This window comes from Necator americanus, chromosome III (assembly GCF_031761385.1).
Source record: "Necator americanus strain Aroian chromosome III, whole genome shotgun sequence".
Lineage (NCBI taxonomy): Eukaryota > Metazoa > Nematoda > Chromadorea > Rhabditida > Ancylostomatidae > Necator > Necator americanus.
In genome coordinates, this window is record NC_087373.1 from 10,998,044 (window position 1) to 11,142,222 (window position 144,179).

General features: G+C 40.0%; 8 protein-coding genes across 17 annotated transcripts in view; 4 read left to right on the plus strand and 4 right to left on the minus strand.

Annotated features, from left to right (window-relative positions):
• RB195_009235 (uncharacterized protein) overlaps positions 1–17,831 on the minus strand; it is a gene marked incomplete at both ends in the record, with an annotated part of 20,548 nt that extends 2,717 nt beyond the window's left edge. The window contains 7 exons of one of the 2 annotated variants that reach the window (XM_064189690.1): positions 1,554–1,638; positions 3,651–3,762; positions 8,144–8,219; positions 15,294–15,449; positions 16,001–16,107; positions 16,791–16,959; positions 17,746–17,831. In XM_064189690.1, the coding sequence (XP_064047273.1) occupies positions 1,554–1,638; positions 3,651–3,762; positions 8,144–8,219; positions 15,294–15,449; positions 16,001–16,107; positions 16,791–16,959; positions 17,746–17,831 (791 nt within the window). Of the gene's footprint in view, positions 1–1,516; positions 1,639–3,650; positions 3,763–8,143; positions 8,220–9,270; positions 9,285–15,293; positions 15,450–16,000; positions 16,108–16,790; positions 16,960–17,745 lie in introns of those variants that run through there. The other variant, XM_064189691.1, reaches the window with a different exon arrangement.
• Positions 14,387–14,653, plus strand: RB195_009236 (uncharacterized protein; the record flags this gene model as incomplete). Its single annotated transcript, XM_064189692.1, has 1 exon — positions 14,387–14,653. One exon carries the CDS (start codon positions 14,387–14,389, stop codon positions 14,651–14,653), a length of 267 nt encoding a protein of 88 aa, XP_064047275.1.
• Positions 17,832–21,635: 3,804 nt separating the features above from the next.
• On the minus strand, positions 21,636–45,500 carry RB195_009237 (uncharacterized protein; the record flags this gene model as incomplete). 2 transcript variants are annotated; one of them, XM_064189693.1, is made up of 26 exons in its annotated part: positions 21,636–21,731; positions 22,323–22,396; positions 23,024–23,149; positions 23,215–23,375; positions 23,430–23,530; positions 23,584–23,686; positions 25,253–25,325; positions 26,171–26,269; positions 26,327–26,384; positions 26,768–26,872; positions 26,929–26,992; positions 29,193–29,305; positions 29,364–29,510; positions 29,595–29,730; positions 29,784–29,930; positions 29,984–30,066; positions 30,324–30,470; positions 30,529–30,610; positions 30,922–30,975; positions 31,133–31,188; positions 31,277–31,345; positions 31,675–31,844; positions 31,908–31,937; positions 35,468–35,579; positions 44,566–44,641; positions 45,385–45,500. In XM_064189693.1, the coding sequence occupies 26 exons, from the start codon at positions 45,498–45,500 to the stop codon at positions 21,636–21,638; spliced, it is 2,598 nt and encodes an 865-aa protein (XP_064047276.1). The 2 variants fall into 2 exon arrangements, with proteins under 2 accessions (XP_064047276.1, XP_064047277.1); XM_064189694.1 differs by lacking the exons at positions 44,566–44,641; positions 45,385–45,500 and adding an exon at positions 36,383–36,421.
• Positions 36,670–37,870, plus strand: RB195_009238 (uncharacterized protein; the record flags this gene model as incomplete). The annotated part of the gene is made up of 2 exons (XM_064189695.1): positions 36,670–36,760; positions 37,353–37,870. The coding sequence occupies 2 exons, from the start codon at positions 36,670–36,672 to the stop codon at positions 37,868–37,870; spliced, it is 609 nt and encodes a 202-aa protein (XP_064047278.1).
• Positions 45,501–57,189: 11,689 nt separating the features above from the next.
• On the minus strand, positions 57,190–78,026 carry RB195_009239 (uncharacterized protein; the record flags this gene model as incomplete). 2 transcript variants are annotated; one of them, XM_064189696.1, is made up of 26 exons in its annotated part: positions 57,190–57,285; positions 57,355–57,428; positions 58,031–58,156; positions 58,222–58,382; positions 58,436–58,536; positions 58,590–58,692; positions 59,338–59,410; positions 60,251–60,349; positions 60,407–60,464; positions 60,848–60,952; positions 61,009–61,072; positions 63,998–64,110; positions 64,169–64,318; positions 64,399–64,534; positions 64,588–64,734; positions 64,789–64,871; positions 65,125–65,271; positions 65,330–65,411; positions 65,723–65,776; positions 65,934–65,989; positions 66,078–66,146; positions 66,480–66,649; positions 66,713–66,742; positions 68,777–68,888; positions 73,269–73,344; positions 77,902–78,026. In XM_064189696.1, the coding sequence occupies 26 exons, from the start codon at positions 78,024–78,026 to the stop codon at positions 57,190–57,192; spliced, it is 2,610 nt and encodes an 869-aa protein (XP_064047279.1). The 2 variants fall into 2 exon arrangements, with proteins under 2 accessions (XP_064047279.1, XP_064047280.1); XM_064189697.1 differs by lacking the exon at positions 77,902–78,026 and having other exon boundaries at positions 73,269–73,304.
• Positions 78,027–79,047: 1,021 nt separating this feature from the next.
• On the plus strand, positions 79,048–88,296 carry RB195_009240 (uncharacterized protein; the record flags this gene model as incomplete). 3 transcript variants are annotated; one of them, XM_064189700.1, is made up of 11 exons in its annotated part: positions 79,048–79,104; positions 80,087–80,200; positions 80,380–80,492; positions 80,572–80,699; positions 82,177–82,361; positions 82,732–82,836; positions 84,779–84,876; positions 85,075–85,193; positions 85,270–85,382; positions 87,951–88,073; positions 88,168–88,296. In XM_064189700.1, 11 exons carry the CDS (start codon positions 79,048–79,050, stop codon positions 88,294–88,296), a joined length of 1,284 nt encoding a protein of 427 aa, XP_064047281.1. The 3 variants fall into 3 exon arrangements, with proteins under 3 accessions (XP_064047281.1, XP_064047282.1, XP_064047283.1); XM_064189698.1 differs by lacking the exons at positions 87,951–88,073; positions 88,168–88,296 and having other exon boundaries at positions 85,270–85,391; XM_064189699.1 differs by lacking the exons at positions 84,779–84,876; positions 85,075–85,193; positions 85,270–85,382; positions 87,951–88,073; positions 88,168–88,296 and adding an exon at positions 84,439–84,501.
• A 6,163-nt stretch (positions 88,297–94,459) lies between these two features.
• RB195_009241 (uncharacterized protein) lies at positions 94,460–103,965 on the plus strand (the record flags this gene model as incomplete). Of its 2 annotated transcripts, none has more annotated exons than XM_064189701.1 (12): positions 94,460–94,591; positions 98,290–98,397; positions 98,479–98,591; positions 98,675–98,802; positions 99,362–99,546; positions 100,212–100,316; positions 100,673–100,761; positions 101,055–101,173; positions 101,263–101,375; positions 103,279–103,401; positions 103,487–103,611; positions 103,848–103,965. In XM_064189701.1, 12 exons carry the CDS (start codon positions 94,460–94,462, stop codon positions 103,963–103,965), a joined length of 1,458 nt encoding a protein of 485 aa, XP_064047284.1. The 2 variants fall into 2 exon arrangements, with proteins under 2 accessions (XP_064047284.1, XP_064047285.1); XM_064189702.1 differs by having other exon boundaries at positions 94,496–94,591.
• A 6,629-nt stretch (positions 103,966–110,594) lies between these two features.
• RB195_009242 (uncharacterized protein) lies at positions 110,595–140,012 on the minus strand (the record flags this gene model as incomplete). 4 transcript variants are annotated; one of them, XM_064189703.1, is made up of 16 exons in its annotated part: positions 110,595–110,714; positions 111,702–111,791; positions 111,894–111,983; positions 112,861–112,967; positions 113,029–113,150; positions 113,276–113,336; positions 115,640–115,791; positions 118,498–118,548; positions 118,668–118,738; positions 119,375–119,458; positions 122,824–123,225; positions 126,149–126,195; positions 128,041–128,142; positions 128,286–128,422; positions 137,269–137,432; positions 139,359–140,012. In XM_064189703.1, the coding sequence occupies 16 exons, from the start codon at positions 140,010–140,012 to the stop codon at positions 110,595–110,597; spliced, it is 2,454 nt and encodes an 817-aa protein (XP_064047286.1). The 4 variants fall into 4 exon arrangements, with proteins under 4 accessions (XP_064047286.1, XP_064047287.1, XP_064047288.1 ...); XM_064189704.1 differs by lacking the exons at positions 137,269–137,432; positions 139,359–140,012 and adding an exon at positions 134,839–134,965 and having other exon boundaries at positions 128,286–128,372; XM_064189705.1 differs by lacking the exons at positions 110,595–110,714; positions 111,702–111,791; positions 111,894–111,983; ... (10 more) ...; positions 128,286–128,422; positions 139,359–140,012 and having other exon boundaries at positions 136,971–137,318.
• Between the last annotated feature and the right edge of the window lie 4,167 nt (positions 140,013–144,179).

Consider the following 144,179-nt stretch of genomic DNA (forward strand, 5'->3'; position numbering starts at 1 on the left):
GGGATCGGGGAATTTCATACTCCCAGTTCTAGTCCTTCGCTGGTGATCCGAATCAGTTAGTGAGCGACTCGGGAGATTCTGAGTAGTAGATGGCCATCTTGCCAGAAAACCTGGAATCTTGAGTGATGGATTCGAGAGAGCACAAAGGGAAAAGAACTCAAAAAAACCAACGTATTCGTAACTAATGGGACTCCATTTAAAAAACCGTAGTGTTTCGCCGTCGGTTTTTGTAACGCCCACCTTATAACACAAGCCGTCTCAAAATGCAACAGAACACCTATTGCATACCGCAAGGTTTTCACTAATGTCCTCTTCCACATTCTACTGGTGGAGAAATAGTAAATAATATGGTTTTCTACTAAAAATTTGGTCCATCTACTTCCATCGGAGGACAATGCAACATTAACTTTCTATTAATAGTCTACATACAGCAAAACAAAAGCACAAGAGCATAAGAAGAACTCCTCTCTGCCCTCCAATTCTTTCAAACTCCTTATTTTTTGTCAATTAAGAGAAGAAGGAGAACAAGAAAAATACTGGGAAGATCTCCAGTAAAATACGTCGGAAACTCACTTTCTCTCTAGTTCCATAGGCAAAGACCCATTATAATTTCTATCATGCACGGCACTATAAAAAAACTAGTTAAATCCAACTTTCCGAGTGAGTTTAACTAAACATGCAATGAAATGAGAAGTTTCCCCTGTTGTTCCATAAGAAGCGGGGCAGAAAAGTTTTCTCTTCGGAGCTTTATCACACTAACAATGTTTTCCCCGAACAACGACGACTTCACACTAGCTCTCCGTCCAAGATTGAGACCTTGTACGTGGCATTGAATTTTCCTGTCGTCCTGTGACAAACAAATATTTCCAGTTCTTTTTCTCTTCCGAATATCCAAACTCAACAATGGCACCACATAGAAAATATAAGAGAGAAACGAACATAGGAAGACAACCGTGTACAGAGAGCACAAAAATATCGATAATCAAAGGAAGGAAGCGGATAGATCCATGGCCAGAAGCATTAAAAACAACGACTTGGTTAAGATATTGAATCATAGGTTTAATAAAATTAAATAATATTAACTCAACGCAAGAACTTCCTTGATTTTGGTTTAGATTTCTTACTGGGCCAATTAGAGTTATGGGCTTACCAAAACGACAAGGAGAACGCTCAAAAGATTTGTTGGTGTGTTTCTATGGAAAACGATGGCTCCAATCTTCATGAACATCCTATACCCCTATATACATAAAGGATCCTAAGCCCTACTTATGTTTTAAGGCATTTGTAGTTACGACCTTTGAACAACTATTAGAATTCAAACTTCAAAGAAAAGAAAAGAGTTTTGGAAAAGTACCGGATTAAATCTAAGTAGGCGTTCTGGGCTCCATTTTGTCCAGAGACAACCGACAGGACCATGAAGAATGTTTTGTATAAACGATTGCACTGTCGCCTACAAATGGTGCTCCATAGTTCATTATTTGAGGCAGCCGTTTCAGGGAGTTCCGGTTTCCCCAACCAATTGTGAGAGACCAAAATAGAATCTCATAACGAACCACCTTAACTGAGTGCAGATCCGGTTGGGTAGCAATGTAATTCCTTGAAACTTGCCATTGTCGTCTTGGGTTAGACTATCTCCTCCTGAATTTTGCATGATTATAATCCACTCAGTATCATCGAGGTGCACTTGGATCCCAGTATTGAGTGCGAGGACTAAATGCACTGATGATATCAGCTGGTAGTTTAATTTATTTACAAAATGCAAAAGAATATGCAGGGTTTCATCAGTTGCTAGAATAATCGCTCAGCCCTTGACTCAGGCTTTGGTATTGGAGGAGTTCTTGTACTTTCCGAAAACCATGAAGAATTTGCAAAGATTTTTTCAAGAGTGGACGAAATTTATTGGGGAATCTATTTCTCTTTACCCATCTATGTGATGAGTTAGGGTATGTTCGTGTGTAAGATGGGAAATGTCAGCTAGTGGACAGAATACTTTCTACGTTATAGCGTATCGTTATTTGGAGGTGCCCAACGTCCGAAAAACAGCTATATTTTGAAAACCGCAATACTGCAACAGTTCGCTTATGTATGTTAACAAGATACAGTGTTTTGAAATCGATGGATGGAAAAATTGTTTATATTTCCCACAATTGCAGAATTTTCCAGGAATTACCTGACAACAGAAATGTGACGTAGACTCTCCGTTACACGAATACAGGTATTAACCTCATAAAATGAGGAATGGAGTGCTAGAACAAGGTTAAAGCTACGAATGATGGAACCGAATGTACGTGAGGGACGAAAGATGATCAGATGCAAAGAGAATGAGAATAAATAGTTGTTGAGTTGGAATAGTAGTTACGAATTCCGTACGTAGTAGCTAGTAAACAATCACTGTTTAAGCGTTCAAACTGATTTGTCAATACGTAAATAATTCATAGATATTTGTACAGGTGAGGATGAGGAGAAAGAAACAGAGAATGATAAGGATACCAAAAATCTGAGTTTCTGCTCTGAAGGATTGGACGGATGAACAAAGTGTAAGCGTCATTCCCCCTCATTGACTCCTATTTGCCTGCGTTAGGAACAGAAAGTAAAGGAGTCGCCAAAAACATGGCATCTATTTATGACTACGCAGATGACACGCATACATTAGAGGCAAAAATAATAAAAACGATAAAGGATAAAGTCACTGCTGTTGACATCCTCATCCTCTTGCCCTTTACTGCAATTTGAAATCGTTGAGATTTTGGTAAGCGCGTGGCCACCAAAGGATTTGCGGGGCCAGACGATGATTAAGTCAGTGTTTTGATCCTCCCAGACAAGTCTGGTTCCAATTCATCAACGTGGGAAGGATGGAGGGCTTGGCCGCCACTTTTGGCGGTTTCGAACCATCGGCCATGCGGCTACAGCGGACCTATCACCGACTGTGATACACCCGCCCGAGCAAGAAACAATAGCCGACGTCAATAAAGTTACCAAACAAATCAGCCTGAACGTCTGGCTAAAGCCGGACTTCAGACTTTCCGTGGAGTTCGCCTTGCTCCCCTTCACTGATCAACGAAAATCAATATTAGTGCCCTTTTCTGTGAAATTAGGCTTGCGTATCTCTAACAATATTTCTTCATTTTTTTTTATTATGAATAAAGGCAGATTTCTTATTTTTCTTTCTAACGGCGTCAGTTCTACATTTGGAGAATATTGAGAATTCGGCTTTAAACATTCCGTCGATACCAACACAATGCAGACACAATTTGAAAGTATATCTCCAAATTTGGGTTTTCCTCTGGTTCCCCTCCTAGAGTTATCAATGAATGACTTTTTAGCACAAAATGATGTGGAAGACTTTATCATACTGAGAAAGATAATGTTCTACGTTAACCTTTTGTAACATGCAAACGAAGTTACTGGGAGCCATTTTCCGCGGGACTCCGACACCATGGGACCCGTCGCACCTCATTCTATGGATATCTGGCTCGGCGCACCAAACCGACGCCGCTGGACTCGTCGCATCCAGAATTATAGCTATCTTTCGCCGGCGCACCAATTCGACGCCGGTGGACACGCCGCACTCCATTTCATAGTTATGCCAGCTACACACACGTGACAGACCAAGCGCGTTATTATATAGCATGATTATGATAGCAACTAACCTGGTGTGAACAGATGGGAGGCTAAGCCAATCAGTGAACAAACAAACATAAGGACGAGTAGAGTCGCGATTCCTTTCCAGGTTCTTTCCTGCCGTACACCTTCGCCCAATTCCTATAGCAACAGTTAATCAACTCAGGAAGAACTCTCGACAAAGTGAAAAGTTCGACTTTCAATGAACCTCGGCATGGTTGGATGTCGCATTAATTTTTCATAAGTTGTACGAGACTGTTAAATAATTTCATTTTCTACCAATCGGCAAAATCACTTTTCTTCGGAGCCTGAAGTGGTCGATTCAAATCACAGCTTAAACGACCAAACCTCTCCACAACTAATCAGATAAACTCCACCTTTCTGATAACCAACTTAGCGACTACACTGAATGCTCACCACTGGTCGGAGATGCCAAGCATACATGTTGACTGTTGACTGACTCGATCACGAGAGCGTATGATTCGTTGGTTTCATTCAGATCAGAAGAATCCGAGGTATGGCTCGATTTCCCGTCATTCGACAGACATTCGGCCTTGCGGTATAACTTAGGGCTTGGATCCAAAATGCCTCAAGCGATTTTCGAGCCAACGTTTTGAATCCGTGCGCTAAGATTTGGACCCTGATTTCAAAATCGGCTTTACCGTGTTTTTGTGTTCTGTGGGCACCTAAAAGAGTCTATTCTCTCAATCTATTCTTTCCATTCACGTGCTCTTCGATGCGGACATATAGTTGTCGTGCCGTTTCACCAACATGCTCGTCGCCACAGTTCGTGCAAGAAACCAAGTAGATGACGCCGGATTTCAAGCAGTCTACTGGTCTACCTGCGGGGGGCAAATAATACATTGCAAATAATACAAATATTATCAATAATATATGATTGGTGTAGTACAGATGGTATCGTATAAACGATTCCGAGTTAGCTGTCATTTCAAATTCTTCGGTGGTATTTCAGTGACCTCACTGATCTCTCTCTTTAGAGAGATCGCAGCAGTTTAGTCGCGAGGTTACGTAACGCATCCTCAGTTGATGAATAAAGGAGTAATCGAGGACCAAAAGCGACCTTGTGCCTGCCTTGAGAGGTGGGTTAGTCAGGGGATCGACTCTCTGTTTCCGCTGAGCCAGGACGGCATCCTTGTAACCCTCACGTCGATCCGACCTGAAGCCTGCATCAAGTATCTGGGAGGTGCAAGGGAGACGGCTTTGAGTCGCGTCGAATATGTCTACTCTGGGAAGATAAACGTTCTCCCACAAACCCGTGGGACTAGAGGCATGCAACTTGTCCATGGGTTTTAAAATTTCATGCATGTCACAATAATAGAAAAGAGTCTTCCGATTCCGGAGGAAAGCCTGGTATGATGGCGCCAAGAAAGACGGCGTTGCAGGAGTCATATAAGCTGCCGATACGGAAAAACGACTAGGATGACGGTCTGCACGTACGCTTGCATCGAAAGTGGCCATCGAAGTTCTCACGATGCAAGCCAAGAAGATTAAATACGACGTAATCGTAACGGCCAAGAAGAGACGACGTCACCCTTTCAACGCTGTATATTCAAACTGGAGAAGAACTGTTCTTAGAAACATGCGACAGTAGAGGAGATGAAGGAATAGGCGTCCTCGTCAACACAAGTATGGCAAAGAACATCGACTCTTTCGAACAACTTAAGACCCGAATCGCTTGCGGATGAGACGATGTGGTCTAACAAGTGCTTCGACTATCTTCGTCGCTAGCACTCCCACATCAAGCTACGAAGAATAAGAAGTCGAAATGTCAATGTGGACCTAGGGAAGTTCTACCGAGAAGATCATGCCTTCTACTAGCTCATAATTTGCAATTTCAACGCCCAAGTTAGCCCAAGAAGAACGCCTGAGGAACTTCACATTGGCTCCCACGGCCTAAAATGGAATTAACAGGAGGAGATCTCCGAGTTCGTCATTACGACTAAGACCACCCATGGGAAATCGCAATTCCAGAAGCTCTCCTCCTTACGCTGGACGTGGGAGTCACGGGTGGAGGGTATCGTAGTAAAATTGAGCTCATCATTCTCGTGTAAAAGCTTTTGCTTAGCGGATGTTGCTGCTGCGCCAAAGTTTTATACGGGATCGGACCATTGCCTCCTACCCTGAAGATTTTCGTTTACCTGTAGAGAAGAGAAAGCCGCAAAGTTTAGAGAGCGAAGTCCCAGAGCTATCATTAATTGGGATAATGATTCTTACCACCGAGAAAAGGAAGACCTTAAAGAGAGAAGAGCAGAAGTGCTGGTAGGTGATTTTGCGACACTAATCCACTCGTCGTTTAGAAAGGGGCTCTTCTCCATGAACTTACTAACGGAGGACAAACCATATAGTGACGAATTTGGCATGTGCCTAGTGTTATTTCAATATCCAGCTGGTGTGGAATGACCAGAAACTCCTACCTTTATCACTTGTAGATAACCTTTTTGGTTTAAAGTTAATCAACTCTCGAACTTCCTTAATGCCTTGCTTTGGTGCAAGAGAAGTGTTAGGCTTAGTTGTGTTCTCACGAAATCGAAGTACCTTTTTATATACAACGTTTGTAAAGAGGCACAATTTCGCATCTGTATCTGGGTTACCGTCTTGTTGTTTAAAGAACACACATCGGAAAGGTATTGACTGATTGTCCCTGAGTGATCTTTGGTTTCTTTTCCTATAGTTAGTTAGTTCATATAGTTAAAATTGGGTTTCTTGTGGAGCTTATCTTGAACTTCATGTAGGGTGCAAGGGATCTTGCGCAGAACTACAGTTGAACTACAGTTGAAATGTTCTGCGACGGAGAAAAACTAGGATCCAATTCCAAAACCGACCGCGCATTCTCGAAAAGTCTTAATTCTCTTAACACGGTCACTCAAGAAACATTTGATAGCATATCGTTACAAACAGTATTGTGCTTCCTCCTGCCAGGAAGGATTACAGCACTTAGTGGTGGTGCATTGTTGCTTCGTGATCTACTCTAAAAGGCGATCGAATATTCTACGTAGATTTCCCTCGAGGTTGGATCGAATAGAGTTGGATATCCAAATCGACCTACTCACAAGTCTCTTTCCGGGACGATCTTCAAAGTACTTTGCACAATATTGTTTCTTCCACGCACACTTCTTTTTCACTGCGTATACTTCGTCTCGCTTCTTCTTCAATACGATGCGGAAGAACTGTTGAATTGCTCGTACTTGGTCTCTGTCCTCTGGTAGCCTGCGCAGATTGCACACTCGTTTTTGGCCAATAAAATTGGGAGTAACACCATGATGCAGACAGCAGTTGAGAAAGTGGATTAACTGCCTAGCTGCTACGATCTTCTTTATCAGCAACAGTGCTTCATTTAAAAGTCAATAATATTCAGCTGCACATTGCAAATTAACTGAAAAGTTCGGCTTCCAATGAACCTCGGCATAGTTAGATGTTGTATTTCGTATTGTATTAATATTTGTTTATATTGTCGGTTTTCGTACAAAGCCATATCTCACCATTTCCATTAATCTCTGTCATCTATAATCTTGGCGCACGATTCCAAAAGGTTGACTCGAGAATCGCCGCGGGCATTTTAGATCTAAGCTAAAAACCCTAATATGTACCGCGAGGGCGAATGTCTGTCGATAACGCGGGAACTTGCACCATATCTCGGATGATTCTTCTGATCTAAATGAGACAATCGAACCATTCGCTCTTGTGATCGATCAATCAACAGTGAATGCTAGGCGCCTCCGATCCAAAGTGAGCATTCAGTGTAGCCGCTAATTTAGTGATCGAAAAGGTGGATCTGCTAAGTGCTGGAGAGGTTTCGTCGTTTAAGTTGTCAAATGAATCGCCCATTTTAGTCTCTGAAAAACGCGATTCGCGAGTTAGCAAATAAAATTATTTAACAACCTCGTGTACAGCTTATCAAAAGTCAATACGACATCTCGGCAAACTATTGGGTTGAGGAATGAACCGCGACCGCTTTCTTTCAAACTCAGAAATGTACGCAGGATTAGAAAATGCTGGAAAATGTTGTATGTCATTAAGCAGAGAATTTTGCGCTCTTCGTGACGGTGGTGTGACGGTTTCTTTGTTTTAAAGATTTTTGTAATATTAGAGTGTCAAGTCAAAATGACAACAGGAGAAGAATAAATTACCCAACCTGAAGGCTTTAGTTTTCGTATTTAATGAGACGATAGAGCCTTTCTTTCTGAGTTTTTATACTTCACTCGATGTCCTCCAAACTCAGCCGAAATCACATGCGCAATTTGAGCGACCGTGCACTCTCGATTAAATACAGAATGAGGTGTATAACGTTGAGCTTTGGTGATTTGACTCTCTAATCATCTAAAGAAATAGAAAAAAAAACGAGAAAAAGCAAAAAAAATCAGGACATTGTTATCGGACGATGCAAGAAATTCTCTGTGAAATGACATAATAATATTGCCAACATTTGTTTTCATGTATATTCTTAATTTTCCATTCTGTAGAATCTACTCTCTGAAAGATTTATGAAAGTAAGAAGGCCTACAAAAAGATTTCCGAAGGTTTTCTGCCAGGTTTCCATACTTGTGTTGGATGAAGGAACTGAGACAGGGAGCTGTCTTCTGAAAAGTGAAAGCAATCAACGAAAGGAGGGGCGCAAAGAGGCACCTATCAAACTTCGTAGCTATGGAAAGCATTGCTGGTTTCGATTCATCGACATCATTTTTTCATCAAAAGGTTTGATTGCGGCTGCACGGTCGACATCATCATCGACCGTGCAGCCGCAATCAAACCTCTTACCTACTGTGTTGAACCCGCCCAATGGCTGAAATTATAACTGTAACTCAATTTTTCAACCCCTTCTGGAATCACTGAAAGGTCTTTCTCCTGCAGTTTGCTATACTCGGCTCTCGTCGTGTTGTTTGTCGTATTATTACATTTTCGACGCATACTTCCTCCACGCGGATTGCTCGTACCGACCGCCACGATCACCCTGGCTTCAAACTTTCAAGAGAGTCCTGTCAGATGGAAAGACAGTAAATGCTACTTCATCTCCATTCTGCAAGGGCTGAAACTCAGGAAAATTCCTAGAAAGTCACAAATGAATTTCTCCTCTAGAAGGAAAGGAAGAAAGTCACTTGCGTTGAACAAGAATATGTGTTTTCGCAGCCATTTCAGGAGACTAGCCGATAACGCCTCTACTTTTCCCTATCACAAAAAGAATAACGAAAGAAAGCGTTTCCTTTCCGCTCACAACATCTTCCGTGTCTTTTAAACATTCAAGAACCCATCTGTTTCCCAGGAACGTTCGAGCAGACCAACTCAGCGCTGTCACTGACATCGCATAACGCATGCAACCTCATATATACATTGTGAATTCCTTTGCTGTGACACGTTTTTGAATGTAAACAACAGAGAATCTAACGACAATCTGACGGAAATATCTTGCAATACAGGGAAATCGTTGTTGTGTTGCTATGAAAAGGAAATGAAGTAGAGAGATGAAGGGCTGGAGGAGACCGACTGAAGCATGTAAATCCTAAAACCATGACTTATGTGCTGAGCTCAGGGAAACACCAGCGATAAAGACGCAGTTTCATTGCGTTGCGATTAACATGCTTAAACAAATCTCCAAGTTTTACACTCTGAAATAAGCGACTAAAGACAACTGGCCTCCAATAACGCATAACCTTGGAAAGCTGCCTTTCGAACCGCAACTGAAAGAAAATAAGCCACACCGGTCTGCTGGCTTTCCTGTTTTTAGCTTTATTGATAAGTGATAAAGGATAAAGTTTCTGGCATTAATCACTCTGCCTGGGATGCGCTCCCACGTTCACTTCAATTCAGAATCGTTCGAGGTTTACGAACGTGTAACTGGTCTGCACAATAACCTGCGGTGGTTAGCCGATGTGTCAAGTCAGTGCTTTTATCCTCGCAGACAAGTCTGTCAAGTTTGGCACCAATTTATCGACGCCGGATGGAAGAAAGGCTTGGTGAGCACTAGGGCGGATTTGAACCTCCGACTGATCGCGCAGGAAGCGGAACCTCTAACCGATACACCTACCCGCCCTAGTTTTATTGATATCTTTAGAAATGAGCTCATCGAATACTCTCGAGTCAGGTCGAAAAAACTAATGTTGCCGTTAGTTCCGAGAAGACAACAAGAAAGCAACGGCAGAGAACGCGCCACCATTGTGTTTCTGTTCCTTTCTGTATTTTCACGCTGGTGTTTGAAGGACGAAAAAAGAAAAAAAGATGTGAGCAGGGCAACACTCGTTTCCGAAATCTAATACCCAAACCCTGGGTTTTCCCTGGGATCTCCGTATCACGTCAACTTCGTGAAACGCTACTTTTAATGGAATTTTCCATGTTATTTCAAGGAAGCATATGGGTTCTTTACTTTTTACTTGCAAAAGAGATGGCAGAAAGAGTGATAAAAAATATATCTTCGATGGTGAGAGACAGAAGAGAAGAAAGAGAAGAACAAAAAGCAGTTGTGGACGAGTCTACCTTCCTGTAAAGGCAAGGTGCCCTGAAAAGCTTTATCAAACCAAGCGGAAGTTAAAGACAATCCTTAAAAAGCACGTGGAAAGAAGTAAAATTCCCATGGTTTTTTTAAATTCGCATTCTCGCGCTTTTCTTCGCTAGCAAAGAGCGTTGTATGAAATTAGTAAGAATAACATCTAAAGAATTACTAGTACAGGAAAAATTTCAGGCTTCAGTGCGGCGGGCCTGCGAAGTAAACTACTCGTAGTTTCATCGACAGAGTTGAACGGATTTCTTAAAACAAATGTTCCAGCATCCAAGCATGAAAGAATTATCTTACGATTTAATCACTGAAAAATGAAAGAATTATATCCTCTTCTTGAACGAATGTGAGCAGTTCTGCAACAAATAAAATTTGGAAACATAATTCGAAGTATTTCTGCCTCTTTCTCCTCAAAATCTAGCGCAGAATAGTCTGTCAGCATGAAATGACGTGAAGATCATCATCGTACTGGTAAAGATAAGGTTTCACGTCAGGTAATGTTAGCTACTATTCAAGCACGGTGGTGTAGCGGTGTAGCGGTTAGAGGTTCCGCTTCCTGCACGATCGATCGGAGGTTCGAATCCGCCCTAGTGCTCACCAAGCCCTTCATCCCTCCTGGTCGACATCGGCTAGCCACTGCAAGTATAGGCCAGATACACGTTCGCAAATCTCAAACGATTCTGAATTAAAGTGAACGTGGGGGCGCATCCTAAGCGGATTGATTAACACCAGGAACTTTATCTTTTATCCTTTATTCAAGCACCCAGTTTCATTCGTGTTGCCAATCAACGAAGAAAGGATGTTGGCAGAAAAAAAGGAATAAGGCCAACGTGTGGTTGGCCTTATTCCTTTTTTTCATAATTTTTTTATTTTTGTCATTTTTTGTCTAATAATTTGTCTAATTTGTCTAATAATCTAATAATTTTTTGTCATTTTGTGAACGTGTGCCATGATCTTGGCTAAACTGTTTTCGCTACACTAGTTTCAACCACTTCTTCGATCATTTATTCAAATATTAAGCGACTTTATTTCAAACGCAATTATCAAAATCGCATCCATTACCACTTTTCTTTCTTGAGACATTTCATCCATTTCTTAATCAGAGATATTGGGACCTGAAAAATATTCTTCGACCGCGTTTCAGTTATCAATATTTTTTCGATACACAGTGACAGAATACCATCCAGAGCACTTATTCAGCTAATGGGACCAAATCTGAATTTGTTTTTACCTCTGTTTATTCAGCTGAACTTTTCTGACGTTCACTAAATTTTGAATCCCTTAGCACATGTTTATTTATCAGCTAATACCATCTTTTTGTCTCCTACTGGCTCTCTTCACTTTTTCCCAATTTTTCGACATCCTTAACGACCTTTTCCAGCTCTCAAAACTTTTTATAACTTCATGTTGAGGAATCCACAATGCATTCCCGAAACTGTTTATGCCACCCGGTCGCCAATCTGCTTTTATCATTAGAATTAAATCTTTCTTTTTCACTGGGAATGATCCCGCGAATCATCACATGAGAATTTGCCTGGAATTGACTGATGATGCCGTTTCAGCATCTTCATTTTGCACATGCCTAAAGGGGATACAAGTGTCACTTCTGTACCGAAGGTGACTTCAAGGAATAGGACCCCATCCCGAAGGATATTGGTTATATGCAAGTGAAAGCTACCCTGGGATGAGTAAGCAGCAGCTTTGTCGGTAGCTGATGAAAATAATTACGACTGTTCGCCTCTTTATCTTTCTTTTTTCCTCTCTATTTTACTTTCGTTTCCTTTCTCTCGCTGAAATTTTTCATTAGAAGTTATTCCACTAGCGATTCGAACACTACATATTAATCTAACAGCGGAATTATGCATATCGGACACAATCGGAACTGTTTAGAATTCACAAATCACACGTTTACGTCATGGCTTTTGCCCAATTTTCCTCATGTTCCCTGAAATTGCACGATAATCTGCCGATCTCCTGTGATTGAATTTCTCCAATAATTCTTAAAGAGAAGAGAAATCCCTCTAAGGTAGTGCGTAGAAGTTAGTTGTCCGTCGGAAGACGTAAATGAACATAAAAAAGAACTGAAAAATTAATTAGAGCAGGTAAAGTAAAGCAGCTTATTTACAGCTTAAATAAACATCCTCTCTTTTTCTTATCACCACTATACCACAAAGACATGTTGTGGGTCATGGAAGTTTGGAACGTATGATTAAAGAATAAAAATAGAGTTGAACCACTGAAGTCATTATTAAATAATGTGATAAGCTCTATGAGGTAGAAAAAGGATAAACGGCAAGGCGACGAAAAAGAAAAGACGGAACTCGAACGCAGGAGAAATCTGGTATTGAAGACGCAGCATGAAACAGTACGATCAACGGCGATCGTACGAAATCACGGGCCAACTATAGAATTGTACTTCAACAGAAGTGATTTAGAAAATTTAGACCAATGTAGAGAGAGGGGAGTGTGATCAGCTCCCTGGCATGAGTGGCCTTTCGTTCCTCGAAGGAGCATGTAAGAAGAAAATCAGGAAGGAACACGTGATAAAGGATGAAGCGCGCGTTCGTTCTCTTTCGAGAATCGCTTAGGATTGTTAAGGTTAAAGTGAACATGTGTCCAATCTCACAGCAATGTATCTCATACAAGTCCGGTACCAAATTTATCGAGTTCGGAACGAGGAAAGGCATGGTCGGCAGTAGAGCGATTTCGAACCATTGATCATGCAGACGCAGTCGAACGTTTTGACGACATGGCTACACGACTGAGACTGTATAAACTCCTTGCTTTTCCGTTTTTGTCAGACAGAACAACACTTTGCTTTGACCTGCTCAGATGAATATGGAACCGGTCTATGTATCAACCTGAGTCGAAATGAAGGCTCAAATCACATTCGTGATCTTCGAACCAAGCTTGTAGCTGAATTGTAGCACTCCACAATCTCAGTGTAACGCTGGGTTTGGAACTATTCGCATTTTTTAGAAGTAAAAGTCATATCATCTTCAACTGCTTTTTTGTGCTATGATCCTTTTGAATTTTGGTCACTGTAATCGTTTCGTTTTTACTGAGAGGATTTTGGCGTTCGTTTACTGCATTAATGATGTGCTCGGTTTGCTTATAAAAGCACACCTAATCCAAAATAATTCACAGTAAAAAGTCACGTTTTATGGCTCCTGTTGGCACTTTTTCAAACTTCACTCTTCTTTTTTGTGCATTGTCTAATGTGACTAATTAAAAAAAATTAAGCAAATGAAACAAATATGAGGAAATAGAAGATACTAAGGCAAGAATTTCAATTACTTCACAATTATTTGGTGTCATAGTGATACTGAAAGTACTCAGGATGAAGTCTAAAAGGGTGAAGTGTCTGGCGCTATTCAATCCGCTTGGGATGCGCCAACGGCTTCACTTCAGTTCAGAATTGTTTGAGGTTTATGAACGTGTAGCTAGAATACACAATGACTTAGTTAATAAGTGGGGTTCGCCGCCTTCGGGAAAACTGAAACTTTGCTTTGCTTTTTGCTCCTAAACTTTGCTTTTTTCTCCTTCTTCTTTCAATGGCAACTCAATGAGTAGTTGTTTTGTCTGAAGACACAAAAAAAGCTCTACCTAAGGTAAGCATTCAACTCCTAAGTGAAAACATTCAGAAACGATGCAAGAATCGTATGTATTCAAGTCAAAACACAAAATAAAAACAAATCCTTTCCATGAAGCTGGATGGATAATTTAACGGTTTCAAAATCAGATGTTTTCCAGAAAGCATGACGATGCACGAAAATTTTTGCTAATGAGTCACCCATCTTCCGTATTGAAAATTAGTGGTAGCTGCTAGTCGCCCCGATGGGCTATAATCTGTTTTTTTTTTCTTTCAATGGGTTTTCTTCGTTTTTTTAGTGTTTTTTATGCGTTTGCTTGTAGTTCTGCGGCTGTCGTGCTGTCATGCATGTGTTTTTTTCCGCGATGCAGGGTGTGAAAGGGTGGCACGTTCTAGTAAATGATGTCATAAGAAACAGCATTCCGTGGTTGTACTTTTCCAGTGATACAGAGAGAAATGGACGGAATCACCCTCTTCCCCACAATCTACGATCCCGTATAGGCATAACCCACCTGAAACCCCTACCACCTCAGATTCGTGAGGTGATGCCTTTGCGCAGGTGCAGGTGGTTGTAAAGAGCGATTTGGTCGAAAAGTTTTTTGAGTTTTCCATTCATGTAAAAGCCACGCATTTATTATTCGTTCAAGGATGGAATGCGGTTCTGACGAATGAAAATCGACTCTGTTGTCAGAAGTGGTGAGGATGCGAAGACTGGGTTGTGTTTTGTCAGAAGCTGGCGTCACGGAAGTGTACAAATTGTGGTTGGTAGTCAAAATGACATGATGCCTGAAAATGTAAGCGGTACGCTCGAAGCGACGAGGAGATTGAACGGTTGCTATCGCGGTTGGACCACCGCTACCACTGTGGATACGAGTGGAGCTGGCAATCCACCAAGCTTCCTCGAGTGTGGCCGCTTTCTCACTCCGTCGTCTTGAGCTAAATTTGTACCGACCACATAATGATTTAGGAAAACAAGCCCATCTACGTCACACCAAGGCATCTACAACAAAGACGGAACAAAACTTCGCGGGATGATCGTTTAACAACCAAAAACTAACCATCGTACAATCAATGAACCAGAAGCATGCGAAGAAAAAAAAAATTCTTTTCTTTTCTTTCTTGAAATTTTACAAATTCTTAGTAATATCGCTAGCATCGAAGGCGGACTTCTCAGCACTCCCCATGTTTGTTCCGGAGTACGATGCGTCTGGAACAGCAAGTAGTGGCGAAAGTTACCCCGTTAAATTATTAATCATTCATCAGCCTTAGATTTACGAAAATAGAAAAAGTTAGCAACCGGAGCGACTGAAATTGCACATTCAAAAAATGATTCACGCGGTTTTTCAGTCATCAGTGCAGCTGCAAATCCTCCGTAAGACCATCTATATACCGAAAGACGGTGAGCGTCAAGGAACGGATATTTTTTCACCACCTGTCTTATGAACTATCGTCACCAAGTGAGAAACGGCCACACAAGAGCAGGAGCTACCGAATACTTTCTATTCGGTCTTCGATCTCCACGTTGCTTAGTGCGCCACAAAAAGCCCCTCGGTACTTCAATCCACGTCCATCTACCTGAGGAGCACAAGCATATTGCCCCCAGCTGATATCCTGTGTAGCACTCTCACCATTACCACAGCATAATGTTGTGAGGCGACTAGAAACTCTACGAACTCATCTATCGTGAAAAATTCATCGCTAGCCATCTGCAGGCCTGAGGGCAAAGCGTAACTGTAAACATTGGGAGTAGTGGATGCATAATGTAAACGATAATGAAAGAAAGTCATTATTGATTGTATGTTTGTCCTTTGAAGAGATTATTTATTTAAAAAAAGCAAATACTTATTGCACCAATAAAAGCTGGATAATGAGACAAATAAATAGTATTACGTAGAGAGATTATTGCACTTTGAATTCTTCATTAATTAATAATTTCGTCAGATATGATGTAGTACGAAATGGTAAACGAAATAAAATGGTAGAGTGATGTATTAAATAATAGATATTTCATTTCGGTAGAGAAATGGGTGGGGCGCTACTTCAGAATAGAATTTAAAAGGCCACTGCCTCATTTTGGAAATTTATCACGCCACTGCCTCATTTTGGGAAGAAGAAGAAGCCGAGTAAAAACCGATAGGCTTCTGGTAGTACTGACCCGCGTCTAAATGAGGCAAAAGGTGTAATTAATTCTATTCTGAAGCAGCGCTCTACCTCAATCATCCAATCCGGTAAAAGTATGGAAACGTTGACTGGATTACGGTGAAATGAAGTACGAAACTTACACTTTGAGCAGCACTGGTGACGGACAAGATCGACTTGATTGATGAGGTGAAAAGTAGATCTTCACATTTGCTTCTGCAAATGTAGTTGTGTAGGGGTCATTATTTATCTGGAAAGACCATAAGAGGTTGTTTGCTGTCACACTGGGACGCGTGATATAAAAAAAAATGCACCAGTGAAGGTGAGAAAAGATATTTCACGGAAGAACACATCGGTATGTACCCCTTGCATTTGTTTACAGCTCTTGGGTACCCTTGTGCGCATGATTTCTTCGTTATTTTCATGTATATATGAAAATAATGAAATGTGAAATCAGCTCCCAAATGTAATGACGCGAACGACGTGAATCGTTCACTTCGAAGGTGAAAAGCAAACGAAGCATACTACGAAATTTACGGTGTTGTAATCTCGCCTACGAAAAAAATAATGAGAAGGAGAAAAAAAGAAAAGAGAAATCTAGTGTTAGGTGTGTAAATTTCGAGTATGAACGTGAACACGATCAATTCCCCAAATCGTCCTAAAAAACGGTTTGAGGAAGGTCCATTCTATTTACCTATTTAAGTAAAACTAGTGGATAGGCTGCTGCGATAGTCGGCCGGAGTGCAAGCGTAGCGCGCTCTAACATCTCCCCTATTACAAAACGTACAGAAAGAGCAATAAGCGAACTGTTTTCGCACCTACTAGGAGCGAAAAGTGAGCGTGGTCATACTCCTGATCTATACCTGTATCCCTATGTTTCCGTGGGAATTATACCAACATCGTCAGTTATATGGCCTTCTGTCGTTAACCAACCCTCATGGCAGCGATGAGGATACCATCACAACTTTTTTCAACTTTTTCTGTGGTCGTAGCTATCGCTAGGTTCATCATGTTCCGCTTTTCACACCGAATTGGGAATTTCAGACTTTTCAACTTTTCCTCCGATGATTTCACCAAGGTGATATCGTGGAAGAGCCGGTTCCTGTGACAACACTTCTTAGGCAAACAAAAAAGAAATTAAGTTTAAGCAATAAAACATGTAGTACAATTCCTCATATTTTATTATAGCATTCTCAGGTGACTCAACGCACGGGCGCACCTTTAAAAAAGCTCAAAAGAAAGAAACAACATACCCTATGACAAATTGGAAATGAAGCAGTTATGATTAAAAGCATATGTCACAAAAATTCGTTGCACTGGTGGATCAGTGGCAGTAATATCATGCTGTACAACATCGGGCTTATTCCGTGTAAATTTGCACTTATTTGATTCTGCATCACGAAATTATAGGATTTCAAAGCAGAGAGACGGGTCCCAGATCGTCGCATTGGTGCCCAGGCGCTGCCAAGGGGTGATGTGGGATGGAGCGGGTAACAGCGCGTCGAATTAGAGTGCCGCGGTGCTGTAGCAGGTTTTGGTAGTATAGTAGTACTAAAAAAAATGAGCAAGGTAATTAATACATCTTATGTGAATTACTGCAAAAACTAAGAAATAACAATATGTTCTCAGGGATACCTTACTTTCACGGAATAGCGTTGTAAGCAGTCTTATAGTATGCAGCACTTTTTCTGGAAGTTTTTCTATATCAAAAAAAAAACCTTTTTTTCTCTTTTACTTCCTGACAAATGTTCCACTCTATTAGATGAACACACAAAAGCAAAACAACGTTCACAACAGTTAACACCGAAAATGCTGTAATTAAGTCAAATAGCACATCTTAATACTTACATTTGCTGGACTCCGGAGTATTTCTAATGTTTTATCTCACTTCAATTCATTCACAGGAGTTTTTTGACTCCGTTCAGTATGAGTTTGCTCATATCCGACCAATATTTTATATTTTATTGTGATCATCGCCTGTGGAAACTACGAATTAATCCATAAATCCTTCAAGTTTGATATGGCCGCGATGACACCTATATTTCATAACAGTATCGTTTGTTTCAATATGACCAATCCTAAAACCAACGTCGGTATTCCAGGAAGCAACTTTATTCTTTTCGCAACGTGAATCGGCTGTTGATTCGCGATTGGTGTCTATCACTGTGGAAGTAGCAGAGATCAGTGAACCATTCTTCGTTTCGAATATAGAACTATAGATAAGCTGAAGGTTTGGTGAAGATATAACAGACTCTGATGCTGGTTTTGATTAAAAATGAAGCCAAAAACCTTTAAGGATAAACCAATGAGTGTATGGGGTAAATCAACCCGCTTAGATTGTGTCACTGCATTCACTTCAGTTCAGAATCGTTTGAAGTTTATAATCTTGTGACTAGCCTATACAGTAACTTGGAAGGGCTAGACGAAGTTTCAAATCAGTGGTTTTCTCCTCGCAGACAAGTCTGGTACCAATTTCACGACCATTGATGGAAGAAAAGTTGGGTTGCGACCGGTTTCGAACTTTTGATCGATCACGCTGCAGCGGAACCTTTCCGACTGCTCAACACCGACGCTAAGAACCTTTGTTCCAGATAAACCAAACAGTTGAGCCGTGACCTATTTTTTTAGCTCTGTTTTGTTCGGGGCGCAATGTTTATGTTGATGTCATGACTATTTAGTGAACTTTTTCTGGAGTACTGTATCCTCATTGCTTTATATTCATTGCGGTTCCAAGTTTCTGTGTCTTTGCTTTAAAATTATCGACGCAGAGCACAAATAAAAAGGTTATCACTCCTCGCAAAAACAATTTGATGTAACTTGCATCCAAAGCCGATGTTCCACCACTGCAGCTTTGATCTGAAATCCGACTGCCCGTAAAACAGTTTTATGTGATCCTGTCTTCTCAACAACGCAATTACTGGTGTTAGAACGATGATAACCCGCCGCATGCTTGCGATTATGCCTGGCTCCGGATCACACACGGCTATTTCACACGCATTTTTCTGGGTTTGTAAGGAAAACTCGACCACATCATCACCTTCGAACTACCCTCGTCTACTCGTGGAGAGATCCCAATGCCATCAATTTCGTAGTACGCTGACGTTAGAAGATTGTTTTAGACGAGATTATTTGAGACATAGTAGCAGCCGTTGGACGAAATCTCGGCCTGTCTGGAGGATATCGTGTAGTGCTCCATGCCGTTTTCTACGTTCCTGATTGTTACGCTCGGAAGCTGGCTCCCTTTTCTGCCGCCGTCAAGTCTCGGGCACCCGTGTTGGATATATTTTCACGGGTATAGTTTTTTAGAAATGATCTTCTGTACAGCTTTGGTGGATTTTCACTCAAACAGGTTATTAAACCAAAGTAATTTTAACTAGAATTGAGGACTACGGGATGAAAATCTTTGAACATTTGGAGAGAAAGTGACAAGTTTTGAAAAAAAAAGTCTATGCTCTCCTACAGGTGAAAGTGATAGCAAATTGAAGGTATCTAAGAGTTAAAAAGGGATAGAAAGCTAAAAACACACAAATGAGGTCAGTTCCAAAGTTATGTGAGGTAGAAGAAACTTCTCCTTCCTGTGCTCGTTGAAAATTACCCAATCACTTAAAATAAAATAGTGCTATAATAACATGAAGGAGGAACGCCAAACACTGAACTATGGTGGTAACTATACTAAATATGGTTTTATTAAGTTATTAACGCTTTAAATTTTGAATTGATTGATTTAGCTGTGAATTATTGTTCCGTCAAAGTATATTCTCACTGAAATGGAGAAAAAGCATTTGGAAAATACATAGATCGAAGAGTTTTCTAAAAGATGTTACAGAAAACAATTTTTGGTTCGGAACAATTTTGAGAAATGCAAAAAAAAGGCACAGAGATAAAAAGAAACGCAAGATCACAACCATAAAGACAAAAAAAGAATTCCAACTGCTGACTCCAACCCTTTTTGGGAAAGAATGCTGCACTTTTAGAATTTTCGTCAGTTGATATAAATATTCATAAATTAGCGCAAATGAAACCAAGAAGGACACTTCTTGGTTTCATTTGCGCTAATTTATGAATATTTATATCACCTTCACCTACAACACCTGAGAGTGCGTGTTGTAGGTGAAGGTTGCGCCGAAAACAAACAGTAGTCTTTTTTAGGTGACTATGTGTTTTTTTTTTCGAAAATTAGTTGAGAAACGTTGAAGATTTAGCTTCAAATTTTCTCAAGTAACTTTGGAAAGAACGAAAAGTAATTGTAGAAGGAAGGACTAAAAACCAAATATGAATTCTAATAGTTTTTGTGAGGGACGAGCAGAGATATTGCACTTTGTTCGTAGTCGTACAGATTTTGAGAAGAGGCCGAAGATCTAAAATTCCGCACTTTTTCTCTCTGCAAACTTAAAGTAAAAAAAAATCGACATCACGTTTTGGTAGAACATTAAAGAAAACACAACTGTACAAGTATTCATCTCTACTAGTGTTTTGGTTTTCCCAGAAGCTAGCTGGGAAAAATTCGAAAATGAAAGAAAAAATTACAATTCTTCTCAACCATGTTTCAAAAAAAACGAAAAAAGTCAGAAACACCAGTCTGTGCCCTAACATAAGCGAAATTTGCCTCCGCAAAATTGTATTGCATGAAATACACCGTGAGCGTTGTTAATCAGCTTACATTCCAGCCCAATTTTTCTTATTATATCTCTAGCTGTTGATGTCTTTTCTTCGCTAAGTAATAGCATTGCTTTTTGAGTGATAGTGTGAAAGTTCATCATTGTTGAGAAAGAAATGTACATTTTAAATCCCCGACACTATGTGCGAAATCCACACACAAAAGGATTGACTTCTGACCGTTTCATTTAAAGTGAAGCTACATCTCGCTTCACAATTCGCCGCCACTTTTCGCTCTGCCTCGGTGACGCCACTCGCCAAATTATTATATATATCAGATTATTACTACCTAATTTTCTATGAGTGCGCTTAATAGCGACCCTCTCCTTCTTTCCTCTTTCATCTCTTTATTTCTTCTCTCTTCTTCCCAGTCCACCTGTCATCTCCTATTGCTCACACATCTCTCTCTCCACCCGGTTACCAAAATCAGAACGAACGCTTGAACGATTTCAAGGATGCGAGTATATTTTTTCCTCCAAAATCGATATTTCTGTATGACCAAGATTCGATTTTTAAGATAGATCCGTTTTCAATTTGGACCTGGGAGTCTACGGTGCTTGTTCCGTTATCTAATCCTCCTCCATTCGTTACAGAGCTACTTACTGAAACATTCACACTGGTAGCGGATTTCTAGAATCAGCTCTGCGGAAATGCGAGAGATGATCCTGATGTGTCAAATTGTAATAAACTCTCCTTTATAATAGGATCAAGATGGGATGCTTTCCTTCCAAGGAAAGACATCTTTTCCAGAAATCAGCAAGGTGCACTATGGGATTGGAAAAAGAACTGATTACGAGTATTCTGCAAAGCAATTTAAAAACTTTCATCTGTACACAGGATGATCGAAGAAATCGTACGGGTCGCGACGCTTTCAACATCACAGCCGTTTCCAATATTTTTGTTGAACAGTAGATGGAGAGTGTGCTATAGTCACTCCTGCCTAACTCTATTTGGAAACGTTTGATGATCAAAGTGGACACAAATCTCTTTATTTCTTTCTCAAGAAGCAGTAAATAATCACCTTTCAGATGTAAGCAACACGTAAACTGTTGACCAATCACTTCGAACGTATAAATAATCAAAAAGTTTTTCAAGGTTGGTTACAGATGGAATGTTAATTTATCATGTACTTGTGGCACATTGTTCAAGGAACGACGCCATTTTCGTCTGCAAAGAGAACAGGGATGACCCTATACCATGGTCTTCATTTGGATACACCTGAAATTGCTGTTCATTTTTTTTTTTTTTTTTTTTAATTTTTTTTTTTGTTTTTTTTTTTTTTTTTTTTTTTTTTTAAATTAATTTAAAAATAAAAAGGGGGGGTTTTTTTTTTTTTTTTTTTTTTTTTTTTTTTTTTTTTTTTTTTATTATATATATTTATAAAAACCCACAAGCCAATGGGGGTTTTTTTTTTTTTTTTTTTTTTTAATATTAGAAAGCTGCAAAAACAAAGTCGTTTTTTTTTTTTTTTTTTTTTTTTTTTTTTTATTTGTTTAGTTTTTAAATTAATTGTTGTTGGTTTTTTTGTTTGGGGCGGCCGGAAAAATTTTATTTTTTCTGGTTTTTTTTTTTTTTTTTTTTAGTTAGAATGTTTGTGGTTTTTATTTTTGAGGGGGGGGCATTTTTTTGGAGGGTTTTTTTTTGAAATATCGGGAGTATCGGTCGAAATAAATGCTAGTGGTAGTCGGAAGAAAAGCGTCAAGAACACAGCCATATCACAACCTCTAGAACAGAATCGTTGCAATCAAAGAATGGCCCTTGCAGGAAACTATTAAATTGTTGCATTTTTAGAACTGACCCTGAACTCACCATAACATCAAAGTCAATGTCATTCCGTTGCAGAGCTTCTATGAAGAGTGCACTGTGTTGGAAGTGGACGACTTCTGGAAATATGGTGCTAAAATATAGGAGGAAGAAGATAGAAGGAAATGTCAACAAGATCTATGAATATGAACAAAAGAATTGAGCAGGTGGTAGTGGTTGTAAAGAGTGTTTTGGTCGAAAGATTTTTTGAGTTTTCCTTTCATATAGAAGCTACGCATTCACCTTTTATTCAAGTATGGAATGCGATTCCTACGTATAAAGCTCCTTTGTTGACAGAAATGTGAAGGATTTGAAGAAGGAGTGGGTATGTCAAATGTCCGCGCCATGCGTAACCAAAGTGTCAAAAATTGTATTCGGCAGATGCTGTACCTATGCTTGCTTGATGCCTGATCATGTAAGCGGTTACGATCAAAACGACGATTCGGATCGAGCGATTGCTATCGAAGTGGGACCACTGCTAGCTTCACATGTACTGCGGAGATGTGAGGAGCTAACCATCGTCTCACCTCGACTGGAACCGTTTAGCTCCTTGGGTGCGGCCGCTTTCTCATTCCGTCGCGCATGTGCATGTTTTGCCCCGATCACAATGATTTAGGAAAACAAGTCCATTTACATCAAGCCACCGCAATTACGACTAGCCCGAAACAAAAATCACGATATGTTCTTTCTTCAACAGGAAATCTAACCATCATACAATCCATGAGCCAGTAGCAAGCGAGTTTTCTTGAAATTTGCCACATTTTTAGTAATGTCGATAGCATCGTAGGCGGACTTCTCAGCATTCGCCATGTATTTTTCGGAGTACGACCCGTCTGGAATACCAGGCAGTAGCGAAGGTCACCTCGAAGAACTATGCATACATCAGCCTTAGACTTACGATAATAGAAAAAGTTAGCAACCGGAGCGACTGAAATTGCACATTTAAAAAATGATTCAGGCGCTTTTTCAGTCATCAGTGCAGCTGCAAATCCTCCGTAAGACCATCCATATACCGAAAGACGATGAGCGTCAAGGAACGGATATTTTCTCATCACCTGTCTTAAGAGCTATTTTCACCAAATGAGAAACGGTCTTACTGGAACAGGAAACTACCGAATCCCTTCTATTTGGTCCTCGATCTCCACGGTGCCTAGTGCGCCATAGAAGGCCCCTCGGTATTTCCATCCACGTCCGTCAGATCCACGTCCATCTACCTGAAGAGAACAAGCAGATTGCCTTCAGCTGATATCCTACGTAGCGTACTCACCATTACCACAGCATAATTTTGTGAAGCGACTATGAACTCTACGAACTCATTCATCGTGAGAAATTCATCGTTAGCCATTTGCGGGCCTGAAGGGCCAGCGTAACTGTAAACAGTGGAAGCAGTGGATGGATAATGTAAGAGATAATGAAGGAGAGTCATTATTTGTTGCATGTTTTTCGTTCAAAAAGACTATTTATCCAAAGAGCACCTACTTATTGCACTAATAAGAGCTAGATAGTGAGACCAATAAATAGTATCACATTCCGGTAGAGAGATTATCGAAGAGCATATATACAAGATGATATACGAAAAGAAATAGTAGAATGATATCATGCTGTATAATAACGGATTTATTCTGTCGTGTGTGTGTGTGTGTGTGTGTGTGTGTGTGTGTGTGTGTGTGTGTGTGTGTGTGTGTGTGTGTGTGTGTGTGTGTGTGTGTGTGTGTGTGTGTGTGTGTGTGTGTGTGTGTGTGTGTGTGTGTGTGTGTGTGTGTGTGTGTGTGTGTGTGTGTGTGTGTGTGTGTGTGTGTGTGTGTGTGTGTGTGTGTGTGTGTGTGTGTGTGTGTGTGTGTGTGTGTGTGTGTGTGTGTGTGCCGACGCCAGAAAGGTATAAAATGGACTGCGACGTGTCCCATGGCGTCGCGTTGGTCCCAAAACGTCGCTAAACGGTAAAAGGGGTACGACCGGCCCACCGGCCTCGAATTGGTGCGCCGACGTTGTAGAGGAGGGAAATGGGATGAGACAAGTACCACGGTACCGAGTTGGTGCTCCGTGGTGCAGTTCTGCACACACTAACTTCACGGGCGTATTGGTGGAGGTAAATGAGACACTCTGAATCGTTTCGTAGACGTGAAACCGTATGTGTTGTATTACTCCTCATTGTACTCCACCGCATGTCTATTCCATCTCACGTTTCCTTCTTCAGCTTGGTCAGACCCTTCCTTAGAAGTTGGAAAAGCGCAAGCAAACGGCTGCCCAAATAGTAAATATGAAATAGATTGTTATCTTTATCATTTCAATGATAATGTTCACGATATTTTATATTAAAACATTCTGTGATAACCGTTGGGAAAAATCAGGAGGAATACCAATACTTCGAGTAATGCCTTCAATTTGTACCTATATCATATTGAAGTGTTATCGCAGGAGTGCTTGAAGCTGAAATTCGAATATTCTCCAAATGTAAGACCGATGCGTTTAGGAATAAGACTATAAAATCTTTTCCTTTTAATTATAATTTAGAAAAAATGGGAAGAAAACGTTGTTAGGAACAAAGAATACCAATTTTACAGAAAATGTCACAGTGTCGCAGTGAAGGGGAGGTAAGCGGACACAACAAGAAAATCCGGCTTTAGCCGGACGTTCAGACTGACAATAAATAATAAATATTTTATTCCGATAGAGAAAAAAAGAGCGCGCCACTTCAGAATACAAATATGCTTGATTATTACCTCATTTTGGGATTTTACCAGGCTATTTTTCTCATTTTTAGAAGGAGCGGAAGCCGAGTAAAAACCATTAGGCTTCTGGTGATTCTGACACCAGTATAGATGAAGCAAACAGTATAGTTAATTTTATTCTGATGTAGCGCTCTACCTCAATCATCCAATCCGGTAAAAGTATGGAAACCTTGACTGGATTACGGTGAAGTGAGGTACGAAACTTACACTTTGAGCAGCACTGGTAACGGATTAGATTGACGTAGCTGACCAGGTGGAAGGTAGATCTTCACATTGGCTTCTGCAAAGGTAATTGTGTAGGGGTCATTATTTATCTGGAAAGATAATAAGAGGTGGTTTGCTGTCACATTGGGACGCGTGATATAAAAAATGCACCAATGAAGGTGAAGAAAGATATTTCACGGAAGAACACGTCGGTACGTAACCCTCGCATTTGTTTACAGCTCTTAGAAACCCTCGTGTGCATGATTTCTTCGTTATTTTCATGTATATATGGAAATAATGAAATGTGAAATCAGCTCCCAAATGTAATGACGCGAACGACGTGAATCGCTCAATTCGAGGATAAAAGGCAAGCGAAACATACTACGAACTTTACGGTGCTGTAATCTCCCTTAATCTTAGGAAAAAAAAATCTTAGGAAAAAATAAAGAGAAGGAGAAAAGGTAAAGGAGAAACCCAGGGTTAGGTGTGTAAATTTCGAATATGAACGTGAACACGCTCCATTCCCCTAATCGTCCTGAAAAACGGTGTGAGGAAGGACCATTCTGCTTGCCTATTTAAATAAAACTAGTGAATAAGCTGCTGCGATAGTCTGCCAGCGTGCAAGCGTAGCGCGTTCTAACATCTCCCGTAGGACAAAACGTACAGAAAGATCACTAAGCGAACGGTTTTCGCACCTGCTAGGAGTAGGAACTGAGCGTGGTCATACTCGTGATCTATACCTCTATCCCTATGTTTTTTGGAAGGATACCAAAATTACAATTTTCAAGTAAATTACAGGGTATGCTGCCGTTGACCAATGCTCATAGGAGCGATGAGGGTACCATCACAACTTTTTTCAACTTTTTCTCGGGTCGTAGCTATCATTATAAAACCCAAAGCTTTTGAAGGAGATCAACCCACCATATCCTTGTTTCAGCGGCACGGTGTCGCGTATGACAGTTGGTAATCTTGTCAAAGGCAACATTCTCTCGAAATAATCGTCTCTTAGGATTTGCACCACTAAACCGATTACATGTACAAGGTGTTTCGTTTTTCACAGTGAGTTGGAAATCTCACGGTTTTCAACTTTCCGTCCAATAATTTCACCAAGGTAATATCGTGGAAGCGCTGGTCCCTGTGAAAAGACTTATTAGGCAATCAAAAAGGAACTGGGTTCTATGAAAAAGATGAAATATTATATGGTATAACTCAAAAATAGAAAAAGATGTGTGAAATAAAGTGGAAGTAAACCTAAAAGTTAAGTTGAAGCAATAAAACATATAGTACAATTTCTCATATTTTATTATAGCTTTCTCAGGGGCTCAACGAATGGGCATAGTGGTTTCGAGACAAAACGCAAGTCACGAAACGAAGCTAGTTTTATTTGAAATAGGCAGGTCCCTAATGGTTGTGAAAAACCAAAAAATAAAGAATTTAGGGCGTTCTAATGAACACGCTTTTCACTGGTATGGGTACACCTGTATCAATTGGAATGCAGCAGAAGAAGAGTTCACTCGCCTTGCACCACATGAGTATATGCTTGAAGTCGGATGTCAACTGATTGATTTGGAAGGTACAGTTGGAATATCCACAAGATACGCATTTCCACTCATCAGTAGTCGTCTTAAGGTCAACCGCTATATGAAAGAATTTCATAAATATACGAATCCGAGGCATACTGGTGATCCTTTCGTTGAGTATAGATGGCGGTTGGTCGGTGAAGGCGCTGAGGCTGTGAAATACCTTTAAAAAAATTCTTAAGGTACGAGTAATGTAAATAAAGCGCTCTATTGTGATCCAGTCAAGCAGGTTATTCGATACACTAATATTCCATTTAGGGGCGGAGCTTTCCAACACCGGAGGCGGACAATCTCTCGGCTGGGTTCATAAAAGGACGCATAGGACAACGACACCAAAGACCCCATCGCCAGCCCAAGCCTCTCAAGGATGCTCCCTATGGAAGCGAAGGCCAGATCAGCTACTAGAGATAAGGCTTACTCCTTGCGTGGATTGAGAGCTGTTCCACCGCGCGACGCTTACTGGTAGCAGCGAGTGGTTTACCCCTCGCGGCTGTGAAGTAGCTGGTGGCGGGCAGTGGTAAGTGGTACTCTCCGATAGACTTTCTCCTGCTCCGCGTGGTTATGTAGTTCTGTTTATTTTGTTTCTTTGTTCGGTCGTTTGCATGGAGCGCGCGTCATGGGACTGTCAACTGGGCACGGGATCAATAGTGGTATGTTCTGCATACACTGCATTTTGTTGGACTTTAACTACATTTAGATGTCATCTCGCGACTCCTACTAAGGCCAGGTTATGAGAAGATATTAAGAAGAAGATATATACATTTGAGCGATGAAAAAGGAAGCGAAGGTTGTTCATAATATTTGACCTCTAAAAATGGCCAAAGGAAAGAAACAACTTAACTTATGATAAATAGGAAATAAAGCAGTTATGAATAAAACCACATCTCACAAGAATTCATGTACTGGTGCGACGGGAGGATAAGGTTCCTTATTTTGTACTAAAATAGTGCGACTGAGATCAGGTCGATATTGCATCAGTGGCAGTCATATCATGCTATACAACATCGTGCTTATTCTGTGCATTTAAGTTTGCACTTTTCTGTGTCATAAAGTTATATTAGAAACAAATTATAGAATTATAAAGCAGTGAGACGGATACCCACGTTGTCGCATTGGTGAGCAGGTACCGCAAAGTGGTGAAATGGTGTGAAACAGGTCACAGTGCGTCGAATTAGGGTGCCGCGGTGCAATAGTATCGCGCAATAACTGCATCTAGATTTGACAAAAAAATTTAATGAGACGAATTGGCAAAAAAGGAGTTTTCGTAGCCTCGACGAGAGCGTCTATTAGGTTTTAACCTTATTTACTCCATATAGCACTTTCCTTCCACGTTTGCCGTTATATGCCTCAGACTCGTTATATGCTCTCCTCAAAAAGTAGAGACCACTTCTGCAAATGTCTGACTAAACAATAGCTAACATTTCAGGTGATCTGGCGCAGAACATTATTTTCATCAGTATCAATCACTATCGCATCAGTTCACATCATTTTACGTTATCTCAACGAAGAGAATAAGACGTTCTTATTTTCGGTAGCCAAGCTATAGAGGTTTTCACAAAATATCGAAAAGAAAAAAAAGATTTTAAAAAAGTGTACAAAAGAGAAGGCGTGCAAGCAGAGGAAACCAGTTAGGAGCATAAGTCATGGTAATGAAGCGGTTTAAATAAAACGTTGCCTTACTTACTTTCTGACATAACAGCTTGGAATCGTACATCGTTTACACCCATTAACTACGTAGATCTCCATATTTGCCCTGTCGCACCAATCTCATGCTGTAGTTCCCAACTGCTGGCGTTCATACACTAATTAGATGTCGCGGGAAGTTTTTCCAACCCATCTTAGCCGTTTCCGGCACGACTACACCTATCTGATCCGTTGCACCACCTTCTACTATTTTAAATTTACTCGAAATACTTAACATTTAAGCATACTATTTCAGATATAATAGTACATACATGGGGTTGGGTGTGGGACAGTCGGGTAGAGGTCCGTTGTAGCCACACGGTCGAGGGTTCAAAACCGCCCTAGTGCCAACCAAGCCCTCCATCTCTCCGGGGTCAAAAAATTGGTACCAGATTTGTCTGGGAGAATAATAACACTGACTTGATTATCGGGTGGCCCCGCAAGTCACTGTATAGACCAACACGCGTTCCAAAAACCTCAACCATTACGAATTCCAGCAAAACGCGTAGGCGGATCCCAAGTGGATTGATACGCCAATGACTTCATTCTATTTTTAATAAATACACGTGATTGAATAAGGTTTGTGTTATATAGCATGATATTATATTAAGAATTGAAGTAACCAAGTTGAGAAGTCTAAGTTAGTGAACAAGGCTAAGAACAGCATTAAAATTACTTACACGATGTCATTGTTTTTATCATAGGCGTTTAATTCCACGACGTCAAAGTTCCCTATTGAAAGGAATGATGACTTAGCCCATTTCATATCTTCTGCTCCTTTCGCCGTACCTCTCTATAATCAGCACAATAGATAAGACTTCTTCACCCCGAGGTGAGCTACGTCGCTTTACCTGGATGGTTAGCTTAGCTATATGCTGGTAACTGTTTCCATCCGGCATGGCTCGAGGCAAAAGGATATAAATACCATCGTCACTGCTCAAAATGGATGTGAATTCCTTTTCCGGCCAAGTTTTGTTAGGATACTTGTGCTCGAAAATCTATAACAGTTACTTTACAGCCATTGTGGCTGAGAATAGTAGGATTTGTGTTGGTCTGTTTTTTTTTTTCAACTGACTCCTAACCAGTTTACAAATTCCTGACGTGTGATCACAAATGGTTGCGGAGATGTGCGTTTGGAGTCTATCTGCCCAAAAAGTGACAAGAAATTCTTCGCCTTGCATCACAACCCATTGCAAACCATAAGGATAGTGATATCCTCTGAGAAACACCGACTTATTGCAGGAATACATCCTCAAAATGTTCTTGCTTACGTTCTGTTCCTTAGTTGCACGTCCATCTGCTTTAGTTCGCGGGTCTCCTTATCCCAAACGAAAAGAATGAATGCTGGTATTTGTTTCTCGTTAGTTTTCGTACACTTCTGTTGTATCACATTCGGATAGCTTTTTCGATCTGTGTAGCTAGAAAAACTTCTTTGAAAAAAGTTGCCAGAAGCTTACAGAGGAATTATCACCTGATCAGTAGCATCGAATTTCCCTCCTCTTTATCCCTACTGAAAAAAGCCAGCTTTTTGCCTTTCTTAGACCACCAAACCGTCTGTAAATTCGTACTGATACTTGTAGGATCGGAGAGTAATGAGCTCTTAATCGGTTTACTCGAGTTCCTAGTAAATATCAACTCAAGGTTTTCTCTTAAGTCAATCGCCGACTGTTTAAAAAAAAACTGCGGAATAGTTCCTAGAAACGACCAACTATAAAGCTAGGATTCGGTGACAGTACTCGACTTATCGGTTTCGAGAGCGGATACCTAGTTCAATAGCAGAAGTAGAACAAAAATCCCAGAAAATGATTTGCCTTCCAATCATGATCGAAAACGTTCCTTGAATAAGACGGATCGGGAATTTCATACTCCCAGTTCAGTTCTTCGCTGGTGATCCGAACAGAAGTAGTGAGCGACTCGGGAGATTCTGAGTAGTAGAGATGGCCATCTTGCCAGAAAACCTGAATCTTGAGTGATGGATTCGAGAGTACAAATGGAAAATACCTCAAAAAAACCAACGTATTCGTAACTAATGGGACTCCATTTAAAAAACCGCAGTGTTTCGCCGTCGGTTTTTGTAACGCCCACCTTATAATACAGTCTAAAAATGCAACAGAACACCTATTGTATACCGCAAGGCTTTCACTAATGTCCTCTTCCACATTCTACTGGTGGAGAAATAGTAAATAATATGGTTTTCACTAAAATTTGGTCTATCTACTTCCATCGGAGGACAATGCAACATTAACTTTCTATTAATAGTCTACATACAGCAAAACAAAAGCACAAGAGCATAAGAAGAACTCTTCTCTGCCCTCCAATTCTTTCAACTCCCTTATTTTTGTCAATTAAGAGAAGAAGGAGAACAAGAAAATACTGGGAAGATTCCAGTAAAATACGTCGGAAACTCACTTTCTCTCTAGTTCCATAGGCAAAGACCCATTATAATTTCTATCATGCACGGCACTATAAAACAACTAGTTAAATCCAACTTTCCGAGTGAGTTGAATCAAACATGTAATGAAATGAGAAGTTTCGCTGTTGTTCCATAAGAAGCGGGGCAGAAAAGTTTTCTCTTCGGAGCTTTATCACACTAACAATGTTTTCCCGAACAACGACTCACATTAGCTCTCTGTCCAAGATTGAGACCTTGTATGTGGCATTGAATTTTCCTGTGTCCTGTGACAAACAAAATTTTTCAGTTCTTTTTTCTTCCGAATATCCAAACTCAAGAATGGCACTAATAGAACATCAAAAGAGAACGAACATAGGAAGACGTCCGTGTACAGAGAGCATAATATCGATAATCGTATGAAGGAAGTGGATAGTCCATGGCCTGAAGCATTAAAAACAACGACATGGTTAAGATATTGAATCATAGGTTTAATAAAACTACATATTATTAACTCAACGCAAGAACATTCTTGATTTTGTCAGGTTTTTACCGCACCATTAGAGTTATGGCTTACCAAATCGACACGAACGCTGTGCCGACTGGTTGGTATTTCTATGGAAAAACGATGGTTCCACTCTTCATCAACATCCTACACCCCTATATACATAAAGGATCCCAAGCCCTACTTATGTTTTAAGGCGTTTGTTGTTACACTCTTTAACAACTATTAACTTCAAAGAAAAGAAAAGAAAGGAATTTTGGAAAAGTACCGGATTAAATCTAAGTAGGCATTCTGGCTCCATTTTGTCTAGAGACAATCGGACAGGCCCATTAATATGGTTTGTATAAACAATTGCATTGTCGCCTACAAAATGCGCTCCATAGTTCATTAATTGAGGCAGTCGTTCCAGGAAGTTCCGGTTTCCAACCAATTGTGAGACTGAAATAGAATTCATAATTAACCGAGTGCAGATCCGCTGAGAAATGCATTCTTGAAACTTGCCATTGTCGTCTTGGGTTAGATTATCTCCTCCTGGAATTTTCATGATTATCCCACTCAGTATCATCAAGGTGCACTCGGTCCTGTATTTACGAGGACTAAGTGCACCTCGATGATACTGGCCGGTAGTTTAATTTATTTGCAAAATGCAAAGGAATATGCAGGGTTTCATCAATTGCTAGAATAATCGCTCAGCGCTTGGCTTATCTCTGGTTTGGAGGAGTTCTTGTACTTTCCGAAAACCATGAAGAACTTGTAAGATTTTTTTTTCAAGAGTGGATGAAATTTGTTGGGGAATCTATTTCTCTTTACCCATCTATGTGATGAGTTAGTATGTTCGTGGGTAAGATGGGAAATGTGCAGCTAGTGGACAGAATACTATCTACGTTATAGCGTATCGTTATTTGAGGTGCCTAACGTCCGAAAAACAGCTATATTTTGAAAACCGCAATACTGCAACAGTTCGCTTATGTATGTTAACAAGATACAGTGTTTTGAAATCGATGGATGGAAAGAATTGTTTATATTTCCCACAATTGCAGAATTTTCCAGGAATTACCTGACACAGAAATGTGACGTAGACTCTCCGTTACACGAATACAGGTATTAACCTCATAAAATGAGGAATGGAGTGCTAGAACAAGGTTAAAGCTACGAATGATGGAACCGAATGTACGTGAGGGACGAAAGATGATCAGATGCAAAGAGAATGAGAATAAATAGTTGTTGAGTTGGAATAGCAGTTACGAATTCCGTACGTAGTAGCTAGTAAACAATTACTGTTTAAGCGTTTGAACTGATTCTTCCATACATAAATAATGCGTAGATGCATGTACAGGTGAGGAGGAGGAGAAAAAGGCGAGAGAAACAGAGAATGATAAGAATACCAAACATCTGAGTTTCTGCTCTGAAGGATTGGACGGATGAACAAAGTGCAAGCGTCATTCCCCCTCATTGACTTCTATTTGCATGCGTTAGGAAACAGGAAAGTAAAGGAATTGCTTCAAAAATATGGCATCTATCTATACATATCTATCTAGGGGTGCAAGAACCTCATTTTTTGAAACGCATGTACTCTAGAGGCAGAAATAATAAAAACGATAAAGGATTTGCCGTGCCAGACGATGATCAAGTCAGTGTTTTGATCCTCCCAGACACATCTGGTAGCAATTCATCAACGTGGGAAGGATGGAGGGCTTGGCCGGCACTTTTGGCGGTTTCGAACCATCGGCCATGCGGCTACAGCGGACCTATCACCGACTGTGATACACCCGCCCGAGCAAGAAACAATAGCCGACGTCAATAAAGTTATCAAACAAATCAGCCTGAACGTCTGGCTAAAGCCGGACTTCAGACTTTCCGTGGAGTTCGCTTCGCTCCCCTTCACTGATCAACGAAAATTAATATTAGTGCCCTTTTCTGTGAAATTAGACTTGCATATCTCTAACAATAATAGAAATACTTTCAAATTGCGACTACATTACGTTGGTATCGACGGAGTGTTTGAAGCTGAAGTCTGAGTTTTGTTATAGTGTGCCTGCGAGGAATTTAGATGGAACCTTTAATTTCCTGACGTTTCGGCTTTTTCTCCGTCTTCAGAGGCCTAAATAGAGGATGACTGGAACAATGCTACGTTTATCCCGTCAAGTGCCACACTACCCTGGGTCAGTGTTTCGATAATCGTTCAGGGTAGTGAAAACAGAAACCCATCTACATTGAAAATGGTCTTACGTTTTGCTCCACTGGATGTGGCGCGGCTGGTTGCACGCACTTGTCACTCAGTGTACCAGCGAATGAGTATTACTGCGTGTAGATCACCAGCGACGATATAGATGATTTGATCTACAGACAGAATATCAGGCGGTTATAGGTCACAGAGCGGTACAAGTGGCAAGAACTCATTCGTTATCGACAAGCATTCATTTCTATTATTCATTGAAGGGTTTCTTTTAAGAAGAAAAAACGCCTCCAACGTCTTCCTTGCCGATATTTCTGTTTCGTTAGCCAGTATAACGCATTTCACATCGTAAACGTTTCCGTTGTGGGCCTCATGTCCGTGCCTTCCTAATGGTGTTATCAAACTTTTTCGTCGTCTTCCTGCCATTCATTGTTCATTAATCCTCACTCAAAGATTCCTAGCGGTCTCCCCGGGTAATTTGCATTGCATATCAAGCACTCAATCTCATATAGTACCCTCATTTTTGCGCAGTCGCCTGTTTTTCCGTGAGGACAAATAACACATCTTTCACAGATGCAGTATCTATCATATAGTCTGTTTCTAACAAGCTGGCTTTTGATGTTTGCATTTAGGATTGATTAACACATGGCTGGAAAACGACGGAAAAGTTTGATAACATCACTAGGAAGGCACGGACATGAGGCCCACAACGGAAACGATTACGATGTGAAATGCGTTATACTGGCTCACGAAAGAGAAATATCGGCAAGGAAGGGTTGAGGCGTTTTTATTCTTAAAAGAAACCCTTCAAAATAATAAAAAATGCTTGTCGAAACGAATGAGTTCGCCACTTACGTACTATAACCGCCTGATATTCTGTCTGTAGATCAAATCATCTATATCGTCGCTGGTGATCTACACGCAGTAATACTCATTCGCTGGTACACTGAGGACAAGTGCGTGCAAGCACCCCCACATCCAGTGGAGCAAAACGTAAGACCATTTTCAATGTAGATGGGTTTCTGTTTTCACTACCCAGAACGATTATCGAAACACTGACCCAGGGTAGTGTGGCACTTGACGGGATAAACGTAGCATTGTTCCAGTCATCCTCTATTTAGGCCTCTGAAGACGGAGAAAAAGCCGAAATGTCAGGCAATTAAAGGTTCCATCTAAATTCCTCGCAGGCACACTATAACAAAACTCAGACTTCAGCTTCAAACACTCCGTCGATACCAACGTAATGTAGTCGCAATTTGAAAGTATTTCTCCAAAATTGGTTTTTTCTCCTGTTTCACTCTAAGAGTTATCAATAAATGATGTTTTAGCACAGAATGACGTTAAAAACTTTATCATACTGATAAAGATAATGTTCTACTTCAAATCATGTAAACTGTTCGCTGCTATTTAAGTAGCCGTTTGCATGCACGTTTCCACTTTCTGAGGAAGGCACGCTACCAATTTGAGGCGAACGGAGAAAGAAGTGGACGCGCGGAGAAGTCATAAAGGAGAAAAGCAAGGCGCCCAGTGACTACGGCTACTAAACATCCCATTAACCTTTTGCGACATGCACACGAAGTTATTGCGCACCATTTCGATGCCGCAGGATCCGCCGCACCCCATTCTATGGATATCTGGCGCCGACACGCCAATCCGACGCCGGTGGACTCGTTGCACCGAAAATTATAGTTATCTGGCGCCGCCGCACCAATTCGACGCCGGTGGACACGCCGCACTCCATTTCATAGCTATGCAGTTCCGGCGCATCAATTCGACGCGGTGGACCTGTCGCAACCGCTTTTTAGAATTTCGTTTCACACACAGAGATACACACGCACACTGACCGACAAAGTTATCATATAGCATGATCACGATAGCAACTAACCTGGTGCGAATAGATGGAAGGCTAAGCCAACCAGTGAACAAACAAACATAACGACGAGTACTGTCGCGATTCCTTTCCAGGTTCTTTCCTGCTGTACTCCTTTGCCCAATTCCTATAACACAACTTAATCAACTCAGGAAGAACTCTCGGCAAAGTGAAAAGTTCGACTTTCAATGAACTTCGACATAGTTGGATGTCGTATAAATTTTTCATAAGCTGTACACGAGACTCTTAAATAATTTCATTGGCTCACCTTTCGGCAGAATCACTTTTCTTCGGAGCATGAAGTGGGCGATTCAAATCACAGCTTAAACGACCAAACTTCTCCACAACTAAGCAGATAAACTCCACCTTTCAATAACCAACCTAGCGACTACACTGAATGCTGTAATCGGAGATGATTAGCATGTATGTTGGCTGTTGACTGACTCGATCACAAGAGCGTATGATTAGTTTGTCTCATTCAGATAAAAAGAATCATCCGAGGTATGGTGCGATTTCCTGTGATTCGACAGAAATTCGGCCTTGCGGTTTATTTTAGGGTTTCTGGTTTCTCGAGCCAACGTTTTGGATCTCTGCGCTAAGATTTGAACCATGATTTCAAAGTCGGCTCTATCGTATTTTTGTGTTCTATGGGCACCTAAAAGAGTCTATTCTCTTAATCTATTCTTTCCATCCACCTCCTCTTCGATGCGGACATATAGCGGTCGTGCAGTTTCACCAACATACTCGTCGCCACAGCTCGAGCAAGAAATCAGGTAGATTACGCCGGATCTTAAGCAGTTTACTGGTCTACCTGTGGGGGCAAATAGTAAAGATTGGTGCAGTACAGATGGTATCGTATAAACGATTCAGAACTAGCTGTCAATTCAAATTTTTTGGTGGTACTTCAACGACCTCACTGATCTCTCTCACTAGATCGCAGCCATTTAGTCGCGATACTACATAGCGCATCCCCAGGTGATAAATAAAGGGGTAGTCGAGGACCAAAAGCGACCTTGTTCCTGCCTTGAGAGGCGCGCTAGTCAGGGGATCGACTCCCTGTTTCTGCTGAGCCAGGACGGCATCCTTGTATGCATCCTGGCATCCGCACGTCGATCCGACCAAAAGCCTGCATCAATTGACTGGGAAGTGCAAAGGTGGCGGTTTTGGGTGGCGTCGCCTCCAGCAAATAAGCTCCATTTGTCTAATCTGGGAAGGTCATGGGGCTGACCGAGACGAGACGACATCACCCTCTCAACGCCGTATATGAAACTGGAGAAGAACTGTTCTTAAGAACATGCGACAGTAGAGGTAATGGTGGAGTTTAAGTCCTCGTCAACACAAGTATGGAAGAGAACATCGACTCTTTCGAACAGCTTACGACCCGAATCGGACGTCTGCGGATGAGAAGATGTGGCCCAGCGCCAGCTTTGACTATCTTCGTCGTTTATGCTCCCACATCAAACTACGAAAAATAAGAAGTCGAAGCTGTATATATGGACCTGGAGAAGTTCTACCGAGAAGATCATGCCTTCTACAAGTTCATAACTGGCGATTTCAACGCCAAAGTTAGCCCAAGAAGAACCCCTGAGGGACTTTACATTGAGACCCACGGCCTACAATGGAATTAACAGGAGGAGATTTCCGAGTTCGTCATTACGACTAAGACCACCCATGGGAAATCGCAATTCCAGAAGCCCTCCACTCTACGCTGGACGTGGGAGTCACGCAGTGGAGGGTACCGTAATGAACGAGACCACATAATCGTCAATGAAAGGTTCTGTCTGACGAACGTCGCTGTTGTACCAAAGTTCTATACGGGATCGGAAACGTTATCGGACCATTCAATCCTCCGGAAAAGATTTTCGTTTGCCCGGAGAGAAGAGAAAGCCGCGAAGTTTAGAGACCGAAGTCTCAGAACTATCATTAACTGGGATCTCTTACGACAGGCTCGTTGAACGCCATCACGACTGCACGAGGAAAGCTGAGAGTTTTAAAACCACCAAGAGACACCTGTCTGCCGAAACTCTTGAGCTTATACGCCTGCGTGGAGCAGCACGAACCGCAGGGAATCAAGAACTCACGCCCGAACACGCAAAGCTTTCCAGAGAGGAAATAAAGGAACACCTTAAAGAGAGAAGTGCAGAATCGTTCGCTGAAGTTGCAGAGGCTGGAAAAAGCATCCGCTATGCCCGTCGAGACTTCGCCATTCGCAAGACGAGGATGACTTCTTTCCGGAACCCGAAGGGAACAACCATTGCATCGAGAAGGGGAGTGGAGAAAATCATCTACGACTTCTACTCTGATCTCTTCGACAGCCATGTCCACTTGCCTCCTCACCATCTGAGGGAAGACGGACATATCATTCCAGAACTCTTTACAAGAGTGACCCTTAGTAGGACTGAAAAAGTCCTGGACTGAGGATAGCTATGGGAACAAGCTGAGTTTTAAAAAGAACTCAACAAGATTGACCACTTTCACACTGTTTCGATTCTCATCGAGGAATCAGAGTACGACATGCTATTATGACGGTAATAGTTCGTACGGCCACCGGTCCCGAGAGAATAATGGCAACATTTGAAGAACCTTCCGCGAGTACTCATCAACACTCTGGCGAGTCTCTTTACACGTTACCTATCGGAATCCAAGATTCCTAAACAGTAGAAAACCAGCAAGACCGTCATGTTGTAAAAGAGGGGAGAACCACATGACGTCGGAAACTATCGCCCAGTCTGCCTACTGTTCGTCATCTGCAAGCTCTTTACAAGAGTGACCCTTAGTAGGAATGAAAAAGTCTTAGAGTGAGGATAGCTATGGGAACAAGCTGAGTTTTAAAAAGAACTCAACAGGCTTGACCACATTCACACTGTTTCGATTCTCATCGAGGAATCACGAAAGTACAAGTTGCCGCTCTATCTCAAGTTCGTGTTTCTTGAATCTTGATCTCAAGTTTCTTGAAGAAGGCCTTCGACTCAGCTGAGAAGAAAGCGGTCATGGAAGCCTTGGACGGAGTCCGACAGGGTGATACAATCGCACCCAAAGAAAGCGACCCTCGATAACGCAATACGAAAGCGACATATATATATACATATATGGGAAGGGCGACATGGGAGCGAGGGTTGACGGTCGGCAACTACACCATTTGCACTTTGGAGAGGACATCGTCCTGAAAACATCTAGCTTCATTCAAGCGGAAGGAATGCTGACCGAATTCGACAAAACATGTAAATTCATCGGTCTTCAGCTGAATGTGCTGAAGTCGATGTCTATGCGTAACGGATGCCCTCCGCTCAACGGGACGAACATATCCCAATGTACCAGCTACGTTTATCTGGCTCAGGAAATGAAGATGATGAACCACGTGATCACCGAGCTGGCCAGGAGGAGACGAGCAGTAGGGGAGCTTAAAAGTGCAGAGCGGAAGAAGAAAAAAACCCCTTTTCTTTTCCCTCCCTTTCCCCCCCCCTTTTTTTTTTTTTTTTTTTTTTTGTTTGAAGGGTTTTTTTTTTAAAAAAAAAAAAAGGGGGGGTTGTTTTTTTTTTTTTTGTTTTATGATTATTTTTTTCTTTTTAATAAGGGGGGGTTTTTTTCTTTTTTGGCGGCGGCGGGGGGGGGGGGAGGTCCCCCCTTTTTCAAAAGAAGAAAAAAAAGGTAAAGGGGTAGGCCGGATCCGTGATGTGCTTTAATGTCAGCCGTTGGAACAGAGCGGAAGAATTATCGGCACCAGCCAGTTCGAAGATCGATGGGAGTCAAGGTGGTCAAGGTGATCAAGGTGATTTCAACTACCGGAACGGAGCTATCTAAGTCTATTCCTCTCAGACACCGGCTGATGGGGGTGCTCCTTCCATCGCAGATATATGAAAAACGGGTGTGGTAGGTGTTCCCAGTAGCCGTGCTCGTACCCCTTGATAACGTATTGTTTCAGACGTTCGGATTTGATAAACATAAGAAACAGCAATTTTGCGAGCCAAAGTTCTCTTTATCCTTTCTCTCCAAAGCTCCATCACAACCGGTTTTTGCCGCGTGTTGTTAATCGCAGCTTTCTTCATCTGAAATAGATGAGCACAGAGAAAATGAACCATGATGTTCTCGTTACAAGGCTTACGATACCACTTCGTTTGGTTCGCACGGTTCGAGATACCAAACTGGACGTTAAAAAGGGAAACCAATTGCTCTGTGGTTTCTCTCTAGTAAATTTTATGTGTTCGGACTGTCGGTTCAACAACTCAACCATCACTGCTTGGGTGGCGCAGATGACAAAGCAATCGTCGATGTACCGAGAGTATAACAAAGGACGTAGCTCCAAAACAGGTGCTTCAATTTTGCTCGTAAATGAAATGGCTAAGGTGAGACCCGATCTCTGCTCCATAGCCAAACCTGTAAGTTGTGCAAAGTATTTTCTAGATTTTGCAGTAGAGGGACGCCTTGAGAAGAACCACCGCTTGGGAGATCGAGAATCCGTATAAATTGATGGTTCTTATATTTTCTCTAAAGAGTTTGAACATGTTCTGAATCTCAGAGCCATTAGATACATTCGTATACAATGCTTTGACGTCGAGTGACTCCATCACACAGTCTCTTGTCAGGTGTGAAGCGTGCGGGGGAACTAGGAACGTACCGGTTTTGGTTAAATGGAAAGGTGTATGGCTCAATACTTGCGCAAGTATCATGATCATGATATATAATAACGAGCTTAGTCCGTGTGTGTGTATGTGTGTGTGTTTGTCTGTGTGTGTGTTTGTCTGTGTGTCACTAAATTCGAAAAAGGGGGTGCGACGGGTCCACTCGGCGTCGGATTGGTGCGCTATGGTCATATAGCTATAAAATGGGGTGCGACGTGTCCATCGGCGCCAAAACCAAAAGGGGCACGGGGCATCGGCGTCAGATTGGTGCGCCGGCGCCAGATAAAAAAGAGGTGCGAGGGGTCCACCGGCGCCAGATACCTATAGAAATGGGTGCGACGGGTCAGACTGGCGCGCCAGATTGCTATAGTATGCGACGGATCCACCGTCGTCGGTGGATCTGGTCATTGATGCGCAATAACTTTGTGTGCATAAAATGTGGGTAAATGGTTGCAGCCGTTTCATAGCCGTGGCCTCTGGGCGCTGCGCTTTTCACCTTGACTTGTCACTCCTCCGCGTGCCTATTTCCTTCTTCGTTCGCCTCAAGTTTGCAGCATGCCGTTCTCAGAAAGTGGAAATACGTATGCAAACGCGCGCCTAAATAGTAGCAAGATGTTTATGTGATCTGACGTGGAACGTTATCTTTATCAGTAGGATGATGTCTTTCACGTCATTTTCTGCCAAAACATCATTCTTTGATAACTGTATGTAGAAAACAGGAGGAAAACTCATATTTTGCGTGGTACTTTTGAACTTTGTCTGCAATATATTGGTAAGGAGTGTTTGAAGCTGAAGCTCGAATGTTCTCCAAATGTGGAATTGACGCGTTTAGAAAGAAGACTATGAAATCTTTTGCTATTAGTTATATATAAAAAAAGAAGAAAGATTGTTGGAGATACACAAGTCCAATTTCATAGAACGAATAACACTAATATTAATTTTCGTTGATCAGTGAAGGCGAGCGAAGCAAACGCCACAGAAAGTCTGAAGTCCGGCTTTAGCCGGACGCTCAGACTGGTTGTGTTTATAAACCACCCTATCCTATCCGTAGGACCTCCTACACTACTAATTATAGGTCTCACTTTGGATGTGGTAGGGTCAATGTAAACCATACTTTGTGCGTTTTGGTAAGGAGATAGAGCACTGGGCAGGTCACCAGGTCAATCTTAAGGCGAGCAATGGAAGAATGAAGAAACTCAGCGAATTTTGCCATACTAATCCATTCGTCGTTTAGAAAGCGGCACTTCTTCATGAACTCACCAACAAAGAAGATAAACGATACAGTGAGGCATTTTGCAAGCCTCTGTGTTATTGCAATACCAGTCCGAACGTCCGGTTAAAGCCGGGCTTCAGACTTTCTGTGGAGTTCCCTTCGCTCCCCTCAACTGATCTACGAAAATCAATATCAGGGCCCTTTTCTGTGAAATTAGACTTGCGTATCTCTTATAATCTTCCTTCATCTTTTTTCATTGTAAATAAAGGCAGAAGATTTCATAGTTTTCTTTCTAACCGCGTCAGTTCTACATTTGGATAATGTTCAAACCTCAGCTTCAAAGACTCCGTCGATAACAATATAATGCAGACACAATTTGGAAGTATTACTCGAACTTTGGGTTATCCTCCTGTTCCCTTCCAAGAGTTATCAATGAATGATATTTAAGCACAAAGTGACGTGAATGACTTTATTCAACTGAAAAAAATAACGTTCTGCGCCAGATCATGTAAACTGTCCGCTACTATTCACGCAGCCGTTTGCATGCATGTTTCCACTTTCTAAGGAAGGCATGCTACACAAGGATTGATGCGAACGGAGAAGGAAGTAGACGCGCGGAGAAGTCATAAAGGAGAAAAGCAACGCGCCCAGTGGCTGCGACTACTAAACATCCCATTAACCTTTTGCGACATGCACACGAAGTTATTGCGCACCATTTCGATGCCGCGGGATCCGCCGCACCCCATTCTATGGATATCTGGCGCCGACACGCCAATCCGACGCCGGTGGACTCGTTGCACCGAAAATTATAGTTATCTGGCGCCGCCGCACCAATTCGGCGCCGATGGACACGCCGCACTCCATTTCATAGCTATGTCGCTCCGGCGCATCAATTCGACGCTGTGGACCTGTCGCAACCCCTTTTTAGAATTTCGTTTCACACACAGAGATACACACACACTGACCGACAAAGTTATCATATGGCATGATCATGATAGCAACTAACCAAACCTAAGCAGCCGCACCTTTTGAATTTTGTGAGTCACACACACACGTGACAGAAAAAGCCCGCTATTATACATCATGATCATGATATCATGATAGAGCTGGTGTGGAATGACCAGAAACTCCGTCCTTTATCACTTGTAGATAACCTTTTTGGTTTAGAGTTAATCAACTCTCGAACTTCCTTAATGCCTTGCTTTTGTGCAAATGAAGTGTTAGGCTTAGTTCTGTCCTCACGAAATCGAAGTACCTTTTTATATACATCGTTTGTAAAGAGACACAATCTCGCATTACGCCTGGGTTACCGTCTTGTTGTTCAAAGAACACACATAGGAAAGGCATCGGCAGACTGTCTCTGAGTGGTCTTCGGTTTCTCTCCCTGTTGTTAAAATTGGGTTTCTTGTGGAGCCCATCTTGAACTTCATGTAGGTCACAAGTTATCTAGCGCACAACTGTGGTTCAAATGAGCTACAATGGAAAAAATTAAGACCCAATTACAAAATCGCCCGCGCATTTTCATAAAGTCTTAATCCCCTTAACACGACAACTCGAGAAACATTTTATAACATTTCTTCGTTACAAACAGGGTCGCGTTCGCTCCTGCCTGGAAGAGTCATAGCACTTAGTGGTTGCGGATTCTCGCTTCGTGATCTACTCAAAGGGCGATTAAATATTCTACGTAGATTCATCTCGAGGTTGGATCGAATGGAATTGGAAATCCAAATCGACCCACTCACCATTCCCTTTCAGAGACGATATTTCAAGTAGTGAGCATAATAATTTTTTCTACACACACTTCTCTACCATTGTGTACATTTCATCTTGCTTCTTCTTCAATACAATGCAGAGGAACTGTGGAACTGCTCGTACTTGGTGGCTGTTCTCTGGTGCCCTGCTCAGATTGCACATTCGTTTTTGCCCAATAAAGTTGGGAGTAACGACATGATGCAGAAAGTAGTTGAGAAAGTGGATTGATTGCCTAGCTGCAACGATTTTCTTTCTCAGCAACAGTGCTTCCTTCACAAATCGATAATATTCAGCTTCACATTGCAAAGTAATTGAAAGTTTGACTTCCAATGAACTTCGGCATGGTTAGATGTCATATTGCGTATTATATTTGTTTATATTGTCGTTTTTCGTACAAAGCCGGAACTCGCACCATATCTCACCATATCCATACATCTTTATTATCTCATAATCCTAATGCGCGAATCCAGAACGTTGCCTAGAGAATTGCGGGGGGCATTCTGGATCCAAGCCAACAACCCTAAAATGGACCGCAAGGGTGAATGTCTGTCGAATCACGGTAACTCGTACCATATCTCGGACGATTTTTCTGATCTGAATGAAACAATCGGACCATTCGCTCTTGTGATCGGTCAGTCAACAGTGCATGCTAGGCGTCTCCGATCCAAAGTGAGCATTCAGTGTAGTCGCTAATTTGGTGATCGAAAAGGTGGAGTCTATCTACTAAGTTGTGGAGAGGCCTGTTCGTTTAAATTGTTAAATGAATCGCCCGTTTTAGGTTCTGAAGAAGGCGATCCTGCCGAAACGTTAGAAAATAAAATTGTATACCAACCTCGTGTACAGCTTGTAAAAAATTAATACGACATCTCGGCAAACTATTGGGTTGAGGAATGAACCGCGACCGCTTCCTTTCAAACTCAGAAATGTATGTAGGATTAGAAAATGCAGGGAAATGTTGTATGTCATTTGGCAGAGAATTCAGCGCTCTTCATGAGAGTGGTGTGACGGTCTCTTTGTTTTATTGATTTTTGTAATATTAAAATGGAATGTCAAGTCAAAAGGACAACAGGAGAAGGATAAATTAGCCAATCTGAAAGCTGTAGTTTTCGTATTTAATAGGACGATAGCGCCGCTGAAGGTTAAATTAGTGCTGGATAGGAATTGTATTTCCTTAATATTTTTCTTTTTTAAAAGTTTTATGTTTTTCTTTCTGACTTTCTATGCTTCACTCGATGTCCTCCAAACTCAGCCGAAATCACATGCGCAATTTGAGCGACCGTACAATCTCGATTAAATACAGAATGAGGTGTATAACGTTGAGCTTTGATGAATTGGCTCTCTAATCATTTAAAGAAATAGAAAAAAAACGAGAAAAAGCAAAAAAATCAGAACATTGTTATCGGACGATGCAAGAAATTCTCTGTGAAATGACACAATAATATTGCCAACATTTGTTTTCATGTATATTCCTAATTTTCCATTCTGTAGAATCTACTCTCTGAAAGATTTATGGAAGTAAGAATTCCTACAAAAAGATTTCCAAAGGTTTTCTGCCAGGTTTCCATACTTGCGTTGGATGAAGGAACTGAGACAGGGGGCTGTCTTCTGAAAAGTGAAAGCAATCAACGAAAGGAGGGGCGCAAAGAGGCACCTATCAAACTTCGTAGCGATGGAAAGCATTGCTGGTTTCGATTCATCGACATCATTTTTTCATCAAAAGGTTTGATTGCGGCTGCACGGTCGACATCATCATCGACCGTGCAGCCGCAATCAAACCTCTTACCTACTGTGCTGAACCCGCCCAATGGCTGAAATTATAACTGTAACTCAATTTTTCAACCCCTTCTGGAATCATTGAAAGGTCTTTCTCCTGCAATTTGCTATACTCGGCTGTCGTTGTGTTGTTTGTCGTATGATTACATTTTCGACGCATACTTCCTCCACGCGGATTGCTCGTACCGACCGCCACGATCATCCTGGCTTCAAACTTTCAAGAGAGTCCTGTCAGATGGAAAGACAGTAAATGCTACTTCATCTCCATTCTGCAAGGGCTGAAACTCAGGAAAATTCCTAGAAAGTCACAAATGAATTTCTCCTCTAGAAGGAAAGGAAGAAAGTCACTTGCGTTGAACAAGAATATGTGTTTTCGCAGCCATTTCAGGAGACTAGCCGATAACGCCTCAACTTTTCCCTATATTTTTTCTCAGGAACGTTCGAGCAGACCAACTCAGCGCTGTCACTGACATCGCATTACGCATGCAGCCTCAGATATACATTGTGAGTTCCTTTGCTGTGACACGTTTTCAATGTAAACAACCAAGAATCTAACGACAATCTGACGGAATTACCTTGCAATACAGAGAAACCCATGTTGTGTTGCTATGAAAAGGAAATGAAGTGGAGAGATGAAGGGCTGGAGGACAATAAAGACAGTTTCAATAAGAATAAAAGTTGCGATTGACATGCTTAAACAAATCTCCAAGGTTTACACTTTAAAATAAGCTACTAAAGACAACTCGCCTCCAATAACGCATGACCTCGAGAAGCTGCCTTTCGAACCGCAACTGAAAGAAAATAAGCCATACCGGTCTGCTGGCTTTCCTGTTTTTAGCTTTATTGGTAAGTGATAAAGGATAAAGTTTCTGGCATTTATCAATCCGCTTGGGATGCGCTCCCACTTTCACTTCAATTCAGAATTGTTTGAGGTTTACGAACGTGTAACTGGTCTGCACAATGACTTGCGGTGGCTAGCCGATGTGTCAAGTCAGTGTTTTTGTCCTCGCAGACAAGTCTGGCACCAATTTGTCGACGCCGGAGGGAAGAAAGGCTTCGTGAGCACTACGGATTCGAATTCGGATTTGAACCTCCGATTGATCGCACACGAAGCGGAACCTCTAACCGCTACACCTACCCGCCCTAGTTTTACTGATATATTTTGAGCTCATCGAATGCTCTCGAGTCAGGTCGAAAAAAACTTATGTTGCTGTCTGTCGTGCCCGGCACGACTTTCCCAGCCAGCCGGCCGCAGTTCTCGCGCGCCGCGTGGGAAACATCGCCAATGGCAATGTATTACGGTAGCGCTCCCACGCGGCCGCCATATATAAGGGCTGGCACCGAGCAGTCGGTGTTCCGGTTTTTCTTTAGTCACTCTCTCGATGTCGGTCCAGTCTCGTATCCGCATTATTCGTGGTGTCGTGTTGCGTTGCGTTATGTTCTGCCTCGTTCGATAGCCGCACCGCCACACCATCGCAACAACCCTATCCCTGGCTGGCTGCCCACGGGGTCCGAACCGCAACCCTAATCCATCTGCCGCCGAGAACCACTTAACCATCTAGCCATGACTGGCCCCTTTATTGATCCACCTTATGTCGTGTATATTTGTGCGTGCCGTGTCGTGTATTGATGTCTTAAGGATAAACCCTATTCGTAAAACCTTTTTAACCGCATTGCACCCTAGAAAATATATCGGGGTGTGGGATCAAGGGGGCAGCCCTGAGGCGCCCTGAAGGAGGAGTCGGGCAGGGGGAAGGGACCCTCGGATCGAGCCCGCAGGGTTCGGAGGGGCTAGGCCGCCATCCGGTGGTTAGCCCAGCGCAGGGCCCCTCCAGATCCGGGAAGTCGGCCTTGGGTACCCCCACCGATGCCCGCTGCTCCTACTCGGAGCGGACCCGGGGCACGACACTGTCAGTCCCGAGAAGACAACAAGAAAGCAACGACAGAGAACGCGCCACCATTGTGTTTCTGTTCCTTTCTGTATTTTCACGCTGGTGTTTGAAGGACGAAAAAAGAAAAAAGACGTGAGCAGAGTAACACTCGTTTCCGAAATCTAATACCCAAACCCTTGGTTTTTCCTGGGATCTCCGTATCACGTCAACTTCGTGAAACGCTACTTTTAATGGAATTTTCCATGTTATTTCAAGGAAGCATATGGGTTCTTTATTTTTTACTAACCAAAGAGATGACAGAAAGAGTGACAAAGAATATATCTCCGATGGCGAGAGAATGAAGAGAAGAAAGAGAAGAACAAAAAGCAGTAGTGGACGAGCCTACGTTCCTGTCAAGGTAAGGTGCTCTGAAAAGCTTTATCAAACCAAGCGGAAGTTAAAAGTTTGGGTAACTTGAACACCATTCCGTGGGGATAGCTAAGAGTCCTTAAAAGGCACGTGGAAGGAAGTAAAATTCTTATGATTTTTTCATTAAATTCGCATTCTCGCCCTTTTCTTCGCTCACAAAGATCAGAACGTTGAATGAAATTAGTAAGAATAACGTCTAAAGAATTACTGGTACAGGAAAAATTTCAGGCTTCAGATGTTGTCAAGCAACAGGTTTCATTCGTGTTGCCAATCAACGAGGGAAGGATGTAGGCAGACTGATAAGGCCAACGTGTGGTTGGAATAGATATGCGATCGAGAACATAGATGTGAAACGCAAAACAGCAGCTTTAATGACCATCAAATGGCTCACAACGTTTCGTTTACTTCTTGAACAATTCACTTGGAGTCACTGTGTGATACTACTGCGCCACTTTGCCGTGGGACTCGTCTAAAACACAGTGCTCTATTCCGGCGCACCATTTCGACGCCGTTGGGAACGTCTTAGTGCTTGCACATACATACATACATACATACATACATACATACATACATACATACATACATACATACATACATACATACATACATACATACATACATACATACATACATACATACATACATACATACATACATACATACATACATACATACATACATACATACATACATACATACATACATACATACATACATACATACATACATACATACATACATACATACATACATACATACATACATACATACATACATACATACATACATATACATACATACATACATACATACATACATACATACATACATACATACATACATACATACATACATACATACATACATACATACATACATACATACATACATACATACATACATACATACATACATACATACATACATACAGCTGCAGAAAGTTAGCTCCAAATTCTTAGCCTTAAAAATGATAGTCTCATAAAAAGGTCAAGGGTATTCTGCCACGTGTGTGTGTGTGTGTGTGTGTGTGTGTGTGTGTGTGTGTGTGTGTGTGTGTGTGTGTGTGTGTGTGTTTGTCTGTGTGTCACGAAATTCGAAAAAGGAGGTGCGACGGGTCCACAGACGCCAGATACCTATACAAGGGGGTACGACGGGTCCACTGGCACCAGATACCTGTAGAAGGGGGTGCGACGGGTCCACTGGCGTCGGACTGCTGTGCCGGCGAAAGAAAGCTATAAAATGATGTAAGATGGATGCACCGGGCTCGAGATGGTGCGCAATAACTTCGTGTGCAAGACGCAAAAGATAGATGGTCGCAGCCGTTTCATATCCGTGGCGACTGGGCGCTTTGCTTTTCACCTTTACGGCTCCTCCACGTGTGTATTTCCTTCTTCGTTCGCCTCAAGTTGGTTGCAAGCCGTTCTCAGAATGTGGGAACGCGCATGCAAATGGTTGCTTGAATAGTAGCAAGATGTTTATGTGATCTGACATGGAACGCTATCTTTATCAGTAGGACGATATCTTTCCAGTTATTTTATGCCATAACATCATTCTTTGATAATTTGGGGTTAAAACAGAAGGAAAACCCATATTTCGCGTGATACTTTTAAACTTTGTCTGCAATATATTGGTATGGAGTGTTTGAAGCTGAAGCTCGAATGTTCTCCAAATGTGGTACTGACGCATTGTGAAAGAAGACTATGAAATCTTTCGCTTTTAGTTATAATATGTTGTAATACGTTATATATAATATACGACTGTTCGCCTCCTTATCTTTCTTTTTTCCTCTCTATTTTACTTTCATTTCCTTTCTCTCGCTGAAATTTTTCATTAGAAGTTATTCTACTAGCGATTCGAACACTACATATTAATCTAACAGCGGAATTATGCATATCGGACACAATCGGAACTGTTTAGAATTCACAAATCACACGTTTACGTCATGGCTTTTGCCCAATTTTCCTCATGTTCCCTGAAAGGGTACGATAATCTGCCGATCTCCTGTGATTGAATTTCTCCAATAATTCTTAAACAGGGAACAGAAGAAGGATGCACGTCAATGAAAACCTCACTTTCCCACTCATTCTTCATTGACATTTCACTGCTTTCATTTTTGGATAACCTTGCTTACTTTCTGTAAAAACGACGACAGGATCGTTGAATAATTAAAATCATAAGAGTAATTCTTCCATTTTAAAGAGAAAATATGCTATCATGTTTTGTTAGACATTCATATCAATGAATAAAGGAGGATCCGATTTGAAAAAGACAAGACAAATATGTTCTGGTGAAATTAGCGATGAATCAACCGACGAGAAATCCCTTTAAGGTAGTGCGTAGAAGTTAGTTGTCCGTCGGAGGACGCAAATGAACATAAAGAAGAACTGAAAAATTAATTAGAGCAGGTGAAGTAAAGCAGCTTATTTACAGCTTAAATAAACATCCTCTCTTTTTCTCATCACCACTATACCACAAAGACATGTTGTGGGTCATGGAAGTTTGGAACGTATGATTAAAGAATAAAAATAGAGTTGAACCACTGAAGTCATTATTAAATAATGTGATAAGCTCTATGAGGTAGAAAAAGGATAGACGGCAAGACGACGAAAACGAAAAGACGGAACTCGAACGCAGGAGAAATCTGGTATTGAAGACGCAGCATGAGACAGTACGATCAACGGCGATCGTGCGAAATCACAGGCCAACTATAGAATTGTACTTCAACAGAAGTGATTTAGAAAATTTAGACCAATGTAGAGAGAGGGGAGTGTAATCAGCTCCCTGGCATGAGTGGCCTTTCGTTCCTCGAAGGAGCATGTAAGAAGAAAATCAGGAAGGAACACGTGATAAAGGATGAAGCGCGCGTTCGTTCTCTTTCGAGAATCGCTTAGGATTGTTAAGGTTAAAGTGAACATGTATCCAATCTCACAGCAATGCATCCCACACAAGTCCGGTACCAAATTTATCGAGCTCGGAACGAGGAAAGGCATGGTCGGCAGTAGAGCGATTTCGAACCATTGACCATGCAGATGCAGTCGAACGTTTTGACGACATGGCTACACCTGAGACTGTATAAACTCCCTGCTTTTCCGTTTTTGTCAGACAGAACAACACTTTGCTTTGACCTGCTCAGATGAATATGGAACCGGTCCATGTATCAACCTGAGTCGAAATGAAGGCTCAAATCACACTCGTGATCTTCGGACCAAGCTTGTAGCTGAATTGTAGCACTCCACAATCTCAGTGTAACGCTGGGTTTGGAACTATTCGCATTTTTTAGAAGTAAAAGTCATATCATCTTCAACTGCTTTTTTGTGCTATGATCCTTTTGAATTTTGGTCACTGTAATCGTTTCGTTTTTACTGAGAGGATTTTGGCGTTCGTTTACTGCATTAATGATGTGCTCGGTTCGCTTATAAAAGCACACCTAATCCAAAATAATTCACAGTAAAAAGTCACGTTTTATGGCTCCTGTTGGCACATCTTCAAACTTCACTCTTCTTTTTTGTGCAATGTCTAATGTGACTAATTAAGAAAAAATTAAGCAAATGAAACAAATATGAGGAAATAGAAGATACTAAGGCAAGAATTTCAATTACTTCACAATTATTTGGTGTCATAGTGAGACTGAAAGTACTCAGGATGAAGTCTAAAAGGGTGAAGTGTCTGGCGCTATTCAATCCGCTTGGGATGCGCCAACGGCTTCACTTCAGTTCAGAATTGTTTGAGGTTTATGAACGTGTAGCTAGAATACACAATGACTTGGTTAATCATTGGGGTTCAAGGCGTTCGGGAAAGCTGAAAAAGTCGAGTTGTAATTTATACTTGTGAACGCGTCAGTCGAGCGAGTGCTATTCCATAAAGAACACTCAAGTGTGTCCCATCAGCTCGAAATATTTCCCCAGATATCACTCTATTTGTGATTTAATTGCGAAAATAGAATTTGAGCGCTGATTCTTACAAATCTCAAATTATTCGTGTTTTTATTACAACCAAACAACAATAACGCGATTGGATTATAACGTTTTTGCAGGAATGTCTCTTAAACTTTGCTTTTTTCTCCTTCTTCTTTCAATGGCAACTCAATGAGTAGTTGCTTTGTCTGAAGAGACAAAAAAAGCTCTACCTAAGGTAAGCATTCAACTCCTAAGTGAATACATTCAGAAACCATGCAAGAATCGTATGTATTCAAGTCAAAACACAAAATAAAAACAAATCCTTTCCATGAAGCTGGATGGATAGTTTAACATTTCGGTTTCAAAATCAGATGTTTTCCAGAAAGCACGACGATGCACGAAAATTTTTGCAAGTGAGTCACCCATCTTCCGTATTGAAAATTAGTGGTAGCTGCTAGTCGCCCCGATGGGCATTAATCTGTTTTTTTTTCCTTTCAATGGGTTTTCTTCGTCTTTTTAGTGTTTTTTATGCGTTTGCTTGTAGTTCTGCGGCTGTCGTGCTGTCGTGCTTGTGTTTTTGTCCGCGATGCAGGGTGTGAAAGGGTGGCACGTTCTAGTAAATGATGTCATAAGAAACAGCATTTCGTGGTCGTCCTTTTCCAGCGATTCAGGGAGAAATGGATGGGATCACCCTCTCCCCCACAATCTACGATTCCGTATACGCATAACCCACCTGAAACCCCTACCACCTCAGATTCGTGAGGTGATGCCTTTGCGCAGGTGCAAGTGGTTGTAAAGAGCGTTTTGGTCGAAAAGTTTTTTGAGTTTTCCATTCATGTAAAAGCCACGCATTCATTATTCGTTCAAGGATGGAATGCGGTTCTGACGAATGAAAATCGACTCTGTTGTCAGAAGTGGTGAGGATGCGAAGAGCATACTACGAAATTTACGGGGCTGTAATCTCGCCTACGAAAAAATAATGAGAAGGAGAAAAAAAGAAAAGAGAAATCTAGTGTAAGGTGTGTAAATTTCGAATATGAACGTGAACACGATCAATCCCCCAAATCGTCCTAAAAAACGGTTTGAGGAAGGTCCATTCCATTTACCTATTTAAGTAAAACTAGTGGATAGGCTGCTGCGATAGTCGGCAGGAGTGCAAGCGTAGCGCGCTCTAACATCTCCCCTATTACAAAACGTACAGAAAGAGCAATAAGCGAACTGTTTTCGCACCTACTAGGAGCGAAAACTGAGCGTGGTCATACTCCTGATCTATACCTGTATCCCTATGTTTCCGTGGGAATTATACCAACATCGTCAGTTATATGGCCTTCTGTCGTTAACCAACCCTCATGGCAGCGATGAGGATACCATCACAACTTTTTTCAACTTTTTCTGTGGTCGTAGCTATCGCTAGGTTCATCATGTTCCGCTTTTGACACCGAATTGGGAATTTCAGACTTTTCAACTTCTCCTCCGATGATTTCATCAAGGTGATATCGTGGAAGAGCCGGTTCCTGTGACAACACTTCTTAGGCAAACAAAAAAGAAATTAAGTTTAAGCAATAAAACATGTAGTACAATTCCTCATATTTTATTATAGCATTCTCAGGTGACTCAACGCACGGGCGCACCTTTAAAAAAGCTCAAAAGAAAGAAACAACATACCCTATGACAAATTGGAAATGAAGCAGTTATGATTAAAAGCATATGTCACAAAAATTCGTTGCACTGGTGGATCAGTGGCAGTAATATCATGCTGTACAACATCGGGCTTATTCCGTGTAAATTTGTACTTATTTGATTCTGCATCACGAAATTATAGGATTTCAAAGCAGAGAGACGGGTCCCAGATCGTCGCATTGGTGCCCAGGCGCTGCCAAGGGGTGATGTGGGATGGAGCGGGTAACAGCGCGTCGAATTAGAGTGCCGCGGTGCTGTAGCAGGTTTTGGTAGTATAGTAGTACTAAAAAAAATGAGCAAGGTAATTAATACATCTTATGTGAATTACTGCAAAAACTAAGAAATAACAATATGTTCTCAGGGATACCTTACTTTCACGGAATAGCGTTGTAAGCAGTCTTATAGTATGCAGCACTTTTTCTGGAAGTTTTTCTATATCAAAAAAAAAACCTTTTTTTCTCTTTTACTTCCTGACAAATGTTCCACTCTATTAGATGAACACACAAAAGCAAAACAACGTTCACAACAGTTAACACCGAAAATGCTGTAATTAAGTCAAATAGCACATCTTAATACTTACATTTGCTGGACTCCGGAGTATTTCTAATGTTTTATCTCACTTCAATTCATTCACAGGAGTTTTTTGACTCCGTTCAGTATGAGTTTGCTCATATCCGACCAATATTTTATATTTTATTGTGATCATCGCCTGTGGAAACTACGAATTAATCCATAAATCCTTCAAGTTTGATATGGCCGCGATGACACCTATATTTCATAACAGTATCGTTTGTTTCAATATGACCAATCCTAAAACCAACGTCGGTATTCCAGGAAGCAACTTTATTCTTTTCGCAACGTGAATCGGCTGTTGATTCGCGATTGGTGTCTATCACTGTGGAAGTAGCAGAGATCAGTGAACCATTCTTCGTTTCGAATATAGAACTATAGATAAGCTGAAGGTTTGGTGAAGATATAACAGACTCTGATGCTGGTTTTGATTAAAAATGAAGCCAAAAACCTTTAAGGATAAACCAATGAGTGTATGGGGTAAATCAACCCGCTTAGATTGTGTCACTGCATTCACTTCAGTTCAGAATCGTTTGAAGTTTATAATCTTGTGACTAGCCTATACAGTAACTTGGAAGGGCTAGACGAAGTTTCAAATCAGTGGTTTTCTCCTCGCAGACAAGTCTGGTACCAATTTCACGACCATTGATGGAAGAAAAGTTGGGTTGCGACCGGTTTCGAACTTTTGATCGATCACGCTGCAGCGGAACCTTTCCGACTGCTCAACACCGACGCTAAGAACCTTTGTTCCAGATAAACCAAACAGTTGAGCCGTGACCTATTTTTTTAGCTCTGTTTTGTTCGGGGCGCAATGTTTATGTTGATGTCATGACTATTTAGTGAACTTTTTCTGGAGTACTGTATCCTCATTGCTTTATATTCATTGCGGTTCCAAGTTTCTGTGGCGTCTTTGTTTCAAAATTATCGACGCAGAGCACAAATAAAAAGGTTATCACTCCTCGCAAAAACAATTTGATGTAACTTGCATCCAAAGCCGATGTTCCACCACTGCAGCTTTGATCTGAAATCCGACTGCCCGTAAAACAGTTTTATGTGATCCTGTCTTCTCAACAACGCAATTACTGGTGTTAGAACGATGATAACCCGCCGCATGCTTGCGATTATGCCTGGCTCCGGATCACACACGGCTATTTCACACGCATTTTTCTGGGTTTGTAAGGAAAACTCGACCACATCATCACCTTCGAACTACCCTCGTCTACTCGTGGAGAGATCCCAATGCCATCAATTTCGTAGTACGCTGACGTTAGAAGATTGTTTTAGACGAGATTATTTGAGACATAGTAGCAGCCGTTGGACGAAATCTCGGCCTGTCTGGAGGATATCGTGTAGTGCTCCATGCCGTTTTCTACGTTCCTGATTGTTACGCTCGGAAGCTGGCTCCCTTTTCTGCCGCCGTCAGGTCTCGGGCACCCGTGTTGGATATATTTTCACGTTTATGATTTTTTTAAAGAAATGATCTTCTGTACAGCTTTGGTGGATTTTCACTCAGTTTATGTTATATTATTATAGGTAGACAGGTTATTATACCAAAGTAATTTTAACTAGAAATGAAGACTACGGGATGAAAATCTCCGAACATTTGGAGAGAAAGTGACAAGTTTTGAAAAAAAAGTCTATGCTCTCCTACAGGTGAAAGTGATAGCAAATTGAAGGTATCTAAGAGTTAAAAAGGGATAGAAAGCTAAAAACACACAAATGAGGTCAGTTCCAAAGTTATGTGAGGTAGAAGAAACTTCTCCTTCCTGTGCTCGTTGAAAATTACCCAATCACTTAAAATAAAATAGTGCTATAATAGCATGATGGAGGAGCGCCAAACACTGAACTATGGTAGTGACTATACTAAATATGGTTTTATTAAGTTATTAACGCTTCAAATTTTGAATGGATTGATTTAGCTGTGAATTATTGTTCCGTCAAAGTATATTCTCACTGAAATGGAGAAAAAGCATTTGGAAAATACATAGATCGAAGAGTTTTCTAAAAGATGTTACAGAAAACAATTTTTGGTTCGGAACAATTTTGAGAAATGCAAAAAAAAAATAAGGGCATAGAGATAAAAAGAAACGCAAGATCACAACCATAAAGACAAAAAAAGAATTCCAACTGCTGACTCCAACCCTTTTTGGGAAAGAATGCTGCACTTTTAGAATTTTCGTCAGTTGATATAAATATTCATAAATTAGCGCAAATGAAACCAAGAAGGACAACTAAGAGCGCGTTTTGTAGGTGAAGGTTGCGCCGAAAACAAACAGTAGTCTCTTTTATGTGACTATGTGTTTTTTTTTCGAAAATTAGTTGAGAAACGTTGAAGATTTTGCTTCAAATTTTCTCCAGTAACTTTGGAAAGAACGAAAAGTAATTGTAGAAGGAAGGACTAAAAACCAAATATGAATTCTAATAGTTTTTGTGAGGGACGAGCAGAGATATTGCACTTTATTCGTAGTCGTACAGATTTTGAGAAGAGGCCGAAGATCTAAAATTCCGCACTTTTTCTCTCTGCAAACTTAAAGTAAAAAAAAATCGACATCACGTTTTGGTAGAACATTAAAGAAAACACAACTGTACAAGTATTCATCTCTACTAGTGTTTTGGTTTTCCCAGAAGCTAGCTGGGAAAAATTCGAAAATGAAAGAAAAAATTACAATTCTTCTCAACCATGTTTCAAAAAAAACGAAAAAAGTCAGAAACACCAGTCTGTGCCCTAACATAAGCGAAATTTGCCTCCGCAAAATTGTATTGCATGAAATATACCGTGAGTGCTATTAAGTTAATCAGCCTAGTTTCCAGCCTAATTTTTCTTATTATATCTCTAGCTGTTGATGTCTTTTCTTCGCTAAGTAATAACATTGCTTTTTGAGTGATAACGTGAAAGTTCATCATTGTTGAAAAAGAAATGTACATTTTAAATCCTCGACACTATGTGCGAAATCCATACACAAAAGGATTGACTTCTGACCGTTTCATTTAAAGAGAAGCTACATCTCGCTTCACAATTCGCCGCCACTTTTCGCTCTGCCTCGGTGACGCCACTCGCCAAATTATTATATATATCAGATTATTACTACCTAATTTTCTATGAGTGCGCTTAATAGCGACCCTCTCCTTCTTTCCTCTTTCATCTCTTTATTTCTTCTCTCTTCTTCCCAGTCCACCTGTCATCTCCTATTGCTCACACATCTCTCTCTCCACCCGGTTACCAAAATCAGAACGAACGCTTGAACGATTTCAAGGATGCGAGTATATTTTTTCCTCCAAAATCGATATTTCTGTATGACCAAGATTCGGTTTTTAAGATAAATCCGTTTTCAATTTGGACCTGGGTGTCTACGGTGCTTGTTCCGCTATCTAATCCTCCTCCATTCGTTACAGGGCTACTTATTGAAACATTCACGCTGGGAGCGGTTTTCTAGAAGCAGCTCCGCAGATATACGGGAGATAATCCTGATGTGTCAAATTATAATAAACTCTCCTTTATAATAGGATCAAAATGGGGTGCTTTCCTTTCAAGGAAAGACATCCCTTCCAGAAATCAGCAAAGTGCACAACGGGATTGGAAAAAGAACTGATTATTATAGAAAACATCGAGTATTCTGCAAAGCAATTTAAAAACTTTCATCTGTACACAGGATGATCGAAGAATTCGAACGGATCGCGACGCTTTCAACATCACAGCCGTTTCCAACATTTTTGTTGAACAGTAGATGGAGAGTGTGCTATAGTCACTCCTGCCTAACTCTATTTGGAAGGGGTTGATGATCAGAGTGGACACAAATCTCTTTATTTCATAATCAGGAAGAAGTGATTAATCACCTTTCAGATGTAAGCAACAGGTAAACTGTGGACCAATCACTTTCAAAGTATAAATAACCGAAACTTTTGCAAGGTTGGTTACAGATGGAATGTTAATTTGTCATACACTTTTGGCACATTGTTCAAGGAACGACGCTATTTTCGTCTGCAAAGTGAACCGGGATGGCCCTATAGTATGGTCTTCATTTGGATACACCTTAAATTGCTGTTGAAGAAATTGAAAAAAAAATTGAAAAAATTGAAATTGAAATGACCCTGAACTCACCATAACATCAAAGTCAATATCATTTCGTTGCAGAGCTTCAATTAAAAGCGCACTGTGTTGGAAGTGAACGTTTTCTGGAAATATGGCGCCTGAGTATAGGAAGAAGAAAAATGGGTATAAACGTCAACAACATCCATGAATATGAACAAAAGAATTAGCCAGGTGGATGTGGTTGTAAAGAGCGTTTTGGTCGAAAGATCTTTTGAGCTTTCCTTTCATGTAGAAGCCAAACATTTATTGTTCTTTCAAGCATGGAATGCGGGGCTGACGTATGAAAAACGGATTCTTTGTTGACAGAAATGTGAAGGATATGAAGGAGTGGAGTACGTTAAATGTCCGCACCATGCGTAACCAAAGTGTCGAAAATTGTGTTCGGCAGTCAAAGTGACATGATGCCTGATCATGTAAGCGTTTACGATCGAAGCGACAAGGCTGACCGAGCAATTACTATCGAGGTGGGACCACCGCTAGAACGGTGAAGATGTGAGGAGCTAGCCATCGTCTCACTTCGATTCCGTTAGCTCCGCGGGTGCGGCCGCTTTCTCACTCCGTCGCGCATGTTCTGCCCCGATTACAATGATTTAAGAAAACAAGTCCATTTACATCAAGTCACCGCAATTACGACCAGCCCGAAACAAAAATCACGAGATGTTCTTTCTTCAACATTAAATCTAACCATCATACAATCCATGAGCCAGTAACAAGCGAGTTTTCCTGAAATTCGCCACATTTTTAGTAATGTCGATAGCATCATAGCCGGACTTCTCAGCATTCGCCATGTATTTTTCGGAGTACGACCCGTCTGGAATACCAGGCAGTAGCGAAGGTCACCTCGAAGAACTATGCATACATCAGCCTTAGACTTACGATAATAAAAAAAGTTAGCAACCGGAGCGACTGAAATTGCACATTTAAAAAATGATTCAGGCGCTTTTTCAGTCATCAGTGCAGCTGCAAATCCTCCGTAAGACCATCCATATACCGAAAGACGATGAGCGTCAAGGAAGGGATATTTCCTCATCACCTGTCTTAAGAATTATGGTTATCAAATGAGGAACGGTCATACTTGAGTAAGAGCTACCGAATCCCTTCTATTTGGTCTTCGATCTCCACGGTGCCTAGTGCGCCGTAGAAGGCCCCTCGGTACTTCCATCCACGTCCGCCTGATCCACGTCCATCTATCTGAAGAGAACAAGCATATTGCCTTCAGCTGATATCCTATGTAGCACACTCACCATTACCACAGCATAATTTTGTGAAGCGACTACGATCATTGCGAACTCATCCATCGTGAAAAATTCATCGTTAGCCATCTGAAGGCCTGGAGGGCCAGCGTAACTGAAAACATTGGTAGTAGTGGATTGATAATGTAAGCGATAATGAAAGAGAGTCATTATTTGTTGCATATTTTTGGTTAAAAAGACTATTTATCCAAAGAGCACCTACTTATTGCACCAATAAAAGCTATATAGTGAGACGAATAAATAGTATTACATTCCGGTAGAGAGATTATCGAACAGCATATATACAAGATGATATACGAAAAGAAATAGTAGAATGATATCATGCTGTATAATAACGTATTTATTCTGTCGTGTATGTATGTGTGTGTATGTGTCTGTGTGTGTGTATGTGCGTGTGTGTCATCTGCGCGCCTAAAGGCTCACCCTAACTGTAAACACTTGAAGTAGTGGATGGATAATGTAAGCGATAATGAAAGAGAGTCATTATTTATTGCATGTGATTCGTACCAATAGACTATTTACTCAAAGAGCACCTACTTATTGCACCAATAAATGTTAGATAGTGAGGCAAATAAATATTGTTACATTCTGGTAGAGAGATTATTGTACCGTGTAGTACAAAATGGTATACGAAATGAAATAGTAGAATGATATCATTCTATATAATAACGGTCTTATTCTGTCGCATGTGTGTGTCTCGAAATTCCAAAGAGGGGGTTCGACAAGTTTCGAAACTTACACGTTGAGCAGCACTGGTATGGAACTAGATCGAACTGATTGATCAGGTGGAAGGTAGATCTTCACATTGGCTTCTGCAAATGTAATTGTTGAGGGATCATAATTTATCTGGAAAGATCATAAGAGGTGGTTTGCTGTTACATTGGGACGCGTGATTTTAAAAACATACACCAATGAAGGTGAAAAAGGATATTTTACGGAAGTACATATCGGTAGCCCCTTCCATTTGTTAACCGCTCTTTGAAACTCTCGCGCGAATGATTTCTCCGCTATTTTCATATATGTCACGTTTTTTGTTTTCATGTCATGTTTCATGTTCATGTTTTCGTGAAATAATGAAATGTGAAATCAGCTCCCAAGTGTAATGACGCGATCGATGTCAATCGCTCACTACTGTTCGAACGAAGCATACTACGAAATTCGCGATGCTGTAATTTCTCGTAGGAAAAAAAATAAAGAAGAAAAGGAGAGAAGGTAAAAAGAGAAACCTTGGATTAGGTGTGTACATATCTAATATGAACGTGAACACGCTTAACTAAAATCAAAGAGGTTCCCGTTGGAGCCTATTTAAGTAAAACTAGTCGATAATCTGCTGCAATAGTCAGCAAGAGTCGAGAGTCGTGCAAGCGTAGCGCGTTCTAACATCTCCCGTAGGACAAAACGTACGGAAAGACCACTAAGTGAACGGTTTTCGCACCTGCCAGGAGTAGAAACTGAGCGTGGTCATACTCCTGATCTATACCTGTATCCCTATGTTTTTTTGGAAGGATACCAAAATTACAATTTTCAAGTAAATTACAGGGTATGCTGCCGTTGACCAATGCTCATAGGAGCGATGAGGGTACCATCACAACTTTTTTTCGGGTCGTAGCTATCATTATAAAACCCAAAGCTTTTGAAGGAGATCAACCTACCATATCCTTGTTTCAGCGGCACGATGTCGCGTATGACAGTTGGTAATCTTGTCAAAGCCAACATTCCCTCGTAATATTCGTCTCTTAGGATTTCCACCACTAAATCGATTACATGTACAAGGCGTTTCGTTTTTCACAGTGAGTTGGAAATCTCACAGTTTTCAACTTTCCGTCCAACAATTTCGCCAAGGTAATATCGTGGAAGCGCTGGTCCCTGTGAAAAGACTTATTAGGCAATCAAAAAGGAACTGGGTTCTATGAAAAAGATGAAATATTATATGGTATAACTCAAAAATAGAAAAAAATGTGTAAAATAAAGTGAAAGTAAACCTAAAAGCTATGTAGAAGCAATAAAACACATAGTACAATTTCTCATAATTTATTATAGCTTTCTAAGGGGATTCAGCGCATGGGCGTGGTAGTTTTGAAGCAAACAGCAGGTCACAAAAAGAAGCTAGTTTTATTTGAAATAGGCAGGTCTCTAATGAAAGTGAGAAACCCCAAAATAAAGAATTAGAGCGATCTAGCAAACACGGTTTTCATTGGTATGGGCACACCTGTATCAATTGGAATGCAGCAGAAGAAGAGTTCACTCGCCTTGCACCACATGAGTATATGCTTGAAGTCGGATGTCAACTGATTGATTTGGAAGGTACAGTTGGAATATCCACAGGATATGCATTTCCACTCATCAGCACTTGTCTTAAAGTCAAGCGCTATATGAAAGAATTTCGTAAATATACGAATCCGAGGCATACCGGTGATCCTTTCGTAGAATATAGATGCCGGTTGGTTGGTGAAGGCGCTGAGGCTGTGAAATACCTTTAAAAAAATTCTTAAGGTACGAGTAATGTAAATAAAGCGCTTGCGACCCATTCATCCAAGTTATTCGAATATTCCATTCAGAGGCTGAGCTCTCCAACACCGGAGGGGTGCATTCTCTCGGCTGGGCTCATAAAAGGACGCATAGGACAACAACACCAAAGACCCCATCGCCAGCCCAAGCCTGTCAAGGATGCTCCCGATGGTTGTGAAGGCTACATCAGCTACTAGAGATAAGGCTTCCGCCTTGCGTGGATAGAGCTGTTCCACTGTGCAACACCTACTGGTAGCAGCGAGTGGTTCATCCCTCGCGGCCGTGAAGTCGCAGTGGTTAGTGGTGCTTCTCGTTGGATTTTTCCGTGCTCCGTGTGGTTATGTAGTCGTGTTTGTTTCTTTATTCGGTCGTTTACATGGAGAGGGCCATGTGGACGGTCAAGTGGGCACGAGAGTAAAAGTGGTTTGTTCTGTTAGGTGGTTGTCTTGCTCTGCACCTTTAAAAATGGCCAAGGGAAAGAAACAACTTTATCTATGATAAATAGGAAAAAGAGCAATTATGATTAAAACCATATCTCACAAGAATTCATGTACTGGTGCAACGGGAGAAATAGCCTCTTTATTTGGTAATAAAATAGTGCGACTAGGATCAGGGCGATATTGGATCAGTGGCAGTAATGTCATGCTGTACAACATCGTGCTTATTCCATGTATGCAAGTTTGTACTTTTTTGATTCTGTGTCATGAAGTTATATTAGAAGCAAGTTATCATGATCATGATCATGATATATAACAACGGGCTTATTCTGTCACGTGTGTGTGTGTGTGTGTGTGTGTGTGTGTGTGTGTGTGTGTGTGTGTGTGTGTGTGTGTGTGTGTGTGTGTGTGTGTGTGTGTGTGTGTGTGTGTGTGTGTGTGTCAGTCACGAAATTCAAAAAGGGGGGTGCGACAGGTCCACCGGCGTCAAGTTGTTACCTCGACACTAGAAAGCTATAAAACGGGGTGCGACGAGTCCACCGGCGCCAGATACCTATAGAAGGGGGTGCGACGGGTCTACTGGCGCCAGATACCTATAGAAGCGGGTGCGACGGGTCCACCGACACCAGATACGTATAGGAGGGGGTGCGACGGGTCCATCGGCGCCAGATACCTATAGGAGGGGGTGCGACGGGTCCACCGGCGTCGGATTGGTGCGCCGGCGCCAGATAAGTATAAAAGGGGTTTGACGGGTCCACTCGGCGTCAGATAGCTATAAAGTGGGTTGCAACGAGTCCCACAGCGTTGAAATGGTGCGTGATAACTTCGTGTGCAAGACGCAAAAGATAGATGGTTGCAGCCGTTTCATAGCTGTGACCACTGTTCGCTTTGATCTTCACCTTGTTGTTGTGTGTTGTGTTTGTAGCTGATGGTCGAATATTCTCCAAATGTAGAATGTGCAAGGGTGCCGCGGTGCAATATTATCGCGCAATAACTGCATGTAGATTTGACAAAAAAAAATAAATGAGTCGATTTGGCAGAAAAAAGGAGTTTTCATAGCCTCGACGAGAGCATCTGTTAAGTTTTAACCTTATTTACTCCATGTAGCTCTTTCCTTCATGGTTCCTGCAACCTCGTCCTACTTGGCGCTACCGTACCAGGCTTTCCTCCGGAATCAGGAGACTCTTTTCTATTACTGTGTTTTACGTAAAAATTTTAAGACACATGGGCAGGTTGCAAGCCTCTAGTCCCATGAGTTTCTGGGAGAAATTCCGTTCTCCCGGAGTGGACATGTGGAGCTTATTTGTTGGAGGCGACTCCAAACCACCTCTCTTCCACCTCCCAGTCATTTGATTGCAGGCTTTTGGCCGGACCGACGTGCGGGACACAAGGATGTCATGAGTCAGTCCTGGCTCAGCGGAAACAGGGAGTCCATCTCCTGAATCCACCTGCGTCTCTGGGCAAGCACAAGGTCGCTTTTGGTCCGCGATTAGCCTCCTATCCGTCACCCGGGGACGTGCCACGTAGCCACGCGACTAACCGGCTGTGATCCCTCTAGTGAGGGAGATCCGTGGTCCGTAGCTCTTTCTTTCCACGTTTGCCGTTATATGCCTTAGACTCGTTATATGCTCTCCTCAAAAAGTAGAGACCACTTATGCAAATGTCTGACTAAATAAGAGCTAACATTTCAAGAGGTCTGGCATAGAACTTTATCTTCAACAGTATCGCATCAGTTCACATCTTTTCATGTTATCTCAACGAAGAGTCTTGAATAAGACGTTTTTATTTTTGGTAGCCAAAATACAGCGGTCTTCACAAAATGTCGAAAATGTGTACAAAAATGTCGTGGGACTCTTTCCAACCCATCTTAGCGGTTTCTGGCACCACCACACTTATCTGACCCGTTTAACCACTTTCTACTATTTTAAATTTACTCTAAATTCTTTGTTTTTAAACATGCTATTTTAAATATAATAATATATACATGTGATAGAATAAGCCTCCTGTTATATATCATGATATTATCTGACCCGTTTCACCATGGGTAGGTGTGGGTGTGGCGCATTCGGTTAGAGGTTCGTTGTAACCACTAGGTGGAGGGTTCGAAAACGCCCTAATGCAAACCAAGACGTTCATCCCTCCGGGGAGGGGCAGTAAATTGGAACCAGATTTGTCTGGGAGAATAATAACACTGACTTTATCACCGGTTGGCCCTCGCAAGTCATTCTATAGACCAACACGCGTTCCAAATCCTCAACGATTACAAATTCCAGTAAAACGTGTAGGCGGATCCCAAATGGTTTGATACGCCAGGGACTTTATCCTTTTTTCTAATATACACGTGATAGAATAAGGTTCCTGTTATATAGGATGATATTATATTAAGAATTAAATTAACCAAGTTAGAAATCTAAGTTTGTGAACAAGGCTAAGAACAGCATTAAAATTACTTACACGATGTCATTGTTTTTATCATAGGCATTTAATTCCACGACGTCAAAGTTCCCTATTGAAAGGAATGATGACTTAGCCCATTTCATATCTTCTGCTCCTTTCGCCGTACCTCTCTATAATCAGCACAATAGATAAGACTTGTTCACGCCGAGGTTAGCTACCTTACCTTACCTGGATAGTTAGCTTAGCTATATGTTGGTAACTGTTTCCATCCGGCATGGCTCGCGGCAAAAGGATATAAATAGCATCGTCACTGCTCAATGCGGATGAGAAGTCGGAAATTTCCAGACACGTTTTGCTAGGATACTCGTGTTCGAACATCTAAAACAGGCACTTTACAGTCATTGTGGCTGAGAATAGTGGAATTTGTGCTGCCCTATTTTTTTCAAACAATTCCTAACCAGTTCGCAATTACCCGACGTGTGATCACAGATGGTCATGGAGATGTGCGTTTGGAGTCTATCTGCCCAAAAAGTGACAAGAAATTCTTCGCCTCGCATCACCACCCATTGCACTGCATAAAGATAGTGATATGCTCTAAAAAACACGGACTTGTTGCAGGAATACATCCTCAAAATGTTCTTGCCTACGTTCTGTTCCTTAGTTTCACGTCCATCTGCTTTAGTTCGCGGGTCTCCTTATCCCATACGAAAAGAATGAATGTTGGTAATTGTTTCTCGTTAGTTTTTGAACACTTTTGTTGTATCACACTCGGATAGCTTTTCCGATCTGTGTAGCTAGGAAAACTACTTTGAAAAAAAGTTGTCAGAAGCCTACAGAGGAATTATCACCTGATCAGCAGCATCGAATTTTCCTCCTCTTTATCCTTGCTGAGAAAAGCCAGCTTCTTGCCTTTCCTAGACCACCAAACTGTCTGTAAATTGGTACTGATACTTTCACTATCGAAGAGTAATGAGCTATTTATCGGTTAATTTGAGTTCCTAGTGAGTATCATCTCAGGGTTTTCTGTTAAGTCAGTCGTCCACTGACTTAAAAAATAATTGCGGAATTCTCCCCAGAAACGACCAACTGTAAAGGAGGGATTTGGGGATAGTACCCGACTTATCGGTTTCGAGAGCGAATATCTGGTGTAATATCAGAAGTAGAACAAAAATCCCAGAATTTGCCTTCCAATGATGATCGAAAACGTCCCTAGAATGAGGCGGATCGGGAATTTCATACTCCCAGTTCAGTCCTTCGCTGGTGATCCGAACTGAAGTAGTGAGCGACTCGGGAGATTCTGAGTAGTAGAGATGGCCATCTTGCCAGAAAACCTGAATCTTGAGTGATGGATTCGAGAGCACAAATGGAAAATACCTCAAAAAAACCAACGTATTCGTAACTAACGGGACTCCATTTAAAAAACCGCAGTGTTTCGCCGTCGGTTTTTGTAACGCCCACCTTATAATACAGTCTAAAAATGCAACAGAACACCTATTGTATACCGCAAGGCTTTCACTAATGTCCTCTTCCACATTCTACTGGTGGAGAAATAGTAAGTAATATGGTTTTCACTAAAATTTGGTCTATCTACTTCCATCGGAGGACAATGCAACATTAACTTTCTATTAATAGTCTACATACAGCAAAACAAAAGCACAAGAGCATAAGAAGAACTCTTCTCTGCCCTCCAATTCTTTCAACTCCCTTATTTTTGTCAATTAAGAGAAGAAGGAGAACAAGAAAATACTGGGAAGATTCCAGTAAAATACGTCGGAAACTCACTTTCTCTCTAGTTCCATAGGCAAAGACCCATTATAATTTCTATCATGCACGGCACTATAAAACAACTAGTTAAATCCAACTTTCCGAGTGAGTTTAATTAAACATGCAATGAAATGAGAAGTTTCCCTGTTGTTCCATAAGAAGCGGGGCAGAAAAGTTTTCTCTTCGGAGCTTTATCACACTAACAATGTTTTCCCGAACAACGACTCACACTAGCTCTCTGTCCAAGATTGAGACCTTGTACGTGGCATTGAATTTTCCTGTGTCCTGTGACAAACAAAAATTTCCAGTTCTTTTTTCTTCCGAATATCCAAACTCAAGAATGGCACTAATAGAACATTAAGAGAGAACGAACATAGGAAGACGTCCGTGTACAGAGAGCATAATATCGATAATCGTATGAAGGAAGTGGATAGTCCATGGCCTGAAGCATTAAAAACAACGACTTGGTTAAGATATTGAATCATAGGTTTAATAAAATTAAATATTATTAACTCAACGCAAGAACTTCCTTGATTTTGTCAGATTTCTTACCGCTCCACTAGAGTTATGGCTTACCAAATCGACACGAACGCTGTGCAGATTTGTTGGTGTTTCTATGGAAAAACGATGGCTCCACTCTTCATGAACATCCTACACCCCTATATACATAAAGGATCCCAAGCCCTACTTATGTTTTAAGGCATTTGTAGTTACAACCTTTAACAACTATTAGAATTCAAACTTCAAAGAAAAGAAAAGAGTTTTGGAAAAGTACCGGATTAAATCTAAGTAGGCGTTCTGGCTCCATTTTGTCTAGAGACAACCGGACAGGACCATGAAGAATGTTTGTATAAACGATTGCATTGTCTCCTACAAAATGCGCTCCATAGTTCATTATTTGAGGCAGCCGTTTCAGGGAGTTCCGGTTTCCAACCAATTGTGAGACTGAAATAGAATTCATAATTAACCGAGTGCAGATCCGCTGAGATATGCATTCTTGAAACTCGCCATTGTCGTCTTGGGTTAGACTATCTCCTCCTGGAATTTTGCATGATTAACCCACTCAGTATCATCGAGGTGCACTCGGTCCTGTATTTACGAGGACTCAATGCACCTCGATGATATCAGCTGGTAGTTTAATTTATTTACAAAATGCAAAGGAATATGCAGGGTTTCATCAGTTGCTAGAATAATCGCTCAGCCCTTGACTCAGGCTTTGGTTTGGAGGAGTTCTTGTACTTTCCGAAAACCATGAAGAACTTGCAAGATTTTTTTTCAAGAGTGGATGAAATTTATTGGGGAATCTATTTCTCTTTACCCATCTATGTGATGAGTTAGTATGTTCGTGTGTAAGATGGGAAATGTGCAGCTAGTGGACAGAATACTCTCTACGTTATAGCGTATCGTTATTTGAGGTGCCTAACGTCCGAAAAACAGCTATATTTTGAAAACCGCAATACTGCAACAGTTCGCTTATGTATGTTAACAAGATGCAGTGTTTTGAAATCGATGGATGGAAAAAATTGTTTATATTTCCCACAATTGCAGAATTTTCCAGGAATTACCTGACACAGAAATGTGACGTAGACTCTCCGTTACACGAATACAGGTATTAACCTCATAAAATGAGGAATGGAGTGCTAGAACAAGGTTAAAGCTACGAATGATGGAACCGAATGTACGTGAGGGACGAAAGATGATCAGATGCAAAGAGAATGAGAATAAATAGTTGTTGAGTTGGAATAGTAGTTACGAATTCCGTACGTAGTAGCTAGTAAACAATTACTGTTTAAGCGTTCAAACTGATTTGTCAATGCGTAAATAATTCATAGATGTTTGTACAGGTGAGGATGAGGAGAAAGAAACAGAGAATGATAAGAATACCAAAAATCTGAGTTTCTGCTCTGAAGGATTGGACGGATGAACAAGGTAGGCGTCATTCCCCCTCATTGACTCCTATTTGCCCGCGTTAGGAAACAGGAAAGTAAAGGAATTGCTTCAAAAATATGGCATCTATCTATACATATCTATCTACGGGTGCAAGAACCTCATTTTTTGACACGCATGTACACTAGAGGCAAAAATAATAAAAACGATAAAGGATAAAGTCACTGCTGTTGACATCCTCATCCTCTTGCCCTTTACTGCAATTTGAAATCGTTGAGATTTTGGTAAGCGCGTGGCCACCAAAGGATTTGCGGGGCCAGACGATGATTAAGTCAGTGTTTTGATCCTCCCAGACAAGTCTGGTTCCAATTCATCAACGTGGGAAGGATGGAGGGCTTGGCCGCCACTTTTGGCGGTTTCGAACCATCGGCCATGCGGCTACAGCGGACCTATCACCGACTGTGATACACCCGCCCGAGCAAGAAACAATAGCCGACGTCAATAAAGTTACCAAACAAATCAGCCTGAACGTCTGGCTAAAGCCGGACTTCAGACTTTCCGTGGAGTTCGCCTTGCTCCCCTTCACTGATCAACGAAAATCAATATTAGTGCCCTTTTCTGTGAAATTAGGCTTGCGTATCTCTAACAATATTTCTTCATTTTTTTTTATTATGAATAAAGGCAGATTTCTTATTTTTCTTTCTAACGGCGTCAGTTCTACATTTGGAGAATATTGAGAATTCGGCTTTAAACATTCCGTCGATACCAACACAATGCAGACACAATTTGAAAGTATATCTCCAAATTTGGGTTTTCCTCTGGTTCCCCTCCTAGAGTTATCAATGAATGACTTTTTAGCACAAAATGATGTGGAAGACTTTATCATACTGAGAAAGATAATGTTCTACGTTAACCTTTTGTAACATGCAAACGAAGTTACTGGGAGCCATTTTCCGCGGGACTCCGACACCATGGGACCCGTCGCACCTCATTCTATGGATATCTGGCTCGGCGCACCAAACCGACGCCGCTGGACTCGTCGCATCCAGAATTATAGCTATCTTTCGCCGGCGCACCAATTCGACGCCGGTGGACACGCCGCACTCCATTTCATAGTTATGCCAGCTACACACACGTGACAGACCAAGCGCGTTATTATATAGCATGATTATGATAGCAACTAACCTGGTGTGAACAGATGGGAGGCTAAGCCAATCAGTGAACAAACAAACATAAGGACGAGTAGAGTCGCGATTCCTTTCCAGGTTCTTTCCTGCCGTACACCTTCGCCCAATTCCTATAGCAACAGTTAATCAACTCAGGAAGAACTCTCGACAAAGTGAAAAGTTCGACTTTCAATGAACCTCGGCATGGTTGGATGTCGCATTAATTTTTCATAAGTTGTACGAGACTGTTAAATAATTTCATTTTCTACCAATCGGCAAAATCACTTTTCTTCGGAGCCTGAAGTGGTCGATTCAAATCACAGCTTAAACGACCAAACCTCTCCACAACTAATCAGATAAACTCCACCTTTCTGATAACCAACTTAGCGACTACACTGAATGCTCACCACTGGTCGGAGATGCCAAGCATACATGTTGACTGTTGACTGACTCGATCACGAGAGCGTATGATTCGTTGGTTTCATTCAGATCAGAAGAATCCGAGGTATGGCTCGATTTCCCGTCATTCGACAGACATTCGGCCTTGCGGTATAACTTAGGGCTTGGATCCAAAATGCCTCAAGCGATTTTCGAGCCAACGTTTTGAATCCGTGCGCTAAGATTTGGACCCTGATTTCAAAATCGGCTTTACCGTGTTTTTGTGTTCTGTGGGCACCTAAAAGAGTCTATTCTCTCAATCTATTCTTTCCATTCACGTGCTCTTCGATGCGGACATATAGTTGTCGTGCCGTTTCACCAACATGCTCGTCGCCACAGTTCGTGCAAGAAACCAAGTAGATGACGCCGGATTTCAAGCAGTCTACTGGTCTACCTGCGGGGGGCAAATAATACATTGCAAATAATACAAATATTATCAATAATATATGATTGGTGTAGTACAGATGGTATCGTATAAACGATTCCGAGTTAGCTGTCATTTCAAATTCTTCGGTGGTATTTCAGTGACCTCACTGATCTCTCTCTTTAGAGAGATCGCAGCAGTTTAGTCGCGAGGTTACGTAACGCATCCTCAGTTGATGAATAAAGGGGTAATCGAGGACCAAAAGCGACCTTGTGCCTGCCTTGAGAGGTGGGTTAGTCAGGGGATCGACTCTCTGTTTCCGCTGAGCCAGGACGGCATCCTTGTAACCCTCACGTCGATCCGACCTGAAGCCTGCATCAAGTATCTGGGAGGTGCAAGGGAGACGGCTTTGAGTCGCGTCGAATATGTCTACTCTGGGAAGATAAACGTTCTCCCACAAACCCGTGGGACTAGAGGCATGCAACTTGTCCATGGGTTTTAAAATTTCATGCATGTCACAATAATAGAAAAGAGTCTTCCGATTCCGGAGGAAAGCCTGGTATGATGGCGCCAAGAAAGACGGCGTTGCAGGAGTCATATAAGCTGCCGATACGGAAAAACGACTAGGATGACGGTCTGCACGTACGCTTGCATCGAAAGTGGCCATCGAAGTTCTCACGATGCAAGCCAAGAAGATTAAATACGACGTAATCGTAACGGCCAAGAAGAGACGACGTCACCCTTTCAACGCTGTATATTCAAACTGGAGAAGAACTGTTCTTAGAAACATGCGACAGTAGAGGAGATGAAGGAATAGGCGTCCTCGTCAACACAAGTATGGCAAAGAACATCGACTCTTTCGAACAACTTAAGACCCGAATCGCTTGCGGATGAGACGATGTGGTCTAACAAGTGCTTCGACTATCTTCGTCGCTAGCACTCCCACATCAAGCTACGAAGAATAAGAAGTCGAAATGTCAATGTGGACCTAGGGAAGTTCTACCGAGAAGATCATGCCTTCTACTAGCTCATAATTTGCAATTTCAACGCCCAAGTTAGCCCAAGAAGAACGCCTGAGGAACTTCACATTGGCTCCCACGGCCTAAAATGGAATTAACAGGAGGAGATCTCCGAGTTCGTCATTACGACTAAGACCACCCATGGGAAATCGCAATTCCAGAAGCTCTCCTCCTTACGCTGGACGTGGGAGTCACGGGTGGAGGGTATCGTAGTAAAATTGAGCTCATCATTCTCGTGTAAAAGCTTTTGCTTAGCGGATGTTGCTGCTGCGCCAAAGTTTTATACGGGATCGGACCATTGCCTCCTACCCTGAAGATTTTCGTTTACCTGTAGAGAAGAGAAAGCCGCAAAGTTTAGAGAGCGAAGTCCCAGAGCTATCATTAATTGGGATAATGATTCTTACCACCGAGAAAAGGAAGACCTTAAAGAGAGAAGAGCAGAAGTGCTGGTAGGTGATTTTGCGACACTAATCCACTCGTCGTTTAGAAAGGGGCTCTTCTCCATGAACTTACTAACGGAGGACAAACCATATAGTGACGAATTTGGCATGTGCCTAGTGTTATTTCAATATCCAGCTGGTGTGGAATGACCAGAAACTCCTACCTTTATCACTTGTAGATAACCTTTTTGGTTTAAAGTTAATCAACTCTCGAACTTCCTTAATGCCTTGCTTTGGTGCAAGAGAAGTGTTAGGCTTAGTTGTGTTCTCACGAAATCGAAGTACCTTTTTATATACAACGTTTGTAAAGAGGCACAATTTCGCATCTGTATCTGGGTTACCGTCTTGTTGTTTAAAGAACACACATCGGAAAGGTATTGACTGATTGTCCCTGAGTGATCTTTGGTTTCTTTTCCTATAGTTAGTTAGTTCATATAGTTAAAATTGGGTTTCTTGTGGAGCTTATCTTGAACTTCATGTAGGGTGCAAGGGATCTTGCGCAGAACTACAGTTGAACTACAGTTGAAATGTTCTGCGACGGAGAAAAACTAGGATCCAATTCCAAAACCGACCGCGCATTCTCGAAAAGTCTTAATTCTCTTAACACGGTCACTCAAGAAACATTTGATAGCATATCGTTACAAACAGTATTGTGCTTCCTCCTGCCAGGAAGGATTACAGCACTTAGTGGTGGTGCATTGTTGCTTCGTGATCTACTCTAAAAGGCGATCGAATATTCTACGTAGATTTCCCTCGAGGTTGGATCGAATAGAGTTGGATATCCAAATCGACCTACTCACAAGTCTCTTTCCGGGACGATCTTCAAAGTACTTTGCACAATATTGTTTCTTCCACGCACACTTCTTTTTCACTGCGTATACTTCGTCTCGCTTCTTCTTCAATACGATGCGGAAGAACTGTTGAATTGCTCGTACTTGGTCTCTGTCCTCTGGTAGCCTGCGCAGATTGCACACTCGTTTTTGGCCAATAAAATTGGGAGTAACACCATGATGCAGACAGCAGTTGAGAAAGTGGATTAACTGCCTAGCTGCTACGATCTTCTTTATCAGCAACAGTGCTTCATTTAAAAGTCAATAATATTCAGCTGCACATTGCAAATTAACTGAAAAGTTCGGCTTCCAATGAACCTCGGCATAGTTAGATGTTGTATTTCGTATTGTATTAATATTTGTTTATATTGTCGGTTTTCGTACAAAGCCATATCTCACCATTTCCATTAATCTCTGTCATCTATAATCTTGGCGCACGATTCCAAAAGGTTGACTCGAGAATCGCCGCGGGCATTTTAGATCTAAGCTAAAAACCCTAATATGTACCGCGAGGGCGAATGTCTGTCGATAACGCGGGAACTTGCACCATATCTCGGATGATTCTTCTGATCTAAATGAGACAATCGAACCATTCGCTCTTGTGATCGATCAATCAACAGTGAATGCTAGGCGTCTCCGATCCAAAGTGAGCATTCAGTGTAGCCGCTAATTTAGTGATCGAAAAGGTGGATCTGCTAAGTGCTGGAGAGGTTTCGTCGTTTAAGTTGTCAAATGAATCGCCCATTTTAGTCTCTGAAAGACGCGATTCGCGAGTTAGCAAATAAAATTATTTAACAACCTCGTGTACAGCTTATCAAAAGTCAATACGACATCTCGGCAAACTATTGGGTTGAGGAATGAACCGCGACCGCTTTCTTTCAAACTCAGAAATGTACGCAGGATTAGAAAATGCTGGAAAATGTTGTATGTCATTAAGCAGAGAATTTTGCGCTCTTCGTGACGGTGGTGTGACGGTTTCTTTGTTTTAAAGATTTTTGTAATATTAGAGTGTCAAGTCAAAATGACAACAGGAGAAGAATAAATTACCCAACCTGAAGGCTTTAGTTTTCGTATTTAATGAGACGATAGAGCCTTTCTTTCTGAGTTTTTATACTTCACTCGATGTCCTCCAAACTCAGCCGAAATCACATGCGCAATTTGAGCGACCGTGCACTCTCGATTAAATACAGAATGAGGTGTATAACGTTGAGCTTTGGTGATTTGACTCTCTAATCATCTAAAGAAATAGAAAAAAAAACGAGAAAAAGCAAAAAAATCAGGACATTGTTATCGGACGATGCAAGAAATTCTCTGTGAAATGACATAATAATATTGCCAACATTTGTTTTCATGTATATTCTTAATTTTCCATTCTGTAGAATCTACTCTCTGAAAGATTTATGAAAGTAAGAAGGCCTACAAAAAGATTTCCGAAGGTTTTCTGCCAGGTTTCCATACTTGTGTTGGATGAAGGAACTGAGACAGGGAGCTGTCTTCTGAAAAGTGAAAGCAATCAACGAAAGGAGGGGCGCAAAGAGGCACCTATCAAACTTCGTAGCTATGGAAAGCATTGCTGGTTTCGATTCATCGACATCATTTTTTCATCAAAAGGTTTGATTGCGGCTGCACGGTCGACATCATCATCGACCGTGCAGTCAAAAACAATCAAACCTCTTACCTACTGTGCTGAACCCGCCCAATGGCTGAAATTATAACTGTAACTCAATTTTTCAACCCCTTCTGGAATCATTGAAAGGTCTTTCTCCTGCAATTTGCTATACTCGGCTGTCGTTGTGTTGTTTGTCGTATGATTACATTTTCGATGCATACTTCCTCCACGCGGATTGCTCGTACCGACCGCCACGATCACCCTGGCTTCAAACTTTCAAGAGAGTCCTGTCAGATGGAAAGACAGTAAATGCTACTTCATCTCCATTCTGCAAGGGCTGAAACTCAGGAAAATTCCTAGAAAGTCACAAATGAATTTCTCCTCTAGAAGGAAAGGAAGAAAGTCACTTGCGTTGAACAAGAATATGTGTTTTCGCAGCCATTTCAGGAGACTAGCCGATAACGCCTCTACTTTTCCCTATCACAAAAAGAATAACGAAAGAAAGCGTTTCCTTTCCGCTCACAACATCTTCCGTGTCTTTTAAACATTCAAGAACCCATCTGTTTCCCAGGAACGTTCGAGCAGACGAACTCAGCGCTGTCACTGACATCGCATAACGCATGCAACCTCATATATACATTGTGAATTCCTTTGCTGTGACACGTTTTTGAATGTAAACAACAGAGAATCTAACGACAACGGAACGGACGGAAATATCTTGCAATACAGGGAAATCGTTGTTGTGTTGCTATGAAAAGGAAATGAAGTAGAGAGATGAAGGGCTGGAGGAGACCGACTGAAGCATGTAAATCCTAAAACCATAACTTATATGCTGAGCTCAGGGAAACACCAGCGATAAAGACGCAGTTTCATTGCGTTGCGATTAACATGCTTAAACAAATCTCCAAGTTTTACACTCTGAAATAAGCGACTAAAGACAACTGGCCTCCAATAACGCATAACCTTGGAAAGCTGCCTTTCGAACCGCAACTGAAAGAAAATAAGCCATACCGGTCTGCTGGCTTTCCTGTTTTTAGCTTTATTGATAAGTGATAAAGGATAAAGTTTCTGGCATTAATCAATCCGCTTAGGATGCGCTCCCACGTTCACTTCAATTCGGAATCGTTTGAGATTTGCGAACGTGTAACTGATCTATACAATGACTTGCGGTGGCTAGCCGATGTGTCACGTCAGTGCTTTTATCCTCCCAGACAAGTTTGGCACCAATTTATCGACGCCCGATGGAAGAAAGGCTTGGTGAGCACTAGGGCGGATTTAAACCTCCGACTGATCGCGCAGGAAGCGGAACCTCTAACCGATACACCTACCCGCCCTAGTTTTATTGATATCTTTAGAAATGAGCTCATCGAATACTCTCGAGTCAGGTCGAAAAAACTAATGTTGCCGTTAGTTCCGAGAAGACAACAAGAAAGCAACGGCAGAGAACGCGCCACCATTGTGTTTCTGTTCCTTTCTGTATTTTCACGCTGGTGTTTGAAGGACGAAAAAAGAAAAAAAAAGATGTGAGCAGGGCAACACTCGTTTCCGAAATCTAGTACCCAAACCTTGGGTTTTCCCTGGGATCTCCGTATCACGTCAACTTCGTGAAACGCTACTTTTAATGGAATTTTCCATGTTATTTCAAGGAAGCATATGGGTTCTTTACTTTTTACTTGCAAAAGAGATGGCAGAAAGAGTGATAAAAAATATATCTTCGATGGTGAGAGACAGAAGAGAAGAAAGAGAAGAACAAAAAGCAGTTGTGGACGAGTCTACCTTCCTGTAAAGGCAAGGTGCCCTGAAAAGCTTTATCAAACCAAGCGGAAGTTAAAGACAATCCTTAAAAAGCACGTGGAAAGAAGTAAAATTCCCATGGTTTTTTTAAATTCGCATTCTCGCGCTTTTCTTCGCTAGCAAAGAGCGTTGTATGAAATTAGTAAGAATAACATCTAAAGAATTACTGGTACAGGAAAAATTTCAGGCTTCAGTGCGGCGGGCCTGCGAAGTAAACTACTCGTAGTTTCATCGACAGAGTTGAACGGATTTCTTAAAACAAATGTTCCAGCATCTAAGCATGAAAGAATTATCTTACGATTTAATCACTGAAAAATGAAAGAATTATATCCTCTTCTTGAACGAATGTGAGCAGTTCTGCAACAAATAAAATTTGGAAACATAATTCGAAGTATTTCTGCCTCTTTCTCCTCAAAATCTAGCGCAGAATAGTCTGTCAGCATGAAATGACGTGAAGATCATCATCGTACTGGTAAAGATAAGGTTTCACGTCAGGTAATGTTAGCTACTATTCAAGCACGGTGGTGTAGCGGTGTAGCGGTTAGAGGTTCCGCTTCCTGCACGATCGATCGGAAGTTCGAATCCGCCCTAGTGCTCACCAAGCCCTTCATCCCTCCTGGTCGACATCGGCTAGCCACTGCAAGTATAGGCCAGATACACGTTCGCAAATCTCAAACGATTCTGAATTAAAGTGAACGTGGGGGCGCATCCTAAGCGGATTGATTAACACCAGGAGCTTTATCTTTTATCCTTTATTCAAGCACCCAGTTTCATTCGTGTTGCCAATCAACGAGGAAAGGATGTTGGCAGAAAAAAAGGAATAAGGCCAACGTGTGGTTGGCCTTATTCCTTTTTTTCATAACTTTTTTATTTTTGTCATTTTTTGTCTAATAATTTGTCTAATTTGTCTAATAATCTAATAATTTTTTGTCATTTTGTGAACGTGTGCTATGATCTTGGCTAAACTGTTTTCGCTACACTAGTTTCAACCACTTCTTCGATCATTTATTCAAATATTAAGCGACTTTATTTCAAACGCAATTATCAAAATCGCATCCATTACCACTTTTCTTTCTTGAGACATTTCATCCATTTTTTAATCATCATAATTTAGTAATTTAATCAGAGATATTGGGACCTGAAAAAAATTCTTCGACCGCGTTTCAGTTATCAATATTTTTTCGATACACAGTGACAGAATACCATCCAGAGCACTCCTTCAGCTAATGGGACCAAATCTGAATTTGTTTTTACCTCTGTTTATTCAGCTGAACTTTTTTGACGTTCACTAAATTTTGAATCCCTTAGCACATGTTTATTTATCAGCTAATACCATCTTTTTGTCTCCTACTGGCTCTCTTCACTTTTTCCCAATTTTTCGACATCCTTAACGACCTTTTCCAGCTCTCAAAACTTTTTATAACTTCATGTTGAGGAATCCACAATGCATTCCCGAAACTGTTTATGCCACCCGGTCGCCAATCTGCTTTTATCATTAGAATTAAATCTTTCTTTTTCACTGGGAATGATCCCGCGAATCATCACATGAGAATTTGCCTGGAATTGAGTGATGATGCCGTTTCAGCATCTTCATTTTGCACATGCCTAAAGGGGATACAAGTGTCACTTCTGTACCGAAGCTGACTTCAAGGAATAGGACCCCATCCCGAAGGATATTGGTTATATGCAAGTGAAAGCTACCCTGGGATGAGTAAGCAGCAGCTTTGTCGGTAGCTGATGAAAATAATTACGACTGTTCGCCTCTTTATCTTTCTTTTTTCCTCTCTATTTTACTTTCGTTTCCTTTCTCTCGCTGAAATTTTTCATTAGAAGTTATTCCACTAGCGATTCGAACACTACATATTAATCTAACAGCGGAATTATGCATATCGGACACAATCGGAACTGTTTAGAATTCACAAATCACACGTTTACGTCATGGCTTTTGCCCAATTTTCCTCATGTTCCCTGAAATTGCACGATAATCTGCCGATCTCCTGTGATTGAATTTCTCCAATAATTCTTAAAGAGAAGAGAAATCCCTCTAAGGTAGGTGCGTAGAAGTTAGATGTCCGTTGGAAGACGCAAATGAACATAAAGAAGAACTAAAGTATTAATTAAAGCAGGTAAAGTAAAGCAGCTTATTTACAGCTTAAACAAACATTCTCTCTTTTTCTCATCACCACGATACCACAAAAACAAGTTGTGGGTCATGGAAGTTTGGAACGTATGATTAAAGAATAAAAATAGAGTTGAACCACTGAAGTCATTATTAAATAATGTGATAAGCTCTATGAGGTAGAAAAAGGATAGACGGCAAGACGACGAAAACGAAAAGACGGAACTCGAACGCAGGAGAAATCTGGTATTGCAGACGCAGCATGAGACAGTACGATCAACGGCGATCGTGCGAAATCACAGGCCAACTATAGAATTGTACTTCAACAGAAGTGATTTAGAAAATTAAGACCAATGTAGAGAGAGGGGAGTGTAATCAGCTCCCTGGCATGAGTGGCCTTTCGTTCCTCGAAGGAGCATGTAAGAAGAAAATCAGGAAGGAACACGTGATAAAGGATGAAGCGCGCGTTCGTTCTCTTTCGAGAATCGCTTAGGATTGTTAAGGTTAAAGTGAACATGTATCCAATCTCACAGCAATGCATCCCACACAAGTCCGGTACCAAATTTATCGAGCTCGGAACGAGGAAAGGCATGGTCGGCAGTAGAGCGATTTCGAACCATTGACCATGCAGATGCAGTCGAACGTTTTGACGACATGGCTACACGACTGAGACTGTATAAACTCCTTGCTTTTCCGTTTTTGTCAGACAGAACAACACTTTGCTTTGACCTGCTCAGATGAATATGGAACCGGTCCATGTATCAACCTGAGTCGAAATGAAGGTTCAAATCACACTCGTGATCTTCGGACCAAGCTTGTAGATGAATTGTAGCACCCCACAATCTCAGTGTAACGCTGGGTTTGGAACTATTCGCATTTTTTAGAAGTAAAAGTCATATCATCTTCAACTGCTTTTTTGTGCTATGATCATTTTGAATTTTGGTCACTGTAATCGTTTCGTTTTTACTGAGAGGATTTGGCGTTCGTTTACTGCATTAATGATGTGCTCGGTTCGCTTATAAAAGCACACCTAATCCAAAATAATTCACAGTAAAAAGTCACTTTTTATGGCTCCTGTTGGCACTTCTTCAAACTTCACTCTTCTTTTTTGTGCAATGTCTAATGTGACTAATTAAGAAAAAATTAAGCAAATGAAACAAATATGAGGAAATAGAAGATACTAAGGCAAGAATTTCAATTACTTCACAATTATTTGGTGTCATAGTGATACTGAAAGTACTCAGGATGAAGTCTAAAAGAGTGAAGTGTCTGGCGCTATTCAATCCGCTTGGGATGCGCCAACGGCTTCACTTCAGTTCAGAATTGTTTGAGGTTTATGAACGTGTAGCTAGAATACACAATGACTTAGTTAATCATTGGGGTTCACCGCGTTCGGGAAAGCTGAAAAAGTCGAGTTGTAATTTATACTTGTGAACGCGTCAGTCGAGCGAGTGCTATTCCATAAAGAACACTCAAGTGTGTCCCATCAGCTCGAAATATTTCCCCAAATATCACTCTATTTGTGATTTAATTGCGAAAATAGAATTTAAGCGCTGATTCTTACAAATCTTAAATTATTCGTGTTTTTATTACAACCAAACAACAATAACGCGATTGGATTATAACGTTTTTGCAGGAATGTCTCTTAAACTTTGCTTTTTTCTCTTTTTTCTTCCAATGGTAACTCAAGGAGCAGTTGCTTTGTCTGAAGAGACGAAAAAAGCTCTACTCAAGGTAAGCATTCAACTCCTAAGTCAAAACATTCAGGAAATATGCAGGAATCGTACGAAGTCAAGTCAAAACACAAAATAAAAACAAATCCTTTCCATGAAGCTGGATGGATAATTTAACTTTTCGGTTTTAAAGTCAGATATTTTCCAAAAAGCATGACGATGTACGATAATTTTTGCCACCTAGGCACCAATGTTCCGTATTGAAAGTGCGCGGTAGCTGCTAACAATGGCCGATTCAGACCATGACTTCAGATGATCAAGTTGACTGGAATAATCCATAGGCGTATTTCGTAATCTCATTCATTTAAAAAATCAGTCGAAATATTTGGGTTCAGCAATTTTCGCCAATTTTTGCTATTTTTCTTCATGTTCCCATGTGCGAATATTTTCTTACAGGTTCAAAAATGTTGATGTTAAGACTAACCTTGCAACTTATGCCAAAAACAAAAATTTTCGAGCCTGCTGCATTTTCCACGAGTGACTGACGATCTTACTGTGCGCTCTTATGAAGTAGCTCAGCCCTACGGAAATAGTACTGTTATCTTTCCTATAACAGATATATATATACATGTATATGTGTTATATTTTTAGCAATTTCTGCAGAACCTTTGTCATTCCCATTTTGGCCACATATTTTTGATACCATGAAATTGAGCAAGTTAAAGCTTAGAGCACTACAATGTAAAATCCTCCAATCATTCCAAGGTTGTTTTTCTCGAAGGTTCGTCCACACGAACATATTGAAAATGTGATTCTTCTTCATTTTCACGTTCCTTATGGTTAGCTTTTGTACAACAAATTCGAGTGGCAAAACAAACATCGAATTGACCTGTCTATATGTAGTGAACAGTAGGACAAAAAAAGCAGAAAAAAAAACTGGTCCGAATAATTTTGGTTAACTGCAGATCCTGCTTTGTTGGTGCACATCTGTGGGGAGACACTTATCCAATCAGGTCCGCCCTGCAATTAACTCCTTTTTTCAGGCTTCTGGTGGGAAAACTTTGGAGGAACGTCGAGCGAGGTTGCAGAATCTTTCTACATTGTACTTCGGAAACGGAACAACACTCAAAAACCAGAGCAAGATCTCAGCTGTAGAGGTACGTGGTTACTATTGCTTCTTTAACTTATTTCTGGAGACTTTTACTTCGTCTAATTCTAAACACATGTTGCTCATTGTTTAACTAGAAAAGCTTTCGGGACTGAAATTGACATTTTGATTTTATTTATTATTATTACTATTTTTTATTTTTTATTTTAATTTACAATGACATTTCAGGTATTAACTGAAGGATCTGCGCCTGAAGCGGACATTGAACCTAGTATAGAAAAAATCAACGCGAGAGAAGGTGTTTCCGAATATCTTTTCCAGGCTGATATTAACTTATCTGAGTAAGTAACAGGAACTGCAAAGAAATAATTTATCCTGCATTAATACACGAAAACTGAGGCCATAAGGGACGTTTTGCAGGGAACAACTAACATGGATTGAAGAAAGCATCGCAAAAAATGACTCCGCTCGGACCAAACGTCAAGTATGGCTGAATGCAGTTGTATGGACAGATAACACTGTCTATTACTACTTTGATGGAAGCATAGGTATGTTTATAGCTGACTGCTTCATAATTTCGTTATGAATGAACAATCTTGTGCATAGCCGCTGAATTTCGCTGAATTTTCACCCTAACTTTTGTGCATACTCTAAACGAAATCGATGAATCCGTATATAAGAAGAACCCACAGTCCTAACACCTATTTTTTTTTCCTTGTGTTGAATTAGGCTCTAGCAACTCTTTGTTTTTTTTTTTTGACAAAACGATACTAACTGCAATGATTGGACAGAGACCCAAATGGCGTGTTTTTAAAAGCAGCGTTTTTTTTTAAAGCAGTGTTTTTTTTTCTGCGATACAACTTGCAGAAACGGTATGTCCGTTATGGAGAGTTAAAAGAATCTTTAAAGAACAAAATTTGTTGCGCTAATCCAGTCACACTGCACACCAACGATATCCATTCGCCGAGAGCGGTTTTGCCGTTCCTTCAGAGACAACATCACACACTTCTGAAGTCGTAACTCTCTCACAGCATTTTCGCATCCTATGGGTTCTAGCTGCTTCAACATGCGCATTGACGCGGAATACGTTGGGTCGTCTCGAGCTACCCTCGCGAAATGTTACGATGATGGTGAAGTACATAAGCTTATAGTTTTGTCTGTATACGCGTTGAAAAAGAAAAGAGAGAAAGAAAAGAAAGGAAAGAAAGGAAAAAAGGCTCTGAAGAATACCGATTTGTCTAAACATCACTCAATGAAATCGTGTATACAGAAATGTATGCTCGTCATGAACAAATACAGTATCTTATCTGCCGTACTTCATCGAAATTCGAAAATTCCTGTAAACATGATTATCGCTATAGGAGCTCGAACAGTTTCTTAACATTAATTATGCACAAAAACAATACGACAGAAATGTCACTGGATTTTTTCCGCTGCATGTTTCCACCAGCAATTTAACTTTTAAAGATGAGCTCTTTAGAGCATTCTACACTTTCAAAATCTTCCATTCCTTTAACGAAGTAAAGAACTGCAGCTAGACGTGGAATTCATTTTTCTGCCATGGGGTCTTTTTTATATAGTCGAAGTTTACCAAATTATGATGTAAAAACCGGCCCGGAAGATGCGGCGCCGCAGAAGGTTGGCGCGCTCCAGTCGAACTCCTTGTAGAGAAAAGTGCGCCAGAATTCCCGAAGCTGGGTCGTTTTTTACGGCAATTAGGAAGAAATGGACGGAATCACTCACCTCCCCAATCTACTATGCCGTATGCGAATACTCCACCTGAAATCGGTGCCACCTCAGATTCGTGGAGTGATGCCTCTAATCGGTTGGTTCATGATATCACGTGACGCGATTCCCTGCATCTTCGCCGAGGGTGTCGTCCTTGAACATAGCTCTGTCCAACTTTCTCGATCTTCAGAAAAACTTGCACTCGAAACAATTCCATTTGTCGTACCAAATTGTGCTTCTTAATGACCTGTCCTGTGCCTTGTACATAACGTTATACTTGAAAATGATTTATTCCAGATACACAGAAGCGATCCATCGTTAACAAGGCGTTGAATTATCTGCGATCTCGGACATGTATTAAATTTGTTGAGAGCCAGGTTGCTCCTAACAGAATACGTGTGTTCAATGGGGCTGGATGTTGGTCATATGTTGGAATGATGGGAGGTGTGCAGGATCTCTCGTTGGGTACCGGCTGTAGTCAGGTAGCTCGTCTTCTCTGTAAAAGATTTCTTTGAAAGCGAAGGTCTGCCTCATTTTTACACTTGAGGTTTAAGCATATTCTTAGACTCTGCGATGTTTATACTAAAACTGTGCAAAAATCAATGCTAATGGAAAACAGCAAACGCATCAAAGAATCAATTTTAACGGCAAAATTTATTTCCAATACTGACTCTATAGGCTTTCCTGAAATTTTGAAATCAGAACTGTAACGCTAGCGCAAGAAACCAAAACGCTCCCAGAAGTTCCTGAAATCCTAAAGATTTCACTCGTGCAAGAATTTCAAACACAAAAAACTAAGCAGAACAAGGACATTGAGTACAGTACAGCTGAAAAAATATTCGCTACTTGCAGGTAGGTATTGCTGCACACGAATTTACTCACGCCTTGGGAGTATATCATATGCAAATGCGAGATGATCGTGATAATTACGTAATGGTTGACCTGACAAATGTGCCGGTAAGAAATTTCTGTTGTAGTTTCATTGAAATGTATCATTCAAAAGTTTTTAACCTAACCTCAACTAACAGGGCGCTGTGACATTTTTTTTTAACCGTTCCTGCAGAAAAGCTTACATAGGGGAAGAGTTAATAATAATTGCAACTACGAATGTAATGGGATTCTGTGGGACAGAATAAGTACTTGTGAAATCCCTGAAATGCGGTTTTACTGAGCTGAAAACTCGGGACGTCTTAAACGCATCACCCCACGAATCTGTGGTGGTGCAGGTTTCAGGTGGGTTATGCCTATACGGTGTTGTCGATTATGGAGAGGAGGGTGATTCCGTCCATTTCTTCCTAATTACCTTAAAAGATAACCCGGAAGATACGGCCTCGAGCGTTCCGGCGCTCTATTTTCTACAACGAGTTCGATTTTTTTAACGGCAATTAGGAAGAAGTGGACAGAACCAGCCTTTTCCCCATACTACTTTATTTAATTTATTATTTCTTCATTTATTTATTTATTTTAATTCAAAATCGTTTGAATCGTTTGAGATTTATGAGCCAGTGCAACCTACAGATTGATTTACGGGAGGGAGTCGTTATGAAAAGTCGGTGCTGTTGTCGTCATATAGGAGTTCGGCACCAATTTATCGAAGCTACAGAGAAACCGTAGCTGGCTCCAGCGGTTTTGAACCACATAGGAGTAATTGATATATCGTAATAAAAGTCAATCCATATGGAACCGTCCAGTCGTGTAAATTCATAGCTTCAATACATCCGGATTAAAAGATAGAGCCAGTAACTTGCTGAACAGAGAATGTTTTCTTTGTGTTTGTGAGGAAAAGAGTTTTAAATTCACAATGAAACTTTTTTTTTTAATTTACAGTTTTTCATATGGGCAAAACGCCAAAAAGAGCATAAAAACACGAGCATCTTAAGGTTTTCGATACCCATCCACTACATTTTTACTCCATTTCAATGCATGATTGTCTCCTTTCCTTTAATGATCCCATTTAACCTTTAAATCATTCCAACTTGAGCATTTTTCATCATGGGATGCTGGGATCCGTGCGTATCCTTCACAATTTCATGTCTCTTAACTGTACATTGATGATCATCAGTCGACATACTCACCGCGAATAACCAACCATCACAGTGCTCCATGTTTCTGGGAGAGACCAGAGGCTAGAGGATTGGAACTCAAAGCGCAATTCAACAACGGATTTGAAGCTCGCGAAAGAACCGAACAAATTTTGCTTCAGCGAGTGTTTAAGGGACCGAAAGAGGTGGTAGTCTGAAAAGAGATAAGGTCTGGAGAACAGGAAGGATAAGGAACCCTCTTCCAACTCAAGGATTCAAATTGGTGGCGGGCAGGGGAGCAGACATACGGCTCCGGTCTGTCACGCCCTGGTAAGCGTGTGGGATACCCATTTCGACAGAAGTTTCCACTAGCCCAGAGCGAGTAGGTGACGTGCGCTTGGCCACATTGAGTTGTGCAGCCAGCTCTGTTGTCCTAGAGTATGAGAACCTCTCCTAGAGAAGCCATAATCGTCGTCGATGTCATTACGTGGATGCGTATGTGTGGAAAGTCGGCAAAAGAAATGTTTCACTCATTTAGGCGTCAGAATTAGTTGTTGACAGAAGCGTGGATAGCTCACCTCTTCGTCGAACACGTCGCTGATGTTTGCGATCGCCTAACGTGCCGAGTAACATTGCCTTCACTCGTAGGAGAAGTTGATGTCGATCCATTTGCATTGCAACAGTGGCACAACACCGGCACTCGTATATACTTTTGGCTAGAAAACTTCTAGAACCACCTATCCTACTACCCGAACCCTAGGAGAAAAGACGTATCTTAGTCTTCAAACTTAAGTTTTTCTTTCTTTTTTTTTTTGAAGAGTATTAGTTTGGTGAACTTCCTAATGATTCTCCGCAATAATCGAAGGAGATATTTGCAGACAAATATGCAGGGAAACTTCGGGAAGCTACCTACAGCTGAATCGATAAACTACAATCCGTACGAATATGGCAGTTGCATGCACTATCAGTCAAATGCGTGAGTACAATGTATTTTTAGCAGGTCAACAGATCGAGGATTGAGGACTTTAGGGACTATTGATTCGCTAGTTTTTGCCCATACATTAGTCCATGTCTTATGTTTTTTGTTGCTCTTTTGTCATCATGAAGAAAGTTCTTTAAAAGAAAAAAACCTGACTCCATGTTTTTTTTTCTCAAAAACTAACCATTTCTTTAGGTTCGCTACTTCTGGCGATTCAATGATTCCTATTGAAGGAGATTATTTGAACACTCTTGGTTCTCGTGTAATCTCTTTCTATGATGTCAAAACAATTAACGATCATTATAAATGTATTGGTTGGTTGCATTTATGTTAAAACTAAAAAAAAACACTAAAAGTTAACTTCTTTCATTGCTCACACAACTATTTCAGATCAATGTCAAGTTGCTCCTGCAGCGTGTACAAATGGAGGGATCCCGAATCCCAATAACTGTGCGGCCTGCGTTTGCCCGTACGGATACGGAGGAGCTTTGTGCGGTGACCGGGTGGGATAACTTGATAAAAGTCAAAGAAGTTTGTTTCAGATTTTGAAGATTTCTGGAAAAGTATGGATTGAGGTAAACTGACCATTCCCTACTTGGTTAAAGAATAAGCGTCGCGAAAAGCGTTTATGACTTGAGGAAAACATTCGATCGCACCCATGCGAAGTTATTTGGTATGCCTCTGTTTGGTACTACAGGATGCTGTTGTAGAGGAGCTAATTAGATAGGCTTGAATCATCTACGCTGATCTATATGCTCTAATGTAAGTGGGCACTGGAATTTCAGCGGAATTTTCCAACTCCAAGAACCTGTTGAAAGTTCAAAGCCATTACCCCACGAATCTGAGGTGATACGGATTTCAGGTGGAATATTTACATACGTGATCGTAAATTATGGAGAGGCGTGATTCCGTCCATTTCTCCCTGTATCAGTGGAAACGGACGACCCCGGAATGCTCTATCTTATGACGGGTTATGTTCCAATGCGCAATGTTTGCACTCCGCCCAACCCCGCCTCGCCTGCGATTCGTCGAAAACCCATCCGGACGAATCACAGGCGGGGACGGCGCAAAAGTGGCGCGCTGCAATTGAGGACGTCGTAGAAAACAGCGTTCCGGAGTTTTCCGTTTCCATTCTACTGATACAGGGAGAAATGGACGGAATTAGTCCCATTCCATAATCTTCGATCACGTATACAAATGTTCCACCTAAAATCCGTGTCACCTCAGAAACCCAAAGTAAGGGCATCATCCCTCCTCAGATTCGTGGGGTGAGGCCTCTGAGTTCTAACCCTGTACACGACTCTGACATCATGCTCCTAAAACAAAGAGATACCAGAGCTCTAAATTCATCCTTGATAGGATAGGCTGTCAAGATTCAGGCTACGTCTCAACGTCAAAAAACTGAGTTTGTAGCGAGTAAAGTGAACGAGATCGTATGGCCATGTTTTAGAGCACAAATCTTCGGAGATATGACACTATTCGCCGCAAAAAAGTGAAGTGGTAGAAGTTCAATAAGGAGACCCTTCAGTTTTTTCTTATCCATGCTGGCCATTCTGTTTGAACCGACCCTTTTGTATCAAACTTGCTTTTGCTTCGAAAAGCTGATAGTGCAAAACATCTCTCATGTGAAATGCATCATATTTTAAGCATCTGTAGTGCATTTTAGTACAATTCATTCACCTGCACTAGATGAAGTACCCGTACAAGAATGTGGCTGGAGCGTGGCCAAGCAGCTACTCTCTCCACTGCTCACTATATGGTAGGGCCAAAAATATGAAGCACGTACGCAATTGCGTACGCGACTTCTCCGCCGGAGCGTAGCGGCCAGGAGCGTGATGAGACCCTACTGGGACCACCCATCGCAGCAGTTTGCGACGGTCCCAACTCGGTTCCAACTGCTGCCTCCACCGCGCCGCAAAAGCACCGGAACTACACTCGTGATTCATTTCGTTTTGACCCAACTATACCTCCCCTTCATCATTTTACTTCAACGACTGGAAAAAAACATTTCAGGCGATATTTTTCGCCAAAAAGTTGCGATGTGTTTTGCAAGATGCGTCATTTCTCGAGAAATATGCCATAGTTTTTTTTTTCCTAACTCTATCATTGCAGTAACATTTTGAGATCGTCCCGTGATTTGTACTATCCTGACGACAAAAGCACAAAATTTATGAAAACTTACGAATTGATTTTTGCAGTCAAATCATCGAATTTGTAGTCAGACACCAAAGGAAGGATTAGCGCATGCAGAAAAACATTTGATTGTATGAAATGCTTCGATTAAAAGTAGGAGAAGATTAAAGTGGGAGAGGATTAAAAGTGGTAAATGATTGTTTGACAACAGTGAATTCTTCTTCCAAGTTTTGGCCCGACGAGAATGTACAACTCGATTCAAGGGAATGAGGAGAGCAAAAAGACGTTATGTTATCTTTTCCGGGGAAAAGGAAGAGTAATCAACTCTCATAGCTGATATCATTCAACACGGTAACATGTCCCTTAAGATATAGTCTGGTACTCGATACAAAATAAGGAATGAGAGAACAAAGATAAGGAGTCATATGAGAATACATACATCTTCTAAGGATATCTAGGCTTAAACTACCCCTTGTTAGATTCTATAGTATCAGAAGAGCCAAGCAAACCCTTGCATTGGTTTGAGTCCTTTTGAGGAAGTGACAACTTTCTGTCCATATTTTTTGCTTTAATCTTATCAGATTCACTTCTATTCTGACTATTTTTAAGAAATTTTAGCAACTATCATATTGGTTTAGCCCGAACAAGTCTTCTAACACTAGCATGATGCATTTACTAAAAAAAGTGATGTCCTTAATCCTCTGACACTACTTTGATGAGCACAGAGAGAGAAAAAGCAAGTTATGACAATTAGGAATTAGATTTCCTGCGAAAGGTTAATAGTAGAGACACATAACGACAAGACGGAACTCAAAACGAAACTCTTCTAAAAAAATCTCATTCAATAATTTAGGAAAAGTAGATGTTTAATTTCACATTCTATATTTTAGATCATCTTGCTAACAACCTCCCACCCTTCAAATTAAGAGTATTTGTAGCCTACTGGATGCGGCTCAACGCTCACGGCGACTGCCCTCTGGCAGGTGCGACAGTTCACTTTCGGTAGTGCTACGTCAACTACGACTCTCGACATGCCTCTGCTCTGCAATCATTGGATACAGGTGAGGATAGAAACGGATGGTCAATTTCTTTAAGTTTTGTGAAGGAAAGGAATAGTTACGTGGAAGTATTCTGGCGAAAATTGAATACTTACAGGCTCCCGCTGGCAAACAGGTTCAAGTCCGGGTCACCTACATAAAGGACCCGAAATGTCAGAAGGGTTGCAACTTAAATTCTATTGAACCGAAAATTAAAGCCGACCGTATGATTACAAATGTTAGGTGAGGTTTGGAAAATACTTAAAGGCATCACCCCACAATTCTGAGGTGGTACGGATTTCAGGTGGAGTATTCGTATACGGGATCGTAGATTATGAAGAGGGGGTGATCCCGTCCATTTCTTCCTAACTGCCATAAAAAACGGCTCGGAGGATACGGCTTCGGGAGTTCTGGCGCACTATTTTCTACAAGGAGTTCGACTGGAGCGCGCCAGCCTTGTGCGCGCGTCGCATCTTCCGGGTCGTTTTTTACGGCAATTAGGAAGAAATGGACGGGATCACCCCTCTCCATAATCTACGATCCCGTACACGAATACTCCACCTAAAATCCGTAACACCCCAGATTCGCGGGGTGATGCCTTTAACTACGCACAGCAATCTCCTACTTTCTGCTGGTGCTCAGAAGCAGGTAGATAATATTGAGTCAACTGGAACTTCAACTTTTCCAACATTTTCAATCGATACGGCTACTTCCAGCCGATGTCTGTGCGTTGGGTGCATATTAGTGATTTAGTGTAAAAAAAAACTTAATATTCTTCCAGGATGTGCTGCACGAATTTGCTCAATTACATTCACAACAGTGAACTCAACCCAACTCCAATAGTTTCATATAACAGATTCAAAGCATCAACATTCACATTTCATTACAGATACATATAAATATGTGTTATATGTTTATTTTCCATAACAACATTCATTTGTAATATGGGAATATTTGCTAATAAATCTTTCGAACAGAAACATACCTGCATCCTCGACACAATATAGGAGTGAGTTCATGTATTTTATTGACGGTTTTGTAAAGAAAAACATTTACATTCTAGATTTTTTTGTTTTTCAGCTTTCGTCTATAAGGACGCAAAAATAGTTGCTGAAAAAAGTGAATAAAGTGAAAAGATATGATGCTATACTAGTACAGCGACAGAAACTCCTTCAGATCATGCAGAGATTTTTTCTAGATAAGTGAATTATTGAGGTGGAGACAAAAATTAAATTAATGACGTCAAAAAACTGATTTCACTCGCTTCTCCTTTGTAACATTGAAGTAGAACTTGGTAGAAAAAATGTGATCATGAAAATAAAGTTCTTATTCGAAACTGTCCAGGTTCGCCGGCAGAATAATTGTGGTGAGGAAATTTTCACTTCGTGTCATTATTGCAGTGAAAATAAATTACTAGAACTCTAGAGTTGTAATAAAATAAAGAAATTATATCCTTATTTCAACTACTTAAATCAATTTAATCCCATTAAATCCTTAATATCTTTTTGGAGGCCCGTTACGAACGACTCAGAGCTGCCGAGTTTTGAGCCAACAACTCTAGAAGATATTCCAGCACCTAATCTATCTCGTACAAAAACGAATCCATATAGATAACCTCGTCGTGTTGTGATACGTAATTAAAACACGTTGTGATTTTTGACAATAACATGCTAACTAAGACATAAGACTAACGTAAGACCTGTCTGCTCACTTAAAGGTATCACCCCACGAATCTGAGGTGGTGCAGATTTTAGGTGGAGTATTCGTATACGGGATGGGAGACTATGGAAAGGGGGGTGACTCCGTCCATTTCTCCCTAATTGCCGTAAAAAACGGCCCGGAAGATGCGGCGCCGCACAAGGCTAGCGCGCTCCAGTCGAACTCCTTGTAGAGAACAGCGCGCCAGAATGCCTAAAGCCGTATCTTCCGGGCCGTTTTTTACGGAAATTAGGAAGAAATGGACGGAATCACCCCCTCTCCATAGTCTCCCATACCGTATACGAATAATCCACCTGAAATCCGTACCACCTCAGATTCGTGGAGTGATGCCTTTAAGGTAGCCATTATAAGGTATATACTTTGGGATTGTACTAGCACCTCAGATTATTTCCGTAATTATTTCCGTATTTTGTGGACACTTGGAGGCTGCCAAAAAGAACCACGATCCAAACCACTTGCATTCTACGTGATCCCGCCGTAGTGTAGGGGCATATCTTGACGGTGTCGAACCAAATTTCTTCACCGACTGTTTATAGTTGTTCCTCATAATTATCCTCTCAGTTATCCTCAGCTTCCTATTTTCTCCTCATCAGCATTGTTGCAGTGGACTCCACGCACCACTTCATACCAGTTCTAGATTAGTATGAAATCAAGAATCCTATCTGATAAATCTATCGTCTGTAATCCAGTTGTTAAAATGAACGGATTCTAAACATTCACAACTCCTATATGAAATAAACGTTAAGGTGTCTGAAGTGTTTGCTGTTAAAGGCATCACCCCACGAATCTGGGTCGTAGATTGTGGGAAGAGGGTGATTCCGTTCATTTCTCCCTAATCGCCGTAAAAATGGCCCAGAAGATGCGGCGCGTGCGCGAGGCTGGCGCGCTCCAATACAACTCTTCGTAGACGACAGCGCCCCGGAGCGCTTGAAGCCTCATATTCCAGGCCATTTTTTACGGCGATTAGGAAGAAACAAACGGAATCGCCCTCCTCCCCACAATCTACGACCCCGCATAGGCATAACCCACCTGAAACCCGTGCAACCCCATATTCGTGGGGTGTTGCCTTTAAGAACTTAACAATATAAGAGACAGAATAGCTGAATGAGTCTGTACTGGAAATGAAATTTCTGCTCAAAATTCTTAGATCACTTCGAAACTTTTCATAAGCATTCAGTTTTTGTAAATTCTTTAGTAATATAAAATTTTAAGGATTAAGCGTATTTTTGAGCTTCGACTGAATGTATTTAAACGCCACGTCCGCGTTTAAAAGTTTACCTAGCTTGTACAACAACTTGCAGGGATAAAAGCTCATGATAATCTTTAGTGGTTGAATTTCTCTGATAATCCTAAGTAGCAAAGCAGAGGAGGGATGCGCATCAATAAAAACCTCGCCTCCCTCAAATATTGAACGCTTGATGGTTCATTTTTTTCATTTTTAGATGACTGCGCGTACTCCTTGGAAAAGTAGCACAAGTTATGGAATTACGTGGATCGTAAACGTAATTCTTCTATGATGTAATTCAAAAAAGCCCAGATGCTAAAAAAAAGGTGAAAGTATAAGCTCATGAAACGTGCGGTAAGTTATGGTTAGAAAAAAATCACCGACAACCGTTAAGGCAAGTGCCTGAAATTTTGTAGTCTGTCTGAAGAGATAAGGAGCTGTAAAGAACAAATAGAATATTTATTTAAGGTTAGTAAGGTAATGTTGCTCATTGTTCACCACACAATAAACACAATGTTCACAGTAAACAACCTTACTTTTCTACTATCATCGCACAAACATGTAGCAGATACCTACAAATTTGAAACGCATGAATTAAAATTGTATCCACGGAACTCTTTTAGTTTAGGTTTTGGAAGTAGCATTATTAGGAAATGATGACTTGTTCTGGATGAGGCATCTGAGAGGATATATTACAAGTGATCTGACTTTCCAGGCTGTGACGAAGGCGACGACGTCGAAACGTTAGCCGTAATAGAGTTTGTTAACTATCTTGGCTCTTACTTCAATTCGACAATCGACAAGTTGCAATCTCTATGCCAAGATTCAAGGAAAGATAGATCTTTCGCACTTTTGTATCCACGCAGGTTAATTATGACAGTAAGTCTTTGACGTGGAATGTTTAAAGCTGAGCATGGACAATGAATGAAAGTGGAATGCAGAAGATTTCTGGCGTAATGGATGCGGCAAGAGAAAAAAAAAAACAGTGTGATCAAAGATGATCGCACCGAATCACGTTGTATTTCAACATAAGTGAACAGAAAAAATGAAAGATCAAGGCAAATGGTAAAACTAATTCATGGGATTGACTATCCTTAAGTTCCCGGAAATATTGCTACGCAATGAGAACACCATCAATAGGAAAGTGACAGTGCGATCAAAGGCGATTGTAAAAAATTCATGCTCGAGTAACAACCTGTATCATGAAATCCATCAGGATCTCAAAAAAGAAAAAAGAATGCTAGCCTTAATTTCTTCTGATGACCGAACCTAAAGTAAAAGTACGGTGTTCCACAATCACAGTGGTATCTGAAATTCTTTTTTTAGAAAAAAAATCACGTTTTTCTTTCTATTATTATGAAAACTTCATGTTCTTTTAGTGGTTTTATGAACCAGTAGACTTCTGGTCGCTGTAATCGTTGCATTCCAACTAAGAGGATTTAGCGTTTGTTCGCTTTCGTGTTTTAATGAGGTGTTCGGTTTGCTTATAAAAGCACGCTTAATCCAAAATAGTTCACAGTTAAATGTCATACTTTTTGACTGCTGCCGAACTGTGTTCCGAACTTTATTTCCCTGATTCTGATGTAATCTTTGTTTAAATGATTTTAAATATGACTGTTCTAAGAATTAACAGAAAAAAACCAGTGGTCACTGATAAGAACTGGTAGAAATGTTATACTAGTCACGCAAAAAAAAGAAAGAAATTTATAGGTGCTTCATTTCGCAAACGAAAAGCAAGTATTCGAACTGTGAGGTTCACTTATTTATTTATTTACTTGCACACACCCACAGAAGTGCCATAAAACAAATACAAGATGGAACAGAGCTCACTAGAACTTCGCCTAAATTTTACACAAGAGGTTGAGGAATAAGTATGTTCAGTGCGAAAAATATAGTAAGAAATAAAGTGCATTTGGAAATCTCGCAAATCATTCGAAGAAGAATTTCTTGTTCACCAAGACTGTTCTGCTATGATTTTTAAATTTCAATGATTCTAGTTTTTTTTAGTGCAATAAGGTCGAGTGTCATGAGGGCAAAAAATACCGCATGCCGAAAGCGTTCGTGGTTTAGATTTTGGAGTTTTAGTTTTCTCGAAAAATGATCACACACACGCTCGACTGGCTGGAATTGGTTGAGGAAAAGCATTTAGTTTCATTTCCGAAATAAAGAAAAATGAGGGGATTTTTTGCTAATAAATCAGCAATATATTCTCATCTTTATTCCCCGAAGTCAACAATTTTCTTCCCATAAATCAGTTTTTTTTTTTGATAATTCTTACTGTATTTTTCTTACAAGTATCCCTTCATGTCTTTTTTTTTCTGTCTTTTTTATTGATTTGCTTGAGCTGTAGCCGAAATTGGTGTTGATCTTTACTAACAACTAACGCTTTTGCGTTATCGCCTTAGTTGGATCCTGGAAAAAAAGCTCAATTTCTCGAACACCTTATCTCCTTAGAAAAAGTATTCAAATGGCAGGTAAACTCAAACACCAACATATCGGCTAGTGCTTACCTCATTTTTTTTTATCTTGTAACGTAACAGACCACCACGAACCACAATTGTGACTCATAAGGATCTTCATAAAGGACCTTACCCGTAGATCAAAAGAAGGACCCGTCCTGTAGATCAAAACCCGCACAAAGATTGATATGAGGCCAGTTCGTTTGTGATCGCAAAGCACTCGTCCTTTCTGTTCCTTTATGGACTTCTGACGGTTTTGACCAAAATGTCTGTAGTGTTCTGGGTGCGATGATTTCGGATTCGATGGATAGTATCGGAACTTCTGCCTATACTTCTAAGGTAACCGCGCGACCATTTCATCTGTTTTTCGAACCTTTATGTCCTATTTGATACCCTCCGTACGCATACAAATTCCATAATCAGCATCAACGACATCATCATTCCGAAATGTGCGAAAGCGAACTTTAAACCCAAAAATGTGTCGAAAATGCTTTATTTCGTACAATTGAGACTCCGCTACAATTGTCTGAAAAATAAAGGTCAATAAAATTTAAAAAATAGGAAGACAACTCTCGTGAAGAGCGAGAAATATTTTTTTCAAATGTTTCATATGACCCTTCAAAAATAATTATTTATTTCTATAACCTTTTAAGACGTTGTGAATTCGCGGTTTATTCTTCGGCCCAAAACTTCACCAAGCTTTATATCATATCATAGTAACACTGAAAACTTTAAGGATGAGAAAGTCAGGATTATTCGTTTGATGGTCACTCGATCACTCCTCGCCGCTTTCGGAAAGAGCTCAGAAAGTCAAGTTGTAATTAGAACGCTCATGCACTTGTTCCGTCTTGTTCCATTTTTAATTCCATGAGAAAACATTCGAATGATTGTTAGAAGTTCAAAATACCCCACTGAAGACTGTTGCCTTTCCGCTATGATTGTGAAGAAAAAACATAATGAGTTCCTCATAAACATTGGATCATTTGCATCCCAATAACAATCGAGCAATGAAAACGTCGTTGAATTCCAAGGTTTTTGCAGGGATGTGCCTGAAACTTTGCTTCGTTCTCCTTCTTCTGCCTATAATGGCTCAAAGAGCAGCTGCTTTGTCTGCTGAAACAAAGAAAGTCCTACTCAAGGTAAGCAGTTATATAGTAAGTCCAAGCAACAAAAATTACTCCATATCAAGTAGTATCGAGTTTTATAAGCTGCACACGAGGTTGTTAAATAAATTTATTGGCTGACGTTTCGGCAATACCGCCTTCTTCAGAGCCTGAAATGGGCGATTCAACCTACAATTCAAACGACCAACATCTCCATAACTAAACTGATAAACTCCACGCCTACTTTCAATCACCAATTTAGCGACTACACTGAATGCTCACCTTATATCGGAGACGTCTAGCATGGACCGCTAACTGATCGATCACGAGGGCGAATGGTTCGAATGTCACATTCGGATCGGACAAACCATTCGAGATATGGCGCGAGTTCCCGCGTTATCGACAGACATTCACCTTTGCGGTTCATTTTAGGGTTTTTGGCTTGGATCCAAAATGCCTCCAGCGATTTTCGAGCCAAAGTTTTAGTTTCGTGCGCTAAGATTTGGACCTTAATTTCAAAATCGGCTCCGTCGTGTTTTTGTGTTCTATGGGCACCTGAAGGTGTCCATTCTCGAAACCTTTTCTTGCCGTTCACGTGCTCTTTGATGCGGACACACAGCGGTCGTGTCGTTTCACCGACATACTGGTCGCCACAGTTCGTGCAGGAAATCAGGTAGATTACTCCGGATCTCAAGCAGTCTCCCTGGTCTACCTGTGGGACAAATAATACAGTTCGGTGTTGTACAGATGGTATCGCACAAACGATTCTGAACTAGATGACATTTCAAGTTGTTCGGTGTTATTTCAACGACCTCCTGCATCTTCCTTACTAAAAGAATCACAGCCGGTTAGTCGCGAGGCTACGTGGCGCATCCCCAGGTGGCCGATAGAGGGTAACCGCTGACCAAAAACGACCTTGTCCCTGCCCTGAGAGGCGGATTAATTCAGGAGATCGACTCCCTGTTTCTGCTGAGCCAAGACTGACTCATGGGATCCTTGTATCCCGCACGTCGGTCCGGCCAAAAGTCGGTCTGGGTCAGGTGACTGAGAGGTGCAAGGGAGGCGGTTTCAAATTATTCGGTGGTATTTCAACGACCGAAGCGGAGCTGTCCAAGTCTGCTCTCCTCAGACACCGCCTGGCAGTGCTCATTTCATCAGAAATATAAGGGAAGCAGAGAGGTATTTTATCTATGGTGGGGTTTTCCAATTGCCGTACTCGTTCACTTCTATATTGTCTCGTTTCAGACGTTCGGATTTTATAATAGAGTTTATTAGTTTAGTTGTGGAGAGATTGATCGTTTAAATTGTAGATCGTATCGCCCATTTTAGGCTCCGGAGAAAGCGATATTGCTGGAACGTTAGCCAATAAATTTGTTTAACAACCTCGTGTACAGCTTATCAAACTTGATACTACATTCAACTATGCCGAGGTTCATCGAAAGTCGAACTTTTCAACTATTCCATATCAAGTCGAATTGCAAGGAACACTTCTTTCCGGAAACGTGAATGCTGTTTTCACATCCATAACCCGGTATTTCTTCATGAATTATTAGAGAATACGATAAATTTCTTCAGCGCTATACTTATCTTCCGTGTTAAAAACCAGAGATGACCATAATGAGTAATGCAGGCTTTACATAAGCTCGGATGATCAGTCACGTGGAATAGACCAGTTCAGTGACATTTTTCGCAGTTCTAAGCAAATGAAGAACTAGTCGAGATGTTTGGATACAAAAGCCCATTTTTTCTGCTCCATTCTCTCTATATTCGCATAGATATAGATCGCTGGATGCCAATTATGGTGTCAATAAGGAATAACCTTCAAGCTTTATTGGCGCTTCATCAGTAAAACAATAGATGACGAGTGCAGCAGACATTAGATGATAAGTTCAGGTATAAACAGCGATTATGCGAATATCATCTACTGGAAAGGCTACTGGGCCCGAGAGCGTGAGGAACACCTCGCCCATACGATCGGCTTCTGTTCCTCCTGTCATGATGCTCTGACTGCCATTTTATGCGCGGCGTTGGTTTCCTAGAACCCTGTAATCAGCAGCTTTCATCTGCGAATACCACGATCGTCCTTTGCGCACTATTGATCGCTCCTTATACAAACTCATATTTCTTACCGACTCATAACTCTTACAGCATCAGCTCTTACAGCAGTATGAGTATTTCCCTACGGGTTTATACTGCACGTACAATCTACTGGTATCACCGGCGCCCCCGTTGTTCGTCGATTTGAGTAGGCTCCTTAATAAATCCATTTGTTCGGATCGCGCAATGACTGCCGGATGGCTCCTCTTCTCACGAGGATCTCGAAAAATGTTGTAATTTTTCCATAAACGTTTTTGTAAGGAAGTTTGATCATTGGGTTGGCGGTGTTCTTGCAATGTGTTTGATATCATGTGCTATCCAGTTGCTCACAGCTCAGGTACCAACGTTTTCCGTTAAAACGCAGCACTTCTCGGGCCACCTCCTTCTACTTTCCATGGGTTATGGGGCGACGTCTCTCAATTTCGATAACTAACGTATGCCTGAACTTCGAATCCCCTTTTTCAATTACCTAAGGCGGGATGCTCTTAGCATCACCCTTTCAGTTGTGTTCTCTATGATGCTCGCTGGATTTTTTTTCCGCTTGCAAAACGCCCGAATTTTCCGAACAGTAGGTCAAAACAGAAAAAAGGGGAAGGCTTATGTAGCTCAAACATTCAGATATATTCGCTTTGTTGAGGGTGAATGGGGCAGCAGAAATCCATCCGTTCCCCGTGAACATCGTTTTGTCCACGTTTAGCTGGAGACCGATCTTTGCACGCGCCATCAAATTCTAGCAGCATTCGTTCCGTCTCACTGATGGTTCACGTTATCAGAACAAATCCATCAGCAAAACGAAGGAGGTATTGGCCGTCAACTTTCAATTCCATGTCATCCTATTTCCCCTCGAATTACGCCCTCGAGAGTGGTACGGAATATTTTGTTCTGGATTTTGCCGCCTCCCTTGACATCGACTGTTGTGGGCTTGTTATAGAATGCGGAACTTTTGGACGTGAAGTTGACATATGTAGGATGTGCGTTAGAACAAAAAATGTTTTTTTCTTGTAAAAAGTTATTTCTCAAGTGAATATACAAATAAACCAAAAATGCTATTAAGTCTCGTTTAAAAGATCCTTGCTAGGGACATTTGTACTAACCTTGCGTGATAGCTCTAGTGAGGGACTAAATCTAGGTTTAGAACTTGCAAAAAGTTAACCAAAAATTGTGATGTGTCTACTATTCCTTATGAGTGGCCCTCAGAGTTGAAGTCCTGTAAAATAGTTGTCCTATTCGTCCTTGTTATGGTAAGAGTACTGTAGTCTTTCCTGTGACAGATATCTACAAAATTTCGCTATTCACGACTTGTCCACATGTCTTTCATATTGTGAAATTGCGCCAAGCAAAAGTTCAACGCAATACAGTATTATATTCTTCAAAGATTCCAAATTTCATGCTCTCAAATATTTACACAAGCATATTGAAAACAGCTCAAAAGTTTTGTTATGGTTACCTCCCGTGCGAGATATTTAAATGAAAAGGCAGTCACCGACTTGATTTGACTATGAACATGTACCGGGCAGTAGGAAAAGAAAAAAAGCAAACAATTTGAAGAGAATAGCTGTTTATCAACTGAAAATCCTGCCTGTAGTAGACGGGGAGCAAACAAATGAACTCTATTTGCAATAAAATCTTCTTCTCAGGGCCTTAATGGGAAGAATCTGGAGGACCGTCGAGCAAGACTGCAACATCTCTCTACATTGTACTCCAAAAACAGACCAATAGTGAAAAATCAGAATAAGACTACAGAGGTAGAGGTACTTGGATTGCTACTGCTTCATTAATTTATTTCTGGAAACGTATCCAGGTCACAAAATATAACAATGTTTTAGGAATTAACTGAAGGATCTGCAACAGAACCGGACAACGAACCGAGTATAGAAAAGATCAACGAGAACGAAGGGGTTTCCGATTACCTTTTCCAGTCAGATATTAACTTATCTGAGTAAGGAACAACGTTTGCGTCCACATTATTTTGTCCCACATATATTAGGACAGAAAAGCTGGCTGAGGTGTTATTTTTTGTAGGGAACAACTTGGATGGATTGAAGAAAGCATATCAAAAAACGAAAGCACTCGGAATAAACGTCAAGTACGGGAAGATGGTGCTCTATGGGCAGATAACACTGTCAATTACTGGTTTGATGTTAGTATAGGTGTGTCGATGGTTAATTACTCCCTAATTTTTTTCATAACTTTATGATGTCTTAGTTCTAAACGTACACACATCTTAGTTTTTCGCAGAATTTTGGGTGAGTTTTTTTTTTCTTAAAAGTGACGATACAACTGATTACACGGTAAATCGCGAGCAATTCCATCGTCATCCAACGTCTGCAAATATGTGATTTTGCCTCGTTCCAATATTCTTAATAAGTTGCATCGTCGACTGTTTCAGACGCGTTTTTCAGGATTTTTAAGGAGTTTTGAGCGCGATCACGTTCCTACTCGAAAACGCTGTTCTTTTCCCTGATCTAGTCGTGGAAAGATCCAAACATCAATTTTGTGGTACGCAGGCTTAGGCTAATAATGATAGGTTGTTAGGCCATCTTCTTCATTTCTAGTTCTTTAAGTTTTTACAAAGAAAAAATCTCCATAGCATTACAATTCCTCTCTCCACCACCATTTTCTTTTTGAATACAATTTAGTCTCATTAAATTATGGTTCTATTTAATATATGCCGTATTCAGTACTTTTCCTAAAAATTACTTATTTCAGATGCAGCGAAACGATCGGTTATTACTAAAGCGTTTAATTACCTCCAAGCTCGGACATGTATTAATTTCGTTGCGAGCGAGGTTGCTCCGAACCGATTACATTTTTTCAATGGTGACGGATGTTGGTCGTCGGTTGGCATGATGGGTGGCGTGCAGTACATATCGATACCAGACGGTTGCAAACAGGTAGGTTCTCACTGTTTGCAGAAAACCTTCTTTGAACGCAGGTTTTTGCCTTATTCCTTCAATCCAAGCTCAAAAATATGCTCAGTTCTTACAATTTCTATATTAATAGAAGAAATTTGCAAAAAAACGAATGCTTACGAAAAAATGCGAAGGCATCTATATTGATTTCGAACACAAATTTCATTTCCAATACAGACTCTGACTCTAACTTACACTGTTAAGTTCTTAAAGGCATCACACCATGAATCTGACGTGATATGGATTTCCGATGGTCAAAGAGTATACGGGATCGTAGATAGCAGAAACGGATGGCATCGTGCTCATTTCTTCCTAATCGCCGAAAAAAACGGCTCGGAAGATGCGGCTTGGAGCGTTCTGGGACGCTATTTTCCACAACGAGTTCGATTGGAGCGCGCCAATCTTGTGCACGCGAAGCATCTTCCGGGCCGCTTTTAGGGGCAATTAGGAAGAAATGGATGGGATCACTGTAATCCCCGGTAGTCTACGATCCCATCTACGAATACTCCACCTGAAATCCGTATCACCTCAGATTGCTGTGGTGATGCCTTTAAATATTCCACTCACATGTGCGAAAATCTCAAACATTTCAAAGTAAAGGATAAATGGAATATGGATAGAGGTGAAAAGGTATTGGCTACTTCTAGGTAGGCATTATTGCACATGAACTTATGCACGCGTTGGGAGTATGGCATATGCAAATGCGAGACGATCGCGATGATTACATTCAAGCTGATCTAACGAATGTCATGGTGAGAACTTTTTCGGTGTAGCTTCCTTCGTAAGTATCATCTAAGTAATTCTTAGCTTAATCGACAGAATAAAAAAAAGTCCTTAGTCGTTTCTTTTGAAAATTTTTCGAAAACCTTCATATTTTTAAAGTGATCATCATAAGAGAACTCACTGTTTGTGCACAACTAAAGCAGAGTTCTATAGAACGGAATAAGTGTTGAGTCTTTGCATCTCCTCTCTTTAACCTTTCAATTAGTGTTAAGAAGCATGCAGTCTTCACAATTTGACGTCAAGATAAAATAATTACGGTATAGTGAACTCCTTGAAATGAGAAGTGATACCATTCCTACGGAATAAACTAAGGAGACAATTGCAGCCAGGTATGGAAGGAAACTTCGTCAAGTACCCTACGATAAACTACAATCCATACGAATATGGCAGTTCCATGCACTACCGATCAAATGCGTGAGTACAGTATATTTTAAATCAACAGATCAAATTCAGGTACTTAGCAATTGTCTGATCCAATAAATTTCAATCACTTTCCTTGATTATTATATTATTATTTTTTATTATCTTATTATTATTATTATTTATTATTTTTATTTATTATTTTTTCTTTTTTGTTTTCCTTTTTGCTTTTTTCTCACTTATTTTTTATGCTTTAGTAGTTGTTTTGTCAGCATTAGAAGATTTTTTTTCCGGAAGGAAGAACTTAAATCGATTTTTTTTCTCTCAAAAGTTAGTGACCTCTCTAGGTACACTACCACTGGAGACTCATTGATTCCCTTCGAAGGACGATATTTGAACACCCTTGGCTCCCGTATAACCTCTTTCTATGACATCAAAACAATTAACGATCACTATAAATGCATTGGTGGGTTACCTACATGGTGATAGTTTCCTCGAAGAAAAAAAAAACATGCTCAATGTTACTATCTTTCATTGCTCACACAATTATTTCAGATCAATGTCAAGTTGCTCCTGCAGCGTGTACGAATGGAGGGATACCAAATCCAAGAAACTGTGCAACTTGCGTTTGCCCGAACGGATACGGAGGAGCTTTGTGCGGTGACCGAGTAAGACAGCTTTCTCAAAAGTCGCAGAAGACCTATTAGGAGGAATTGATTTGTGCTGAAATATGTTAAAGGCACATTGTCGTTGGAAAAGCTTTCAATCATTAAAAAATTCAAGCTGGGAAGTATAATTTCAGAAGAACTGGCGATTTTCTAATTCCCAATGAAAAACCACCCATAACGAGCAAAAACAGCTGTATGTCGTAGTCCACCATTTGGAAATAGTAGTTGATTGCGTCCACTTGAAGTTATTTGGTACGCCCTACGACAAAACATCATTTCGAAGAGCTTATCAGATTGATCCAGATCGTAATCGCTGAGCTGAATGTAGTTGGCCGCTGGCACGTCGCCGGAATTTCCCATTTCCGACACCCCGCATAGACGCTTCGTCCTCTAACCGCTGCTCTTGATAGTCGCCATGAATGCCATGTCATGAAGATCTCCAATGCCATGTTGCACAGACCCTGCTGTACGCCGACGATGTCATCCCCTGAAACGAGGAAGAAGGACTGAAGCAATGAACTCACGTTTGGCGAAATAGACTCGTAATGTTTGGGCTACGTCTCAACGTCAAAAAGATGATTATGTAAGATGTAGATTGTGGGGAAGAGATGAAGGGGGAAAATTGTAGGGAAAAGATGTAGATTGTGGGGAAGAGGATAATTTCGTCTATTTCTTTCTAATCGCCTTGAAGAACGGCCTGGAACATGTGGCTTCGAGCTATCTTCTACAACGAGTTCGATTAGAGCGCCCCAGCCTTGTGCACGCGTCGCATCTCCCGGGCTGCTTTTTACGGCGATTAGGAAGAAATGGACGGAATCGTCCTCTTCCTTACAATCTACGACCCCGCGTAGGCATTACCCACCTGCAACCCGTACCACCCCCGATTCGTGGGGTGATGCCTTTAAGGAAGATCTTTCCAATTAAGGGATGGTGAGATAGGAAGTAGCAAAGGTCCAGTAAGCAAAGTTGCTCTCCATTTAGTTCAGAGACATTGGGGCCAATACACCTTTGTGGCTGCAAGTGGGTAAAAATTTTGGCAAGATTCCAATAATGAGGGTGCAAAGAGAAGGAATCGTGTTTTCTTACATTTTGTAAGACCATTAAGTGCTACACGAGAGATCTTCATTCTAAATGGTCAGGGGAGCCAAAGAAGACTTGAGATTCAACCTTTGAGCTGTTGTGCGAGAGTCCGGTAAGCAAGGGTCCAGTAAGCACAGCATGAGAGATTTCTATTCAGTTTCATAAACTCACTCAAATTTTAGGCTATTGACTTTTTTTTTTAAAATTGTGGTAATCATCGTACCGGTCAGGCCCTTACAATTTCTATAACTCTAATCAAGTGTACATGTTACGGAAACGTCCAGGCTTCAGAATCCTACGGCATTACTTCCATAATTAGTGATATCAAATAATTCCAGGTACAATAATTACATGAAGTGCTACTAGAAAGTGAGAGATAAAGTGTGTAAAGTGTTTTCTGGCGTTAATCAATCCGCTTGGGGTGCGCCACCACGATCACTTCAATTCAGAATCATTTGAGGTTTACGAACGTGTAACTGGCCTATACAATGACTTGCGGGGGCTAGCCGATGTGTCAAGTCAGTGTTTTTATCCTCCCAGACAAGTCTGGTACCAATTTATCGACCCCAAAGGGATGAAACGCTTGGTGAGCACTAGGGCGGATTCGAACCTTTGATCGGTCGTGCAGGCAGCGGAACCTTTAAACGACTGCGCAACACCCGCGCCGCAATAGAAAGGGAGAGATAAAAGGAAAAAAAAAACAAAACCTCCGATCCTGAAAAATAAGGGATTCAGTTCTTCACATTTCATCATCATCACGCCTTCATGAACACCATGCTCACAAATATCCTCTCTCAAAACTAAGACTCTCTAAACTTTCCAGCCTACTGGATGTGGTTCAACGTTGACAGCGACTGCCCGCTGGCAAGTAAGACAGTTTACTTTCGGTAGCGCAGCAGCAACTTCTCTTCTCAATCTCCCTTTACTCTGCAATCATTGGATTAAGGTAAGAATGAGATAGTCTGTATGATCTGCTTCTGTATGTTGTGGAATAACGTCGAAACATTTTGATGAGATTTGAATGCTTGCAGGCTCCCGCTGGTAAACAGGTTCAAGTCCGTGTCACCTACGTGAAGGAACCGAAATGCCAAAAAGGTTGCAATATAAATGCCATTGAACCGAAAATTAAAGCCGATTCTGCGATTACAAATGCAAGGTGAGACCACGAAAACACTCTCTACGTACACAAGCTGATGCTGCACAATAAGAGATGGATCGTGTGTTGTCTAACTAGAGCATTTTTTTAAAAAAAATATTTTCATTCTTACGCTGGGACATAGTGCGCAATCGCTATAAGAATTTCTAGTTCTGCAGCTTATCCATATGCATATGCATTAGCGGGAGTGTGGAAAAATGGTTTTGTTGGGTGTAAAAAGAATGTTTCCCTTCCAGGATATGCTGTACAAATTTGCTGAATTACGTTCTCACCAGCGAACTCAACCCAACTCCAATAGTTGCATATAACAGATTGAAAATAACGACATTTACGTTTCATTACAGATTCATATAGAAATAAATTGTGAATATTGTCAATGACATTCATTTGTAACGTTTGATAATAAATTTTCGAACCCACTGATTTGGAGCTGACAACCTGCGACAATTTGCAGACAACATGAGAAAATTACAGGACTTTCTGTGCGGATTTGTTTGGGTTTAAAAATCTTTTTCCATTAATGAAAACAAAGAGTTACTTTTTGATTTTTTGAGCTTTCACCTCGGGAATGGCAAAATAATCAATATCGAATTTAAAAGAAAGCAATAACACTGTATCCGTACATAATGTCATATATAGAGTATGGCTACGAAGCTACATAGATGATGACCATGTGATATAGAACTTCTTTAAATAAAACCTATAATTTACATCGGGACAAAGGTTGAATTGATGACTCAGAAGCTCTCGTGACGTCCCCTTTAGTAACAATAATGAGAAATTTGACAAGAAAAATATCCTTGGAATAGAAAGCCCCACAGGTTCTCCGACGAAACCGATTGAAATGAGACGTTCATAACGCACCATTAGAAAACATTAATTGACAGCGACTATGAGGAAATCTTCAAATACGGATACGGGGTTAATAAGCATAATTCAGCGCTAACGGTGACTCCAAATATTCCAAGGAGTAAGAAACAAAATGGAAGCAAAAAGGGTGCACGAGAAGAATTTTCATCAAAGACTAGTGAATTTTAGAAGTGGAATATTGGATGGAAAGATGAAAAAACCGTGGAAATGAAGGTAAATATATTCTAAATTTACAGAGGTTTGTTTTATTTCAATCCCGAAAGAGTGAAGAACACTGCGGTGTTTGTTAGATGATCCGATATACTTAGCTAAAATTAATTTTTCTGTGAAATTAGAGTTAATGGTCCAGAAACACTCAGTTTTTTTTAAAATTTATTTACGGTTTATTTACGGTGTTTATTTATTCTTGCTCTAATTTTTATATTTTTTTTCTGTTTTTGTTTCATTCAAACTCTTTGCAAAAGTATTTTTACAATACTTAGAGAAAGTTCCTGAAAAGCGAAAAAAGCGAAATCACTGTTTCAAGACGAAGAGACGACACGAATTTATGAACTGCACTGGATATTATACATGGGAAAATGCGGATAACATACATACATAGCAATCTAGCAAAAAATAAAAGTAAAAAATACGTCATCAACAATAAGATGCTATGAAGTATGACCCATAATCTGATCGACGGTCAGCGGATCCACAGCACCAGGCATCGGTCCCAACGCGCTACCACTTAACGAACGAGAGCTAAGCGTACTGATGCGTCGCAGCTAAAAAACACACATAGTTGTTGTCGTAATCTGTCAAAGTCCCTCGGAATATATAATTAAATTCTCCGAAAGAAACACTCGGAGGATCCCAAGAATATTTCTAAACCGCAACTATGCATTCAGCCATACTGTCTACGGGTCTTAATTTTAAAAGGCAACAACTAACACGAAAGTAAAAAAACTAAAGCAGATATTAGCTATAAAATAATTCTATTTTAAAAGACACAACACAGAACGAAAATAAAAAGCAGAGTCGAGACAACAACAAATATTCCATTGTGTGTTTAAGAAAATTTTACTTACCTAATGGAGTGGATCAGTCCTTTTCGCTGTTTCTCTTTCCTCCGTGTTCCGGATTTTTGGATACACATGCAATCAGCGAAGGAATTGAAAAATACGCTCAAGTTATTTTGCTACTTTTTTCGGCAATTGAAAAGGAGAAATTTTAAATCAAGACCTGCTGCATGAAATTTACAAAAATAAACAAAAATAAACAAATATGAAGCCCTTGTTCTGTTAAAGGATACAGACATTAGGCGCCTGAACACAGCAACAACTTTGTTCAGTGGTTTTCGTTTAATGCTTGCCGTCAGATCCATCACAATTTTAAAGGTCCTTCCTGAATAGTCTTTAAAAATAGAGTTCCATTTATTTTTGTCCCATTTTTAATCTCAATTTAAATAGCCGTCCAACATAGCCACATGATATTCAGAACAGTTTTCGAGAAATTCAATTTTTTGCAAATGCATTTTAGACATTGACTTTTGTTTTGTTAACATTTAGAACTTGAAACCAATCCTCCGAAAAGGTTCAGTGTACAGGGAAGACCCTTAAGATGCGTACAGTAAGGCCATGGTTTCCAGAGTTCTCATCCGGACATCTTGACCATGAAGCTGAGGTCCGGCAAGTCAAATGTAGATCAACTTAAAAGGTAAAGTGTCTGGCGTTAATTAATCCACCTAGGATGTGCCAATACGTTCACTTCAATTCAGAATTGTTTGTCGTTTACGAACGCATGTTTAGTCTTACGGTGGCTTACGGGAGCTAGCCGATGTGTCACGTTTGGTTTCCAACCATTCACCAACCGTCCGGATGTGGCGCAGCTGGTGGGAACACTTTAGGAAAGGTTTACTAGGAACGGCAAAGAAACATCATGCCAAATGTCTCTTACTTCCTCATGTTCTCATGTTCTCAGAGTAGTTCCTAGTAATAGTACGGAACCTTGAGAAGCTTGTCGGAACGTTTAATCTTCGCATATTAAACCATCTTGTTAAAGAGAATGAGTTTGGGATACTGTAGAAGCTCCCAGGTCCCCTTCTCTTTCTTGGATCTTTTCTTGGCCACAATCCCGAACTCAAATCAGGTTGTTTAAACACCAATCAGGTGTTTGCTCCTGTTACAACCGTTTGGACGTTTGGAAATGCTTCTCAAGGAGTCAACAGTCACACCGGACATGTCCGTCTGCCAAGTGGTGAAACTGTAGAGAGAACTCGAAGCGGACTTTTATCGGAGTTGTCAAACTGTTTCCTAGCATAAAGATAAAAGTCACTGGCGTGGCAATCAACATGAGATGCGCCAACGCGTTTTTCTGCAACTCGTAATCGTTGCCATTTTTGGAACGTGTGTTGGCCTACACAGTGACTTGCGGGGGCCAACCGATAATAAAGTTTTTATGCTCCCAAACAAGACAATTTATCGAAACCGCAGATATGAGAGGGTTGCAATAGGGCAGGTTCGAACCATAGACCGTGCGGCTGAAGCGGTTTTCTAATCGACTGTGCTACACCCGCCCACGTTTGCTAACATAACAATGTAGACGTTCAGACTGGTTAAATAGTAACAGCGGGGTGCCTAACGAAGAATTACGGTACTACAAAGTGTAGTAAAAGAACGTTTGAAACCTGTTCGTCTTCAAATTAGAACCGTTTGGAATCTATGGACGTGCGCAGTCTTACAATAACTTACGGAAGTAAGCCGATGCGTCAAGTCAGTGTTTTTGTCCTTCCAAACACGTCTGCCACCAAGTTATCGACGTCGGACGCATGAAATGCGTGGTTAACTTTAAGGGGGTTCCGAACCTTTGACCATGAATTTGCGCTCGTACCTCCTGCCGCTTGCGCTATACACACCCTCTGGTGTTGTACACATGGAAGACAACAACGCCTAACGCCGATTTTTACCTCCTTGGTTCTGTGTGCACCCACGATGGCACACTTAAATATCCCTTTCACAGCAATCACAGGACCCAATTAGTAAGTAAATCATCCAAAGTTTGATTTTTATTGAGATGTATCAGTGTGGAACTTCAGTGAACAAATTTATCCCTTTTATGCCCATCTGTATGATAAGCTTCATTGTTTAATACTGGAAAACCAGGCTGTAATTTTAAAAAATCGGCTGGCATCAGGTACTGTTTTAGTTCAGATTTATTTGAATAGTTCTTGTCGATTCTATTGCTCTGATGTAATTTTCCTTCCTCTTTTTCGTTTCTCTTCTCACTTTTCTTTTTCTTCTTTCTTCTTCCTTGCACGTACAAGGTGCGCACAGCCGCAATTTCGAATAAATACCTCTGTTTCTCGCCAATAAACAGCACACAAAAATCACCCTGATGATTTTCTGCGACACAGCGAAACTCGTCAGATCCCCGTGACCCGATAAAGCGTATCTCTAAAAATGCCTCGAGAAGCTTCAGAAGTGAAGCTGAATAGGAAAGACACAGTGAACTCATAACCTGCCTGGAGATTTTATATTATTCCTTAAAAGAGTGTCCACATTCCCGAATCATATTCTCGAAATTTCTAAGCTTATACAAAAGTGTGAAAAGGCAATATACGTGGACAACACTAGCAATCGTGTCAGAAATAAAATTAGATCTTCAAGAAGGTTGTGATTTCACTGCTTCGCTTCCCATTCACACTTCAATTTCACTCCTTGGCCTACTTAAAACATTGCTCATGGAATAGTTTCGTTGCGCCAGGCCGTAGTATATGAGATTATGGAATTCGCTCCTTCGTAGAAAAAAATGGTCAGAGTGATTTGTCGTGTGGGATTTCTCGCGTTCGAAAGAATCTATAAAAGTGCTTCACAGCGAAATCGTGGGAATTTAGCGAGCATTTGCTTCCAAGCAGAAGAAAAATGCAAGCAAACAGCACAAAAAAAACAAAACATCGACAGCAGAAGGTTGATGATGTCTCTAAAAGGAGGCGTTCGTGGGAATTCTCTTCCCACTAGTAGGTCTTTCTGAGTTCTTCATTAAAGTCGAACGCGTAGGTGTATCTTCGTACAGGAAAGGAGGAAGGAATTGAATTGTATTGAGGAACCGTAGGGATTGATCACCACCGTGCACTTTGTTCTTCATTTTTATCCTGGTCGGTAGAGTTCGGAACGTCATTTCCAAGAATATTAGACAGCCAAAGCGAAACATTCGCACCGATCCATAAGATCTTAGACCTCATCGAAGCCTCAGGCTATTCGCCGAGGCAAAACCGTGCGAATGATCAAAGGAATGCGCATCAAATGAATTTCATCGCTGGACACAGTAAACTGAGGCCTCTGCCCTTTGGATCTCCAGCTGCTGTTATAGCCGTTAGCTGCTGTCCGCGAGTTTCCTAACATTCTTCAAACTATGTGCTGAATTGTACTTGGCAAGAAAATTCATCAAAATTACAGAGAAATCTGACAAACGCTGTCAAAGGAGGGTGTGTACCTCACGATGGCGGTTAGAGGCCTAGTTTAAGCGGAGGTGCGCCGACGGAAGTTGTAACAGATGTTTTCCCATGGTACATATGCCCGTGGAATGAAGTGTATCACATAAATTTTGAAAGTTTTCCGTAGTGAAAAACTCTGGAACCAACATGTCCTGAGGTAGAACGATTTGTTGCGCTATGTATGAGCCATAGTAAGGGAAAGGATAACTCGAAATAGCAGGGTAGCCGCGTGTATAAGTATTATTGCACTTTTTGGCTCTGCTTTTCCGACCGAAGACTTATGCTGGGGCGGGTGTAGTTTAGCGATTAGAGGTTCGGCTTCCTGCACGATCGATCAGAGGTTCGAATCCGCCCTGGGATCCGCCATGCACTTCATTCCTCCGAGGTCGATAAATTGGTACCAAACTTGTCTGGGAGGATAAAAACACTGACTTGACACATCGGCTAGCCACCGCAAGTCACTGTATAGGCCAGTTACACGTTCGTAAACCTTAGAGGAATCTGAATTGAAGTGAACGTGGTGGTGCATCCCAAGCGGATTGATTGACGCCAGACAACTTATCCTTTTATCATTTGTAACCGACTGATTGTAGTCACTATGCTGAGATTCAAGGGAGTTCGAACATTTACACCTCGGAGTTTATTTCCTCTACAGAAGTTATAGATTTTTGTGTTATCAAATGCACATACTACATCTACGGTCTCTAGCACAGTTTAAGCACGGTTAGTTCCACTTATACCTTTTTCCCATGGTGGAATTTTTAAAAATCTCACGAAAAACCTAAAATAAAAAATGATTCCCCAATAGGCATACAAAATGCAATAGAGGAAATAGAATTTCCATTGAATTTTCTTATCAGTCAAGAAAAACATCCAACATAAACAGTTTCATACTTTATTTCCCGCAGCAAGAGAGTGAAACACGAGCGACCACTAAATAGCAATGTATCAAAGCGACTTCTCGCTTCTTTCTTCAATTCTTTTTCAATTTGGAGATTTTCAATACCTTAATAATTGTTTGTAACAAAGTAAGTGACATGGAATCTCATTTTAAATTCAGAATTGGGTTTTCAGAGACGATAATTACTTTATTTATTCAACTTTTAACTATGGTATTTCCTTATGAAGCAGAAAGAAAACATTAAAAAATACCAAAACGTTGAAACAACTACTTAGATTGAGAAAAATAGTTAGTTCAAAAATAGTTTAGTCCGATCACATTTGAACAAAAAAACTGTAATTATTAACTATCTATATAAGAAAAAGAAACAAAGTAGCAGATATTTCTATGATGCAGCGCTGCGGATAGAGACGCATAGTGCATCGATCAATACTTCATCGATAACAATGTAAAAATATTATTCTGTTCGAACATTTACCCCAATATGTCGAATTTCATGATAAAAAAATTGTAACAATATAAGACCTAAGATAAATAAATGCTAAACGCGTAATGTTCAATCTATTCTAAAATGCAATAAAGCGAAGAATAAAACACGATACAATAAAGCATACCATAAATTTAGAGCATAAGTTTGGAGATCAGATCAGATCAGGCGGTGTGGGTATGGAAGGATTGGTTGAGGATGATTGATTGATTGATTGATTGACTGGTGAATTGACGAATAAATTGATGATCGGGTCACAAATCGAGCACATCGATAGCGTTACGGGAATTTCGTGATTGATTGCTGACATTACCCAGAGATCCACTATTCGATCTACGATTCGTCGACACATACTGTATCCTTTCGTCGAATATCTAAATGTGCGATACAAACGGCCATAAACATGCAGCTAGCATAAAGCATATATGGAGAGCTCTACGAGGTGAATTGCCTGGTCGGTTTATACTCAATCGTTTCGTTTCGCACGTGATCGATAGATCAGTGCTGCTTCGATTCGCAATTTGTTTGCGAGATTTTCCAGAAATTTCAATAGATTGAAATGGAACTCTCTATAAATGCCCAAATTTCGTTAAAAAAATATTCGTTCATTTCATTTTTTTATTTGTTCAAGGGACATGCTTTAAATAAAAGAAGAAAAGTGCTATATTAAGGGGATAATCGATTTGTTTAATAAGGATAGCGATTTAATAACGATTTGATAGCGTTTGTTATTCAATTTTAGTAGTAAACTTACTAATTTTAGTAAATTAATCAAAACAATGCACCGAAAAAGACTTTTTTGGAAAACACGAATACTGCTAAATCACGCATGCCAGTCAAACTGGTAAGGACCGTAAAAATTAGTTCAAATGTCCCAAATATTGATTTTTTCGGAATTTGCTAAACAGCTATCAGTTTTTCTTTGTACGAATAAATTAGTTCCAAAGATTCCACTTTTTTTTTCAAAAATTTTCGAAACTTTAGATACAAAATAGTGAATACACGTCATAGAAAAATCTGCGTAATTACCTCCAGAAAAATTTGGGTTTCAGTTAAGCACTTATCAAAAAAAGAAGACTGGATCTGAGTTGAAAATAGCGCCATACATTTGGCAGGGATCCGAGATTTTTCAAAATAAATAGTTTTTGCTTAACTTCCGCAACGTAGCTCCTATAAATGCAAAAATACAAAAGTTTAGCACCAAGAATTTTCAATCATCATCAAACAAAAATCATGCCAAGAAGAAAGAAGACGTAGATCAAATGCAGTCCTTCTTTCATTTTTTTTCATAACGAAGAGTATGAACCGACCATACAGTCTGTGTATGGTGATTCGAAAGCGAAACTCGCAACCCGAATAACCTGCACATTTCCACCGCCAGGCTTGTGCTTGATATTATCTTTGGAGCCGACTTTACTTGTGGCATGCCACTCCAGCTTTTGATTGAGAATCTGAAGGCGAACAGCGAAAAAAGCCGGTGAAAAGAAAAAAAAGAGCGAAGCCTTAGGCGATTAGTCACATCGTGGGAACTCGAAAAAACATCGTCGCCATACCTGTACATTACCACCTGCCGGCTTATGTTTCACGTTATCCAATGAGCCAATTTTTGAATGTGCATTCCAGTTCAATTTTTGCGTGATCATCTGAAACCAAGCAATTAAATCGTAATAATCGTCTGAAAACCCGTTCAACGATTTCTAGCTAACGCAAAAAATAAGAGATGCTTGGCGCTGATTAAGCGTTGGACTTCAAAATCAAAATTAATGAAAATGTTTGAGGTTTGAACAATGACTTGAGGGAATCCTGGAACTTATTTTAGCAATAAAAAATGGAAAAAAAGATTTCACATCATTAAAAAAGATAGTCTTCAGAGTGTTCACCTTAGGAAACGCAAACTTCTAAAACCTAGACCCTGAAGCGTAAAGTTACATTTAAGCGCGATGTGACGACTCTCGTTCAGAGAGACATTATCTATGACTATGTCCACGTAGCAGTTAGGAAAACTTCCTCCCCGTGTTGTTCTTCAGTGGCGAAAAATGACGCCAGGTATAGCGCAGACGGTAAAAGTTTCGGCTGTGGCTGCACGATCGATCGGAGGTTCGAATCCGCTCTTGTGCCAACCAGGCCTTGCATCGCTTCGGAGTGGATAAATTGATATCAGACTTGTGTGGGAGGATAAAAACACTGACTTTACACATCGCCCCATAATTCATTGTAAAAGGAGCATATGCACTCACAATACTCAACAAATCTAAATCAAAATCAAATGCATTGGTAAAAAAAATTGGTCAACACCTTACGCTTAAATCTTTATCTTTTACTTCTACTTAAAATCAGTTATTATATGTAGTAGTTATATAGTTATAGTTAAAATTATTTAAAAATGCATCCTTAGGGAATGTGACGTATGTGTTCGTCTGCGTAAGTCCTTTCAGCACGGTACGCTTCAACCAGAAGATTATACATAACTACATGAACAGGAGGGACAGAAATCACTTTCTAAAAAATTCGCCCACATACCTTCTTTTCCGGCACCGGTGGCACGTAATCAGATTTTGCTTCAATTTTTGGCTTAGCTTTCTCTTTGAAATCCAACTTCATGTTTGGTATCTTCACATTACCGCCGCCTAAATCCACGAAAATAATCGGAAAGCGGGGCGGTGCTGGAGTATTGGATGGTATGTGTACCCGGAGTGTGTGTGACGTTGTGAAGTGAGCCGATCTTCGATTGCGCGTTATAGGTTCGATTTTCGGAGAAGATCTGCACATTACCACCTTGTGGTTTGTGATCGGTGAACGAGCCGATTTTACTGGAATTGACCAATTACCCACACTGTAAACATTTCATTCAGTAAACAAAAACTACAATTCTTCCTGATAAAATTATATTTTATCGCAAATTTTCGCTAGTAGAAGATGAATCATGGAAACAAACCTCGAGACTGTAACGACTTTCCTGTAAACTTTCGGTGTATTCGGTTGACTGACGGTCTTTGCTGCAAAAAATTACCAAAATAACATATGCGTTGGTTAAAACATCAGTGACAGGAATGAAAACAAAATATTTAGAAATAAAAACAAAAAAAATATATAACAAAAACAAAAACGAAATAACACGTATTGGCGGATTTAAAAGTGGTTATACGTTGAAAAGAATTCTAATGAGTTCTTTATTATTCATAATGTTTATTTATTCAAAGCATATAATATTGTATTACTTTGTTAATATTTGATATCTTTTGATTTCACATTGTATTCCTGTGGATTGTTTTTTCTATGATTTAATGTAGCGATTGTCTTCTACTTTACAATAAAAACTATTTTTTTTTATCTGAAGAAAGTGCTCCTGCTGATCCTATTCACTACCTCAAAACTCAACTGACTCAGGAAAATTCGCAAGGAAATGACATTGCACACACAGCAGTGCATCGTCGACTATATATTTTTCACAAATATGTGCTCAAATTTCACTTTCTCGGCATAACTTAAGAACAAATATAACAAACAATCATCTAAAAGAACACGGTTGTCATGTTCTTTCACTTTACTTTACTACTATACTTTATGGTGTTAAGCATATTGGAAGCCAAATATGCTTCTTAAAAAATGAAAAAAAGGAAAGAAAAGAAAATTAAAAAAACCAAAGATATACTGACAACAGAACGCTATGCTGGCCGTATGAATAACGATAAGAATCATATTAAAAAATATACAGTAAATCACACTAACAAATAACAAAAATGTAAATACAAATGTGAGTGTGATGTGCAAATGTGATGTGAATGTGATGAATTTAAAAAATCACGAATCAAAAAAGAACGAAATCAGGTAAAGAGTAAAAAAACCCTATTAAATTTTTATAAACGATTTTTTTTCTAATTTTCATAAACAAAACGATTTTTTAAATTTTTTTAATATATATTCGAAAAGTATTGGTTATTATAAGGAATGAAGACAGCATCAAATGTTAACTGTTGCACTACCAATTACTTAAGTTTCTAATAAAGTTATGAAATTTCTCCAGAAAAATCTGACACGTTCGGACAAACGTCAGCCTTTACCTGATGTTGAACCATGGAAGGTAAATGTTTCTCATATGACGAATAGTGTTAAATATTTTTGGAAAAAAAACACAAAACTGTTGTAAAAGTATGGATGATCTTTACATAGAAGGGATTTTTTTTTTGCAGAAATCATTCTTCTACCATCTTTTTTTTTTTTTTTTAATTTTTTTTTTTAAAAAAAAAAAAAAAAAACTTTCCCAATGACATTTTCAATAGAACGGAAAAATGAACAAGCTATCAAAAAAAGAATGATAAAATAATTTGATAAATAAATGGCAACATTCGTAGCCAAATGATCTTATTGTGCAAAAGAGAGAGTAAATCGATGTACATATTGGCGAATGAATGCCCATATAAATAAATAAATAAATAAATAAATAAACAGATGAATTACTACAGTGCATAGTTTCCGACTTTCTTGTACTGTCATATCTGCAACTACTTTGTCAAAACAAATTCTTTCTCTCGAAAGAAATAAAGTTCCTTATTTATTTCCTAATTGGTTTTTTTTTCTTTGAAATTTCGTATTTCCTTGATTCCCACCTGCAGTTAGTTCAGGATCGTAGCCCAACATGTAGATAAGTAAAGAAATGTATGTGTGTGTGTTAAGAATTCAGGAATGTGTTAAGGAGTTAATGAAGTGAATGAGCGGGTGAACGAGTGAGTAAATGAATGGACGAGTGAGTAGCTTACTGAATGACTGACTAGTTGAATAAATAAGTAGATAAGTAAATAAATAAAATAAATAAATAAGTGAAACAGGAGGTTTCCGCAAGCAAGCGACCAAGTTCATATTGAAACTTGTGCCCAAGTGAAGTGACATTCATTGTCATGCCCTTGGTAGAATCATACGTACGAAAAAAATTAAATTAAACGAAATAAAAATAAAGTGAAGTTAATAGTGAAGAAAATCGTCAACGCCCCGCTGGCAAGAAAACCACAGGAGGTAAATAACTAAGCCAAGATAACACCTCGCCACTAATTTTAGGCTTCTCTCTGAGCAGTATTCTTTTTTTTTAATGAGGAATCAAATTTAAAAAAAAAATCTAAATATTTGTAGCAGAGAATATAAAAAAAATAAAAGTAGTAGTATAAAATATAAAAATGAAAATATCGCAAATAAAAATAAGTTTTTATTCGTCAATGTTTTTTTCTGAGCGTAAAAAATGAAAATTACATAAAATATCTGTTTTAATCATAACGAATCCTTCACCTGTTCTAGAAAGATCACTAACCTTCCGGAGTTGGTCGTGGCTGCTGTGATTGCGTTCGTGCTGCTGGTTTTTTCACCGCTGCATCACTCTTTGCCATAGCTCTCGCAGTAATCTTCGGTGCTGGTGGTTTGATGTATTTCGTAGCATTTGCTGGCGGTCTTGGCATAGCAGTACTGAAATCGGTCATAGTGGACCTAGTGGAAGAAGTCGGCGGAAGTCTTCTAAAGGTTTTGGGCTTGGGGTTTTGAGTGGTGTCGAACGTCGAACACGATATCCACGTCTCGGCAAAAGAGGTGAATTGAGGTTTTTATTCCTATAGAATGCTGCTGCTGTTGGGAGGGTGCTTCGTGAGTGTGTGTGAGACGGAGGTGTGGTTCGATAGTCGGCATTTTCATGCTTACGTGAACTTTTGTTAGTGAGTAGTATGTGTCGCTGCTTCGAATCGAAAATGAGCACTCAGCTCGGAGCTAACAACAAAACTGAAGGCGAAATATAGAATTAATGGTCCCATGTTGAGTGATTGAAGCCCGTCACGGTCAAAAATCCAGAACGAATAGGAAAAAGGGAAAGACAACGCAAAAAAACCAGTTAAAGACCCGCAAACTACCATTTTCTATCACAATTCCACTACAAGACTTGATTTTCTAAGAATATTCGGTTCACCATCCGTACTACCGCAGCACATCCGAGGCGTAACGTAGTAAACTTGCACCAATCGACCAGAAGGGGGCATAATTGCTCATGATAGCCGCGTTATTGACCACCATCTCAGTCGTAGACGAGATACACACATCATTATTAAGCACCCGGTGGGGGAAATCCTAGAAATTTGGGAAAAAAGAAAGGCTTCGTGTCGACAAGATCGTCTAAGCATAGAAGCATAGAAATGAAAGCAATGAATAGGATTATAAGCTTTTTGGTTTATTTTTTGCTACGTTTTTAAACTGTTCAGTCGCTTGCTGAATGTAATAATCGTGGAAAAGTGATCTATCGAATTTTCTGATTTTTCCGCTTCACAAACACGTAAACAGAACCATAAGGATCGATAAATCGCACGCCGGCAATTTTTGGTATTCAATCAATATCGACTAGAATACCTCGAGCAACTTAGAAATATTTACATATTAATCTTATAACTTTTTCATTCATTATTTCCAGAATTCCCGGATAATTTTTCCAGACTTTTTATGCGGTTTCAAGTCTTTACTTTACGTCCTTCAACAGAGCAGTTATTTTTCCGCGTATTTGTTGCATATCATTACTATACTATGGATAATTGCGTACAATTGCTGGTGATTTATGGATACGAAGATTGAATGATCCTAGTTTAAGGTTAGAAAACGCCCTCCGTGACGCAAACCTGGCTATTTTGTTTAAGCAGACAAAAAAGAATAATTGATTGCGAAAATCAAAACATTTCTTGAGAAATGTGTCCTTCCTGATGATATCTCCGGAAATAGTTTACAAACACTGGGAAGTAATGGTTTCGACAAAGTATGACGTCGGCGAATAAAATATTTTCGAGCGCAACCGCTGGAAACTCTTTGAAAGCTTTTGAAGTTAAGAAGCCAACCGGTAAATAACCCTAGTTAGCCAAAATTTTTCCCTTATTTTTGAGCCCAATTTTTTTAGCAGTCATTGCCGTCCACTTTGTTGGATTACTTTAAAGAAATATTCGATAAATTCGAAGTGTGAACCAATTTGAAAAGCGGTAGAAATAGTTGCTGAAATGAAAGGAAAACATCTGTAGGAAGGGGATGGATTTTTAGAAATCCAGCTTAATTTCGTCGAATTCAGGAATCTAAACCATATTATGCGGGGCATCCTACCGCACTGAAAGAGCTGGAACATCTAAACGATAAACTGAGGGGCGACCACAGATAGGGTCGATATTTTTCCACAAAAAAAAAATGCGCTGAGCCTGAAAAAAGAGTTTAAACCTTCATTCTGTTTTCTCCTTTTTTTGCTTCTTCTCAGCCCACATGGCCAGAACCTAAGGGAGGGGAGGAGTAGGAAAATGCTAATAATACTTAATTTTACTGCTTGAAACAGCTGTCATTGTACTTGAGTCACATTTTTACAAGCATTCAAGTTTTGAGGATAACAAATGGCCGAGTTGTTTTTGGAAGAAATACAAAACTTCAAAGGATAAGTTGAAAATATGCGGGAAATTTTGATTTTCCAACATTTAAACACAGAACCACTAAAGTGCAGGGAATGAGAATGTTCTTGATTTTTTTATCCTTTGAGAATAAAAACACCAGGATAGATATCAATATCAGTGCACGTCATGTGGATATGAATGTTCGAATATTCGAAAGTTGCGCAATATCTTCGGTTTGGATTTCGGTAGACCTTTCATTTCGGAAGCTATGGAATCTCAAAGTGCTAAGACCAAGAAGACGTTTTGATTTCTTACTTCTTCCAGATTATAGAAATTCATAGAAAAGAAGCATCAGGACAACAATAAAATTTGAAAAGTTTTAGGTCACTTTGAAAAATGAGACTTTTTTCAGAATAATATTCTCACCTTCCAAATACATTTTCACAAATTTTCTGCTTTTTTTTTAACCATTTTTCACGAATAAACGGTTTTGTTTGCGCTATAAGCGGAAAACAACGATGCAGACCCTGCATCAGGGATACCACAAGTTCCTTCCACCACCGTCGAACATGTGGAGAGAAAAATGCAAACAGCAACGAGTTCTCTTCAATCCAATTAGCTTCGGTCCGTACAAATGTTCCTCCTTTTTTCGAACTTTTTATTCATTTCACAGAAGTTTTTCCTCTCCATCATCTCTCATTCATCCCATCTCGTTTTTCTATTCGTTTCTTCTTCAAACACATGCTCAGCACCTGCTAACAACTGTTATACTTACCTCGGTCTAGTAACTGATTGAGTTCGATTCGCTGTTTGGCCTTGTGGAGCACTAAAATAAGCACTTGAAATATCAAAGAGCACATCAAGTTCTAAAAGTCATTACGGACAAAAATAACGAAGAATTTCTGGAAAGAAGAGACGTTGGCAAAGGAAGTGTAAGGAACTCACGTATGGATCACACGATTAGGTGGTCGCACTAATCGGCTGGCTGGTTTTGTTGGAGCCGCATTTTCGGTGTCCTAAAAACGTCAGGGAAAGCTTGGGAAATAGGGAAATCTAAGGATTGATTTGTGCAAAATTTCCGGAAGAAATTTCCTTTCAATTCAATTGATCGCTATTAATCATCCTTTAAAAATGAGTGGTGTAAGGAACAGAATGGGACGAAATGAGGAAGCACAAAATGAGGGACAAACTTGGTTATCAGTGGTTGAACATCTGTGAGCGACAAATGGATGAATGAATGAATGAATGAATGAATGAATGAATGAATGTGCGAGTGTATGAATGAGTGTGCGAGCGAACGGAGCGAAAGAACGAGCCAAGAAATAGATAGACGAACGAATGAACAAATGAATGGTCGAATGAATGAATGAACAGGTGATTGAGTGAATGTCTTATTTTTGTAATAGAAGAAATGAAACTTGAAGGAAAAAAACTACTACTCGTTTTCTTATTCCTAATCTAAAAAAAAATCATTTATGAAAAATTGTAACAACAAAAAGAACGCAAGATCGAATTGAACCCAAATAGCCCATTTAGTGGCTTGGGCAGCTCTTCGCTCGGGGAACGCTAAAGCCGTAAGCAAATAATGGGAAAAAAGACTTGAAAGAATCTCACAATTTCTTGAAATTAAGAAAGCGGGAAAAGGAGCCTACCTCCTTCGATTCCTCCACACTTGGCTCAGGTGTTTTCGGCTGAACATCTGTGATCTCCCCTGCAGTTGATTGAAAATCGCCGGCCTAGAAATTGCAAACGAATTGTTTCTAAAAATGTTTAGCAATTAATTGGAAATAAGTCCGGGGTGGGGCGGGTGTAGTGTAGCGGTTAGAGGCTCCGCTGTCTGCACGATCGATCGAAGGATCGAATCCGCCCCAGTGCTCACCAACCCTTTCATCCCTCCGGGATCGATAAATTGGTGCCAGACTTGTCTGGGAGGATAAAAGCTTTGACTTGACCCATCGGGTAGCCCCCGCAAGTCATTGTATGGGCCAGTTACACGTTCGTAAACTTCGAGCGATTTCAATTGAAGTGAACGTGGGGGCGTATCCCAAGCGGATTGATTAACGCCAGAAACTTTAAACTTTACTTTAAATCTGGAGTTCGGTGGTCCGAATGACGAAATCGCTTGGATTTTTCTTATCGTGTCAGAAAAAAGCTTTCTCAAGTGCTTTTCAGGTGTTTGCTTGTACTTTACAAAATTTTTCGCATTTCATGTGAGAAGCTGTTTGCTTTTGCACTTCTCCCGTACCCAATCCGAAAAGTCAATCTTACATAACTATAAATAATTCTACGCTATAGTGCAAATGCAGAACAATGGCTTTTGAGATTTAAATATTTACATAGACGAAAGAAATGGAAGAGCGACAAATTTGCTCAGATAAAAACTCGTCAGAAGATCCAGCTGCCACTTTTTTCCAGCTTTGAACTACCCACAATCCTCCCCGTCCTCATTAATTTTCTATCGTCTGCCTTAGTAGTCCATATGCGGGACTATTAATTTTGTTGTTCGTTACAAATGTTGATCAACGAGTAGGCGTATAACAACTTTACGAAGCAATAACAAATTGCAAGTGAAGGTCGCAATTACACGATGAACGCAAAAAAAAAACTTTTTAGAGGTTAGCAGTCTTTAGTTTTTTTTTTAGTTAAAGAAAAGGATTCGTCTTCTATCAATTGATAGAAACATGAATTGCAAAGGAAATAAATCAGTTATCGTAGAAATATGCGATGACTGTTAGAATCGTCGAAGAAATAGTTTGATGAAAGGGGGCATCAACGCAGAGAAAAAACCCGTAATTTTCTTTTTTTTTCAAGACTTGAAACTTTTTGATTTTTTTTATTTGACTTTTTTCAAGACTTGCTCGAGCTACGATCTGTACCGGAAAACCATAAAGTGAGGCAAAACAAAAAACCTTCAAATTCTGAGCTGATTTGCTTGAGCAGTAGCCGTTATGCGTATTGATTTCCCATTAATACCAGCAAACGTTTCGGCGTTATCATTCGCCTTCATCGAAGCGTCTGGGAAAATAAAAACCATCGCTTTATCCTCTAAACCCTCGATTAATTCCTCCGTTTTGGGTTAAGTTGGCCACCAAACCCTGGTATCCCTTTATCTGCCGCAGCGTTCTGGGTTTGGGAAAAGGATCTCGCGTGAGGATTTCTCGGCATCTATAGCAGGGGGATGATCTGCCAACCCACCACACATTATGCTGTGAAGAGCCAGCCTTGCTCTGTGTAAAACTTGTTTTATGGCACAGCTGTAGGTGTTTTCAAATAAATAAATGAATAAACCTACGAAAAGAGTTCGCTTGATGTTTGATTGCGGAGGACGAACGTTTTATGTAGTTCGGGAGGATAAATCACTGATAGCTTTAAATTTTCCAGGGTGTGATGGAGACGACAACGCCGAAACGTTTGCAACCAATAAAAAAGGAAATCAATACCTATCTAGGCTACAACTCGAGCAAATCAATCAAAAAGCTACGATTAGTAAAGTAAATCAAGATTCAAAGACAAATTCAAAGATTCAAAGACAAGACATCGGCTGAACGTCTTAGACAGTTGAACGTGGGCGGCATGTTCAACTGTCTAAGACGTTCAGCCGATGAGCAAGTCAGTGTTTTTATCTTCCCAGACAGGTCTGGTACCAATTTATGGACTCCGGAGGGATGAAAGGCTTGGTCTGCACTAGGGCGGTTTCAAACTCATAGCACGTAGCGCAAGAGTACAAGATGCCGCTGCGTCTCACTTTCTTCGATTTGAAGAAAACCTTCGATACAGTTGAGACCGGGGCGGTCATGGAGGCCTTGGACAACCAAGGCGTCCCTATTCCACACATAAAAATACTTCGTGAATTGTATGACAACTCCATGACCAAAACTTCCTCATTCTAAAATGATGTTATAATCGACGTAAAGAGAGGGGTTGAGCAGGCAGCAGCAGCAGTGACACAATTTCACCCAAAATATTTAGTGCCACTCTCGAGAACGTGGTGCGAGGATTGGAATGGGATAACATGGGAGTGAAAGTTGACGGCCGGCATTTGCACCACCTTCGTTCTACCGACGACATCGTTCTAATAGCATCAAGCATCAATCTGGCCGAACGGACGCTGACCGAAATTGATGAAATGTGTAAAAAGATCGGTCTTCAGAGCTAAACCTAGACGAGACGATGTTTATAACGAACGGATTGGGTTTCTGACGCCCCATTCACGCTCAGCGGAAAGAACATATCCGAATGCTCCAGCTATGTATATCTAGGTCGGGAAATCAACATGATGAACGACCTGGTCTCCGAAGTGGGCAGAGGAAAACGAGCGGCTTGGGGAGCATTCAAAAGCACCGAGGATGTAGTGAAGAAGACCAGGAACACCCGGCTCCGTGCTCACCTCTTCAACACCACCGTTCTTCCTGCTTTGACCTACGCTTCAGAAACGTGGGCGATTCGAAAAAAGGAGGAAAATGCGATCAGCGTTGTAGAACGCGGAATTGAAAGGGTGATGCTAGGAGTAACCCGCTTTACACAACTGAAAGAAGGAGTTTGAAGTTCACTCCTATGTCACCAATCAAAAATCAGAGACGCTGCCACATACGCAAAGGAAAGCAAGAGGGCCGGAAACGTGATGCGTTTCAACGATAATCGTTGGATCAAGAACAGAAAGAGCAAAAGAAACACATTGTACACAACTACACATGTTAAAAATTTTGGAGTAGGAAATACCTATGAAAAACGTGATGAAATACTTAAAAAAATAAAATCTATAATCTCAAGGACCAGTTTTCGCAAGACGAGAAAACTTGAATAATTGTTTGCCTTGCTGGGAGAGAGAGTTCGTACAGATATTCGGGTTCTAAGAAAAAAGTATAAATTAATTTTTGCTCCATTTCTCTCTTTGCGACAAACAATGGAATACTGATGTAAAACGCGAAAAATGATACGCTTTCATGGGCCCACTTTTCAGAGCTTGAAAAATTAGTTCTTTTTTCGCTCAACAACCTGCATTTGAAAAAATTGACGCCAAATTTTTCTCCTCCCTATCATGCCTAGCTCAAAATTCCATAAATTGTATTGGATGAAACTGGGTTAAAAAAGTGCTACTTACTTCGATTGCTCTAATATTTTCAGCTTCCGTAGCAATTGTTTCACTGCGTAGTTCCATTTCCGTGTCTTCCCGTTCAGTTTCGTGATTTTTAACAATCATCTCACTTCGAACGTCGACCTTATCGCCGTGATGTGGTGCGGAATCCGCGACATTCTGCAGCATAACCATCGGCTCCGCTGTCTGGTCGCCGATCAAAAACGAATCCATAACTTCTTCCTCCTGTACAACAGTACTTGAATCTTCTACAGCTTCTTGCCGAAGAGTTTCAGGATGATGATCAATGCTGTACGTTCCGGCCTCGTTCAAGTCTGGCTCTTTTTTTACCACCTCCTCGTTTTCTTCCTCTTTGTCTGGTGCTGAGAGTTCTTGAGTTTCAAGGTTCTGTTCGATGATGATTGCTTCCTAGAAAAACTATGTCAGAATAGTGTGTAGGTAATGACGGCAAATTGAGTTTGTAAGGGAAAAGGAGAAAAATGATGGCGTGAATAAAAAAGGTTTTAAGGATTACTTAGGAAATGCACAGTGTTTTTTTCCTGAAACTTAAAGTTTTGAAGAACATGTACATCACCTAACCCATGAAATACTTAGGAAAAAGCAATGTGATCGAGAAAATCGCTATAGAAGGGAAGTTCTTGTGCGACAAGTTCGGAAAAGAAACAAAGAAATAGAACAAAGAAACAGTTTTTTTCGGGAGGAGCCACAATTATTTCTGAGCATTACATTTTTTTTCAATCGAGGATTTCTATATACTGTAATTTTCTACTATTTTTTTTACTACTCTACTGTTACTTTTTTATCTACTATTTTTCAAACCCCAGAAAAGCAAAAAACTAAACCTGCAAAATAATCAGAAATAGCTGCGACAATTTCCTTATTCGATTCCCCATTTCCTCAGAATAACGCAAATTTATTTATTTTTTGTTGTTGTTCGCGAATAGATGGAAGAGCCAAGCTGCGGGAAAGAAAATTTGGGAAGATTGATGAGCAAGAAATCAACTCAAAGTCTAATTAATTTAATATTCATTTTTTTTTTTCGAAATTTTCTTTCCCGCTCACAGCGTAACTCCCCTCTTTGTGCAATGGCTGAAATTTGGCCAGGAAGAGTTCGAAAAAGTGAACTTTTCCGTCCTCATGTCATCATTCACATCATGCCGCCATTTCATTGATATTCATCAAAGTTATCTGACGACCTCCGTAAAAACCATAGAATTAGTGTTCACAAATGAAAAGCTGTTATTTCAGCAAACATTTCAGAAATTATAGAATTGAAGTCAATTAATTAAAATCATGAATAGTTACAAAGATTCTAAAAGATTTGGTGAAATTCTCTTTCGTTCAATTCTCACAAACGTCACCAATGGGGCCGTCAGTTGACGAAAAAGTAAATAAAATCAATAAAATAATAAAATGATTAATGAACGAGCGAATAAAAGCTAAAGGTAAGCGATACAACGGCGATGAAGAAAAAAAAGAATAACAGAAAGAAAAGGAGAAGTTTTTAGAAACGTATCGATTTACGAGACACAGTTGTAACTACATACACACAATTTGTTGTGCGGTGAATAAATCCCCTGGGGCTAGACTTTACAATTATTGCTTAGAATTTTCAATGAATGAAAAATGGCACTCCTCTGCTCCCTTATCCTTAAACTTTCCCTAAAGTTCGCTTTTCTTTTTTCGCAATTCTTTTTTCTTTAAGAAAATCTCAAACCTCAAATCCTCAAGAAATACGACTTTTTGAAAAGGAAATTGGCTTGAGAGAGATTGTAGGCGCCTGCTAGTCTGTGACTTCTAAGAATAACTGCGTAACACGGAGTAATCCAGATTGATGAATGCGGATGGACAGTGGAGAAAAAAAACTTCAAGAGGGTGCGTGGCCAACAAGTAGCACCAAGCGTGGCGGCTGGGCACATGCGTAGGTGTTACGTGACTCAAAAATTCAATTTTACATTACGTTTTATATTAATTTTAATTTCTTTTTTTTTTTTTTTTTTTTTTAATTAAATTTTTTTTTAAAAAAAAAAAATAAATTTTTTAATTAATAATTAAAAAAGAAGTTGTTATAAAAATTTGTGAGATAAAATTTACATTACGTTTATCCCACAGATCTCTCTAGCTACTCCTTTTAATTATTAATCAGTCATTTCATTTCTCTTGATCAAACTTTTAGATCAATCAAGAAGATTGGAGGGAATTAGATTGGAGGGACTGATATACTACATGATCTGTGGGAAGTTCTCGCTTGTTCTGGGGATCTACCACCGTAGCCAGCAGGACACTCAAAGAATCCTTATTATTTCCAAACTAACGGGAATCTTACAGAGTTTCCCAGATGCTTCCGTGTACCTCATACCTCCAGAATTCAGCAGTATTTCAATTACAGCATTGAAGAAGAACAAGAAGAAGAAGATGAAGATAATGAAAAAAAAGGGAACTAATGGGAAGTTTTGAGTTGCGTCATTATGTAGTAACAGAAAGAATGAAGAAAATATTTTCAAAATAGGATTTGGAAAAAGTATTATCTAACATCCTATAATATTACATCCAGCAATATTATATTATCCAATTCATCTTTCCAATAAAATTAAATTCCAGTTTTTTACTGCTAAAAATAAAGCTAAATACTAAAATACTAAAGTACTGCTAAAAATCATATCATTGATTTTTTGAGAGCTCTCATGTCAATATAGATTGATCCTTACATTTCCATTCCAACACAAACTCGATTCCTAACTAAAAATTCAAGGACTAATTTGGTTATTGTTGTGATTTTAGGAACACAAAACGAGGAACCATGAGCAACGAACAGGTCACGAACAGAACTCATTAACCAGTAACTTGGTTCATTACACTTTTTTACACCCAACAGCGCTGTTAACCGAGTTTAGTGGATCATAAAAGTCGACGATCACCTAACTTTATGAACTTTGTATTGCTGAAATTTTAAAGAAATTTAGAGAAACTAAACATTGATTCTGAATTGAAAAAAAGAGAAAGGTCAGTGTTTTCTAATAGTGTTCCTACGAGCTTTTTTAGATAGAACTTTATTTGACTGACGACTCTGAAACTCTGATGACGGCCGAAAAAGTATAAACGACAGGCGAATAAAAGTTCCTTGTAAAAAAAATTTCACAAGCACACTATTAGAAAACACCAGCAGAATATTCCGAAGTTTCCTGAAAAGAGAAGGTTCGAACTACTACGTGACTAAGGCCACTGATTTATTTGTTTTAGTGAGGAAGAATGAGTTAAGGTCGTAGGACGAAATTGTGAATTAGGCCACCGACCAACTGGTAACCACTTCAAACAAACTTGAAATTCGTACCTCTTTGTGGCGTTGTTCAGTCTCAATGTCAGTGGGTGGAGTCGGACCTAAAAAGACTTGCGTTCAGATGTTGGAAAGCTAGTAAGTGATACAGATTAGATATGGATAATTTTACAGAAAATAAAATAAAAATAGAAATACAGCATGCATATGGTTTCTACTTGGAACCAGAAACAAAACTAATCTTACAAGAAACGTTGTGCGTTTACCGTTTGAAATATATTTAGGATTTTACGCTCCGATAAAAGTTTCCTTTACTGACCGACTACAGAAATAGTAAGAGTTTTACTCGAAAGGAGTTTACAGCAATGCCTTTACAAAAAAATTTCATTTAATTTTTTCCATTGGAAAATTTGAGAACAGCATAATGATAATAAAGGGGGATAATAATAATAATAATAATAATAATAATAATAATAATAATAATAATAATAATAATAATAATAATAATAATAATAATAATAATAATAATAATACATTAAAGTGTGTGAATAGTGATGCGAATGGGTGTTTTCATAGAAAAATAAACTTTTAAGAGGAAGAAATGCAATTTATGATTTTATTTTTTTTTGTTTACTGAAGAACTCGCAATAAAATCACTCCTCGAAGAGGATCAAAGAGATTCAGAAGTCACCATGAAATTTCCTCTTAGAAATTTACAGAGATTTCCAACATTTCCATTGTCCGAAAGATTTTGGCAGCATGATTATTCAAAAAGGCCAACTTATTTTTTTTAATGTTAACAGGTAAAAGATGTCTCACACATCCTTTGCCCATCAAGACCAACGGATTCACATTTTTTTATGCGTTATGGAAGAATGGTTATGGAGAAATCAGCTTTTGAAGATTGAAGTCTAGTTTTATTGCCCTATCCTCCAGAAAACTCCTCTCATTTTCAAATCCGGCTGTTAAATCGTGCATTGGAACTACCGTAGTCCTCTCAAATACTTCAGAAATTACTTGTTAGTGTTTCAGCCTAAGGCAGTAAGCGATTACTAAACTCCGAGAAATGAGCGAATTCACTAGGAAACAATAGTAAGCGGCGAGTAGTAAAAGTAGCCAGCGGAGTCATCCTGTGCCCATCCGTGCACCCCTCCTGCTTCTCCTATATGCATGGCTATGAGTTATTACGACAGGCGGCAATTTTTCTGCAAAAATAGATCGAGGTTGATTTACTTCTGCCGGGAAACATGAGAAATGAGGAAGAAATAAAAGATTGTGGAAAAGGAAAACGAGGTACAAGTCAAGGTATGTGCTGGGGTACTTAAAGTACAAAGTTCTTTAGGATTATCCCAGGTTTTGAGTCAGTCATCGAGTTTTCGAATCCCTTTGAAAGAACGCGTTAGTAAAGAACTCTTTTACATAAAAGAGATGAAAGTAGAAAGGAAATTTTGCGAAAACCTTTTCAGGAACTTTATAAAAAATTAATTCCTGTTTGAATCTCGTTTCTAAAAAAATCAGAAGCTAAAATTGTAATGAGGAATTAACCTACGCAGTTCATGTAATTTAGATTTCCCACATTTTAGTGGATTTTTCAAAATACCCACATTTAATGAGTAGTAGGATGGCTATGTAAGTGATGAATACAAAAAGTATGGTACTTCGCTGCTAACTTATTCTTATTCATTTTCTCACGCACAGGTCCGCAAATGCAGAATCTACAACAACTTGTATGAGATTCATTCGTGTAGAATCACGAACAATTACCGATTTTTTCCAAAGCAGGCTCAAAATAGGCAATCTATGGAGGGTCATCCAGAAGATCAGCAGTGGTTTATTCAGGGAAAAATAAGCCTAAGCGCTGTAGACAGCAGTGTAAGACAGAAACGAATTCTTTCTATCCTCTACAAATCCACTGTTTTCTTGCAGTGGCCGTAGTAGGTGATACTCACTTCGTTTAGCCGTTACAATATCCTCTTCCTCTTCAAAATCCTCCTGCGGTCCTTCCGCTTCGGCGGCCGCTGTTGCTTTATCTGTGGATGCAGGCGGTTCTTCTGGAACATACGATAATGAGAGGTGCGCAAACAAAACACTCGGGACTTGAACAAACAGAAACAGTGATGGCGGATACTCAACGAAAGTACATGAACAAAAGCAAAAGCAGTGTGAATGAGGCGAACTGGCGCCGAGGACGTGCCTACTGAAGCATTCATCAAGTAGTCGGAACGGAAGGAACAGCAGAGACGTGCCGCCGGTTGCGGGCGATGAGGAGAGAGTCGGCCGTCTATGGTTAGGGTTAATGAGAAATGAGTAGCCGATTCGGCGGAGAATATTCTAGGAATAACAAGCTTATTTGGATCAAAAATGATCCTTCATATCATACCATGGGGGAGAACATCATTTTTGAAAATATATTCACACTCCGTTAGTCTACAGTAACTGTGAAATTTCAGAAAAAAAAACTGATTTCAGAAATTGACAGTGGAATTCATAGAACTTTATATGCAAAAAAAATCCATTTATTACAAAGATTTATTACAAAAAACTCTATTTTATACAAAAAAATCGTCCAGTTTTCTTTTCTCTTCTCACTTCGCACTTATTCTAATTCTCTTTTTCTAATTTATTATTATTTTAACTTGTTTGTTTTCATTTCATTTTCTGTTATTTTATTACTTTTTGAATTTAATTTTCTCAAAAGTACGGTTAGTCCGGCAGAAAAAGCGATGTTTATGCGAAAATTTCATTGTTTTTAATCAATAATTATCAGTAATTAATTTTAATTTAAAAAATCCCATTTCTTTTTCATTACAAATAATTCCAATTAGTCATAATATGGAAAAGCTTTGGCTACCAAACAATTGTTGTGTGTAGTGTATGTTACTGGTGTTTCTATACTTTTTTAGTTTTTTACGTCATTTGCTACTATCGCATCGAGAAAAGCAAAACGTCCGCTTCGATCTCAGAAAAGAGCGACCGGGAACACCGAGCTGGACAATTTACTCAACGAAGCAACTCCTTACATTCATAGCACTGAAAAGGTGAAATTTCGTGGAACGGACTACATTATTCAACTTTATCTGCTGCCTTATCGCCAATTTTAACTTCAATCGGGCCAGCGCTACTGATCCATATTTTTTTAATAAAAAGAATAAAGGATAAAATCACTGGCGTATCAATCCGCTTGGGATCCCCCAACTCGTTTTACTACAATTCGTAATCGTTGAGGTTTTGGAACGCATTTTGACCTACACAATGACTTGGAGAGGCCGGTCGATGTGTCTAATCAGTGTTTTTATCCTCCCAGACAATTCTGACACCAGTTTATCTATCTCGGGGGGATGGGAGGCTTGATTGGCGCTGGGGCGGTTTCGAACCATCGACGGTGTGGCCAGAGCGGACCTCTTGCCGACTGCGCTACACCCGCCTTTTTTTAAATATTCCTAGTAATAGTTACCATAATAGGTTTTTCCAGTAACATCTACAAACACTCTGAACTCTTCCTTATAGCAGAAAGAACACAGCGATGGAAAACACCAAGAATGCAAAGTTTAATAAAATTATTAGCATCCTGTGAATAAAAGTTGCGTGCCAACGTGCGCTACTGTATTCTTACATTTCTATTACCATTTTATTTGTTTGCTTTTCCGCTTTTTGCACTTTCCGCGGTAAATAGTAGCGTACACATGACTCGTCACTCTAGAGCAATTGAAGAACTTTCACGGAACTTCCGCGAACAAATAGCTTATTTTTCCCATCCAATTTTTTCTAGTTGCAAGTTTTATGCACTACTATTACTTTACTTTACAACGTATATTTAAACTATAGTTTCGTGTGTTTACATTATCTGAATTTTCTTACTTCTCAATGAACCGTGCCATAAAAAAATAAAAAAATAAAAATCAGACCGTAAGAGCTCCAACGTGTAATGGTAAATATGGAAGTTTGGACGGAACCTTTCGGTCTTTTTCCTTCCCTTTGCACTAGTAGAACAGAAACATTGGATCTTTGCTCAGAAATGTGCACAGAAAATATATGGAAAGCAGGAAAAATTTGAGAAAAAATAGGACTTACTGCAATTGCATAGAGGGCGACTACACTAGTGACCTATTCGACCTACTCGACAAATTTTCTATCTCGTGCTACACGTTGAGCTTTTCTTTCGCTGTTGGCTCTTAATCACGGATAATTACAAAACTATCCATAGTCATAACTGAGAGATTTTGGTTACATCTGTCCTCAGTTCTAACAAAAACGACAGCTGGATTAATGATAAAACTTTTAAAAAATTATACAAAATTGGGCGGGTGTAGCGCAGTCGGTAAGAGGTTCGGATGTAACCACACGATCGATCGACGGTTCCAAACTCAATGAACACGGTGCCTACTGAGAGAGGACTTATTGTAATCGCATAAAGGGCGACTCAGGGAAGAAAAAAAAGACGAAAAGTTCCAAAGTGACATACTGACTATTTTATTCACCCGGGTTTGATAGAATAGTACCGAAATTATCCAGAAGGATGAAACAATAACGTGACTCATCGTGACTCGCACTTTATCCTTTATCCTTTGTGCAAAATTATTTCATACACGTCAATTTTCTTAGAATGTAAGAAAATCTTACAAATAATGTGGTCTTTTTCACATGACACCTGAGAAGCATTTCTTTCTTTTCAAAGACAATAGAATTTTAGAAGAGAATCATTGAAAGTCTTTGAGGAAGACGGAAGAGGATTTTAGAAAATGAAGGAAAATGTACTTAAGATGAGAAAAAGGTCTTATTGCTTTGAAGACTCAAAAATTAAAGAAGTATAGGAAACCGCTATCTATAGGATCACCCAATATTAATACTCTATGAGTTATTGATGGAAACGGGTGGCCAGCAATAGTCGAGCGGAGAATTTTTGGATTTGTATAAATGACTGTGGGCAGGTAATAAATAGCCCAGTAGTAATGATATTCGAACCAAAACGACACAACTGATTTTTGATTCGAATGTATTCTCTGATAGTATACCATCCAAAAAAAAATGAAAACTACACGAAAAAATGGAACTGAATAAATAAATAAATAAATAAATAAATTTGTTCGAATTATAAGGACGAGGAAGGAGAGTTCTCAACAATTCAAAATATTTCCTGCGAATAAATTCCAACGAAATCTATAATTTGTAATAAAAGAAGCCGAATAAATGCAATCAATTTTATTGATAATTTATTTTGGTTCTGAAGTTCAACTGTGTACATGGTTCAGAATTTGAAAAAAAAAACTTGAGGAAAATGTAGAGTTCCCGTATATACAAGCCTTAAAATTCAAAAAAAATTGGAAATAAAATGTAAAGTTAAAACTCCGTCAAACCTTTAAGTTTGAGATCCGAGTGTACGTTGCCTTTATACAGTAATGTGAACAATATTGATAAATTGTTTACAAAAAATTAGTTTGAGAAATCAAAATCTCATCCGAAGTAGACAAGCTCTTTCTGATCCCATTATCTATTTCAGAAGAGAAAATCATGGATAACGAACATCACTTTTATCTCTATCTCCTATCATACTTTTAGGAGTGTGATAATGCCCAGACTTTTTTATTCTTCAAAGGCCCGGAGAACGGAAAGAAAAGAGGCATTAACTTTAATTGTTGGATTGTATGGAAAATAATACGCAGTTTTGATGCTTTGTTGACGAAAATAAGAAGATCTAAGCTTAGTCATCTTCGCCTACGAATAGCTATTTTATTTCTCTCGATACAGAAGAGTTCTTCACTAGTAATATTACTCTATTACTAGCAATAAAGGCATCGTTCGGGGAATTTATCGATTTTTTGTTCCCTCCGCTCTTTGATAAGGTTTGGATTGTATGTAGTTTCTATGTAAATGAACAAAAGTTCGAAACATTGGGAGACCAAGGAATCAGATGGCTCATGAGCACCTCAGTTATCAGTTTATCCAACGAAACAACTCTTTACACTCGTGTAAGTAACGAAAGAAAGGAGCGTAAAGTGGATTTGTGATGAAATTTCGAAGAGAAATAATTCTTCGCATCTGTGCGACTTGTATAGTAATGCACTTTCACTCTCGCGGTGTCACTTTGTTACTGGTGATGCTGTGAAGTGGTGTTTCGTCAGGTGAATTGATCTCTCCGGAGCTACCATCTATCTTTTAGCCTTTTAATCCGCGTTTTCGTTAAGATAATTTTAATGCACATCCCATCGCAATTTTATTGCCTAATGGACCTATTTCATACTAGAATCCAATGATGGAAATTTCTACCAATGCTCCCTTTAACGATAATATTCCCAGCAGTTAATGCGTACTTCTTCGCCTGCCATCTCCAGAACCTCGTTCTTGTTATGAGCCACTTCAATGGATTGAAATAGTGCGTGAGAAGAGGAGAGCCAACGTGAAGCACTTTACATGACTCTTCCCGCCTTATGTGATGAGGTTCTCATCGAGACAATAGAAAACGTCTTTTCTAGCCCTGTTCGCCAAGCCGCTACTTTTAAAGGTAACCCAAATGCCCGACTGCTTCGATCCACAACTAACATCTGGATTAAAATTGGGCGAAATTTCAAAGAAAAACAGCAGAAATAGATAGGAACATCTACATGATAAAAACAAGAAGTTCTGAGATGCAAATAAAACACAGTAAAATATAAACATCACTGCTGACCGTGAGAAAAGTACTGTGATTCGCATATGAAAGAACTAAAAAAGGTCCCTATACATGCAATTCCAACCTGGAAAGATTGCACTGAAATTGACTCCAAGAGCCTACTTGAAAAATAGCCCTAACTACATACATAGCTACCTCTATGAGAGCCAGTACGTACTTCAGTACATACAGTACTCGAAAAATATGATCTGTAATGATGATCGCACTGAAAATTTACTATGAGCCAAATTTTCGCTGAGCACATTATGCTCAAACTGTTGATTATGTTAATAGTTAGTTTTTTTTTTTCCTTGAATTTTCATAGTAAATAACCACGACTAGTACAAGCAGTGTTAAATGCATAAAAAATTTTAAAAACTCAAAGAAAGGAAATATTTTCCGAGATTGAAAGAATTATTTGGCAAAATTTCGGTAAATTTTCAGCTCTTGTATTAATTGTCTGTATCTTCCGGGAAAAAACAATTTTGAGAGTTTCTTAGCTTTCCTGTAAATTCTGGCGTTTGACCAATATTGCTCCGCAAATAATACGCACCAAAAATTTGAATGGTCGTATCGGATTCGAATCAGGATGTCATTTTCCTAATTTTCAGAGTTTGAAGATTTTTGAAGATCTTGTTGAAGCAGAGCTATCTACAGATTAGTTCTTACTTATTTACAATCATTTCTTACTTATAGTGTGAGAGATCAAGCACAAAATTTTGAAGAAACCTAATTAGCCACCAGTGAATGTGTAGAGAATGGGTTCATTCAGCCGTGAATAATCGCCTTTCAGTATGTTTGGGCGTCGTGTTGCCTATCAGTACCATATTCACTGGAAAAAAACAACCCTTACTCTTATTTTAGACCAAGCATAACTCGAAATTTAAAGAGTTGAGATCTTTCCTTGAAAAGTTAGAGATGGAGAGTGTAGATCACAAATGTGAACACAATCACGCTCAATTCCCCCTGATCATCTCGAAAAACTGCATGGGAAATATTCTCATCGATCGGATTTCCCTACGAAGCATCTAACAACGTGTCACACATGTGAGCACAGGCACACGCGACGCGTTGCGCGCGGTCAGGCATTTCGCTATTGATGTCGCCTTTCTCGTGATCTACACCTTTAACGCTATCTTTTTATGGAGAGATCCCAACATTACCTCAATTTAATCAATTCAACTCTCTTTGGGAAAAGAAATCCTGAAATATTTTTGACAACGACGCAGCAGGATGCAAAATGGAAGAAGGTGAAATTAGAAAAGCGGAAGAAAACGGATAGGGAGTGGCTCGGAACTGTTGAATGAGAAAGAAGACGGTTAACGACCACACAGCGACCTTGAGGCGGTTAAAAGAAGCACCTAACGGAGGTGATACGTTTACAACGCTTTACCTATCTCAAACGTACTGCTTGCATAATGTTTTCAAAGGATTTGCTGCACAGAAACATAATAAATGACCAAGCAACGACGAGTAAATGCGAAAGAATCGCATTAATTCTTAAATAGAACTCACAAAGAATCCCTTTTCTGATGTTTTCGAAAACAAATACCAAGAGGGAAGGACTCAGCGGTTGTAACGACATCAATTTAACGACCTTTTAACATTCTCAAGACCTTTTAAAAAAAACCTCAATCAAAGAGTCGGCAAAAGAAATCGCCTCCTATGACGATTGTTTTATGGGAAATGCAAAACTTCTGAGAAAATAGAACTGGAATCTATTCCCATCGCTTGATGTAAAGAAATAACTCACGTTGATAAATTGGAATACCACCATATAAGACAAAACATAGAAATGAAATGAAGGTAGAAACTAGTTTAGAATCAAGAAAATGATTCTATAAAAAATAAAAGAAAGAATTAAAATTATTCAAATTTTCGGGTTCAAAATAAATATAATACAAATAAAATAAAATTCAAATAAAAATAATAAAAATAAAATTCGTCTACAATTTAAAATATCTATAAGGCGCTTTTACTACCTTTTTTTTCGTCTACGATTCCTCTCCAAGTCTTTGTTTACCTGCCTAGTAGATAAGTAATAATAATAAAAAGTTACTATTTTCTATACTACTTGCTAGTTATTATAATATAAGTTTACTATAATATAAGCTACTATATAATAATAATAATAATAATAATAATAATAATAATAATAATAATAATAATAATAATAATAATAATAATAATAATAATAATAAGTTACTATTTTCTCCCATTTTTTTCATTTTTGCCTCCACTAACAAGAATGTTAATATTGAATATATTAATGCTGACAATAAATGATAATACCGTATGCCGATGTTAGCAAGTAATTGCACGATCGCTGGTTCGAAGCCGCCCTAGTGCCAACTAAGCCTTTCATGCCTCCAGAGTCGATAAATTGGTATCAAATTTGTCAGGGAGGAAAAATACACTGACTTGACACATTGGCCCGCCCTCGCAAGTCATTTTAAAGTTGCATGTGCCTTCATAAAACTCAAACCATCCCGGATTCTGAGGTCAAAAGCGTAGGCGCACCCCCATGGGAATGGTAAACGCCGTGCACTTTATCCTTTGACGTTAGGGGTGCTATTAATAAACTATTATTATTATTAACATCAGTAATTATTATTATTAATAAGACTAATATTAATTGTAGTACTAGTACTGATTTTCATACTAATACTAAGCATTAATATCCTGGCGTATAAGCATAAATGTAGCTTCGATTTAAAAACATGAAAATTTGTCTCCTAGGCCAGAGGGATGGAGAAAAATTAGCCCACTGACTGAGAATAATGTATTTGAAAAAGGGGATGAAATAAAAGGGAAAATAAATAAATAAATATCAGTAGTTAGTACCAATTTTACGACAGAAACGAAACGATCGATCAAACGATAGCTATGACAGTGTTCAAAACCTATGACTAGAGCTCCTCTTGACAATATATCATCCCGGTGTTCAAAAAGAAAATGCCGGATGTCATGGCGAATCGGAGATTGACTCAATCAAATCACACATTTGAAATCATTGAACACATTGAGGAATCAGAGTTCGCGGAGAGTGCAGAACAGTGAAAGTTGTATTTTTACCGAAATGTTTTGTTGTGCACTTTGGGGAGATCCAGTAAATTTCCGAGTGAATGATGTGGGAATGGTGGTTTTGCGAAAGAAAATCTTTCGCAAAACAAAAAGCTGTAGATGGGCAACTTTGCAAAACTTAGGTGATACTTTGAAAAATTGTTGCATTAAAAATGAGAAATATCCCTCAAAGCGGTTAGAAAAAGATGCTCACAATTTGTGGTGGTGCACAAGCTGTAGATGATTTTAAAAAAATGGAGGGGAAGATGAGGCGGTGATAAACAAGACCAACGAAGAGTTGGAACCAATCAAAGATAGGTTTGGCTCAGGAAATTTTGAAAAAAAAAACCACTTTTGTATTTGCGGAAAAAAATTCAGTGATTTTTTTTTGCAATATTAAAGCCAGAAACGATTCCTTGGCGTGATTAGCACTTCATAAACCTAATTGGAGAAAAGCAGTACTGAAGATAAGATTAAAATAAATTCCCGTTTGAAAGGAGGAGAAGAAGACAACGAAGAGATAATGGTAAGGAAAAAAGGAATAAAAAGCGAAGCAAAAAATGCAAAAAAAAGTGCATTAAATCTAAACAATCTTCTCAAAAAGGTCACAATTAGAGCACATGGTGATAGAGAACCTGGACTCGAATCGTGAGTCGTTGAGGTTTGAACGATGGGCGATGGGGACGGAGACGGCGGTGCGGATTCGACGACCGGCGCCTCGGTTCGACTAACGTCTTGTTCGCCGACGACAGCCTACAAAGAGACCGCAAACATTGTACGGCTTCGACATCTGCTTCAAGTTTGCCTTCACGATCAATCCACACTCGTAAAAACGCGTGCGCGCTCGCTCAGCTCACTTGCTAGCGTCTTTTACGCAAGTACGCACAAACAAACACATAACGCGCGTCTTCTGGTCAAAGAAAAACTTGCGACGAAAATTGCTTTTCTTTTATGTGAAACATGGGAAGTGGGAGAAAAAAAGGTAGACAAACAATTTCTAGCTGTGTGGAAAAAAGTGAAGTGTACAAGGATTTCAGCGCCAAACGACTAGCAGCCGTAATCACTACAACTTTGCAAGAGCAAGAGGAGAGCAAAACAACAACGCTGCAGTCATCATCGATTTCGCAGCAGCAGCAGCAGTTGGCCGACCGTAAGAAGAACCGGATTCCGTCATGGAGGAGTAGGTTCAATCAATGTTGTTTTCCTTTCCATTTTTCCCTCATTACATATGTCACAAAGAGTGTCGGGTAAAACGTTCTCCAACTGCGTATGCGTGCGGGCGGGTGCCGGTGACAGCAGATTCGGCGGCGGCGGTGGCGGCGGTCGTATGCCACCCGTGCATGCACTCACCCCGCCCTTTTCATCACCCCCCGCTTGCAGAAAAACCTGTCGTGACCACATATATTTGCGTTTTGGTCCGATGATATGATTAGCCTCCGTCGGCCGCAGAAGCAGGTCTGTAACGTACGATAAGTGGACACCATCATCGTCTTCCAATAGATCGTTGAGAACCTTCATGAGAGCGGTGATAAGCGCATTAGTCGCCGAGAAGGGCTCGGTTTCAGGAACATAGGTTAAGGTTTTGAAAATTCGTTTTGCTAATCCCCTTAGGATTTTCTTATTTACAAATAACTAAAGGAGACGAATTGTAGGTTAACGTTTCGGAACTAACTCCTAGGAATTCTGCACTGATTTTTCTCGAGAAGCATTTTTCTTGAGGTCTTAGGCTTATGGAGTAAGGTTAGGAAAAAAGCAAACTAATTCCTAGGAATTTTGCCCTGATTTTTCTTGAAAAGCGGCCTTAGGATCATGGGTTGAGGTTCCAGAAATTCGCTGAGCTATTCCCTATAGGGTTTTATTACTGAAAGAAATTAATCCCTGGAAAATCTGCTCTCAATTTTTTCCTCGAGGTTTTTTTCCTCTTTCAAGTGAATGCCAATCAAAGTTAATCTCAGTCATTACTAATTAAAAATTCAATCCTGTAGACTTCTACGTGATCTTTAATCCTGTGCTTTTTCTGAGCAAAACTCCGGGGAAGTACGAGGAACTGTAAAGTAAGTGTTAGCTGGTTAAGAACTGGGTATTGGAGACTCCTATTCTTCAGTAAACTTGGATTTTTCCGCAGCTACCATGCAAAATTTCCCACCCATTGATTTTCACCCGATGTTTTGAAAAATTCTTGGAAGTATTATTAAACCAAACCTGGAAGAAGTCATCAAAGTAAGTAATTTAGTTACTTTAGTTATAAGGAATGAAAAAAATGGGATGTTCATAGAAATGTTGGAAGCCATAAATGTAAAATGCTATGGTACCACTTTCTAGGAATTTTTAGACTAATCCGAACTCTTAGAGAGAAGCAATAAATCCTACTCAACGTTGATCGTCTACATTACTATTGAAAAACTGGTTGTAGTCGCTCGCAGCACAAATTAAGCTTAAACGAAGTGTTCTTTTTCAATATTAATCCACTATTATTCATTCAGTTGCTTCAATTCATAATCTAAAGAAAGAGAATAAATTTATTCGTTAATAATCGTTCAGAATTCGTAGGTCCATTAAAGATTCTGGAGAACGTGCTATATCATTCTGCGTTAATGGTTTTCGTGATTTCCGTGAGCATTGCTCTACTTTTCGGGCATTCTTCTAGTGTGTTTTTCTACTGAAACGGATGAAAATGTGAATTAAAATAGATTATAAATTCTAATAACTTCCTCTTAACAGCTTCTAGCCCATTCCATTTCCATTTATTAAAGCACTAGACATCTACTCGTTATTTCCCGTTTTTATGCGACCTTCACGATTTTTTGCAAAGTTCGCGCCTTTCCTTCTTCTTTTCCTTTCAACACCTTCCCACGTTAATGGGAAAACATTTTTCAATTTGACGAGCTCCAAACGCTTACAACAACATCCATTGTAAACCACTCGTCTTCTTCCCCCACCCCATTCCACCAATAGGATCCAGGTGGTGTTGTTCAAAAATGCTGAGAAATTCCCCGGCATATGTTGCTGTTCATGTAAATCGAAAAAATCTGGTAACGTGTATCACAATTATGGAAGAGAATATTGGAATTCTCTCTGCCGAGGAAAAACAGTTCTCTCAAGCTCAAAAACTGTCGCTGTCTTCACAGCTGAGCATTTGTCTTTGATTGATTTTTTTTAAAGTAAATACCTCACATTTTGCAGCACCTTATTTACCCATGTACAGTGCACGGCAGGAAATTGTGGCGAATTTGAAGTTGGGATTCTGTACAAAATAAAATAAAAAAGAATAGAGGGCGAACAATAAAAAGATAAGTGAAGAAAAAAATGGTGTGTTTTTTTTTTTCAGGAAATCCCTTCCCACTTCCCAGCTGAATTATGTGTTTCTAGATATTGCAGCAGCTGTAACGGCCACTTTGTCTTCTTCGCCGCCTACTGTGTCTTATCCTTTTCCCGATACTCCCGCCACGAAATCCTCTACTTTCTCACATGCGTATTGTTGTGTCAGGAAAGAATTCTTCATTTCACTTGCTATTCCATAAATGCGGAAAATAAAATTTGCTGAAAACTTTTACATACCGTGTCCTCCATCTCTCCAGGAATTTCCTGCTCTGTATCCGTTCGTTCTTCTTCATCCTGATGAGCCTCTGGAGCTTCTTCGGACTTCTCTTCTTTCTCCTCCGTCATAGGTTCTTCAGGCTCTTTTTCTTCCGGTATGGATTCTTGAATCTCTTTATGCTCCACATATTCTGCTTGTGGTGCTTCTTCATCCTCTTTCTCGTGAACCCTCTCTTCTTCTTCCTCATTTTTCTGCTCCTGATCCGAGCTAATTTCAGGATGACTTTCAAGGTGACTTTCGGGTGCGATTACATGAGATGGTTCCGTGTTAACATCCGAAATTTCCTCTTCTCCTGGATGCTCTTGATCCGGTGGCAGTTTTAAGGATTCGGCGACCGTTTCATCCGTAATCTTTTCTTCTATCAAACGAGATGATTCATTATCGTCGCCCAGAGTTTGTTCTTCCTGCTGGGACTGCGTCAATTCCGGAGATTCGCCAATAGTTTCTTCATGGTCCGTCCGTTGGCTCTGAGATATTTCTGCGGACTCATCGGTAACATTTTCATATTCCACCTGTTCGGACTCTGGTAATTCCATAGATTCGCTGATAATTTTCTCATTGTTCTTTTCCATTTCTTCTTCAATACCAACATCCGGGTTCTCCAAGGTGCTCATTCCTGAAAATGATAACCTTCTGAGTTACCCACTATATGTGGCAACACTTGTAAATATATCCAACATTTCCAGAACCCGCTTAATCTGAGCTCGTGAAAAATTCACTAGGAAGCTCTACACGTAGGGAGCGGCGCTTCAGCTAAGGCACATACATATCGTATTTCACATTTATTTGCTCGAACAGGGTGCATTATGGCGGCAGTAAGAGGGCAATTCAGCACTGGACATGGACTGCTCCGGAAATTTCCGGACGTACGCACATAAAACTCAACTTTGACGCTCCACCTTTGGCTTCTGCAATTAAAATAAAAATAATGAAAAGAAATTGAAAATTATATTAATATTAAAATTGTAGTGTCTGAAAGATGAATAACACCTGTGGTGCAGTCGCCTTCGATCGATAGCAAAGCATTTCAACATTCGCAACCGAATACCGTAGTCAGATAGAGCAAATACACCAAACATCTTAAATTTCCTAGCTTAAAATTTATTTTCCCTGCAGCAGAAAATAAACCCCACACCAATAAATAGCATTTTTTAGGGAGAGTACGTATGTTTAGGTTTGTGAGAAAAACGTATCCTTTTTTCTTCTCAACAGAAATTCCAGAGATTTTCAAGGAAGTGCGTAAACGATGCGGCGAAATCCATTTCCGTAGCGTGCACAAATCTTCCTATGCCCATCCTAGCTTGACTAATGGAGTAGTATCCTTGAATGAAGGTTCCGTGAGTAATGGTAGACATGCAGATTGCACGTGGGAACATGCAACAGAAGAAGAATAGCCTCGTTACACAGCTAATATTGGGATAGGTTGTGCAAAAATGCGTCGGGTGTAAATTACAAAGCCAACAGAAATTTCGCCACATTGATATCTGACAAGGATTAAAGTAAACAAGGGGGAGGGGATTTACTGTGCTCTTATCTTAGTGGTAAGAGACGTAAGTTCTAATGATATGATGGCTGGCCCAATCCCTTCCGTTATGGGACCCTAAATAAACGCACCTCACTGATGTCAATATCATATATCATTTATCATAATATCAGTCAATCGTACGCGGTTTGTGGTTAGCTTTTTTTTCCTTTTCCCTTCCCCCCCTTTTTTTTTTTTTCCCCCCCCCGCCCCCCCCCTTTCCCCGCTTCTCTTTTGTTTTTTTTTTTTTCCCCCCCCTTTTTTTTTCTTTTTTTAAATTTTTCCCCCTAAAAATACTCCAATTCCTCTTAAAGATTATTCCTTGATAGCTGACAAGGAAAAGTGCAACGTTTCTGACTTCTGCACAGTACGTAATTGCACAATTGATTTAACAGCTCTGAGAAGTCAATTGATCAGCCGAGGAACCACTATTCTCCTTTGCCGTAAAAAATAAATTTTCTTTATTTCAGTCGGACTTATTCTAAAATATTCTTATTCTTCCATGTTAAAACAAAACGTATCAATTCATCCGGTTCCCCCCTACATTTTCCACCTTTTTTTAATCCCGTTCTCAATTTTTAGATGAAGAAAGCCGGACCCCCTCACCCCTGTCCCCTTCCCGCCCACAAAAAAAGAAATCCACAGTCTGAAAAATGGACTAAAATAAAAAATTGCTCAGGATATACATATCTACCTGTATACATATATACTTACACTGTATCCGTAGGCACATAGGAGGCACAAAAGCACGACTAGAGTAACTCTTCAATAGAAGTACTCTACAAAGTTTGTCGCAACTTCGTCTGCGTCTCTAACCGTCACTGCCAACCTCTTTGTCCCTTGTGCCATTTCTTAATTGCGGTTGCCCTCTCATAATTGACGCTAATTTTTAGCCGATGCCAATGCGTTGATAACAAAGCCGAATTCGAATAGCAGTTAAACAAGTGACTTTTTTCTAAGTTTTTCTGTTTTTTTTTTTGCAGGAGAGGTCAGTACTTTTTCCCTCGTGGGATGTTTCTCATGCAAGTTGCAGCATAGCTGCACTTGAACGCTTTTTGTGAAACTAAGCACTATATGTGTTCATGGCATCGAGAAGAGAGAAATAACCAGTAACTGAGGGTAAGAAGAAATCTTAAAATATTTTTTTGGAAGAGATTCTGTGTACTTCTTGGCAAATCAAGTAGCTTAGAACGATATATTCAACCAGAGGATTTGATTGAATCTTTAAAAACAAGAACTAGATTGCAAACGTTCCATAACTCCATTGGATCTCAAAATTTTTAGAAACTTTCTTTCTCGTTTCATATTTTGATTTATATTTGCTCTACATTTATATTTATAGATTGCTGTACTGACTGAATGATGCCCCTTTTTTTAAATTCGCCTGTTTAGAAAAGAAAAGTACTACAAATAATTATATTGCACCAAGTTTTGTGGTGCGGAATATCCCTCAGAACACTTTGAGATCCCTTCTCCAACAAAAAAAAAGAAGATTTTCATGCCTGCAGAGACTTCCAGAAGGACAGCCAACCATAACAACTACCTGATCCTTGTGAAAAAAGGACCTCCTATTCAAAAGAAAAAAAAACTACCTAATCATTATCCGACTCCCATCCATTAATTGTACCTGTACCGCGCAGGCGTACAGACTTCCTACAGCCCACCGCCTACTATAGTTTGGCAGAAAAAATCACGACACAGAATATAATTTTTGGTTTCGTTTGATGGATAGATGGCAAGATCCGCAATTACGTACGCTTCGGAACTACTTCTAGGAAGAAAATCGTAAAATGAACGTAGTATATGTTCTGGTGTGTTGTTTATATATACTTTTAGATCCTTCAAAAAAATCCACTCAACAGTGAGATAGGGGGACGATAACTATGTACTCGTACATATGTGTGTTATCCAGGATCGGGGCCCCAGCAACCTCCCTAATCATATCTCTCGCAAAATTAACAGTACATAGCAACTGGTTGGTGAATAAATGAAAAGTAATTCAAGGAATTATCGGCGAGAAGTGGATTTACTGGAAGTGAATAGCTACGTCATATTATGTAGTTCCTGCAACGAAAAAAAGGACTGAAAACGCCTTGTGAGATGGTTTCTTCGCAATTAATTAAGATATTAAGAAACAATTAAGAACGATTTTCGCGCTCTAAGTAACGGAGTTCGAGTACCGCTCGATTAGAGCAGGGTTGATTGCTCCTCCTCCCTCCCCCCGCCTACTACATACCCTTTCGCTAGTTATTACAAGTAAATAGTGCAAAATAAATAGTAAATGGTGCGGAAAAATTCAAAACAAAAAGTAATAGAGACAAATGGAGCTTCGAAAGGCCATAGAGCACCACAAAATGTTCGGAAGCATTATCGATTAGTTCCACCGAGAGAGAAAAAGGAAAGGGAATGAAGAAGATAATGAATATTAGTAAAGAAGAGAGAACAAAGAAAATTGAAATCCATGTTGATGCTATAAACCTATTTTTTTTAATATCTTTTTTACTATCCTTGAAGTTATATTAAAGTCAGAATTACATAACCATCAGGAAATGAAATATCAGGAAATAAAATAAACAAGGAAGAAAGCTGTCTCCAGAAAGTCAATCACTTTTTAAAATGATAAAAAACATTAGTTGGGTCTATTTGAAAAGGAGCATTTGAAAAGGTGTACGGTATGTATCTATGCGGTCTCCAACCGTGTCTGTATGTACAGTATCATCAGCATGGTTTCATTGAAGAAAACAACAAACAAACAACAGAATAGTACACTCCACTGCCCTAAGCAAATGCAGTCTGAATTTGAATGTACAACTTCGAAAATGCTTTTTTTTATTTCATAGTCAATACATCGTTAAGGGAGTCATTTTCAACAAATAGTGCCCTTTATCATAGAAACATCCTATGAATCTGCAGCATCATTTCAACGCTTTTTCACTTTTTTCTAAGGTAGGGAATGAGAAATTCTACACCATAGAAATACAAATTTCATTCTTCTATGAATCTTCTATGAATCGGCTTCGTTAAGATTTGCCGAGAAATTTATTTACAGAAACGGAAAGAAAAGGTGCAAAAAAAAGCCCGATAGAAATTTTGCAGCTGCCAATACTTCCAGCTACTAATCATTATTGGATTATGAGTGCTCTACATAGTGCAGGTGGCCGGAATTATATGATCATTTTTGCTCAGTCACGAATATTAGGGGGACAGAACATGAGAAAAACGAGAGTTTTCTGTAAGAGATTCACAAAATTTCTATTTG